The sequence below is a fragment of the Lepidochelys kempii genome, chromosome 6, assembly GCF_965140285.1.
Source record: "Lepidochelys kempii isolate rLepKem1 chromosome 6, rLepKem1.hap1, whole genome shotgun sequence".
Classification (NCBI taxonomy): domain Eukaryota; kingdom Metazoa; phylum Chordata; order Testudines; family Cheloniidae; genus Lepidochelys; species Lepidochelys kempii.
This window is the reverse complement of record NC_136385.1, coordinates 66,932,981-67,036,390: the sequence shown is the minus strand read 5'-3', so window position 1 is coordinate 67,036,390 and position 103,410 is coordinate 66,932,981. Positions and strand designations below refer to the sequence as shown.

The window sequence follows — 103,410 nt, the reverse complement described above, 5'->3', positions numbered from 1 at the left end:
GGAAAGCATTACCACATGTAATACAAAATCATTTTATTTTTCAAGATAATTTTTTTCAACGGGTGGTTTCTGATAACATGCAAGATTTATTTGACTGCGGACCAATGAGCAAACAAACTTCAGCCTATGATGTGTTTGCAAATTGTTCACTTTGAACATTCATTATTTGTGTTTATGGTTGGTTATTAGGTCATGTATTTGTATGACAGCCATTCCACAAATGTTTGTGTGACCAAAATCTTATTCACAGAAATGTTTGTCAATCAAGAATAATAAGAGATGCATGGACAAACAAAACAGCTGTTCAGAATTCAAATGAATGCTCCCAAATACTGGTTTTACAATATTTGATCAATTTCTTTCTTTCTCAAAAATGATGGCAAAGTGCTAAACACTGTACTTAACTGTGAAGACTAACGGAGCAACAACAGGCTAACACAGAGGCAGTTGATTAAGCTTACAGTTTTTCTCTTTGGCACTTTTAATTAAAATCAGTGCTTGCTTCAGCAGAAAGAGTCAGTCAAACCGGAGGAGGAATGGAGTGCTGACAGATGAAGTTTGACAAATGCTTGTACTCTCTTCTTTAAGACCCGTTGTTGACACTGTCACCGCAGCCTGCAGATGGTCTATCTGTCTAACCAACTCTGTATTCTGGGTAGGATCTTGCACTTTATCCAGACTGAGCATGAAGAGGGGACCGTGATAATTGCTCTGCAGTGTGTGAAAAGAGTAAGTTAAGAAAATCACCCTTCCTACCAGACACATTCAAGACTTGCAAAATCGGCACTTTTGTTTCTTTCAGATCCTGTGTTGTTGTTATCACCATCATCTCTGTGTAAATGGTCGGGAACCTGAATTAGTGGACAAAATTAAAATGATCCCAAGATTGAGCAATCTTTATCAGTAACCACAGGTCTTGCATTGTTGACAGTCAGTACAAAACTAATGCCAGTGAGGTATGTGAAATCAATTTGTATACACTAGTAGTACCCCTTGGCACTTACTTTGTGATTTACATTTTCACAGCATTATAACCAATTAATCCTCATAACTCCACTGTGGAATAGGTAGGTAAGTACCATTATCCCCAGGAACAAGTACCAAATCTATTTTTTTCTCAGTAGTACTGACCTCAGATCTTTTTATTCAGCTGTAATCTTGGTTATTGGTGGGGGTGGGCCCAAGTCATCCAAACAGCTGTGAACTCGGGGAAAGTTTTGTTGCTCAGCCCTATCTCTGTTTATGAAATGAAAAATGAAACGTGGGAACAAATTTGAGAGCTTGTGCTTCTAACTACTTGATTTGGGCCACAGTCAGGTAGTGAAAGGCACAGCTATTCAGATATGAACACACAGTTGATCTGCAGCTGCAAACTAGGAGCACTGATTTTTACAGAGAAAATCATACCTGCCAATAGAAAAGGAGTACTTGTGGCACCTTAGAGACTAACCAATTTATTTGAGCATAAGCTTTCGTGAGCTACAGCTCACTTCATCGGATGCATACCGTGGAAACTGCAGAAGACATTATATACACAGAGACCATAAAACAATACCTCCTCCCACCCCACTCTCCTGCTGGTAATAGCCCATCCAAAGTGACCACTCTCTTTACAATGTGTATGATAATCAAGATGGGCCATTTCCAGCACAAATCCAGGTTTTCTCACCCTCCCCCCTCTTTTTTTCCAAAAACCACACACACAAACTCACTGTCCTGCTGGTAATAGCTTATCCAAAGTGACCACTTTCCTTACAATGTGTATGAAAATCAAGGTGGGCCATTTCCAGCACAAATCCAGGTTTTCTCACACACACACCCCCCCACACACACACACAAACTCACTCTCCTGCTGGTAATAGCTCATCCAAACTGACCACTCTCCTTACAATGTGTATGATAATCAAGGTGGGCCATTTCCAGCATAAATCCAAGTTTAACTAGAACGTCTGGGGGGGAGGGTAGGAAAAAACAAGGGGAAATAGGCTACCTTGCATAATGACTTAGCCACTCCCAGTCTCTATTTAAGCCTAAATTAATAGTATCCAATTTGCAAATGAATTCCAATTCAGCAGTTTCTCGCTGGAGTCTGGATTTGAAATTTTTTTGTTTTAAGATAGCGACCTTCATGTCCGTAATTGCGTGACCGGAGAGATTGAAGTGTTCTCCGACTGGTTTATGAATGTTATAATTCTTGACATCTGATTTGTGTCCATTTATTCTTTTACGTAGAGACTGTCCAGTTTGACCAATGTACATGGCAGAGGGGCATTGCTGGCACATGATGGCATATATCACATTGGTGGATGTGCAGGTGAACGAGCCTCTGATAGTGTGGCTGATGTTATTAGGCCCTGTGATGGTGTCCCCTGAATAGATATATGGGCACAGTTGGCAACGGGCTTTGTTGCAAGGATAGGTTCCTGGGTTAGTGGTTCTGTTGTGTGGTATGTGGTTGCTGGTGAGTATTTGCTTCAGGTTGGGAGGCTGTCTGTAGGCAAGGACTGGCCTGTCTCCCAAGATTTGTGAGGGTGTTGGGTCATCCTTCAGGATAGGTTGTAGATCCTTAATAATGCATTGGAGGGGTTTTAGTTGGGGGCTGAAGGTGACGACTAGTGGCGTTCTGTTATTTTCTTTGTTAGGCCTGTCCTGTAGTAGGTGACTTCTGGGAACTCTTCTGGCTCTATCAATCTGTTTCTTCACTTCCGCAGGTGGGTATTGTAGTTGTAAGAATGCTTGATAGAGATCTTGTAGGTGTTTGCCTCTGTCTGAGAGGTTGGAGCAAATGCGGTTGTATCGCAGAGCTTGGCTGTAGACGATGGATCATGTGGTGTGGTCAGGGTGAAAGCTGGAGGCATGTAGGTAGGAATAGCGGTCAGTAGGTTTCCGGTATAGGGTGGTGTTTATGTGACCCATGGAAAAGAAGCCCTTGAGGAATTCCACCATGATTTCCACAATTTCCATCCCACCATCAACCTCAGCCTGGTCCAGTCCACACAAGAGATCCACTTCCTGGACACTATAGTGCTAATAAACAATGGTCACATAAACACCACCCTATACCGGAAACCCTGACCACACCACACGATCCATCGTCTACAGCCCAGCAGGAGAGTGAGTTTGGGGGGGGGGGGGAGAAAACCTGGATTTGTGCTGGAAATGGCCCACCTTGATTTTCATACACATTGTAAGGAGAGTGATCACTTTAGATAAGCTATTACCAGCAGGAGAGTGGGGTGGGAGGAGGTATTGTTTCATGGTCTCTGTGTATATAATGTCTTCTGCAGTTTCCACAGTATGCATCCGATGAAGTGAGCTGTAGCTCACGAAAGCTTATGCTCAAATAAATTGGTTAGTCTCTAAGGTGCCACAAGTACTCCTTTTCTTTTTGCGAATACAGACTAACACGGCTGTTACTCTGATACCTGCCAATGAAGATCTCTGAGGCAAGGCAAAAGCCTCTGTGAAGTTACTGGTTCATCACCTCTAGCTTGCTGGCCTCATATGACGGCCAAGAGTTATGTAAGTTCTTTAGCTCATGACATCTGTCTTGCTAGGCTGATGTCAAGGGGCAGGTCTCTGTGAAATCACTAGTTTAGCACTAACTTTAGCATGCTTGGCTGATACCACGATACAGGACTAACAGAGGGTTACTAATGCAACAGCCATATCTTGCTGGGCTGATGTCAAGAGGCAGGCCTCTATTGTGATTTTGTCAGATCTCACAAGCTACTGCAAATGGGTTAGGGATTGGATGAGAGACCTCCTGGGAAAAGACAAGCTATTTCAGGAAGTATTGCTGGTGATTCAGAATATGGCACTCTTTCCTTAAAGCCAGTACTAAACCAACGCTTCAGCAGGATGAGAGGGAGGCTGTGCAGCTAGAGGTGCCATCTCTTGGAAGAGAGATCAGACTGAGACTATGTCTACACTAGAGACCTTACAGCGACAGACCTGTACCACTGTAGCTGTACCACTATAAGATCTCTTGTGTAGCCACTCTACGCCAATGGGAGGCAGCTCTCCCATCAACATAATTAAACCACCCCTAATGAGTGGTGGTAGCTATGTCAGCAGGAGAAGTTCTGCTACTGACTTAGAACTGTGCATATTGCCACTTATGCTGGTGAAACTTATGTCCCTCAGGGGGGTGTTTTTTCACACCCCTGAGCAACATAAGTGTTGCCAACATAAGTGGTAGTGTAACATGGCCTCATGTTGTTAACACTTCTGACCATTAAGGAACCCATGCCATCGTTTTGCAATATTAGAGGTGTAAGCCCCAGTGTCCTGGTCATATTTGAATTTAGGTGTAGTCCCCTTGCATTTCCAGTCGGATATGGTATTTATCCTCACTTATCATCCTAAAATACAGTACACCGCTAAACAGATGCCATATTTCACCCTAGAGATGGCTCCATGTAGAGTGAAGTAATTCCTATAGGTAGCTTGAACAAGCAGTAAAGTTTGTAAATGCTTTGAAATCCATTTGATGAAAGGTGTGGTATAAATTTAAGATCTTTATGATCATGCATAGGTATTAGGAGAATTCTAAATGCAAATTTTTTGTTGATAAGAGAAAAAATAATAGGGACAGTGAGCCCTGGAAACAGTACCAGCTCAGAAGGAAGAACACTGCCTACTGTATTGCCAACATACCTCTTCCTGCACCACACTGGGTTTCCTGAGGCCCTCCAATCCAAGGTTTGACCAGACCCAACCTTATGAGGTCTGGTGAGCTCCCTGCTCAAGGTGGTGTGATTGCAAGCTTGCCATCTGAGCATTATCCTTATAGCAAAAGCTTTGGAATGCACAAACAACACTCTCAGCTTTGTTCTTTTGTTGCAAAAATGGTTCTGTTCCCAATTGGAGCAGCTTTTCAGCTCAGGCCTCCCCTCCCAGGACACTGCAGTAATGTATGTTGGCCAACCCAGCCTGATAAGAATATAATGTTATGTATGCTAGGAGGCTAAGTGAACCTTAGGTAAAGAAACAACATTGCTGCATTCTGCAGAGAGAAAAGAAATTCTAATGCACTTGCCCTTGGTTTGTAAAAGCCTACCTACATTTGAAGGTCCTAATGTTGATATTAGGATGCTGTACGTAAGTGGAGTGCAAACTGTGGATTATTACTGGTATCTAACCAAGCCATTCTGTAGATTGTATTATGGAAAATTAGTTTTGTTCAATGATCCAAACAACACACTGCACTACAATTTTGTTTATAAAATGTATTTCTTTCTCTGTACACTATTAAGCATGCCCTATATTACAGCAATGCCCTGAGGAAAATGTGAATAACAGCCATCATAGCTTTAGTTCTCTGAGTGCAGCATAAAGCTGAAAGTGCAGGAGAATCCATCATTAGAGCTGCCAAGAGAATTTCTGAGCCCTGGGAAGGAAGGAATTAATTTCTGAGCCCTGGGTCCTAGAACTTCACAGCTCAGGAAAGGAAGATTTCCTGTCAACTGGAAGCCTTTGATTACAGTTCTGGCCTTTGAGCCTTATCTGAGGCCTCTCTATTTCTCCCTGCCGCTGCCTCAGGATTTTTTTCCATGATTTCCTCAGACAGCCAGAGCTCCCCAGCCTTCCTTGATGCTCTTATAACATTCATGACTTTCTGCTGGCCTGTTTCAATATTCCCCTGTGCCATCCTTCAGTGAATGTTATGCTCCCCAAAGTCTCTCTTGCAAATTGCATTCACTTCTGACCCTTCTCCAATGCTCTCTAACTCTCCTGTGCCATTAGATACTCACTGATGCTCTACTGACCTCTTCTATGCATCACTAGTCATTTTGGGAGGACACTGAAGTGTTCGTTTTTCTGCCAGAAGCTGGGAATGGGTGACAGGGGATGGATCACTTGATGATTACCTGTTCTGTTCATTCCCTCTGCAGCACCTGGCATTGGCTACTGTTGGAAGACAGGATACTGGGTTGGATGGACCTTTGGTCTGACCCAATATGTCCGTTCTTATGTGGTGGCATGGAAATAACACGCCCAAAGACAGTGCAGCCCAGATAAGTGGATGATCCACCAAATCTTCATTCTTCTTGCAAAGTCTCTGATCAAAGTAACCAGTGTAAGTGCTGCATATATACAGACATTATAGTCATCAGCTAGACCACACATGTGCAGCAACGGGGATAGAACCCAAGAACTTCAGTTCCTAAAGTTCAGGTTTCTACCACTGGTACTTAATGGGGATTTCCATTAGTTATCAGTGGTAATAAGTAAGGCAACAATTTAGTCATGGGTATTTTTGATAGAAGTATGGACAGGTCATGGGCAATAAACAAAAAATCACGGCCCATGACCTGTCCATGACTTGTACTAAATATACCTCTGAGTAAATCTTAGCTGGGGGGCTGCTGCTCTGGGGGACACCTGGGGGGGGCAACTGCTCTGGGGTGCCCTTGGGAGGCTGTTGCTCTCGGGGGAGCCGGAGGCCAGCAGCACCCATGGTCTGCCAAGCTATGTCTGCTCCTGCTGCCCCCAGGACCACTTCTCAGACCATTCCCGGGGCCAGCTGCAGTGGCCACTGCTCGGGCGGTCCCCGGGCCAGCTGCCTGGGGCTGCCCGAGCAGCAGCCAGTGTGGCTGGCCCTGAATATACCAGGTAAGCAAGGAAGTTTATAATGCTGTATTTGCAAATATTTGAAAACCCAGAATGCAGGGAAGCTGCAGTGATGTGGCCGCTTGAGCCCTAGGAGACTGAAGTAGGAAAAACAAAAAAAATACAGAACATATCTCAAAAGAGTTTTGGAAACCTACTATTACATGCATTTAATGCTACAGCTTTCTATGTCATTTATTGCAACTCTGATCTTCCTGTCTTGATACATGCAATTAAACCAGCAATTTAGCTGCTTCCTACTTCATTATTTCATATTTAAAACTATTAATATACAGAGCATTTAAAATAAATAGTTTTGGTTTAGTTATGTTTTACATTGAATCAGGAGATTGTAAATGATTTTCTGTTCCATTCCATTTTTTCTTTAAATACTAAATAGTAGCCAAGGACAAGAGAGAGAAATTTTCTGCGGAGGTTTGAAAAGATGTAGAGAGTCAGTCATGGTGAGAACTAGAGGAACCATATTCCAGATGGCACGAGACACAGAGAAGCCTCTCACACCAGCAGTGGTGAGATGGTATGAAGAAACAAAGATGAAGAGGAGTAAGTATGAAGTGAGGCAAAAGGAACAAGGTGCTGGAGGTGGGCTGGAGCAAGTCCATGGAGAATTTTAAAACCAAGATGGTAATTTTGAATTGCATCATAAAATGAATGGGGAATCAGTGAAGTTGTTTGAAATGGGGGGCAAAGTAACCACGCTTCTTTGAAGGTGTGAGGGGATGGTGGACTGAAATCTTCTGCACATGTTGGTGTCTGGAGGAGGTACAAGAAAAGGCCATGGAGCTCCAGTGTCAAGGCAAGAGGAGATGAAGACATGGAGGAGGATTTCAGCAGCAGGGAAGTTCAAGCATATGCAAGCAAAAGGTGCAGGAACCTCTTACTCTCAACTGGGAATACGCCTACAATTTTTGTTATCCAGAGGGGCTTTCTCTGGAGAGGCCAAACGAATCCTATAGCAAGAAAAGTGACACACCATCTTCAAACTATCCCTGTGATAGGAACAGCAGTCTCAGCTTTAACTTGTGGCCTTCCCCTGACAGATCTGTACTCCCTCTCACCACTTTCAATGCATGGAATTATAGTTTCCTAGATTGGGAAAGGATGAGACCTAGGGAAAAGGAGGATCTCTCAACCAAGACTGTACTCAGAGGCCTTGGGTCCATTCAAATAATTAATATAGATGTTACATCATTGTGAATAATCAGATATGCTGAGGAGGTCACAGTGAAGAAGAGGCGTTTGAAGAGAGCATTTGTTTCCTAAATTGGGACAAAGGACTATGGGGACTGGGCAGGTCCTAATCTGCTTTTATGGGAAAGTCTATCATGCATGAATGAGTATAATGGTGAAACGATGGAAAGTTAATCTTTTTATGTGGCTTCTGTTCCAGAAAAATAAAAAGAGAAATGAATTGTAATAACAGTCCTCTGGTTCTACCATATCTGCACCTAATCACACCTACAGGATGAAAAACCATTTAGACAGATGACTAAGGGCAAGATACTGCTCCCCCTGAAGCTAACAAGGCACCCATTTTTAAAAGCTCTGCATGCAAAATGCTTGATGGGTGAATGTGTATGCAAATCTCTGATGTGTGCAAGCTCACTGGCCTTACTTTGTGGGAACTGTTGTAATAATTCATAAAAGAGAGGGAGTATGGTGTAATAATTGGGCCTACAAATTTTCTGTAATTGTGAGCGCAAGTCTTAAAAGTATGTAAAAGTTATTTTCTTTATCTTTAATAGAAGGTTAAAAGGATCTTTAATAGTGTGTTTGCCATGGTACTAAGCAGGCTAAGGTCTCTGTGCACCAAACCCCAAACTTAGTTTAACACTGTTTAATGATGGACAGTAATTATGTTAACACCGTTAGCCTATATTCCATCTAAAATAATGCAACAGAACCACCTGTAAATCTGCTAAGTCTATTGGGTTTTTTTGTAGATAACAGATCTTTGGGCTTTCTTACATGTCTGCAGGGAAATTGAAGCAATCTGCTGGTTTTTCCCATGCCAGGCTTAGGCGTTTTATGTGTGGGGAATTCATTTGAAATCAGAGAGTGATCTAGGAAATAGCCCTGTCAGTAACGTGTATCCAAGTCATCTGCTCCCTTCGCTTTTCTCATAATTTAGATTAACCAAATCTAGATTCACTGGATGATCACACAGAGAAATCTAAACAAATATTCTCCCCCTCCCCCCTTTTATTAAATATCCACATTTTTCAGACTTGTCATTTAATCCCCTTCAAGTTGAAAGATGCTATCAGAATTTCTTGGGCCTACACCTCACTATTCAGATTCCCTGAGGTCAGAGAGAAAAGCTTTTGTAAAAATAAAAGAAAAACTAAATGGATCTTTTGGATTCCTCCCTTTCCCTTGTACAACCATAATCTATTATTACTATTTTGGCTTTGAACACAAGTACAATGCTGTTGAGAACTGCTTGACATTCTATATTTCCTATTCATAGATTTTAAAGCCAGAAGGGACCATCCTGATCATCTAGTCTGACCTCCTATATAACATAGAACCTCACCCACTAATTTCTGCATCAAGCCTGTAATTTCTTTTTGAGCTATAGCATATCTTTTAGAAAGTCATCCAGGCTTGATTTATAGACTTCAAGTGACAGAAAATCCACCACATCCCTAGGTAACTTGTTCCAATGCTTAATTATCCTCACTGTTAAAATTGTGTCTGATTTCCGGTCTGAATATGTCTAGCTTCAGCTTCCTATCATTGGATCTCATTCTACCTCCTTCTGTTAGACTAAAATAGCCACATACTATCAGAAATCTCCTCTTCTTGTAGGTACTTGTAGATCACAAGCAGGTCACCTCTTTAACATAGTCTTGGATAAATTAAAGAGACTGAGCTTTTTTAGTCTCTCACCATCAGGCATGTTTTCCAGACCTCAAATCAATTTTTTAGCTCTTTCCTGAACTACCTCTAATTTGTCAACACCCTTTTTGCAATGGGGACATTGCATCAGTGGGCAGAGTATTCCAGTAATGTGTCGCTAATGCTATATAGAGAGGAAATACACCTCTCTACCCCTACTGATACGTCCAAGGATTACGTTCACCCTTGTAGGGTGTTGCTGCACAGCAGCTGGGAGCATGCTCCCTGGCATGGGCAGACAGACGCACGCTAACTCTGCTTGAGCTAGCACACAAAAAATAGCAGAGTGGCTGCAGGGGCACAGGCAGCGGCTCAGGTTAGCCACCTGAAAACAAAACCCCCCACCCGACCTCCTGGGTAGGTACGCAGATGGCTACCTGAGCCACTGTCCATGCTGCCCTGGCCATGCTGCTATTTTTAGTGTGCTCGCTCAAGGAAATTAATGCATGTCTGTCTGCCTGTGCTAGGAAGTGCACTCCCAACTGTGGTGTAGACATACCCTTGGCTACAGCATTGCACTGGAAGCCCATGTTGAACTGGGTTATCTGCTGTGACCCTAAAGTCCTTTTCAGAGTCACTGCTTTCCAAGATCCAGTCCCCCATCTTGTAAGTGTGACGTACATCCTTTGTTCCTAACTGTAGGACCTTGCATTTAGCTGTACTAAAATGCCTGTTTTTCAAATGATCCAGCACTTCAGATTGCTCTCTATAATTGACCTGTTTCCTCATCCTTATTTACCACTCAATCAATTCTTGTGTCATCTACAAATGTTACCAGCAATGACTTTATATTTTCTTCCAGTTCATTGATAAAGATACAAAGTAGCATTGGACCAATGACAGATCTTTGTGAAACCCCACTAGAAACAACACCATTGAAGGATTATTCCCCATTTACAGTTATTTTTTGTTATTAGTCAGTTAACCAGTTTTTAATCCATTTTCTATAGGCTGCATTGAATTTGTATAGTTCTATTTTTTATCAGAATGTCATGAAGGACAAAGTCAAATTCTTTACATAAGTCTAAGTATATTATGTCAACACAGTTATCTTTCTCAACCAAACTTGTAACCTCACCAGAAAATGATATGAAGTTTGTTTGACAAGACCTTCATTCCATAAACCCATGTTGATTGGCATTGAGTATGCTACCAACTTTTAATTCTTTACTGATTGCATCCCATGATTTACCCGGGATCAACGCCAGGCTAACTGGACTATAGTTTCCCAGGTTACCCTGTTTACCTTTTTTACATATTGGCACAACATTAGGTATTTCCCAGTCTTCTGGAACTCTCCCAGTGTAATAAGATTTCTTACAAATCAACATTACTGGTTCAGAGAGGTCTTCAGCCAATTATTGTAATACTCTTGGATGCAAGTTATCCAGTCCTACTGAGTAAATATGTTTGTTTAACATTAATAGTTGCTGTTTAACATCTTCCCTAGTTACTGCTGGAATAGAAAGTATCTCATTATCACTGTAAGATATGACTACATCATCCTGCTTCTTTCTGAATACAGAACAGAAATATTTATTAAATACTTATGCCTCTCTCTAACACTTTGTAGGTTAACTAAGTGAAGCACTGGGAGTAATACAAGCATACCTCCACAATGCATTTTAAAATTTGGACGTTTACATTCATTTCTCTGTGTGTGTGTGTGAAATCTATCAAACTCTAGGATCGCCACAATTGCAGGTACCTCCCCATATTTGGGTTTTGTTACAGCATAACTGTAAAATGGGAAGGCACCTGCTTGTGATGGCTTGCACCTTAATTATGCACATATATGCAAATTTCAATCTCGTTTTCTGTTACAGAATATTTTCAGGTTTATAAGCATCTCACATTGTGCTTTGACATTCTGCTATTGTTCATTTAAGATTATTGCTCTTGCATCAACCACACATCTGGTTATGTTACTCTGAAAACTCTAGTGCTGAAATACGTAGATTTGTAAGAACTGTTAGCTATGCTTGCACTTATTAGCAAGAACATTTGGGTTATGCTCTGGGACACAGGGAATTAGGCCAACCTGCTGGGAGTTGTGGGATATGTGGGGACTGCCTTCTTATTGTTTGCTTGCTAATCTGTTTAATGTTTTGTTTGCTTTATTGATCATACTTTTTTCTTTGCCCTTCGTGTTTTTTTCGACAGGAGTTCATATGTATCCTAATTTACGAAATGCTTAAGGTGCTGCATAAACTACACTCTCTTGTGTGAAATCATTCTTAGAAACAGGGTGATACACATTGCGCACATATGCTGATGACAGCTGAAGGCACTGTGAAAAAAACAAACAAACCCCACTAGTTGATTACTCAAAACCCTGTTGCCAGTGACCCCACAACATGATCAATACTGTAACAGTAGCCACTACTGTTAATGGATACTAACCCTGTTATATGACTGGGGTATTAACCTTTGTAATTCAGACACAGGTCAAGTGACTGGAGCCCAGGATTAAAGTTCAATCTCTTACCAACACTGGCATGTATTGCAACCTTATTATAAATACCATCCCCACCAACAGACCCAGGTCCCTGGTACACATCAGCTAGAACCATCTAGTGGAATAGGGGTAGGCTTGACATTTAGCCACTGCTATTACAGAAGGGTGGGGAGTCGGGACAGGTTTAATTTCATTGTAAAACATAAGGGCATATGGCAAATTCATATTACGTATTAAAAATGTAATGGGGAAGGAAGGGGAGGGGAATGATCAGACCTGAATGGGTTGATATCCCTTCTTCTAAGCATTTACCACACAGAGGAGGGGACATTTAAATTGTGGGTAAAACTGTGTTGAAACAAACCAGCAGAGCTCCATCAGGGCACAGGAGTTGATGGAAACACACCACTAATTGATTATAATAGAAATACCCTCTTCCCCTAAGAAAACTGTGTAATATATGTTCTTCTTCAGGCTGAAAGAGAGCAGTGCCCTTTCACACCACAAGAACCATTTCATATAGCAGCTGACTTATGTATACTGTTGGCATTATGACTGGGTAGCCCATGACCTCTTTGTAGCTCTGTGAATGGGTTTACTCCTGTTTTGAGAGATGAAATCTGGACATAGCCTTAGCTCCCTATAAATCATAGAATCATAGAATACCAGGGTTGGAAGGGACCTCAGGAGGTCATCTAGTCCAACCCCCTGCTCAGAGCAGGACCAATCCCCAATTTTTGCCCTGATCTCAAATGGCCCCCTCAAGGATTGAACTCACAACCCCGGATTTAGCAGGCCAGTGCTCAAACCACTGAGCTATCCCTCCCCCCAAATCCAATGTTTATAAACTATCTAGTCACCTGCCTGAGAACTCAGGGTTACCTAAGAAGGAAGATGGCTCCAAACAGGCACCGGGTAGTGGACCGCGGAAGTTGTTATACAGAAGAATATTAAGGGAGAGCGAGCCAGCAGTTAGTGTCAATGACACCACGTGCCACATGCAGTCTCCTCTACTCAATCAGGTATGAAACCCAACTGGGCTGAACAAAAATATTTACAATTTGGAAACTTAATGCCTTCCTTTGACCTGGGTGTCTGAAACCTTTTAGGTGAAAAGCAAGGCCTCAGGGAAACTAATAAATTCATGGTTTTTTCCAACAGATGGACTGAAAAAATTAGATTTTAGACTAAATGGGTATTAAAGATGGGGGTGGGGAGAATATTCAGTTTAACAAATGGTACATAGCCAAAAAGGGAGAAAGGTAAATGAGTCCATCTTTCCATGGCCACCTTTATAGTTGTCCAAATTGGGACAGTATTCAATTTGAAATCGGTAGGTAAATCTCAGGAGACCATTACACCAGGTTATTTGTTCTGATGTAAGGGCCATTTGGAAGGAGAGAGACCCAGAGCAAAACAAAACCACAAGCCATAACTTCAGATCGAGGGTACATTCACTGCAGCGGGGAGCATGCTTCCTAGCACAAGCAAACAGATGTGCACTAGTTCTGCTCATGCTAGCTTGTTAAAAATAGCTGTGTAGCTGGGGGTAGCAAGGTCAGCAGCTTGGGCTAGCTGCCTAAGTACAACCCTGCCCGAACCCCCTGGGGGTATGAGGTTGGGCAGCTTGCTACCCCCCAGTGACACTGCTTTAGCATGTGACTGTCTACCTGCGACAAGAGGAAGCGCCCTCCCAGCTGCACTGCAGGCGTACCCTCAGTGTAACTTATGCTACCCTGAAACATTATTTGAAATGGTCATTTATTTTCATCAGAGCTGGTAGAGATGTGGTAGGGTTAGTCACAAAGGCTAGTAAGCCACATGTTCATAATGTTCCTCTCCTACCTTTCATGACGCCCATATTGAGCAATTTGCTGCAGCTGTAGCTAGCTTGGGAGGGAAAGGTGAAAGCAGGCATTCCAGCCTTGGCCCTTAACTGAGGTGAAAAGTCTGAGAGGGTGCCCAGCTGACCACAGCTCCTATAAATGGATTGATATAGAGAAATCAAACCCATTTAGCAGTAAAGTTTTCCTTAAATCTATATCTTTCTATTCCTTGGATTAGGAAAGGCCATTCAGCATGAGTAACAGGTTTCAGAGTAGCAGCCATGTTAGTCTGTATCCGTAAAAAGAAAAGGAGGACTTGTGGCATCTTAGAGACTAACAAATTTATTATAGCATAAGTTTTCGTGAGCTACAGCTCACTTCATCGGATGCATACAGTTGAAAATATAGTGGGGACATTTTATATACACAGAGAACATGAAACAATGGGTGTTACCACACAGACTGCTCACCTCAGTCCCTGGAAAAACCATGGAGCAGGTCCTCAAGGAATCAATTCTGAAGCACTTAGAGGAGAGGAAAGTGATCAGGAACAGTCAGCATGGATTCACCAAGGGCAAGTCATGCCTAACTAACCTAATTGGCTTCTATGATGAGATAACTGGCTCTTGGATGAGGGGAAAGCAGTTGACGTGTTATTCCTTGACTTTAGCAAAGCTTTTGACATGGTCTCCCACAGTATTCTTGCCAGCAAGTTAAAGAAGTATGGGCTGGATGAATGGACTATAAGGTGGATAGAAAGCTGGCTAGATTGTCGGGCTCAATGGGTAGTGATCAATGGCTCCATGTCTAGTTGGCAGCCGGTATCAAGTGGAGTGCCCCAAGGGTCGGTCCTTGGGCCAGTTTTGTTCAATATCTTCATAAATGATCTGGAGGATGGTGTGGATTGCACCCTCAGCAAGTTTGCAGATGACACTAAACTGGGAGGAGAGGTAGATACACTGGAGGGTAGGGATAGGATACAGAGGGACCTAGACAAATTAGAGGATTGGGGCAAAAGAAATCTGATGAGGTTCAACAAGGACAAGTGCAGAGTCCTGCACTTAGGACGGAAGAATCCCATGCACCGCTACAGACTAGGGACCGAATGGCTCGGCAGCAGTTCTGCAGAAAAGGACCTAGGGGTTACAGTAGATGAGAAGCTGGATATGAGTCAACAGTGTGCTGTTGTTGCCAAAAAGGCCAATGGCATTTTGGGATGTATAAGTAGGGGCATTGCCAGCAGATCGAGGGACGTGATCATTCCCCTCTATTTGACATTGGTGAGGCCTCATCTGGAGTACTGTGTCCAGTTTTGGGCCCCACACTACAAGAAGGATGTGGAAAAATTGGAAAACATCCAGCAGAGGGTAACAAAAATGATTAGGAGACTGGAACACATGATGTTTGAGGAGAGGCTGAGGGAACTGGGATTGTTTAGTCTGCGGAAGAGAAGAATGAGTGGGGATTTGATAGCTGCTTTCAACTACCTGAAAGGGGGTTCCAAAGAGGATGGATCTAGACTGTTCTCAGTGGTAGCAGATGACAGAATGAGGAGTTATGGTCTCAAGTTGCAGTGGGGGAGGTTTAGGTTGGATATTAGGAAAAACTTTTTCACTAGGAGGGTGGTGAAACACTGGAATGCCTTACCTAGGGAGGTGGTGGAATCTCCTTCCTTAGAAGTGTTTAAGGTCAGGCTTGACAAAGCCCTGGCTGGGATGATTTAGTTGCGGATTGGTCCTGCTTTGAGCAGGGGGATGGACTAGATGACCTCCTGAGGTCCCTTCCAACCCTGATATTCTGTGATTCTGAGAGTGATCAGGAAAGGTGAACTATTACCAGCAAGAGAGCCGGTGGGGGGAAGAGAGAGAAACCTTTTGTAGTGATAATCAAGGTGGGCCATTTCTAGCACTTTACAAGAACAGTAGGAGGGGAAATAAATAAGGGGAAATAGTTTTACTTTGTGTAATGACCCATCCACTTCCAGTCTTTATTCAAGCCTAAATTAGTTGTATCCAGTTTGCAAATTAATTCCAATTCAGCAGTCTCTCCTTGGAGTCTGTTTTTGAAGTTTTGAAGCATGAGTGAATACCTTGGCTTCCGCTATGGAGATGAAACAAGTGCCAGCAGTGTATTTTTGGGAATGGTAAATTAGATTGTATAACCTTGTGAGGTTCCTTGAAGCTCTCTGTAATGAGTCATCACTGAGCCTGATGAGTCACCCATGAGCCTGAGTGACATGCAGCCAGCCCCCAGGTTATCAACCAGGGCTCAGCAAGTCTAACCAGGTCACCTCAAGGCCAGGGATATAAGCTCCCAAAGAGAGCAGCAACTCCTGCCTGCTCATGTTGCTACCTCGCTGGAAGTATCCCCTGCCATTTGGTGGTTCTGACAGACTTCCTGCCCCAGCCCTGTTTCAACCCTGTTCTTGGGTCCTGCTCTGACCCCTGGCTCCAGTCCCTGGTCTGACCACTAGGCCTCACTGCTGCTGCTCCAAGCACTGGGCCTGACCATCCACTTCTCAGTTTCTGACACTGTCTTTCTCATTACAAACTGTGGGTCTAGTATGTAAGGGAATATTCTGCTTATCAATTAGGTCATGCCATACATAGCATGCAAATGACACACACTTAGCTATGTATTTCTGTATTAGGCCTTATTCCATTTTTGGGCAGGAATAACCTGACAGTCCTTCAGCAGTGCTCTCATTCATGCAGGATCGAATTCCACTGTGCTGATCGCCCTGCTTGTCACTTTGTACCTTGTGCTTATACCCACAACACTTTGTACCTCTACAGTATGGCATCAAGGTTATTAATGTGTCTTTATTATGTATGGGTGGAGTTTATTTGGGAATAGCATTGTGGAATGTATAGCTTGTCTATATTCCTTTCTGAATTCTCCTATTAGCATTATTTATTATTTGGATTATGATAGCACCTAAAAGTCCCAAATAGGGCCAAATTGTGCTAGGTACTGTACAAACAAAAGAGAGATCTCTTGTTGCAACTGATTCTTAAGACTATATCTATACTGCAGCTGAAAGATATCATTCCCAACTTGGGTAGACATACCTGCCCTTGCTCTGCTTGAGCTAGTGTGCTAAAATGATAGTGGGACCAGGGAGGCACAAGCAGCAGCTTCAGACTAGCCACCTGACTATGTACCTAGGATCTCAGATGGAGTTATACTCATGCAGCTAGGCTGAGCTGGCACCTGTGCCATCATGGCCACACCGATATTTTAGAGCATTAGCGTGAGCACAGCTAGTGTGTATATGACTTCCCGATCTGGGAATTACACCTTCCAGCTGCAGTGTAGTCGTACCCTACAAGGTTTGATGTGCATACAACAGAGCTGGGCCTGAACCAACCCCTTGCCCCCGCCACCCCAAAGCTTAGCAGTGCATCTAACTCCAGTAGATAGTGTGGAACTTGTTATTTTTCCCCTTAATGAATGAGAATATTTAAAACAGAAGAGACACTCCAGATGCACATAAGAAACATTTTGTTTGTTCGATTGATTAAGACACTAAGTGTTCCTTGCTACGTGTCCCATTGCATCTATAGAGTAATGGGACTGATTTCTGCCGGATGTGCAGCTATCATAGCATACACTATAAAGTAGCTGCATACCAACTGACTTCAATGTGCTGTGCAAAGCAGAGAGCTTCTATGTAGCTTTTAATTATAAAGATGAGGCTCTTTGCATAAGCGCAGGTTAGTTATTTACTTGGAAGATATCACACTTCTCTGTGTTGGAAGCCTAATTAATTAAACTTTTTTCCCTGCTCCTAAGCTCCTGCTGTAAAACGCTAAGCAACCGGCCCCATCTGGGCTAGCGGAAAGAATGCCACCAAATGGAGCTTTGCTGGTGTGTGAAAAGTATTGGAAAGCACTTGTCTGCATCCCAGTGGCGGCTTCTTTACCTCTTGAGCTGGACTGTTACCAGCATTGCATACTGTGAGGGTAGGTTTACATCTGCAGTCTCTCCAGGATTTATAGGCTGAGCCTATGGCTACACTGCAGAGCTTACAGCGGCATAGCTGCACTGGTGCAGCTCCTCTGCTGTAAACTCTCTAGTGTAGCTGCTCTAAGCCAATGGGAGAGAGCTCTCCCATTAACTTATTTACTCCAGCCCCTGCAAGCAGCAGTAGCTATGTCAGCGGGAAAAGCTGTGCCCCGACATAGCGCTATACACACCAGCACTTAAGTTGGCATATGTCACTCAGGGGGTGGCTAATTCACACCCCTGAGCGACATAACTGAAGTCGACTTTAGCTGTAGTGTAGCCATAGCCTCACACGGCAAGAGTAATATTGCATCCTTACACAGCAGACAGGAGAGGGGGAAGTGTCTGCCTTGATCACATGACACTTGGTAGAGTGATGTGGTATTCACAAAGGCCCAGGCTATCCTATCTGGCAAAAACCCACGTAGGAGACTGGAAATTCCACAAAGTTCCTCTTGTGAGATTTTCTAGACAATTATCTGTCAGGGGTAGTTTGCTCCTCTTTTAGAAAAAAAGAGGAAGCACATACCCCCAAAAGTGAGGATCCCCCATGAGCTGCAGGCCAGAGCTCTCTGAACAGAGTCCTTGGGCCTCTACGTTGGCTCCAGTCCAAACCCTCTGGCTCCACTGATGCTCTCCTCCCTGCACAGAGGAGTTCTACAGCATGGAGCAGGTCCATATAAAAGTCTGTATTATTAAACTTTGTGAGGATTTTCTGTGGGTTTTATGAGGAAATTATGTGCAGCCCCTGGCCTAGCCTCTTCTCTATTCATGGAACTCCAGCCCTGTGCAGCAGCTTCTGGGTGAAAAGGAGGATAAGGCCACAACCTTCCCACCCATGTACACAAGGCCCTTTGTGGCCAACCAAATCCTCTTTCTAGAAAATGCCTTGTGTGGACAAAGGAGGCAAAAAATTCCCTTTAGCTGCCTAAATTGCTAGTTTTCCAGCACAAGCCTTTGAAAATTCTGCCCTCTATTTCCTTCTATTCACTTACATTTATTCCCCCAGTATGATTCAGTAGTCATATGTGTTGCATCACAAATTTTAATCACCTGGCAAATAAAGTTTTGATGTTGCTGGTTTCCTTGACAGGTATATGTTGTGTCAATATAGCACATATGACTGTTACACGGGATCAGCAAATTCCCCAGCCCCATGCTCTAGGGCTTAACTCATCGTCAACTACTAACTCATTCCTTTTCTACAGGCCCTGAAGAGGAGGCTCCTGGGTGCCTAGAGGTGGAGAGCTGGAGCTGCCGCAGAGCTAGCATTGGAATCAGGAGGGCATCATAACAGGTTAAGGAATTTGATTCAGTAGCATAAAGTACATTCTCCATCAACATTATTGGAGTAAACTTCATTCTCTGTTGGTATCAATGGAAAAAGGTTATGCCACATAATATGTCAAATAATTTTAATCTGTACACGTTAACTTTCTCACCAACTCTATTCTGGAAACATTATCAATATCTATTAAATAACAAAAAAAGAATTAAGTTACAGCTGAGATTGTTGATGGAATTCAATAACTGATATAGCATCAATAGTGCTAAAACACTTTTTAAAAACCTGAACATTAGGATGAGAACCCCAACCCCTTCTAAGATGTCTTTGCCCTGCGGAGCAGCATATAGGGACCCTCACCAGCCCCAACTGAATCCTGAAATGGTGTGAAGCTGGTGTGATGGGCTTTATACTGGCTCCTCCTGATCACACCCCTTCCTTGCAGACCGTGCAGGGCCATTATGGGGTGGGTATGTTCTGGATGAAGAGTGAAGGCTGGAGCATGATGCTTTTTGCCAACTTCCAACCACTGGACTGGTCTCTCGGGAGCCATTGGTGTAGGTTAGGACATGCTGCTCTAACTTGTGCTAGTTGTTTGTTAATCTCTGGCTGGCCCAAGGTCTGAGGAGGGCATTAAGGTGTTTTAGAGTCACCTTTGACACTCCTGAGGTCTCCACCCTAAACATTTGGAAATCACTAACTAATTTATAGGAACATTTCTGACACCAACCTTACTACCAAGCACATAGACTATTAAACAGAAAACATCCGAATGATCAGGATCCAAACAACCTTAACTCTGTCCTCAGATTTGGTAGTGGTTTATGAGCCAATCCAACTTCCATGCAAGTGGACTCTTTAACATTCTATTTTACAGTCAACATAATATTATACTTTACAAGCACAATCAGCCTCTTTAACATTACACTGCTGGAGAGCTGAATACATACATTGTATTTGTTCTGAAGTACCAATGTGGATGTTAGGATGTGAACAGTTGCTGTTTTAATGAAAGGGACTTCACTTCGAGGGTGTGTGTGTGTGTGTGTGTGGTGGAGCAGGAAAGGGAATATGTGGTGGCAGGAGAATAAAATGGGACAGGAGAAGGGTGTGGGGAGCAGGAGGAATCAGAGTGGGACATGCAGGGCTGTGGGGAACAGGCAAGGCTGGGGGATGTGATAGGTTTGCAAATGTAAGGAAGCAGTTGGGGCTGAAGAAGCATAAGGGTGAATGCTACATTGGGGAGCATAGGAGATGGAGGACTGGGAGATCAGGAGGAGTATGAGGGTGCTGGACAATTTCAGAGGATTGGGGAGCATGGGAATGAAGGGGACTCACAGGGAACACAGTAGTGGGAAGGGCGACTTGCTGCCAGATTCCCTCTGTGATGTAGGGATGCTGAGCACTCTGCCCTCACCAACCCCTCCCAAGCCATGGATTCCTGACCCCACAGAGAGCTTCATACCGGTGCCTTCCATGTTGGCACAAGGGAGAGAATGATTGGCCTTGCCCGGGGCTCATAATGAAAGGGGTAGGAGGGTGAAGTCTCTGCTTATCCAGCTGTGCAAATGGTTGTTCATTTAAACAGAAAAGGTCATTGCAAGTGATTCTAATCTTGCTGAGTGACCAAAAAACAGGCTCTGATCAACATTTTGGTCACTTGACAACCTTCAAGAGGTGGTGTTAGGGAGTCACAGACAGACAAGAAAGACATCACTGAATGTTGGCTTTTAGTAGGGGGAAAAATCATGTAAAATTAGGAGGAGGGAAAGAAGGGGATTTAGGGTTACCAGGCAACAAGCACTGGTAAAGAATAACATGAAAGGACAGTGGAGAGGAAGCCCTCCAATCAGTTGGCTGCTTGGGTAATTAGGGGCCTGAGAAAGCGATGAAATGGGCATAGTAACATTCCATAGAAGGTTAAGAAATCTGTTTTAAGTATGTAGAAGGTGCTGAAGAACAAAGGGGCACAGCTGAGATGAAAATTATGTATTAAAAGAAAATCTCTTACCTTAGCCATAAATAATACCTTTGATTATTCAAATGGAAAGAAACATAAATTGTTCATTTGCTTTCCACCACTGCTGCTGTTTGTTTAATTTTGCACTTTCAGTCATCTTGAACAATGAAGCTAGGCTTTTCATTTTCACTTTCTGCATCCAGTCCAGCTTGCTGGGTTTTGTGCATGCCAGTTGAATTAGGTTATCAGTTCTGTGCTGTTGAGGAAGGCTTGAAACCAAACAAAAATGCTATTTTCACTGAAATTTAAAAAATTAAAAAATCTGTTTCTGTTTCTCAAAATTGTGAAGTTCTTATTCAGTCAAAACACTCATTCCAATCAGTGAGAGTTTTGCCTGAGTAAGAACAGCATAAAACCCCAGGACTTCACAATTTGATCCTGTTAGGTTTTCTAAAGCTTTGCTCAGAAATTAAAATGGGGGCCTACTTGACCCTATCCTGCAAGTGGCTCGATTTTTAGTAAATCTGCAGATACTTTTATCATCGCTTTTTTTTTTAGTGTGGCAACTGCAATAAGTGTGCAATACACATATAAGCAGAGTCAGGATGAGCTCTGGTGGCGAGTCTTGGTGGGTTATGGAAAAGAACTTCAGGGGCTGATCTCATTTGCATAGGCACACCCAGCCAGGGGTGTGGGATTAGGATTAGGATTAATACCTGGTGGTATGAGCCCCCCCTGGGGAGGGCCTTACATGCTAATTGCACTTCCTCCTCTCTCCACTGTGAAATATCAGAGCTAATTTTGATTCCATTAGCAGTCTAGTTACAGGCTGCTGAGCTGAATTCACTTTGGGCCCATGGTGTACCAGCCCTGAGGCTCCCCTACTACAAGCTGAAATCGCTAAAGAGCTAAAATTACTAAGAGCTAAAATCACTGAGCGTTATGTTAAGTAGTGGGGGGGCTGAAGATATATTGCGGAGTGGATCGTGGGATGGCTGGCAGAGTGGAGCGGCTGGCGGAGCGGAGCAGAGCAGTTTCATGGGTTGTGTTATGAATCCTGTTGGTGGTGTTTTCCCAACATAATGCCACATTGTTTCTCTCTGTTATTAAAAGGCTTTTGCTACACTCAGACTCTGTGTTTGCGAGAGGGGAAGTATTGCCTCTTAGAGGCACCCTACGGGGGTGGTATATATTTGTCCCAGGTCACTGGGTGGGGGCTCGAGCCGGTTTTGCATTGTGTTATTGGAATGGAACCCCTAGATACTGAACCCGGCCCTTGTTGCTGCCAACTCTGATGGGCAGAAGGGTTACACACATAAGCACTGGTAAAAGACTGCTTTTTATTTCCCTGGTCCCAGTCACCTGATATGGGGTCACAGTTACAAAAGGTTACTGCTTCCTGCCATAGGACAGGAATCTGGCTCCACTGAGACCAGTGGCTACTGGTGATCTTTTTTCTTTTTGAAAATCAAATGCAAATAAAACATAATATCAATCAAAACCAAAGCCCACAAACTAATCCAGCCAATTGATAAACCACAGAGGGAGTCAAGTAGGGCAGAGATCACAGTCAATGACCCCCGTTCCCCACCCTCCAACAGAGGAGAAGATTATTCTGCCTCTTATTGGGCATCTGTCAGTCACTACTATCTCTGAATCTCTATGGCTTTCTGATCACATGGTCATTTCTTGTTCTCTGAACAGTTCCTTCTGTGCCACTGAGATGGAGCCACCAGCTGGAGCCTGTGTATGTTTTTCTTTGTTAATAACTGGGTGGGCTTTTGTGTTTCTTCTACCAATGCTGCAGCCCTGTCAGTAGCATTCCGGATGTTCTCAAGAAGTATACAGCTAGTGTCCTCCCTGCTTTTGTTTATCTGCTGTTCCTCCTTTGGGACTGAACTCCAAGTGTGGTTATAATGTATGACCTTGGGGCAGATAGAATAGCTATTACTTTCTGTTTAGAAGCCAACGTTCTCTCTCACATGCTATGGAGGTACCTGTTTGGCATTCTTATGATAATTCTTCTGTTCTATCTTTCTGGTATAGAACTATATTGCAAGCCTTTTTTCAGGAAGCTTGTTAGATGTTGGCAAGATTTCGTCCTTCTTCCCATGAATCCTTGAACTGATGACTCTAATAAAGCATTGTGAGGGTGTGATGATTCTCTAACAATACCAAGCAAGGAGCCCTGGAATGCCCAAAGGCTTTTCCCCACTCAATTTTTTGCAGTTTGTACTCCAATATTGTTAGCAATGTTGGGAACTTTAGTCTGGACAGGGTATCAGCTGCAGTCATCACTGTAATTACCATATCAATTAGATCTTCTCTGATCTAGTAAGAAAAGAGTGACACAAGCCAGGTCATTTTTTCTGTAGTAAATGCATATCATTAGCTATAGTTATGAAAACTATATGCATGGGACAACAGCCTAAGAAAGGGAAAAATACATGCAGATGCAGTAAGGAAAAGGGGAAATTAATAAGACCTGTAATGGAAGGTAATGCTCTAAGGAAGATATAAGCCTGTTCACAGTTTAAGATTTTTAAAGAAAATAATCCTCCAGCTCCATTTTCATGACACAGTTTATGAGCACAAAATCCCCTGCACAACCCATGTTTATATATACAGCATACATAGTGTATGTAAATGGTAGACTGTCTGTAACTTGAAGCCTTTGAATCATAATTTGAGGACTTCGGTAACTCAGCCAGAGGTTAGGGGTCTATTACAGGAATGGGTGGGTGAGGTTCTGAGGCCAGCAATGTGCAGCAGGTCAGACTAGATGATCATGATGGTCCCTTCTGACCTTAAATTGTATGAGTCTATATCAATATAATTATTGGAATATGCACCACAGCTAGCATCAGGTTAAATGGCTGCAGTAATTATTTGGAAAAGGGATGAATATTTGGCAAATTAAATAGATGTGAGGCTCAGAACTCAAAAGACATATGGTATTTGTGGCCGGGTATAGACACAGTGCACAAATACAGTGTGCACTTCTGTAGCAGCTTTCATCTAAGGATCTCAACATGCTTTACAGATATTATCCCATTAAGGCCCCCAGTGTCTTTGTGGGGGAAGATGACTTCGGGGATTTCCAATGGTAAACACAGAGCTTTTCACTGAGCTCACTGGTTCAAATCCATTGACAGCGACGAAAAGTATGAGCAGATCGACATTAGCATTCTGTATGTTAGATGCTGGGGAGCTGGTGTGATGGGTTCGGTCACAGAGACCCCTTTGGGGCTGTCACCTGACATGCTGAGCCCATTTTCCCTGTCAGCTTGGGGCTCCAGAACCCTGTTTTGTTGAGCCAGATATGCAAGCCTGCTGCAACACAGACCCAGGGTCTGAACCACATTCCCAAAGTTGCAGGCTTTAACTGAAAACCACTCAGCAGGTAATCCTGTCTCCAGCACCGAGACGCTCAGCTCCCAATGGGATCCAAACCCCAAATAAATCTGTTTTACTGTGTATAAATCTTATACAGGGTAAACTCCTAAATTGTCCGTCCTCTATAACACAGATAGAGAGATATACACAGCTGTTTCCTCCCGCAGGTATTAATCACTTACTCTGGGTTCAATAATAAATAAAAGTGATTTTATTAAGAATAAAAAGTAGGATTTAAGTGGTTCCAAGTAATAACAGACAGAACAAAGTAAGTCATCAAGTAAAGTAAAATAAAACAAAACATGCAAGTCTAAGCCTAATACATTTAGAAACTGAATACAGGTAAATCTCACCCTCAGAGATGTTCCAATAAGCTTCTTTCACAGACTAGACTCCTTTCTAGTCTGGGCCCAATCCTTTCCCCTGGTACAGTTCTTGTTAGTTCCAGCTCAGGTGGTAACTCGAGGATTTCTCATGACTGGCAGCCCCCCTTGTTCTGTTCCACCCCCTTTTATATCTTTGGCCCAAGGCAGGAATCCTTTGTCTCTCTCTGGGTTCCCACCCCTCCTTCTAAATGGAAAAGCACCAGGTTTAAAATGTATTCCAGTATCATATGACATGTCCTGCGAGACTTCATTAGCCACTTCAGGTACACAGGAAGGCTTGCAGGTAAACAGAGCCATTTACAGCCAATTATCCTAGTGAATGGGTGTCATCAAGATTCTAAACCACACTTTGCATAATTACAATAGGACCTCAGAGTTAACTTCATATTTCTAGCTTCAGATACAAGAATCATACATTCATACAAATAGGATGAACACACTCAGTGGATTTTAAGCTTTGTAACGATACCTTACAAGAGACCTTTTGCATAAAGCATATTCTAGTTACATTATAGTCACACTCATAAGCATATTTCGACAAACATATAGAGTGCAATGTCACACCATTGTCCTATACCATGAAAATATTCTGCATTTAAAATAAATTATGGTTAAACAATAAGAACATTCAAGCAGCAAAACTATCATCTTGTTTTAATGCTACGTCTGACAAATTCACAAAGGCCAGTGTGAAAGCAGACACTGTGTCTGTAAGTCAGGCCCTTCTATCTGTCTTTTTTTCAACTATGTGCTTTTGAATCTTTAGCCTGCATTGCCCAGAATTTTTTCAGAGTTACTTGGTGTTACTTCAGTGTGTACTTTGTTCTGTGGTTTCATATTGTTCTAAAGCAAGAAGAATTTCAAGGAATTCTCCTAGCACCATTTATTGTAAACCTAGTAGCAATCCATTCATATTTCATAAGTAATTCAAGCCTTGCAATTCTGCATTCATGTAGGGAGTGTACTCTCTGTGCATATACTTTAGAATTGTGCTTGTGGGGGACTGGTAATAGCTTCTTACTATTTGGGTGCCAGTTCAAATACAGCACCTAGTGGTAGCGTCCAAAAGGTTGTTACGATCTGATAGCTTTTCAGCAGCCTCTGAAATGAGTTGAGAGTTGTCTAGTGCTTAATGGCAGGTGTATACACAAAAATCTACCACCTGTCTGACATTAATTGGCTTCCTTGCTGTGAGTCTCAGTAGACTGCCCAAGGATCTACATGGGCCACAAAGCCAAAGTTCCCTTTTGTTCCTAGGGGTGGTCCTTTCAAGTCAGAGTTTAGGTACATTTGCTAAACAGCTAAGGTGAGGCTTGTACTGCCACTGCTCGTGCTGTACCTATTCTGTGGGTAGAGGACTTCAGTCTCCAGGGCTATCAAACCTATATCTTTTATATACTGAGCTGTTTAGAGCAGACACTGTCTTTTTTATTATATATATGAACAGTGCCTAGCACAATGGTGCCTGATTCCCGGCTGGGATTGCTAGGAACTACCATAATAGAAAAAAACAATAATAATTGTACCAGGAACAAAAATAATTAAATAACATGCAAATAACAGCACCATGAAGAGTGCCAGTTTTTATCTAGTTATTTATTTAGATTTTAAAAAATACAAAAAGATGTCTGTCTTTTTATTATTCTAGGTAATCAGGGCTTGCTCATCATGGAGCTACTGCCCTTCCAAGAGTACACCAGAATTCTAGTGGTAGTTGATCTCCTGATGAAGATGGCACATTTTATACCATGTTGCGGCCTCCCCACCGCTCAGGAAATAGCCTGTCTATTCGAAGACAACATCTTTCACCTTCATGGGCTGTCCACAAGCATAGTACCACAACTGGGAGTCCCTGTTCATTTCTTGCTTTTTGTGGGAATTTCTGCATCTTTTGGGCATCAAACCTTGTATCTCAACTGTTGAGTGAATCAATCAATTTCTGAAGCAGGACCTACGCTGCTTACTAAACTACCAGGATGATTGGCTGGAACACATTCCCCACACCGAATTTGCCTACAACTATACACATGCCCTGAATCAACAGACGCTTTTCTTCATGAATTATGGGCTCCACTCTTGGTATCACCTCAAAATCTTTCTCAACATTCACCAAGTGCACAGAGCTGCTGGAACCATTTTTATAGCAGGGGTGCCGAGAGCCATTTACTCAAACTGTAAACTCTGTATATAATGGAAACCACTTCAAGCCAGGGGTGCAGCTGCACGCCTAGTTCCAGCACCTATGCAAGTGCATCAAGGACTCAAACACCAGTTAGAAGAGGCTAAGACAACATACAAATGCCATGCTGACACTCACCATCAGATGACCCCTAACTTCATGGTAAATGACAAGGTTTGGCTTGTGCATCCGTGAAGCTGGACCACTAAGGCCATTTGCAATCACAGAACGACATAACTCAGTAATATTTTGATTGCAGCTGCCAGAATCCCTTAAGAGCCACCCTGTGTTCCACATCTCTCTCGAAATCTTTTGTTGAAAATCCCTTCCCACACTGCTCTACTCCTTCCCTGCCAATAACCATGCAGGACCAAGAGGAATACATGATCCAGCAGATTCTGGACTCCTGCCGAGTCCAGGGAAGACTCCAATATCTGATTGACTGGGATGGCTATGGCCTGGAGGAGCGGCCATGGGAACATGTGAAACACGCTCAGGTCCAGAACCTCCTGCTTGCCTTCCATTGGGCCTACCCCAAGAAACCCAGCCCAAGTGCTCCTGAAGAGCAACCCCGAAAGGAGAGGGGTGCTGTCAGGGCGAGACCAGCTAGGATCAGCTGCTGGCCTACTTCTTGAATAACATCTCTATAAAGAGCCCCACTGCACTGCCTTGGAATTGACAGAGAAGCCTCAGCACCTCATTAGCTGTTTGTTTAGCAGCCCTGCTTACAGTCCTGGCATCCACAGGAGATCAATGACTGCTGAATGTGAACCACACCCACAGCTGTGCTTGCCCAGCTCTTGCTTTCAGCCCTTGCTCTAGCCTACTTCCAGTCCTTGGTCCTGCCTGGTTCCTGTCTTGCTCCTGCCTTGTTCTTGAACCTTCTCCTGCTCCACCTGCCACCCGCACAGGCTATTGACTTCTGGGTTTGATCCTCGGCTCCACCTCTGGCTTATGATTCTGGTTTACCCTACGTCTTTGACATTTAGCTTCTGTCCCTGTGGTACTGACCCTCAGCTCATTCCTGGACTCTAACCACCCTGGACCCAGCTCTAACCTGTAGGTTGAACTCTCATTTCAACCATTAGGTCTGACTACCTATGGCCTGGTTGTCTATAGAAATATGATCTAGATTAAATTACTATAATATAGGTGTACATCTGGTTGAAAGACTGTACTCAAAGAGCAGTTATCAGTCTTAGAATTGAAGGACTGGAAGGGACCTCGAGAAGTCATCTAGTCCAGTCCCCTGCACTAATGGCAGGACTAAGTATTATCTAGACCATCCCTGACAGGTCTTTGTCTAACCTCCTCTTAAAAATCTCCAATTATGGAGATTCCAGAATCTCCCTAGGCAATTTGATACACTGCTTAACTACCCTGACAAGAAGTTTTTCCTAATGTCCAACCTAAATCGCCCTTGCTGCAATTTAAGCCCATTGCTTCTTGTCCTATCCTCAGAGGTTTAGGAGAACAATTTTTTTCTGTCCTCCTTGTAACAACCTTTTATGTACTTGAAAACTGTTATCATGTCCCCTCTCAGTCTTCTCTTCTCCAGACTAAACAAACCCAATTTTTTCAATCTTCTCTCATAGGTCATGTTTTCTAGACCTTTGAATAATTTTTGTTGCTCTTCTCTGGACTTTCTCCAGTTAGTCCACATTTTTCCTGAAATGTGGCATCCAGAACCAGACACAATACTCTATTTGAGGCCTAATCAGTGTGGAGTAAAGCGGAAGAATTTCTTCTCACGTCTTGTTTACATCACTCCTGCTAATATATCCCAGAATTATGTTTTTTTTTTTTTTTTGCAACAGTGTTATATTGTTGACTCATATTTAGCTTGCGATCCACGATGATCTCCAGACCTCTTTCCACAGTACTCCTCCCTTGGCAGTCATTTCCCATTTTTTTATGTAACTGATTGTTCCTTCCTAAGTAGAGTACTTTGCATTTGTCCTTATTGAATTTCATCCTATTTACTTCAGACCCTTTCTCCAGTTTGTCCAGATCCTTTTGAATTTTAATCCTATCCTCCAAAACACTTGCAACCCCTCCCAGTATGGTATCATCCACAATTTTTAAGTGTACTATGTCATTATCTAAATAAGTGATGAAGATGTTGAATAGAACCAGAACCAGACCCAGAACTGATCCCTGGGGGACTCCACTCATTATGGCCTTCCAGCTTGACTGTGAACCACTGATAAGTGATAACTACTCTCTGGGAATGGTTTTTACACCAGTTATGCAGCCACTATATCGTAGTTCCATGTAGGTTTTATTTCCCTAGTTTGTTTATGGTTCGCTGTCAAACTGGGAGGACCCACAGGGGTTTGTCCTGGGTCCAGTATTATTCAATATTTTCATTAATTATCTGGATGATGGAGTATACACTTATAAAATTTGCTGACAACTTCATGATGAGAGGGGTTGCAAGCATTTGGAGGACAGGATTAGAATTCAAAATCATCTTCATAAATTGCAGAATTGGTCTTCAAATCAGTAAGATGAAATTCAATAAGGACAAATGCAAAGTACTGCAATTAGGAATGAACAATCACTTCCACACATACCGAATGGGGACTAACTGGCTAGGCAGCAACAGCTCTCCCTTGAGAACAGCTTTGTCTTTCCTTTTTCATGCTGTCATATTTTATCTTCTTGAAGTACAGGTGGCTACCCTGTTTATGGCCCAAAGGAACTTACAATGTATCTGTAGCCACCTTCATCTTTAGCATGGAGATGTGGCCCACAAAGGCGACAGATACCAGCCTGCGCTGGCCATTACAGTGTTGCCAGTTCTCACCATTTTATCCCAAGTGTTGTGATGCATAGTGTTTTTCTTAAAGCCCCAGCTCTGGGAATCACGCTGTTATGTGAGAATCCCAGCTTTGTGTTTTGGAAAAAGGATGTGTCTACCCTGTGTGTTGGTGGTGGTGGTGAGCTTGCGAACGTGATACAAGAACACCACCAGCAGCAGGCAAACAGTAAGAACCTCCTTTTGTTAATTTTAGAAAACCTTGTGATGTGTGAGCCAATCTGGGAATTTTTTTTTTTTTTTTTTTTTGGATCCTGATTCATGAATGCTCAGGGGTGACAACACTCAGAGCCTCCTCCGCTGCCCCGGGGTCCTGCGTCCCCATGGCCCAGGCCGTATTAACCAGGGGAATTGCTCCATGGGATGCCAACTAGCCCCTGGCTTGGTGGACCCGCCCCCCTGCAGGAAGCCTGGGGCTGCTGGGAAGGAAAAATGACCCTGTAGCGCGCCCAGCAGCCGGGCCCAGACGCCTCAGCACCCTCTAGCTTCGACTAGGGCTGAGGCCCCCCGGAGTCCTCCACCTTCCCTCCCCCGGGCCTGTGGCCGTTGCCGCTCTAGTCCTTCTCTCTATGGTTTCCTGCACTTCCTGCTCGCTGTGGTTTCCTGCGCGAGGGCAAACCCCGCGCTGGGCGGAAGTGCGCCGTGCTGGGGATCATGGCGGCGGTGGATATCCGAGGTACCGGCTCCCGCTCTCTGTTGATGGGACTGGAAAGCGACGTGAACGTGCCGGCGGGCCGCGTGCGCGGGGACGGGGGTTCTAGCGCTGCAGGCTCCCTGCCCGGCCGCCGAGGCCATGGCGGCTGGGAGCTCTTCGCCGACGATGCGGGCGTGCACTTTAGAGACGGCCCCTGATGTCCCGGGCGATTCGGCACATCCAGACCCAGGGCTCATCTATAAAGTACAAACCACAGGGCAGCCGCTGGGCTTAAACGGCCCCTCCCCTTAAAAACCGCCCCCGGGGGGCCGACCCTGTTACCAGCCCCCAGCCCCATGCACCGACCCGTCTGGGGTGGCTGGAGCTGGCTGGTTAAGGGTTAATCTCCTTGGCCTTGGCGGCTCCTCTCCGCCCTGCTGGGGCTGCCTGGGGGAGCAGGTGGCGGGAGACGGGCGCTGTGCTGTGGGCACCCCCGGCCCCCTCGCCGGCCTGCCGGACAAGAGGCTCCGCAGCACAGGGTCTCTGTGGCATGTCTGTGCTGCTAGCTCCTGAAACGCCGCCTGTCACCCTTCCTGCCGTTACAGAGCTCGCAGGCAGAGCCCCGCTGATCTCTCCTGACTGTTACTTCTGCAGGGCCGCGGTGATGGTTGCCGCGCGGCATGTTGTATGTGCCTTGCTACTGGCATGTCGTCCAGGGAAACAAGCTGCAAGCCTGTGACCGGTGGCAATGAGAGACCTGTGTGATCTCTGTATCTTTGTCATCTCAAAGTTCTTTAAATCTCAGAAGACACTGAATCCCCCTCTCCACAAAATAAATAACTACATAGAGATGTAACAGTCCAGAAGCTCCTTTTCTCCCTTTCTCTGCATGTTACATCTTGATGCTCTTAGCATGGGGTTACTTTACGTATAGTCATACCTTCTTGGAATACTGCCTTTCTGCAACCTGTAATACTAACCTTTGATTATATACTGACTTTTTACTGCAGAGGATCCCAGAGTGACTTACAAGCTATAGGCCTGGTTTTGTGGTAGGCCCTGTGCAAACAAGACTTCCACTGAGGTCAGTGGGAATCTTGCCTATCTAGGGACTGCAGGATTGTGCCCTAATTAAATGCAGAAATCACTCCACTAATTGCTGAATTTTAGCCAACTCTCTGTGATGTGGAGACTGGCAGCCAAGCAGACAAGCAATGCATGTCACCCTGCAACAGTGGGAAACAAGAAATTATGGGTTTACCCATGAGGCAAATGTACTCTAATTGAAAATGCAGTGGAAAAAAGCAGACAGGACTGCTAAATGACTCACATGGCAAGCTGCTTGGTACTTGATGTGATTAAGCTGTTGTATTTCTGAAGTGCCCTATTACTTTGGTAGAAAAGCATTGTATTATTTGAGAAGGTTTGCCTTTTGGAAAGAACCAATGAATGATATTAGATTAAGCTAAAGAGTGCTTGTATTTAGAATGTCTCCCTATTGTTGAAGCTGTCCCATCCTAGCTACAACAAAAGTTGAGAGAAAAAAGAAGGTGTAACAGGATGGTGGAGGAGCAGTGAGAGCTGAAACCCCCACCCAGAAGTAGAGCTTCCCTGAATCTGTGAAGAGAGAGGAGCAGAATCTATTCTGAATTATGCTGTAGACTATCTTCATGAAGATCCGATTTTCCCTTTCACTGTTTATATATTGATGGGTGCTATAATGCCTGTCAGATTTAGTTCAGCGGATGAAGGATGGAGGGAATCTCAGTATTTCAAACCTGTGTGTTAGATCGATATACCATTCTTTTTGGCTTCTTTCCATTTCGTGACACAGTTCTGGAGCAGTGAAAAATACTCAGTATAGGACTTGTTAGCCTGTCATTAAAGTTTTCCAAACATTCTGAGCTGACACCTCTGCTTGCATTATCTTCAACTTTAAAGTACTCATCTCTGTATATAGACTCATCAAATTTAAATCACAAGTGTTGAATCATGAATAGGGAATAATTGGCTAGGCAGCAGTACTGCAGAAAAGGATCTGGGAATGATAGGGATCACAAATTGAATATGAGTCAGCAGAGTGCTGTTGTGAAAAAAAGGCAATGTGATTGTGGGATGTGTTAACAGAAGTATCATATATAGACACAGGAGGTAATTATTCCACTCTGCTTGACGCTATTGAGGCTTCAGCTGGAGTACTGTGCCTAGTTTTGTGCAACACACTTTAAGAAAGATATGAACAATTTGGAAAGAGTCCAGAGGAGAGCAAGAAAAATGATAAGAGGTTTAGAGAGCCATGACCTCTGAGGAAAGATTGAAAGAATTGGGCCTGTTGAGTCTAGCGAAGAGAAGACTGAGGGGGACATGAGAACCTTCTTCAAATATAGAAAAGTATGTTATAAAGAGGATGGTGATCAGTTGTTCTCCTTGTCCTCCAAGAGTAGTGCAAGAAATAATTGGCTTAGTCTGCAGCAAGGGAGATTTAGGATGGATAGTAGGGAAAAGTTTCTAACTATAAGGATAGTTAAGCATTGGAACAGTTACCTAGAGAGGTGGTGGAATCCCTATCATTCAAGGTTTCTGATAACAGGTTGGACAAATATCTGTCAGGATGGTTTAGGATGCCTCAGCATGGAAGGAGGGACTCTTGACTGCATCGCTACGAGCAAGCTGTCACAGTACTTGGATGAGATCAGCCCATGAATGAAGAACAGCTGGCTGAAGCTCAACTTGAGCAAAACAGAGGTCATGCTGGTGGACAGAAGAAAGTATTTTGAAGAATTTGCAGCCATGGTTCCGTCTCCCTTTGGTTGAGGGGTCACATTCTCACAGTTAGTCACTTCAGTCTGTAGTCTAGGAGTACTCTTGGATTCCTCACTGATGCTCACTTCTTACATAGCAACAGCCATGAGTAATGCTTTTTACCATTTCTGGCTGGCTAGGAGACTCTGTCCCATCCATACAGATGAAGACCTGGCCTTTGTCATGTCTTTGTCACTTCTTGGCTGAGCTGCAGCAATGCAATATACCTGGGCATGAAGCCTTTAGTATTTAGGAAACTCCAACTAGTACAAAACGCTGCAGCACATCTCTTCAGCTATCACGAGCACATCACACCTGTCCTCTGGCTCTCTACACTAACTTCCAATAGAATTTTGAATCAAGTTCAAGGTCCTCAGTCCTTATTTTCAAAGCACTCCATTGCCTGGGGCCAGGGTACCTAAAAACCATCTAAAACTCCAGGATAGATACTGTGGTCAACAATTTCGCTCCCCTGGCTTGATGGACCTGTCTACAATAAGAGTAAAACTCATCTGTGCAGGAGAGAGAACCTTCTCTGGGTGTGGTCCAGGACTGTGGAATGAACTCCCCCAGAAACTAAGGACTATCATAAATCTCACCTCTTTCTGCTCCACATGCAAGTGGCATTTATTTATTTTTAAAAACAACCTATGAAAACAAGACACTTCATTGCAAATGCTTCTCCCTGTGGAGAGAGGATGAGAGAACAAACAACTGACCGATGTGTAATCACAGTCATATTGCTTAATACACTATTGCAAGGTGCTCAGATACTGCAGTGATAAATGTGGTATAAAAACCTATATAGAATAGATTGACGTGCTTTCCAGTCCTACATTTCTATGATTCCATTAAAACAAGAAAGGGAGCGTGAGTAACGTTTGCGAAACTTATCTCACTTCAGTATATTACTTGTATTATAGTAGTGCAGAAAGTTCAATAAAGTGCAGGGGCCCATTGTAGTAAGTGCTGTGCAAACATAGACTACAAGACAGTGCCTGCCTAAAGAGCATGCAGAGTAATTAAAAACAGGATGCACCATGTGGAGAAAAGCACACAGATGGCCAGTGAGGGTAATAAGAGTCTATGGTTACTTAGACTAGAAATGTTAATAATTGTTAGCACTCAAGTTTCTTGGGATACTGATGAACAAGAGTTTTTAAGAGTGTGGTAGAGGTGGGTGTAGGGAAGGAATTTGGAGGAGTCAGCAGAGGCTTAATAAATTGGTTCAGAGTGGGTGTTCCTGGGATATGGGTCAGTGTGGAAGAAAGTGCAGAGATGCTGGTGATTGAGGCCGGTATTGTTGACAGTGTGGTGAGGTCATGACACAACAGGTAAAATAGCATAACGGATAAAAAGGAGAAGCTAGGTTGTGAAAGGACCTTGAGGGTCAAGATTAGAAGTTTGTGTTTGAAGTCATGGAAAAATGGGAGCCAGTGGAATGACTGACTGGGGTGGCAAGGCCAAATGGTGGGCTGGACAGATGATCTTAACAGTAGTTTGAATGGATCTGGATGAGGCAACATGAATATCAGGAAAGCCAGGGAGGAGGATGCAGTAATTGAGAGGGGAGGGGGGAGAAAAAGGGGCCTGGATGAGAATATTAATGCTGTGGATAGGGAGAACAGGATGGATCTTGATAATGTATGGAGGAAGAAGTGGTAAAATTTAGATTAAGTCTAGAAGGAGGGTGGAGTTGAAGACAAACTTCAGGTTACAGGGCTGGGTCACTAGGAAGACTGGTGATGGTGACAGAGAAAGTGGTGGAGGGGAGGGTTTTGGAAGTGAGATGAGGATCTCTCTTTTTTATTTTATTGTACCGCCATGGACTTCTGTGTCCCTTAGTTTTGAGTCTCTGTCTCACATTAAACTTCAAAGGTAGATTGAGAGGAATGGTACAGCCATTTGTTGGTTGAGATGAGGATATTCCTCAAACTCTATTTAAATGCATTGAATAAGATGCCTTTTTTGAAAAGACTGGGAATTGTCGTACAGTTTTTTACACACACAAAAATGAAGATGTACCCTTCTGAAGAGGAACAATTGATATATGGTATCAGGGTTGCTTTTTCCTAGAGGATGGCCTCTTGCATGTTATAAAAGCAATAATAAATGGACGACTCAGAAGTAATGGCCAGTAATAGTCTGGTCTGGAGTTGGAACTTTACATTCAGCTTTATGGCATATTTACTCTGAAGTTCCAGTCCTACCTGGGAGAAACTTCTGCAGAAATACAGTCGTCATTCTGGCACAAATGAGATTTTTTTCATGCTTCCTGAAAACCTAGATGAGCAGGTGTCATGCCAAGAATATGAATACTGAGAGGTTTGGGTACCTTATTTTCATTGAGATAAAGGCCTTGGCATATATATTTGGAAAGTATCTAGCATATTGTGGGTGCTACTGCAATATAAATAATAAAATACCTTTAGTACTGGAGGATCTCCTATGTTTATGATGAGGGGAGAGAGTAGTATATGTGAAATAACATGAAAACCTCATTTTTCCATTTTATGTAAGAACTAGACTAGTAGCTCTGAGATTGACAATGCAAAAATGAATTATTCATTTATATTGTGTTAACCATGGTTTGCTGAGCTCCTAGGTTCACTTCATAAAAGATTCATAATATATTCAATGACATTTTGGATTTGAATCTTTCATTCCTTGTACATTCAAAACTTCAGCTGAAGTAAAACATCTACAAGGGAATGACTATAGTAAGAGCTTTGGGTTTGCAAATAATGCAGTAGTCCCATTACATTCATAGGTTTCAATCCTGCATGCAGTTTTCAGTCACTTTTCCATCCATGCGATCTTTCTTTTTTCAGTGTAAAAATTGATGCCTTATCATTGTGTTTCCTACTCTCCCAGGAGTGGAGATTATTACGACTGTGGCTTAAAATTATTGAATTTCTAGACCCTTTAAATTTCATACAGCCATGGGAGGAGAGTCTAGTAAATGTTAGCACATTTATCACTTGACTACGGCATCTACTACTACTATCTCCACAACTTTGTTTGGTCTGGCATTTAATGCTGGCTGCCGCTTACTTATTAGGTTTTCTTTCACTTTCATAGTGAAGATCATGCTTAGTTTGCCCATTCCACTTGGCAAATGCTGCTGTTCTTAATCTAAACCATGTACAGTATGACCATAAGTGCGAGTGCTAATAATTTTTTCCCTACTGGCATTCCGAAGAAATAAAGGTGTCTGTGTATCTTCCATATCTTCATGTAATAGCCAACGGAAGAAATAAATTTTAAAAAAAATTGATTTTTGTGGTCAAAATTTTGAATTTTAGGAAAAAAAAAATTTTCATGAAAACTTTTTTTTTGACGTGTTCTAATTAGTAGGTCCTTAATCGGTAAGAATCCCTAACCGTACTGACTGTTTTGGTGCTAATTTTAATTTTTTCTTCCCAGATAACCTCCTGGGAATTTCCTGGGTTGACAGTTCCTGGATTCCTATATTAAACAATGGAAGTGTGTTAGACTATTTCTCAGAGCGAAGTAACCCATTCTATGACCGAACATGTAACAACGAAGTAGTCAAAATGCAACGGCTGACCTTGGACCACTTGCAGTAAGTTACTGTAAGGAACGCTGAGTTAACCTGAAAAATTGCTTTCTGGGTTGGTGATTTTCAACTTGTCCACTAAAGGGTGTCACCAACAGCTGAATTGAAGAGTGCAGGGAAAGTTGTGATCCTGCTTCTGTTGTTCCCTGTCTCTGTTCTTCTTTTGAGGTTGATTTACGCAGCCACTTGCAGCCGGGTGTTATCCTCTTTCAGATGCCAGAAGCAATTTATATTCTCCTAGTTCCTGTGGTGCCACCTGTGAAGCATTATAGATAGGATTTTGGGTACACCTGAGATTGCAGGTCTACAGAAATGTCAAAAAAGCCAGTTAGCTAGAAAGCTAATTTTTTGTGTGTGTGTGTAGAGAAGCTACCGACAAGGATAAAAACAGTGACAATGTTTGGGGACTATGACTCAGCCTAATTTTGTAATCAGATGAAGAGGATTAATTTCATGTCTCTTGAATGGGATCTACTGTAGTTGGACACTTAGAGCTTTGCCACAGAATTGTGTATAAGAGTCTACATTCCTGCCACATTGAATTAGGTGTGATAATTAAAACAGATACCCCACCATGGGAAGATTCAGGATGAGAAGTATGACTTTTAATTTGGGCCCGAGGGGAAATGAATGGGTAGGCTGTTCTAATTACCAGTGGCCATTTATCAACATCACAGCATGCAACTGGCTTTCTTTGATGTGGGGCCCTGGCAGGAGAGGGGCACGTGGAACTGCAGGCAGAAGTGAGGTGCATTGACAGAACTATTTGGGGACCTAGAAATAGGCTAGTGTGGGACAATGTAGATCATACTAAATGTTCATTGGTAAAGTTGTGTGCATCTGGTATTGGAGGGGAGGAGCCTTCACATCATCTGAATACATTCTGGTCAGTGCTGTTAGCCTGTCACTTCCATATGTAAACAACATCTGTAACTATAAGTTCCATTTTTCTTCCATTTGTTTCTTCTTCTGCCAGTAAGCTATTTGCCAAGAGGTTGACTCCAGGATTTTTTAATTCACTGTGAGCACAAGGCTAGGTTTTGCTATTTATCTTGGAAAATCCTAATGCAAGAGCTTGTGACCCATCAAGGGGTGACCTTCGGGCCCTGTGATTGTTGTTTTGGTGGGCTTTCACATCCTATATCTTTAACTTTCAGATGAATGGTGTTACTTATTCTGGTCACTTGTCTTTTAGCCAAATGATTGGAGTGGAATATATCCTCCTTCATGCTCAAGAGCCCATCCTCTTCATAATTCGAAAGCAGCAAAGACAGTCTCCTACACAAGGTAAGGGCTCACACAGCTTTTCCCTTTAATGACAATGTTGGTGATTGTCTGCTCTGTGTGTTCACAACAGCAGGGGATTGCCCTCTGGTGGCAAAATACTAATAGTGCAATGAGAAAGTGCTGCTTTTGCAGTAAATTTTGCCAGGAGCAATTGGTAGTTGTTAGCATGCATGCTATGTCCTATATTTATGATATGCTGTACATAAGGTTTTCAGTTTAATTAGTTAAACATAATACTAATTTTTTGCTTGCCTGGGGCTGATTAGTGCAAATTAAATTTCATGCTAATCATTCTGAGTGATTATCATACAATTTGGAAATCTCTGATTTGTTAGTCTCTAAGGTGCCACAAGTACTCCTGTTCTTTTTGCGGATACAGACTAACACGGCTGCTACTCTGAAACCACTTATTAGGGTAAGGGGAACATTCACGTTGCTCTTTGCATAATGCCATTTTTATTCTACAGCCTTGCCACTTTCTACTGTGAGCTTCTCAGACTGCACATGTTAAATAGGGTCTTCTAGTAAATACATGACTGGGAGACCTCCCAGGAAAGAAACTGGTGATTCAGTAGGTGATATTTCACCCTGAGTCATTACTGAACCAAAGCACCCCAGTATATTAGAGGGTGCTGAGGTAGTGTAGATGCCATTATCTGATTAGACATAAAATCAAAGTTCTAACTCTTTGCTGTCATTAAAGATTCCATGGCACTTTAAGTGAGAGTAGAGATATTTCCACTGTTCCATGTCTAAGTTCCAGTTGGGATAACTACATTCTGTCTCCCTATTATATACAGTTGGATTCAGTATTCTTCATATCTTATCCTAAATGGACTTGTAGTGTTCATGTGAGCTGTTAATAAGTTTTCGCATTTCAGATCAGGATGAACTGTGTTCTGTATTTACTGTACATAAGCTGTAAAGCTCTTTGGGATCTTTTAGAATAAATGATAATGTAGTAATGTAAGGTTTTATTTTTGTTCTAATGAGAAAGGGCTTTTGTAATGGATTCATACCTTTCTATTGCTGCTCCTAATTTGCTTGGTTTCTGGCAGTGGGCCTTAGTGTATTGTATTCATATTGGAAAAGAGCACCCGACTGCTTCTTAGATTAGATTGAATTTAAAATCTAAATTGAACCTAGATCTCTTGGTGTTGAAGGTGTGTGCCATAACCCAATGTATCACTTCACTGCCTCTGTTGTTCCTTAATATCCAACCTTTTAAAATCTGGAGTGGAGTTATGGCTTTTACAGTATAAACATTCAGACTTCAGCTGTGTAATTTGATCATTCATTGTAGGGAGCTTAGAAGAGAATGATTTAATAATACTCTTTTCAGTTTGTGCAAGATTTCATCGTTATATTGCTTAGTTCCCTGCCTTGGATGTTATCCATATTTTGGTAGCCTGGCACAGATTTTAGGATCTTAAAGGCAGATTAGCTAAAGAAGAGAGTCCTACCCTTCCCTGTGCTTATGAGTTTCAGAATAGGTAATCAGTACTCTCATGGGATTGCAGAAGCATCAGTTTCATACTTTCCACTTTTAAAAGTACCTTGTCAAAGTATTTTAGGCCCAGAGTTTGATCTTTGTTAAAATGGTTATAATCTGGTGGATGATGTCCTCTTGATTCTAAATATTGTTTAAGGAGAAATATCAGTTGCTAATTTATTTGTAGTGGTTTTGTAGCTGTATTGGTCCCAGGATATGAATGAGACGAGGTGGATGAGTTAATATCTTTTATTGGACCAACTTCTGTAGGTGAACGAGACAACCTTTCTAGCTAAACCATGCCAGACCTGAAGAAAATCTCTGTAGCTGAAAAGCTTGTCTCTTTTACCTACAGAAGTCAGTCCAATAAAATATATTGCCTCATCCACCTTGTCTCTCTCAGTTGCTTTGTTAGAAACACAAGCATTGCTGCCCTGGGACAGGCTAATGAAACATCAAATCTGGAACTCTGGCTTAAAAAAAAAAATCATACAGCTGACTATGGTGAGGAGTTCTTCCTGACCTCATTAGGTGGTCAGTTTGTGCCCTGAAGCATGAGAACAGAGAGTCCTTATAATTGTATCCTAGTTACTGAATCTACAAATGCTATTCTTACTCCTGGGTCTAATTCTTTAAGGAAACATTTTGTGCTATTTACCTCAGTTATATCTGACAGTAGGAATTCCATAGGTTAAGTGATACTCTTGCTGCATCTGTTGTCACAATGGGACTATGACAGCAGCTATCTGAGCTAGCATTGTCCTCCTTATCGTTGTAAGTACTCCAGAGAAGGAGTCCACCATAAGTTCCTCCTTCCTCTCTAAACTAGGTCTGTGCACTGATCATCTCCCTCCTCCCAGAACCATCTCTCACTTCACAAACCAGCTGAGAGCATGTGATAACCCTCGTCTCCCAAACTGATTCAGACTCTTCGCACTGGCTCTGGGGCAGTAGGTGATAATCAAAAACAAACAGAAATTTGTTATAATGAAGTCAGGGATTGAACTCCCTCCCTGTTAGAATGTAGCTTTATCACTGATCCCAGTGCTACAGAGGCTACTGGGTGGAGTGCACTTTCATCATCAACAAGAGTAAAAAGCAGGAATAATAGAGATCACAATGCTAGAGCGGATGGAAATAGCTGACCAGCACACAGTAACGTTGCACTGCGAAGGACACCAATGCAAACCTGTAAATTTATGAAAAGTGCAATTTTGTCTTTAACACCTATGTAGACCAATCAGAGCTGCAGTTTCTAAGATTCTTGCATCTTAAACTACGTGACATTTATTTAACCCTGTCAGAATTAGAACCTCTGGCCACGGAGAAGTGTTTATTTCAATCCTGATTCTTGGACCACTGAATTGTCTTTTCTCCTGATCTAACAGGGAAATTCTGCACAATATTTCTTTAAGGCAGGCCCCTTTCATTTATTTGCTTGCTGCTGTAACTTCAGAAGCCGTCATGGATGGGGGAGAATGAAAGGCAAAAGAACAACTTTAGAGACCCATTGTTGCAGCCGTATGGTTCCAGGGAAAGGGATGAACTTTCATGTTTGTCTTCTTGGTACCATACAGGATGGTAAGTTCTGAATTTCTCCCAGTCAGAAGAGCTGTGGGAAGCCAAAAGAAGCAGCTGTAAAGAAATGTGCTGCTTTTGTACTTTAAGCAAAAAAGCATTTCATTTTCTAATGTTTTGGGAAGAGGAAACTAGAGATCTACATTCACTTTTATTTCCTACTGTTTTTTCATTAGAGTTGTGAACATAAGAACTGCCATACTGGGTCAGACCAATGGTCCATGTAGCCCAGTATCCTGTGTTCCGACAGTGCCAATGCCAGGTGCTTCAGAGTGAATGAACAGAACAGGCAATTGAGTGATCTGTCCCCTGTCATCCACTCCCAGCTTCTGGCAGTCAGAGGCTAGGGACACCCAGAGCATGGGGTTGCATCCCAGATCATCTTGGCTAATGGCCACTGATGGACCTCCAGGAACTTATTTAATTCTTTTTTTGAACACTGTTATAGTTTTGGCCTTCACAAAATCCCCTGGCAACGCGTTCCACAGGTTGACTGTGTTGTGTGAAAAAGTACTTCCTTATATTTGTTTTAAACCTGCTGCCTATTAATTTCATTTGGTGACCCCTGGTTCTTGTGTTATGTGAAGGAGTAAATAACACTTCCTTATTCACTTTCTCCACACCAGTCCTGATTTTATAGACTCTATCATAGCCCCCCTTAGTCATCCCTTTTCCAAGATGAAAAGTCGCAGATTTTTAATCTCTCCTCAGATGGAAGCTGTTCCATACCCTTAATCTTTTTTGTTGCCCTTCTCTGTACCTTTTCCAATTCTAATATAGTTTTTGAGATGTAGTGACCAGAACTGCACATAGTATTCAAGGTGTGGGTATGCCATGAATTTATATAGTGGCATTATGATGTTTTCTCTCTTATTATCTATCTCTTTCCAAATGGTTCCTAACATTGTTAGCTTTTTTGACTGCTGCTGCACACTGAACAGATGTTTTCAGAAAACTATCCATGATGACTCCAAGATCTCTTGAGTGGTAAAAGTTAATTTAGATCCCATCATTTTGTTGGGATTGTTTTTTCCAACGTACATTACTTAGTATTTTTCAACATGTAATTTTGTCTGTCATTTTGTTGCAGCTATGGGCTAGGGGTAAACATTCACCTGTGATGGAATAGCAATGGGGGAAATGGAGCAATTGAGAGGGTGAGTTGCTGTCCTGTTGCTTCCTCCAAATTAGCACCTGAGCAAACAGCTCAGTATGACATCTGCATAGAGATACTGAGGAGGAGCTGCTGCCCCATTTTTTGCCTCTAAGAACTTCGGGGCAACAGCCTGATCCCTGCCCAACTGTCCTGAACCCTCAATGATCTGTTACCTTGAGTGAGTGACCAGGGTTCATATAGCAAGGGCACCAGCTGAGTCCTGGGGTTCCAGAGTAATTATAAGTGTTGAGAAAGACGGAGGAGCTCGAACAAACACAGGCAAGTGTCAGGGTTTTGGGAGGATTGACTCTCATGTCATCACTGCCACTATGACACTGTGCTAAGGCTGATAACATTGTTTAAAGGTAGTTGAGCTGTCTGGGCTCATCTACATGAGGTGGGCAGGGGATAACCTGCAGCTTTTTGATGCATGTCAAGTAACGTGCAGTAGTCAAGTTGCACCAATAGTGTGCACATGGGACAGTGTGCCCTCTCCCAGTGTGCATCATTGTATACACACAGCGGCGGCTTGGGCATTCTCAGAGGTTATCTCATGGTCCTTTGATTCGCTGCTGAGCAGTGTGCATTCTGGGATTTTTTGCACTGGGCACTGGGATGCATAAGCAAAAAATGTTTTAAATGCCATGTTTCCTTTGTCTCCACTCCATACTTCCTTTCTGGGAAGGTTAGCACCATTTGCAAATTGCTGTCGGCCAGCGTGGGCCCAACAATGCTTCATGCTGGCCACTGCAAATCAACAGAGGCTGCTTGGGCTGTATTTCAGCACTCTGTGCTGGATGAATTTGCCTTTGGACTCTGCCCACCGTACCATTTAGCGGGTGATGTGGCAGCACTGGAACTTCAGCGGCAGAGGAAGCGGAATGGGAATGAGGAAGCAGAGGCACTGAGTAACTGATTATACAGGAATTATGCCAGTTCCTGGAGCAGCTTCACACCATGCAGTGTGGTTTCTGGGCTCAGGAAACCTGCATGGGTTGGTGGGAAACAGCTGCTCTGAAGACCTGGGATGACCAACCATGGTGAGAGGGTATCAGGATTGGGGGAGGCAACCATTTTGGAGATCTTGGCTGAACTGAACTTGGAGCGGTAGCGTGCCAGTATGCAATACCCCATACCCATGAACAAGCAGGTTGCCATTGGTATCTGGAAGCTGGCCAACCCAAATGCTCCCGGTCAGTGGCCAACCAATTAGGTGTAAGGAGACTGACTGTTGGGGCCATTGTCATGTGGGTATGTGATGCCATATATAAGGTGCTGTTGCACAGGGTTATAAAGCTTGGTAATGCTTAGGAGATTATCAATGGCTTTGCATGCATTGGGTTCCCAGAGCATATTGGAGCAACTGATGGGGACCCATGTGCTTATTATTTGTGCGTCCCACGTCTTTCTCTCCCCCACCCCAAATAATTTATAAACAGAAAGGAATATTTCTCAGTGGTGCTCCAAAGGCTGGTTGATCACATTGTCAGGTTTATGGACATAAATACAGAGTGGTGTGGAAGGGTTCACGAGCTAGGCTCTTTCGGAACTCAGCTCTGTTTATGTTAATGAAGAAAAGACCGTTCGCTCTCTGGATCACTATGGACATTAATGGTGCAGACATTGCTCTAGTTATTCTGGGAGGCCCAGCTGATCTTCAGCTTCCCCTGGTTAATGAAATGATTCACAGGCTGCCTGGATAGAAGGAAGGAACTGTTTAACTACTGCCTCAGGGTGGAGTGAAGTATGCATTTGGCTGTTTGAAAGGAAGGTGGTGCTGTTTGTGGAATAGATTGGAAGCAGCTGGGAAAAAAAGTCCCCTAACCTAGCAGCATGTTGTATTTTGCATAATATTTGTGAGAGTAAGGGAGAAAACCTTAACAATGGGTGGGAGGCTGAGGCGCAGAGACTTGTTTACTGGTTTGAGCAGCCAGCCAGGTGTCCAATACAACATGGAAACAGCTGGGCAATATTGTCAGAGATGCCATTTGCTCTCATTTGGAATCCTAGGCCTGAAATTGTGCAGCTGTATACCCAGCTGTTAACCCGTACCCACTCCCTCTAGAATGGATTGTGAGCAAGTCAGTGTTGTTCATGGCTGGTGGAGGTGCAATGTTGTGCCACTCCTCATTTTACCCTGTGTTTTTGCCTAGTTACTTTTGTAAAACCTTATGAATTCTATAAAACAATTTATTTCTGTATTAAATACTCTTAACTTCTTATGGATGAATTTTTCAGTTTTTGTTATTAAGCAATGTAGTGTGTAACAAGCCAAAATAAAGGTTGAATTGAAATGATAATGAAAACGTTTAATTATGAAACAATATATTAAACAACAATTTATTGTCTAATAACTACAAGAAACCTTTAGTTAAAACAATAGTCAAACAACGTATCACGGTGCAGTGCAGGGCACAACACATGGGGCTTGAAGTCACAAGTGAGTGTATGTCTTGCCTCTGCCTCGTCTTGTTTGTGGCCCTTCTGGAGTTGAATGGTGAGGCTTGATGTTACCAGGGGTGTTAGAGGGCTCAAAAGACCTGGGCTCCTAGGTGCAGCTATTCTCAGTACCCTGCCTTGGCTCTGTGAACGGAATGGCCCGTGGAAGCACTGCTCTGGGGAGTACAACAGGGAGGTGTTGCTTGTGTTTCCAGTATCCTGTATTGTCCAGGAGCTGCGGAACATAGCTGGGTCCCGGAACACTGCAGTGTCTGCTAACCTTGCACGGCAGTGGAGCGGTTTGGCTTTGTACTGCCTCCAGAAGTTGCTGCTGCATTTCCTTGTCTTTTTTTTTAATGCTGTCTTTGGCCACGGCTGTGCTATCTCTGGCAACTGCCGTCTCCTTTGGACTCTGCCAACCCTACCACTGAGCAGGCGGTGTGGCAGCAGCGGGAACTTCTGCAGCAGAGGAAGTGGGAGGAGGATGTCCTTTGCAATTCCCTCTACACCTGCCAATTGTGCCTCCATCCTTCTGTTATTTTCAGGGTTTTTTGAGAGTCTGCAGTGATGTCCACAAACATTTGTCACAAGTTTTCTGTTTCCTCCACCTCAGGTTTGTGAGCTGCTCAGCCATTGATAAGGGCAGTGGCAGGTGCCATGCCTGTGAGTGTTTGTTCAAATTCTGGAGAGGCTGAGATAGCATTTTTTATATGCATGTTTGACTTTACCTCCCTGAGATTCTTACCATCTCTGAGGTTCCCCCAAGAGCGGGAAGTGGTGTGTGCATTTGGGTTTTTGTCTATGCGGGATGTGCTGTTTGGCTTTGCTGTTGTGCCTTCCAGGGTGTATTGGCGTGGGTTGGGGTGGAGGGAGCAGTGTTGCAAATTTATGTTCCCAGTATGGTTTTGCAGCTTTGGTGTGCCTTGGAGGTGCCTATATGGTGTCAGAGGGATTAGCAGGGGGCATCTGGGGGTGAGCTGGATAGTAATGCCCCCTACGTCCTGTTTAAGGATAGCTTAACTCTGGGATGACTTTACACTGAGGTGAGTGACTAGGAAGCAGAAAATGCCCTTATTCAAAAAGGCAAAGAGCAGAACAGCAAAATACACAATGCAGATATTCACCAAGATGGTCCTCTGAGTGGAAGGGAATTGTGAACTACTCCTGTGGGGTAACCATGAAGCTGTTCCTCATTAATGTCCAGACAAATGTGGAGCAATTTCTCAGTCATAGATTTTGCTTTATCTCCCCTGCAGACATGGTGAAAGTGAAGAGAAAAACAGGGTTCTGCAATGATTGTCTGAAACATTCACTGTTATCAGTCGTTATCTATGGGTACGTCTGCAGTGCAACACCCCTTATCCTTCCCCCTCCTCACCCCACAGGAGCAAGTCTCAAAGCTTGGGCCAAATTGATTTGGGTTCACAGGGCTCAAGCTACAGGGCTAAAAATAGCCGCATAGATGTTCCCACTCAGGCTGGAGCCCAAGCTCTGAAACCGAGCAAAGGGGGAGGGTCCCGGAGCCTAAGCTCCAGCCTGAACTCAAACATCTACACTGCTATTTTTAGCCCCGCAGGTTGAGCCCTGCAAGCCAGAGTCAGGTTATATGTCCCCTGCCAGATGTTTTCCTGGCATCCCTGGTTTTAATACAAGTCCTCCTGAGCTCTTTGTTCCTTATCTGGCATTGGTTGGCATCCCACTAATGATCCCTTTGGGACATCTGCTTAGCAATGTTCACAACGAGATCTTTATTCCAGTGGCTGGCCATAAGAGCTTTTAGCATCAGTGCTTCTCCCCAGATGGCCATGAGATCCAGGGTATCAGCATGGCTTCAGGCAGCTCCTTCAGGCATATTGTAGGACTTCTGGAGTAATATCACAGTAATTGTGATATTCTCAAATCCAGGGAAATGGGCAAAATTTGGCCCTATACCAGCTTTAAATGGGGGAAGGGACATCTGGTTAACTTGACACCAGAGCAGGAGAGGGCACACAGGTAAACAGACAGATCAGTGACGGTCGCCTGCAAAGCAGTGTGGGATAGCTGTTGGAGGACTGCCAAAGCAGTGCTCAGCAGCATTACGTGTACACAAACAATACACCAAACTAACTCTATTTGCAGCAAAGTTAGTGCACTTTGCAAGAGAACTCCAGAGTTTGAGATAAATGCAGAGTTAGTGTGCTATAATAGATTGTCTTGTGTATGCAAGCATTTTCAAACTGGATTATCTTGACTTAATCCAGTTTAAACCTCCTGTGTAGACAAGCCCTGTGCAACTTCAACTTCAAAAAACTTCAAAGAAACCTTGTTCGACAGTCAGGTTAAAGAATGCTGTTCAGACCCTGAAGGGATCATCTCCAACCTGGTTTAGCTGTAGTGGACAGGGCTTTGCAAGGTTTGTTGCAGAACTATATTAGTTGGGCCTCCCAGGAAAACCCAAAGTACAAGGCCTGATTCCAAAAAGGTAAGTGTTTGCAGAGTGTGACATTTTTAAGCAGTAATGCTGGAAAGGTCTGAGTGAAAGTTAGGAATGATTGGTTTCCATATTGTAGCTTATTGTTTGGTTTACTGGAATGGCAAAGGACATTTGAACTGCTTCCAGGAGTGCTAGTCTGAGTGCTCTCATGTGATACTAAAAACAGTTTAACTTTCTGTTAGTTGTGTTTGTGACAGTGGAACAGGAAAATAAACTGATGCTTCCTTGATATAAAATGGGCTTAATATTTGCCCTATTTCACAGGTATAGTGTGAGGCTTAACTAATTTTTGTAAAGTGCTTTGCTATACTTGGAGGAAAAGCTTGAAAGTTCAAATTCACCTGACCAGGTGAAACAAGTAAAAAACAAGTCCACTATGTGACCCGTGAAATTAAACAATTTTGTCCCTTGCTTACCCAGAGCTCTGCTTATTGACTAAACTGATACTATGTTCCTTATTTACAGTCATCCCATTAGCTGATTACTATATTATTGCTGGAGTGATTTATCAGGCACCTGATTTGGGATCTGTCATAAATTCCAGAGTGGTAAGTGTTTCTACTATGCATTTAGTTGATATAAAACAATTATCAGTTCATATCTGCTTTTATTTTACATTGTTCCCCCAACCCAATTCAAGAAATTTCTTCCCTGTTTTCCTCCATTTTGGGAAAATGAGATGTGTGTTAAATTTATTAATCTTATTTGGGTTATTTCTGATTATGTACTATATATATTGTATTACTTTTTAAACCTACCTTTGTACTTTTGAATAATTTAAGCACTATACCCAGATGTACAGACACTCCTTTCTTAATCTATGTATTATATAATTTTAACATTAGCGTTAATAAAATAAGATGACTAATCCAGTTTTTTATAACTACAATTCATTAAACCCTCTTCTTCCCTGCCCGGTCCTTCTCACTCCCCTTTCTTTCAATGTCTCTCCTCCCTTACTTTTTCTTTCCATTTAGCAGATCCCCCCTGAATTAACCTTCCCCTCACCAAAAAATAAATAAATTGTGGAACTAACATGCTGTTTGCTGCCATCGCATTGATTGCTCTGCTTTGCTTGTGTGTTCTACCCTTTCCCCTACCCTGTATCTGTTTTTTCTGTTTAGACTGTAAGTTCTTCAGGGCAGGGACGTCTACTACTTTGTGTGTGTACAGCACTTAGCACACTGGGGCCCCGTTCTTGGTTGGTTCTTAGTCACTAGTGTAATAATCTATTACTAGTAAAAAATGCACTGTATACCGAGTACTCTACATTAGCAATGAAAGTGAAATGTTCCCAGAAGAGTATAGTGTGCCTTAATAGCTCTGACAGGCTGTTAGGGATGGAATAATCTTAATGGTTGAAAAAGGAGAGAGATTAAATTTTAAAATACTCAAAGGGACAATGTCAGGCTTAAAATTGCTAAAGAAATCTTTTAATCTAAGTTCCTAATTTAACTGAAAGATGTTAAAATGGAATTTGCATTTCACTATTGGTGCTGTTGGCACTTTTACGATCTTGGATACTAAAACTAAAATGGTCATTTTCACTTTCTGCTTTTCATGCCCTAGTATAAATCTGCAAAACTTGTGTTGGATAGAAATATTTTTGAAAACTGTTTTCAAAGAATACAAAAATCACAAAAATATTTCTGTTCACACTAGGTTTTATAAAAGTCTGTCTTATAAACAAAATCTAAATGTTATTTCAAATAGCAACTGTAAAATAATTGCCTGATGGAGGGAAAAGCTACTTTAATGGTAAAACTACATTCCATAGTAGTTCACAAACTTGATTAGCTTTTTACCAACATACAGTGTTTTTTCATGTTCTACTCTATCAGTCACTATTTATGTAATAGTATCTAGGCATAGACTTGGCTGTTCGTTTGTATTATATATTACTCTGTTAAATTCCTGAACGTTTTCTTATGTTGACTTCTTCTGAAAGCTCACTGCAGTGCATGGAATTCAGTCTGCTTTTGATGAAGCCATGTCATACTGCCGATATCACCCTTCCAAAGGCTACTGGTGGCATTTCAAAGACCAGGAGGAACGAGGTATGATTTCTGGGCCCTCAGTGCATTAAGCAATTCTCCTTTTCTTTGGACTTAATACTTAAATTTTTAGCCGAAGTTTACTTTAGCATCCATAACTCCTATAACCAGTGTTCCCTCTAATTTTTCCCATGCATGTGCGGAATTAATTTTGTTATGTGCACCAGTATGGAGGTGATATGTGACTCTGGCTGGGGGTGTGGGCTCTGGGGTGGGGTCGGTGATGAGGGACTCATGGTTGGGGCAGAGGGTTGAGGACTCCGGCTTGGGGTCCGGGCTCTGGGGTGAGGCCACAGATGAGGGGTTTGGGGTGCAGGCTGCCCTGGGGCTATGGTGGGGAGAGAGGACTCCCCCCAGCTCTCTCTCCCTGCAGCAGCACCTGGGCTGGGGGGGAGAGGTGCCTCTCCTGACTGTGGCAGGTCCAGGGCTGCGGCCACAGGATAGCCACCTTGCCCCTGTCTGTGGCAGGTCCGGGCTGGGTTTGGGCCAGGGCACCTCTTCCCCCTCCATGGCAGGTCCGGGGCTAGGCGGGGTTGGAGCTGGGGCAAGGGTCTCTAGTCTGCGGTGGGGCCAAGCAGGGTTGGGGCAGGGGCACCTCTCCCTTGTCCGTGGCAGGGCCGGGCTGGGTTGGGGCCAGGCAAGGGGTGCCTCTGCCCAAGCAGATTTGGGGCTGGGTTGGGGTCGGGGGAGTGGTGCCTCTCCCCCGGCCGCAGCAGGTTGGGCTGGGGGGAGCCGGGGACGGGGAGAGGCATCTCTCCCCACCATGGCAGGTCTGGGGACGGGGGGGAGAAACATCTCTCCCTGCCGCAGCCCTGAGAAGAGAGAGAAGTGTGGGGAGGGGTAAAAGAAGTGAAGGAAAAGGTTAGGGGCAACACAGCAATGGTGTGGGCTTGAGGCCTAGCGTTGGCACCTGTAATTATTTAGAGGCACCATGCTAGGACTTCTGTGAGACTGGGAGGAAGTCTGCTTCACTCCCCTGCATCAACAGGGGTAAAAGTTGGGGCCTGGAGTAGGATAGAGAACGTTAAGCCCTGTATCAACAGGGCAAGCGAGTATTGAGCCTAAGGAGCGTTGACGGACATGTTTTGTTTTGTGGTTGGACTTTAATTTGGCCAGAGAGTGAAACTGTTATATCAGACGGGAGACTGAAGACTGAATTACCCTACTATAAGAGAGAGGACTGCAGTCCAAAGGGGAAATAGAGATAAACAGCAGGGGGGAAACTGAGGAATGGCCACACCCAGTGCCAGAAAGGACAACCCTCTACAGGAACGAAGAGCAGATAAAAGAGAACTAGAACTTCCATCATTTGATGTGATGTTGCATTTCAGCCTCTGTATATGATTTGCAGATAAAGCCAAACCAAAAGCCAAGAAGAAGGAAGAACCAAGCTCTATTTTCCAGAGGCAGCGAGTGGATGCTTTGCTTCTAGACCTGAGACAAAAATTTCCACCCAGATTTGTTCAGGTAATATAGTCATTTGTGTCTGCAGTGTTACTTCAGCATTAACATCAGGGCTCCTCAGGTGGACAACTTGTGGGACTTCACTGTACTTGGTGGAATGGTAGCATTGGTTGGAGTAGGAACTTTGAAAACAACAGGTTCTCTTAATGCAGAATGAAGAGGAAGACTCCATAGCATAGGTGAAGGAGTTACCCAAAATGTGCGCCGTAGCCTTGCAAAATTGCCATGAAAATTTACCAACCCAAGTGGATCAGGGTTTATCTCATCAGATGTCAAACCCTGCTGGCAACTCAGTTTTCCCATTACCACAGCCAAACAAAACTGACACAACTGATGTTTTGTATTTACTGTCACCTTCTGGGGACTGGTTTGTTGTAACATAAAACAGCTCAACCAGAAATTCTCAGCCCTCTTCTAGAGGCTCACTAGTTCATTATGCTCAGCAGTCCCTATTAAGAGCGCTGCTCCTGCCCCTCACTGCAGGTAGCTCCAGTCTGGCCTTTTTCTCTCGCTGCTTTGGAGGACTTCTTGGATCACCTGCGGAAGCTTTCCTGCAGGGCTCTCTTGCTGTCCCTGGCCCTCTCCCTGGGATGTAAGGAAAGTCTCTGTGTAGTAGGAGCTCACACAACCTCCCTGCTCCTTTGTCTCTCCCTTAACTCAGCAAGCTCATTGAACTCAGGCTGTCCCTATTATCTCCCAGCATGCTCCAATCATGAACCCCCAACTCAATGCATTCATTCGGGGAGGTAGATTTAGCTTGGCACGAGAGCAGTGAGCCCCAATCTCCTTACAGGGCCAGCTCCCCCTGTGATACCAAGTTAAAAATCTACTCACCCACTCTTTACCAAAATGTCTGATGGGGAAAGAACTAACAAATGCAATTTATTTGCTTGTGGGGAAAAAAATTACTCTCCTTGACAAGTAGAACTTCTGCAGAGCTGGCATTGTGTATGCAATTGCTGATTTAAAGAGACATGGTAAACATTTCATGAAAGCTGGTGATTCAATAGTTGGCATTCTTTCTGCTGAGTTAGTATTGAACCAGTGTCTCAGCAGCGTGGTGGAAGCCCTGCACTGGTGGAGGAAACTACCCTCGCTTGGATTAAATGTAAAGTAGGGGTCCTTCTAGTCAGATAGTTTTTTTGGGAGGTAAACATTGTTAGCCCCAGCAGGCTGACCAAATTCCATTGTGAATAAATACATGCCCCACATATTTGTAGTGGATTCTTCTTCTCTTTCTATCCTAAGTTGTCATTGCCACATTCCACTTCAGAAGTGGCTGCATTTTATCCATTGGTGAAGTCATTCCTGTAAGGAACTGTGGGATTTTTTGTGATGAAATGCCCTATAGCAGCAGTTCTCAACCGCAGGTTGCATGTGGCCCAATTAGCACACAGCTGTGTGCTAAAAAATTGAAAATTTGCTGCTCTGGTCTGGCAGGGGGTGAGGCTGGCTCAGGGGGAGACAGCGTCTGCCAGCCTGCTGGAGCGCTCCTGCCAGCAGGGGACTGGTGAGTGCTACAGGGGGGCAGAGGGCAATAGAGTGGATCTCTTGGCAGGTTTGTGGGATTGGGTTCTGGGCAGTGAGGTGGTGGGGGGTGCTGGAAACGAGGGGCTTATGGGGGTGCTCCAGCACCCCCAAGTTTTAGGTGGGGCTCCGTTCCTGGCCCTGTACCGGGGGTCCCGGCTGCCTGGCCCTGGGCGGGGTCTGAGTCCTGGCTGCCAGGTGGTGGGTCCCGGGGTGCTGGCTGCCTGGCTCCAGGTCCCAGCTGCTGGCTGCCTGGCCCCACGCGGCGGCGTCCAGGTCCCAGCTGCTGGCTGCCTGGCCCCACGTGGCGGGGTGCCAGGTCCAGGGTCCTGGGATGCCGGCTTCTGGGTCTGGGATCCCGGCTGCCCGGCCCCACATGGCAAAGTCTGGGGTCTGACTGCCAGTTCCCGTGCCCAGGGCTCTACTCTCTGGAGGGTCTCTGGGCAGGGGCATTGGGAATAGGGTACTGTGGGAGTTTTTAGAGGGGGTGTGCTATGGTTCTCAGCCTGTGGCTCACGTAACACAATGTGGCCCACATATGCAGCCCACTATGATAAATAGGTTGAGAATCACTGATCTATACAGATATAAGGACACACTATTAAATACAATAGTTCAGGCCCAAAATTTGACCTATTGTTAAAATAGTTAGGTGGGGAATCATCCTTTGGATTCTACATACCTGTTTATTCCCCTTCTTAAGCCCACCACTCAGTCACCAAGAAATTACAAAAAAGACAGTGTTTCTGTAAGACCTAAAAATAAAATCATTTGACATCAACAGAGAAAGGCATTCTGTAAGTGCACGGTCTCTTGCAAAAGGTAGATAAGTATCCCCTGCACTGAGGGATAAACTGATGTGCAGAGAAGTCAAATAACTTGTCCAATGTCAAACAGCAAGACAGAGTGAGTCAGGGATGGAAGATATGTTCTGTCTCACAGTCTGTTGTTCTAACTACTAGACGTGATGCCTCCCATAGTCAGTATTTAGCACTATTGTGCTTCACCTGTTGTCCCTGCAAAAGCAGATTCTGAACAATATTCCCAAAGCTGTTCGGAAATAATATTATTGAGGCACAAACTACTAAGGAAATGCGCAGCGCAAATTGACTTTCCTGACTCAATAAAATATATTTAAATGTCCGAGGCTGTGGGTGAGCTGTTGCCATTATGCACTCTGGTATTTTGCCTACAGTTGCTGCAATGGCTAGTTTCTAACTACTGTAATTGTTATAAAACATTCTGGAATACTTTGAGGAAGGCAAGCACTGGATTAGACCAGATTCTAATCTACTTCCAAATTCAAATACCTTCTGACACCGTGGGAGAAAAATAAATGTTTGCTCAGTGGGAAAGAACTGCATTGGTAGGGAAGTGCATTTCAAATTCTTAAAGTGGTATTGAAATAGAATAATACTTTCATGGAACCTGTCATCGGAAGGTCTAAGTATTTTACAAAAATTAATTACCCCATTCATGTTAAGCAGGTAATAGGATACACAGGAATCACTTCAACCATAACTGAAATATAGCCACCTCTGGAGTGGGATGCAACTCAGTTGCAGCAATGTTGTGCAACATTTTACATCAAGAAATGAAAAATATTGACCCTGCCCATTGTTTTAGTGGTTTATCTGATCAGATCATTGCAAAGAGTAACAAGACTGCAAGCAAATAAATAAAATTACCAAAAATAATTAATTACAGTCATAGTCAAGGCTTGAGCAGAGAGAGAGCATAATTCATGTGGGATGTCCTATGAAACATTCATAACAGCTATCAAATCCCCCCTCATTCTTCTCTTCTGTCCTGCAGAAGAGAAGAATGAGGGGGGATTTGATAGCTGCTTTCAACTACCTGAGAGGTGGTTCCAGAGAGGATGGTTCTAGACTATTCTCAGTGGTAGAAGAGGACAGGACAAGGAGTAATGGTCTCAAGTTGCAGTGGGGGAGGTTTAGGTTGGATATTAGGAAAAACTTTTTCACTAGGAGGATGGTGAAATACTGGAATGCATTACCTAGGGAGGTGGTAGAATCTCCTTCCTTAGAAGTTTTTAAGGTCAGGCTTGACAAAGCCCTGGCTGGGATGATTTAATTGGGGATTGGTCCTGCTTTGAGCAGGGGGTTGGACTAGATGACCTCCTGAGGTCCCTTCCAACCCTGATATTCTATGATTCTATGAAACTACCCTGCAAAGCCCCAAATATTAGCTAACTGCATGAGTCAAAAGAGTAGCTCTAGATTCAAATGGTCTGAACTCATTTTTTGTTCTTTACAAAATTTGATTCTCTTTTGCACTGGTGGATATGCAGACATCTTGAGCCATATTTTACAGCCAAGGAAAACAGGCATTAATGACTTGAAAGGGATAAGGTTCTTTGCATGACTGGAGAATAAAACATTTAATTTTTGTGTGCTGTTAATTTCCCATATGGGTTAGAATTTAATTAGTGCTTCTGGAAGGCTTGCTCGTCATTCTTCTCTTGTTTGACATCGCCATGATGTTCCGATTCATGTGAGGCCTTTCCTCATTGATATCCCTCAGAAGCCCTCTTGCTGAAAGTATTCTACAGCAAAAGATGATATTTTAGTCAGTGCTAGCAAAGGATGATAATAACAAAGCTCCAGTTCATCTGACTTTCTTTTCTTCTTTTTTGATAGCAAAAGCCTGGAGAAAAGCCCATCGCAGGTAAGAGATCTCACATATTACAAGATTTTTAAAAGGAGCCCAAATCCAGGTGTGATATAGGTTCAGTTGTGAGGCTGAACTAACTAATGGGCTTGCTCCTGCTGCTGCTGAAATTGTTGGGAGTTTTGTCATTGACTAATATGAGAGCAAAATCAGGCTCAATATGGGCCTAATTTTTCTAGGTGCCGGATGGGACTTCACCTCTGTGCTTAGGCTGTATGATGTCCCATCCCACCCCTTGCCTTCTGGAGACTGTCCCCTGTGCAAGAGGCCCCACCCCTCTAAGGGAGCTGCTGAGCCAAGAGGCCCCAAATCAGGAGATGCTCTTGGGGAGACCAATGGCCAGGTTGATTCTGCATCTTGGTGATTTTACATCAGGGCCATTGCAGGAGGGCTGCAAGCTAGGGCACCTCAAGGACTGCCTGAGGGGGTTGTGCTGGTGTTCGGCAACTTCAGAATAGGGAAACTGCAAGGTTTCTCCTCCCAGTCCCTGTACCGTGGCAGCCATGAATCTAGCCCTGAATGTCTCCTGCACAAGTATTGACTGGCTTCTATTCTCTTAAACTCCATTATCTTTTCAAAACAACCTGAAAAGAATTTGAAAAGAAATGTAAAACCCTTAATGCTGAGTTATAATTTATTTGATGGTTGGTTTTTTATTAAGTGGATCAGATCAAGAAGGAGCCAGAACCAGCCCCTGAAGCTATAAAGCCTGAGGAGAAGGAGACTGTAAAGAATGCCCAACAGAGTGCTGGCACTAAAGGGCCCCCAGAGAAACGGATGAGACTCCAGTGAAGGGATGGACAATTCCATATCTCGATGATTCAACGTCTGGAGAAGAGTTTGCAAGTGACTCCTACTCCCCCTTATCTGTATTTGAACGTTCAGGATTGTGACACTGAAGGATTTAAAGCCCCTTGCAACAGCTTCTTCTCTCAGCAGAAACCTATTTAAAAAGCTGCCAATGGAAAGACTTGAGCTGCACCGGGAGGGGATTTTTCAGCCTTCTCCCCATTTTGGATGTTAGCTTCTGGCTGAATTTCACGTGAATGCGTTTTGCAACTTCCTTGTAAAACTCCTTTTTTTTTTTTTCATGTCCTCAGGTAATTGTGTGTTCTATGTAAAAAGTTGAACTTTTTAATAAAAAGTTGAATTCTTGGTACACCAACATTTGGCTGTTGAAGTGCCTTTCTTGCTTACTCTGATTACTTAGGAAATGGCTACTGAATATGCTGTGTGTGCTGGTAGTGGATTTCACTTGAATGTCAGGATATACCATGATATTATGCATGTTAACCTTTTTTGAGGAAGGTGAGTGTTTCCTATGGCATTAAAGGATTTACGCTGCCTGCTATAAACTGCTGTGCCTGTTAGAATGCTGGGATATAGATCAAAAAAGTTGGGTAACTGGCAGGGCTGAATCCATGTAATTGGCTGTCAACCTTTAGTTTGCTCTCATTCTTTTAAAATATTTTTTGCCTTCATACTTACCATGCCATCCCATTTCACTTAAAGAAAAAGAATCACTGGCCTGTGTGTCTCATTTGTTTGGATAGAGCTGTCCTTGAAATCGCTTGCCCTTCTTGGTCTTTACTTAAGATTGTTTTAATTTATTAGATCACTTTAGCTGTTTTCTGAGAGGAAAAATATTTTCCAACTTCTTTTCTCCTTCCTAGTCTTCTTACAGTGTAGTTGACAAGATACTAAACAGCAGAAGAGCAAGGACAAGTGCCCTAAATAATGGACAAAGTTTAAATGTCTCTAATGCAAGCTAGAGTGTGCTTGGATGGGCTGTAGTGTCAGACTCCCTGTCATAAGTATAAAGGAAAGGGTAGCAACCTGTATACAGTACTATAAAATCCCTCCTGGCCAGGGGCACAATATCCTTTTACCTGTAAAGGGTTAAGAAGCTCAGGTAACCTGGCTGGCAGCTGACCAAAAGGACCAATAAGGGGACAAGATACTTTCAGATCTGGGTGGGGAAAGGTTTTTGTCTGTCTGTTCTGTGTGCTTGCCGGAGAGAGATCAAGAAAGCAAGCAATCCAATTCCATTAGAATTAGTAAGTACTAGCAAGGAAATGCATTAGTTTACTTCTGTTTTGGCTTGATTTTTCTCTGTGCTGAGAGGAAGGTGCATTCCTGGTTTTCTTTTTGTAACTTTAAAGTTTTTGCCCCGAGGGAAATTCGCTGTGTTTGAAATCTGATTGCCCTGTGAGATTAGCTTCCCTTCTAATTTTACAGAGGTGCTGCTTTTACCATTTTTCTTTCTAATAAAGTTCTGTTTCTTTTAAGAGCCTGACTGATTTCTCCATGGTCCTAAAACCCAGGGGTTTGGGTCGGTGATCACTTTGTAACCAATTGGTTAGGATATTATTCTCAAGCCTCCCCAGGAAAGGGGGGGTAAGGGCTTGGGGCAGCCGCGGAGCCAGGTGGAGGGAACAGGGGGAGCGATCCAAAAAAAAGGCACTACCCGCTGTGGCGCTTTTACTCACCCAGCGGCTCTCCAGCAGCAGGCTCTCACTCGCGCCAGGTGTCTTCGGCACTGGAGGTGCCGCCAAAGACCCGGAGCGAGTGAAGGTCCCACCGCCGAGGTGCTGCCGAAGACCCGGAGCGCCGCCGGGTGAATAAAAGTGCTGCTGCAGGGGAAAATTTAAAAGGCGCCAAGACATTGACAAGGCGCCACTTGTGCTCAGTGGGGGAGTGGCTGCTCCCCCGCTCCCCCCCTAGCTACGCCACTGGCTTGGGGGGGATATTTTGGGGGAATAGGAACTCCATGTGGTCCTTTCCCTGATTCTTTGTTAAATCATTTGGTGATGGCAGCGTACCCTCCAAGGGCAAAGAGTTTGTGCCTGGGGTAAGTTTTACCCTAAGCTGGTAGAAATAAGCTTAGGGGGTCTTTCATGTGGGTCCACACATCTGTACCCTAGAATTCAGAGTAGGGAGGGAACCCTGACACACTCTCTCTCGGCTCTAGACTATCAGAGGCATGGGACGCTGTCAGTAACTGATGATCAGTTTTGATTGGGTAGAAGTGAAATAAAGGAAAATATTTAGGATCATATGACACTGTCTTGACCTATATGATTTTGTCTGGTTAATCTAAGGTTTTAATATTCAATATGTTAGGATGGGGTGGGCAAACTTTTTGGCCCGAGGGCCAAATTTGGGTTGTGAAACTTTATGGAGGGCCAGGTAGGGAAGGCTGTGCCTCCCCAAACAGCCTGGACCCCACCCCCTCCCACTTCCTGCCCCCTGACTGCCCCCCTCAGAACCACTGACTCATCCAACCAGCTTCTTGTCCCTTGACCACCCCCTCCCAGGACCCCTACCCCTAACCACCCCCCAGGACCCCACCCCCTATCCAACCTCACTGTCCCCTGACTGCCCCGACCCCTATCCACAGCCCCGCCCCCTGACAGGCCCCCCACCTCCTATCCAGCCATCCCCTGACTTCCCCCCGCCCCGAACCTCTGCCCCATCCAACTGTCCCCTGCTCCCTGTCCCCAACTACCCCCCAGGACTCCCTACCCCTTACCCAACCCCCCACCACCACCTCGCCACTCAGAGCGGCAGGAGCTCGCAGCCATGCCGCTGCCCTGCCCGGCAGGAGCGGCAGGCCAGAGCGTTGGCAGTGCATTGTGCTGAGGCTGGGGGGAAGGGGGGACAGCAGGGGAGGGGCAGGACAGTCCCACGGGCCGTACTTTGCCCACCTCTGTGTTAGGATATATAGGGAAATATAGTTGCATTGTTGATATATCTATAGATATAAAATTGGCATGTTGATGTAGTGGTAGTTGGGAAAAATTCATTGCTATCTTAACTCCATTCAACCTGGGTTGAGTTTAGACTGTTACACTTCCTAACAATCTTTTTCTTTAACATATGGATACTTCAAACTAGCATGAGCTTCTAATTAAAATGATAGAACTAATGCTAAAGAGGAGAGAAAGGTTTGTTATTCCTTAGTGTATTGGAAACATATTTTGGAGACTTTTGTTAAATGGGTTGACATACCTAAAGAAGTGAATGCAGTTAACCTAATTCAACAACAGAAGGATTTGTGGTTCTTTTTCCTGTACTGGAAGATTTACTTTGGATAGTGGGATGCTTAGAAGGCACAGTAGAATTTATTCCACTTTGATGCAATCCTCTGTCTATTCACTACGTGTCTTCCAGCTTCTGCAACAGGTGAACAGGGCTCTTAGAGAAAGACTCCTTCTCTACACAAACCTGATCCATCCCCCAAGTTGCTACATTCTGTGCACAGAGTCCAGGGTCCTGTGGGAAAAAAAAATTTAATCGTGGAATACTGTGTGCACATGGGTGACTGAATTAGGGTCGCACAAGCAATCTAAATTCTGGCATCTCCTAAGTTTTGAGTGCTTGACTTTGCAAACTTAATGCTCTTTTAACATAGGGTTTGGGATATTTTTGTAACTAAGTGTTTTTAAAGATAAACTGAACACTCCAAAATGTGATCATGTGGATTCATACTGATACCCTCCCCCCACCAGTTCATCGGCGGGGTAAGAACTGTTAGATCCACTGCATGGATCCCCACCAGTTCATCCCAGCCCCAAACTCCTATCATCAGGCTTCTCATCCCAGTTCCAGGTCTCTTCCCTCACCCTGACTCCTTGTCAGATCTCTCTCCTTCCCTCACCCCACTGATTCCTGTTCCCAGCCTCCCTCCCGTCCAACTCCCAGTTTCCCATTTACCACCCCCCACCAAAACTGCTTGTCCAAATCCACTTCCCCTGCCCAGATCTAGCTCTTGTCCTCTGCATTTGAGTCAGGCAGTTTCCTCCCTGGTGTCAGCATGAGGAACAATGAAAGCACAGGAGAGAGTTGTCCTGTTTTCAAGTTTCAGTGCCCAGACCTGGCTAGCCTAGCCCACAGCAGCAGTGGCAGTAAAAATCCTGCTGATCTCCCAGCAGTTCTGGGCTAGAGCATACTTGGTACAGACAATATTTGGGGAATCTAGCTGAGTAGCTCTAGGAAGTCTCTAATGAGCATGTGTGAACTGTGATTTTTTCAAGAGTTTATAACTTTGCCAATTTTCATGGGGGTGGCAAAAGGCTTAGCCCTGACAAAGGTCCCCTCCCTACCAAATTTCATATCCATATTTCAAAGCAAGGGGACACTACAGCTATTTTGAAAAAGGTTGCCAGATTTTTTCAATGTAGGCAAAATGTATTTTTCTCTAACCCTATTGGAAAGAAATGAATTGTGGGCTGAAATTTTCCAAAATTACAGCTCAAACAGTTAAAGTTTGGCACAATTATAAGCAGCTGGAAACAGGGTTTTGTAATGGGAAGTGCCAGACAACCTTAAGCAGTGTTACTAACCTTGCCTATAATAAAGGAGCCAAAATTTAGAATGAGAAATAATCCAACAAAGGTCCTGGAGAAGACCACTAGAAGTTGTTACAGACTTAACGCCTGCATCCTGCTGAGAAGTGCTGAGCATCTTCAACTCCTCTCTGAAACCAGTGGGAAATCAATAGTCAACACCTCACAGAAGCAAATCATAAATACTACCGTGAGCTGGGCAAGCTAGCTGTGATTATGTACCAAGATAATCCATCATTTAATTAAAACGATGGGAACAAATTTGAAATACACAAGAGGGAGGCACTTTATATGTAGAACAGATGATGGCATGGTAGGGTCACAAGTTTGGCTAGACTGTATTATGGCTTCTGGCAATAAAGTCTGAACAGCACAGTAAGCCCTTCTGTATTCTATTTACACTTTATATTTTTGTCCTACTCCCATCTTCCTTTCCCATTTTCCCACTTCAAAATACATTAGTTACTATGGAAACTATATAATTAGTATGGGTGGAGCTTACTGACAACCACGAGCTCAGAATACAGTTCATTTTATATCATGGTTTGGGATGTAGATTGTGAATATTAACGGCGTTTGATTTTTCCTCCCTCTGTGTGGTATAAATAAATGTATATTCTATCTTCTATCTAGATTTATCACATTCCTCTTTTATTTACCTATTTGGTTTGGTTCTACTATAGACAGATTGCTTTTGGCAGCTTTTGCATCCCATCATATAATGTAAATCTTTGTATTTACATACAAATATTTGTATCAATGTTAAACAAATTACAGTAAATTTTTAAGGCTTTTATATTCATTGCCAGAACCCAAAGATCGTGAGGTTATGGTTTGGCTTGAAAGCTGTACTGTAACATATGATCCAGTAAAAGCCATCCTGTAATACTGGGGAATTGTCCTATGAATGACTGCCCTGTTTGCCTGCTGCAATATAAGTAAGTTAGGATGAGGGCTGGTATAGCTGTTAAGCTACTGTGGGCTTGTTTGATCTCCAGTGGAAAAACAGCCCTCTTAATGAAAACAAAATTAACAGGCAAGAGTGGGTCAGTTTTCATCATGGCTAAAGGTTACCTCAAGATTACCTACTATGTATCGTTGATTAATGATCTGGAAGAGAGGTAAGCAGTGAAGTACCAAAATCTGCAGATGACACAAGCTTATTTGTTAGGACCAGAGAGGACTATGAGGAACGTCAGAGAAACATAATCAAGCTAGGTGTATGGGCAACATACTGGGAAATGAAATTCAGTGTTGATAAATACAAATAAAGCACATTAGAGGGCGGGAACTAACTCATACACACAGCAAGGATCTAAATTAACTATAAACTGAGAAAAGGAAGCTGGGGATCACTGTAGACAGCCTAATGTACAGCTGTAGTCAAAAAGGATGTTCGGCTCCATAAGGAATGGGATAGAGAACAGTACTGAAAAATCATAATGCCATCATATAAATTATGTGTCTCAGCTGGAATAGCATGTGTAGTACTGGTCACCCTCTGAAAAAGGAAGTAGAGGGAGCTCAAAGAAGAGAAATGAAAATTATTAGAGGCCTGGAAAAACTCTCATGGGAAGTGACATTAAAAACACCAGGATTGTTTACCTTAGAAAGCAGATGAATAAGAAGGGACTTGACAAAAGTATATAAAATAATGACTGGAATAGAGAAGATAAATCAGAAGCTTCTGTTCTCAGTCTTATAACACAAGAACAAAGTGACAATAAAAGCAGTTTTCAGAGTAACAGCCGTGTTAGTCTGTATTCGCAAAAAGAAAAGGAGTACTTGTGGCACCTTAGAGACTAACCAATTTATTAGAGCATAAGCTTTCGTGAGCTATAGCTACTGAAGTGAGCTGTAGCTCACGAAAGCTTATGCTCTAATAAATTGGTTAGTCTCTAAGGTGCCACAAGTACTCCTTTTTTTAATAAAAGCAGTCACATTCAAAATGAATTATTTAACCTCATGCTTCAGGGTTTAACACGATCTCTAATGTAGAGATCTGGCAGAAACCTAAAAGTGGGGGGGAGGCAGGCAGACTACCCCACATTTGCCTACCATGGGGTTTGTATAACTTCCTCTGAAGTAACTGGTACTGGCCACTTTCAAAAGGATACCAGTCTAGAAGGAAATCTGGTCCAATCCAGTATAGTAATTCCTATGTCACAGTTTAATAACTAAAGGCACTTGCTACCTGGGTGACATGTTCTCCCGTAACAGTATTTGTAGTCCCATTTACCCAAGAAACAAAGCACAGCGTGGAGCCCTAAATTAAATCTGAGTGTCATTACAGCTGCTTTTATCTTGTATTTTCTTTTTCCTAGCCATGCGTGGCTGACGTTCTGTTCCTTTACTTCTGGGTAGGAGTGAGATGTATGTAGCCACTTTGAAAAATGTGACATGGGGGAGTACTAATACAGTAATTGTATTTCCAACCCTTTTCATTTGCCCTGGAGTATCCCTTCGGTGACCCATCCAAGTTCACGCCTGGAGTGAGTGGGCAGCCTAATTTACAGTGCCAGCATCTAAGCTCCTGCGGGGCCGATTAATGATTTTAATTTACAAGCCTGGTAATACTGGGAGTTAGATTACATGTCCATTTTGTGAAAATGGTCCCTTTTTAAGAACGTTCAGTCTGTAAAACAAAAGTGTACTTTATATTAAAGCAGAAGAGAGCCTCCATTTCCACCAGTGAACGCTTTAATCTCTTAGCCAATGACTTCCAGAAGCCAGGTTTACTTGTCAAGATTCTAATGAAATGTTTTCAAACCCTATTACTCTCATTCAAGTGATCCCCCAAAATAATTTTACCAACCAAATTCGCTTTCCATAGGTTTCTCAAGTGACATTAGATCAGATAGTGCAGTTAAACTCCAAGTAATGTACTTTCAAATAACTATGTAGAATTGTCTCTATTCTTTTGTCAGTAATGATATATTTAGTGTGAGATTCTAAAGTTTATCTTTATATGGTATTTAAACGTACCTATCAGTGTGGTGTTTAAGCAGTGGTGAGCTGGAGCCGGTTGTTAAATTTAGAAGCCCTTTTAGAACTGGTTGTTCCGCGAGGGACAACAGGTTCAACACAGCCCTGGAGCACCGAAGGGGAAAATTTGGTGGATGCAGAGCACCCACCGGCAGCTCCCTACCCCATGCCCCGCCCCAGCTCACCTCCGCCTCCTCCCTTGAATGTGCCGCCCCACTCTGTTTCTCCGCCCCCCCAGGCTTCCTGCGAATCAGCTGTTCCCACAGGAAGCTGGGGCAGGCTGAGAAGCAGGCCACGGCTTCCCACTCAGACCCAGGGAGGCGGAGGTGAGCTGGGGCAGGGGGGTGTGAGGAGGGCCACCCACGCTGCAGCAGGTAACCAAGGGTTGGGGGCGCGCAGAGGAATCGCTCCTTGCCCCAGCTCACTTCTGCCACCCTCGGCCTGAGCAGGAAGCCGCCACCTGCTTCTCAGCTCTCCCAGGCTTCCCGCCGAACAGCTGATTTGCAGGAAGCCGGGGGAGGAGGCGGAGAAGTAGAGCGGGGCGGTGTGTTCAGGGGAGGAGGCGGAGCGGAGGTGAGGTGAGCTGAGGCTGGGTGGGGAGCTGCTGGTGGATGCTCTGCACCCACCAAATTTCCCCCATGGGTGCTCCAGCCCCAGAGCACCCAGGGAGTCAGCGCCTAAGGCGCCACTTTTGATGTGATCAGTGGGGGAGCGGCCACTCTCCCTGCCCCTTAGCTACACTCCCCTGTCCCTAGGAGCCAGAGGGACCTGCCAGATGCTTCCTGGGAGCTGCCTTAGGTAAGCATCTCCGGGACTCCCCACCTCGCCCCCCGGCAAGTGCCTCTGGCTCTTAGGGGTGGGGTGAGCACCTACTACAGTGGCCCACGAGACCCTCCTGCCCAGTTCTGGGGGCAATCAGGGGACGGGGAGGGGAGTGGATGGGGCAGGGGTCCTGGGGGGGCATCAAGGAACCCAGGGGGTTGGATGGGGCAGGAGTCCCAGGGGGCAGGCAATGACCCCCTCGTGGCGTGAGGAGGGAACCCGTTGTTAAGATTTTGGCAGCTCATCACTGTGTTTAAGTACCAGAATGTAAGATCCTTGAGCCTGCATTCAATATTTCTAATGTCACAAAGTGTTAGAGAAATGAGCAAGTAGCTCCAGAATTTGTGTTGTGAGTCACCATGTATGTTTTGCATGAAAGATGAGAGAGCTATATAGTGGAATCTATGATCCCTGTTTGTGTCCACTGTGCTCTTAGATAATGACAATTCAGATTTAAGATTGGCTTTCCAAATCTTTCTTCACATAATAGTTATTTTGGTGGCTAAGCAATATGAAATTGAAGGTTAGTGTATTAACTGAGAGTCTGAGCATCAGTGTGTCTTATTGAATATATCATAAAATGGGGGGAATCCTCTTTACAGACACTACTGTGATAAGGCTAATGGATTCTGAGGTGCAGCTGAAATAAAAATTGATAATGGAGGCTGCATATTTTTCTTTTTCCCAACACTTCTAGGAATCCTCTAGGAGCCGCTATTTCCTCTTCATCACACTCACATACAACATATCTTAGCTCTGGTCTACACTAGGACTTTAGGTCGAATTTAGCAGCGTTAAATCGATGTAAACCTGCACCCGTCCACACAATGAAGCCCTTTATTTCGACTTAAAGGGCTCTTAAAATCGATTTCCTTACTCCACCCCTGACAAGAGGATTAGCGCTTAAATCGACGTTGCTGGCTCGAATTTGGGGTACTGTGGACACAATTCGATGGTATTGGCCTCCGGGAGCTATCCCAGAGTGCTCCATTATGACCGCTCTGGACAGCACTCTCAACTCAGATGCACTGGCCAGGTAGACAGGAAAAGAACCGCGAACTTTTGAATCTCATTTCCTGTTTGGCCAGCGTGGCAAGCTGCAGGTGACCATGCAGAGCTCATCAGCACAGGTGACCATGATGGAGTCCCAGAATCGCAAAAGAGCTCCAGCATGGACCGAACGGGAGGTACGGGATCTGATCGCTGTTTGGGGAGAGGAATCCGTGCTATCAGAACTCCGCTCCAGTTTTCGAAATGCCAAAACCTTTGTCAAAATCTCCCAGAGCATGAAGGACAGAGGCCATAACAGGGACCCGAAGCAGTGCCGCGTGAAACTGAAGGAGCTGAGGCAAGCCTACCAGAAAACCAGAGAGGCGAACAGCCGCTCTGGGTCAGAGCCCCAAACATGCCGCTTCTATGATGAGCTGCATGCCATTTTAGGGGGTTCAGCCACCACTACCCCAGCCGTGTTGTTTGACTCCTTCAATGGAGATGGAGGCAATACGGAAGCAGGTTTTGGGGACGAAGAAGATGAGGAGGAGGAGGAGGAGGTTGTAGATAGCTCACAGCAAGCAAGTGGAGAAACCAGTTTTCCCGACAGCCAGGAACTGTTTCTCACCCTAGACCTGGAGCCAGTACCCCCCGAACCCACCCAAGGCTGCCTCCTGGACCCAGCAGGCAGAGAAGGGACCTCTGGTGAGTGTACCTTTTAAAATACTATACATGGTTTAAAAGCAAGCATGTGAAAGGATTACTTTGCCCTGGCATTTGCGGTTCTCCTAGATGTAGTCCTAAAGCCTTTGTAAAAGGTTTCTGGGGAGGGCAGCCTTATTGCGTCCTTCATGGTAGGACACTTTACCACTCCAGGCCAGTAACACGTACTCGGGAATCATTGTAGAACAAAGCATTGCAGTGTATGTTTGCTGGCATTCAAACAACATCCGTTCTTTATCTCTCTGTGTTATCCTCAGGAGAGTGAGATATAATTCATGGTCACCTGGTTGAAATAGAGTGCTTTTCTTCAGGGGACACTCAGAGGAGCCCATTCCTGCTGGGCTGTTTGCCTGTGGCTAAACAGAAATGTTCCCCGCTGTTAGCCACAGGGAGGGGGGAAGGTTGAGGGGGTAGTCACGCGGTGGGAGGAGGCAAAATACGACCTTGTAATGAAAGCACATGTGCTATGTATGTAATGTTAACAGCAAGGTTTACCCTGAAAGAGTGTAGCCACTGTTTTATAAAATGTGTCTTTTTAAATACCGCTGTCCCTTTTTTTTTCTCCACCAGCTGCATGTGTTTCAATGATCACAGGATCTTCTCCTTCCCAGAGGCTAGTGAAGCTTAGAAAGAAAAAAAACGCACTTGCGATGAAATGTTCAACGAGCTCATGCTGTCCTCCCACACTGATAGAGCACAGATGAATGCGTGGAGACAAATAATGCCAGAGTGCAAGAAAGCACAAAATGACCGGGAGGAGAGGTGGCGGGCTGAAGAGAGTAAGTGGCGGGCTGAAGACAGGGCTGAAGCTCAAATGTGGCGGCAGTGTGATGAGAGGAGGCAGGATTCAATGCTGAGGCTGCTGCAGGACCAAACCAGTATGCTCCAGTGTATGGTTGAGCTGCAGCAAAGGCAGCTGGAGCACAGACTGCCACTGCAGCCCCTCTGTAACCAACCGCCCTCCCCCACAAGTTCCATAGCCTCCACACCCAGACGCCTAAGAACGCGGTGGGGGGGCCTCCGGCCAACCAGCCATTCCACCACAGAGGATTGCCCAAAAAAAAGAAGGCTGTCATTCAATAAATTTTAAAGTTGTAAACTTTTAAAGTGCTGTGCTTAAAGTGCTGTGTGGCATTTTCCTTCCCTCCTCCACCACCCCTCCTGGGCTACCTTGGTAGTCATCCCCCTATTTGTGTGATGAATGAATAAAGAATGCATGAATGTGAAGCAACAATGACTTTATTGCCTCTGCAAGCGGTGATTGAAGGGAGGAGGGGCGGGTGGTTAGCTTACAGGGAAGTAGAGTGAACCAAGGGGCGGGGGGTTTCATCAAGGAGAAACAAACAGAACTTTCACACCGTAGCCTGGCCAGTCATGAAACTGGTTTTCAAAGCTTCTCTGATGTGTACCGCGCCCTCCTGTGCTCTTCTAACCGCCCTGGTGTCTGGCTGCGCGTAACCAGCAGCCAGGCGATTTGCCTCAACCTCCCACCCCGCCATAAACGTCTCCCCCTTACTCTCACAGATATTGTGGAGCACACAGCAAGCAGTAATAACAGTGGGAATATTGGTTTCGCTGAGGTCTAAGCGAGTCAGTAAACTGCGCCAGCGCGCCTTTAAACGTCCAAATGCACATTCTACCACCATTCTGCACTTGCTCAGCCTGTAGTTGAACAGCTCCTGACTACTGTCCAGGCTGCCTGTGTACGGCTTCATGAGCCATGGCATTAAGGGGTAGGCTGGGTCCCCAAGGATACATATAGGCATTTCAACATCCCCAACAGTTATTTTCTGGTCTGGGAATAAAGTCCCTTCCTGCAGCTTTTGAAACAGACCAGAGTTCCTGAAGATGCGAGCATCATGCACCTTTCCCGGCCATCCCACGTTGATGTTGGTGAAACGTCCCTTGTGATCCACCAGAGCTTGCAGCACTATCGAAAAGTACCCCTTGCGGTTTATGTACTCGCCGGCTTGGTGCTCCGGTGCCAAGATAGGGATATGGGTTCCGTCTATGGCCCCACCACAGTTAGGGAATCCCATTGCAGCAAAGCCATCCACTATGACCTGCACATTTCCCAGGGTCACTACCCTTGATATCAGCAGATCTTTGATTGCGTGGGCTACTTGCATCACAGCAGCCCCCACAGTAGATTTTCCCACTCCAAATTGATTCCCAACTGACCCGTAGCTGTCTGGCGTTGCAAGCTTCCACAGGGCTATCGCCACTCGCTTCTCAACTGTGAGGGCTGCTCTCATCTTGGTATTCATGCGCCTCAGGGCAGGGGAAAGCAAGTCACAAAGTTCCATGAAAGTGCCCTTACACATGCGAAAGTTTCGCAGCCACTGGGAATCGTCCCAGACCTGCAACACTATGCGGTCCCACCAGTCTGTGCTTGTTTCCCGAGCCCAGAATCGGCGTTCCACAGCATGAACCTGCCCCATTAGCACCATGATGCATGCATTGGCAGGGCCCATGCTTTCAGAGAAATCTGTGTCCATGTCCTGATTACTCACGTGACCGCGCTGACGTCGCCTCCTCGCCCGGTATTGCTTTGCCAGGTTCTGGTGCTGCATATACTGCTGGATAATGCGTGTGGTGTTTAATGTGCTCCTAATTGCCAAAGTGAGCTGAGCGGCCTCCATGCTTGCCTTGGTGTGGCGTCCGCACAGAAAAAAGGCGCGGAACGATTGTCTGCCGTTGCTCTGACGGAGGGAGGGGCGACTGACGACACGGCTTACAGGGTTGGCTTCAGGGAGCTAAAATCAACAAAGGGGGTGTCTTTACATCAAGGAGTATTTCAGGCAGGACTTCACGGAGGGTTCCAATAAGAAATGGTGCACCTAAGTTATCGTTCTTATTGGAACAAGGAGGTTAGCCTGGCCTCTGATTGATACATGGCTAGATTTACCTCGCTGCACCTTCTCTGTGAGTGACTGCAGTGTGACCTAGAGGAATGAGTCCCCTAGACAGGGGAGGAGGCAAATGAGTACAAAACAAATCTGGTCTATTTCTTGTTTTGACCCACTCCATCTATCTTTTACATCTTTGGCTGGCAGCAGACGGTGCAGAAGGACCTCATGCCATCCACATCTCATGGCTGCTCGACAGAAGATGGTATAGTATGACTGCTAGCCATCCTCATCCCTTGCCTGCCTGGCAGAAGATGGTACAGTACGACTGCTAGCCATCCTCATCTCTTGCCTGCCTGGCAGAAGATGGTACAATACGACTGCTAGCCATCCTCATCTCTTGCCTGCCTGGCAGAAGATGGTACAGTACAACTGCTAGCAGTCCATATCGCCTGCCCGCTCACCATAAGACGGTTCAATAGGACTGACTGCAGGACTAAAGAGAATGACCTGCTCAAGTCACTCCAAATTTAGTCCCTGCGCCCATGTCTGCCCAGGCGCTCCCAGCCGACGTGGCCAGGAGCACCTCGGACACGACGAGGACAACTACCAGTCGTATTGCACCATCTGCTGCCAGAAGGCAATGGGTTGCTGCTACTGTGCAGCAAAGCCGTACCGCGTCTGCCAGCACCCAGGAGACATAGGGTGACGGTTACCTGAGCGGGCTCCATGCTTGCCGTGGTATGGCGTCTGCACAGGTAACTCAGGAAAAAAGGCGTGAAATGATTGTCTGCCCTTGCTTTCACGGAGGGAGGGAGGGAACGGGGGCCTGACGATACGTACCCAGAACCACCCGCGACAATGTTTTAGCCCCATCAGCGTGCTTCATTGTGACTGCTCTGGACAGCACTCTCAGATGCCCGATTGTTTGCCGTTGCTCTGACGCCGGGAGGGGCGACTGAGGACACGGCTTACAGGGTTGGCTTCAGGGAGCTAAAATCAACAAAGGGGGTGGCTTTACATCAAGGAGTATTTCAGGCAGGACTTCACGGAGGGTTCCAATAAGAAATGGTGCACCTAAGTTATTGTCCTTATTGGAACAAGAAGGTTAGCCTGGCCTCTGATTGATACATGGCTAGATTTACCTCGCTGCACCTTCTCTGTGAGTGACTGCAGTGTGATCTAGAAGAATGAGTCCCCTAGACAGGGGAGGGGGGGACGCAAATGAGTACAAAACAAATCTGGTCTATTTCTTGTTTTGATCCACTCCATCTATCTTTTACATCTTTGGCTGGCAGCGGACGGTGCAGAAGGACTGCATGCCATCCACATCTCATGGCTGCTCGGCAGAAGATGGTACAGTACGACTGCTAGCAGTCCGTATCGCCTGCCCGCTCACCATAAGACGGTTCAATAGGACTGACTGCAGGACTAAAGAGAATGACCTGCTCAAGTCACTCCAAATTTAGTCCCTGCGCCCATGTCTGCCCAGGCGCTCCCAGCCGACGTGGCCAGGAGCACCTCGGACATGATGATGACGGCTACCAGTCGTACTGTACCATCTGCTGCCACAAGGCAAGGGGTTGCTGCTACTGTGTAGCAATGCCGTACCGCGTCTGCCAGCACCCAGGAGACATAGGGTGACAGTTACCTGAGCGGGCTCCATGCTTGCCGTGGTATGGCGTCTGCACAGGTAACTCAGGAAAAAAGGCGCAAAATGATTGTCTGCACTTGCTTTCACGGAGGGAGGGAGGGAACGGGGGCCTGACGATATGTACCCAGAACCACCCGCGACAATGTTTTAGCCCCATCAGGCATTGGGATCTCAACCCAGAATTCCAATGGGCAGCGGAGACTGCGGGAACTGTGGGATAGCTACCCACAGTGCAACGCTCCGGAAGTCGACTCTAGCCTCGGTACTGTGGAAGCGCTCCGCCGAGTTAATGCACTTAATGCACTTAGAGCATTTTCTGTGGGGACACACACACTCGAATATATAAAACCGATTTCTAAAAAACCGACTTCTATAAATTCGACCTTATTCCGTAGTGCAGACATACCCTTAGCAACCTTCCCTTCCAGGCAAGGAAACTTAGGCGCCCACTGCCTCCACAGCCTGTTCACTATCAAAGCAGGTTGCTTAAAACCAGGTGTAAGCTCCCCCTCTCTCTTCCCCCAAACAAACTCAATCCCAGGAAGGGTAACATTTGTGTGTCTGCTTCTCACATTGATCACTACTGGAAAGCCAGATCTACAAAAACAGTTGTTAACCCTATTTCCATGCATGCAGTGTCCCCATTAAATGAAACTGATGAAGGTTTCCAGTATTTGAAGGGAAAACAGAAAAGGTTTACCTCCTGCCCCCCAAAACTGAAATACAAGTGGATGGATAGTTTTGGTATTAAAATACAAAAGTGAGCCTTCCCTAAATAGACAGTTGGTGTCTGAACAAGATCTTTGATGTGATATTGACTCTCTGTTCTTCTCATATATATAGATTTCCTAAGAAGCATATTCTACACCCATGGCTTCCTTCCAGATCCCCAAATAAGACCACCTTTTCCTGATATGCTATGGCATCAAGATAGGGTAAGGGTGAAATTATTTTGCTGCCTATGGAAACATTTATAAATAGACTTCACAGTAAAACTGCTGCTCCAATCCATTTACTGAGCTTATCATGATGTGGCTGACAGATGTGTCTTAAAGGGGAAATGTGTTCTTTTTTTTAAATTCTCTGTAACTTTAAATCTTTAAATCATGATTTGAGGACTTCAGTAACTCAGCCAGAGGTTAGGGGTCTATTTCAGGAGTGGATGGGTGAGGTTCTGTGGCCTGCAATGTATAGGAGGTCAGACTAGGTCCTTTCTAATCTTAAAGTCTATGACTCTGTAATCTAAACACAATTATGTAATCTCTTTGATATGACCTTGATCTACAGTAAATGCTCAGCACAATAACATCATGAACTATTATTCACCTACAAATGGATCAGTACCAACAATTTAATAGCTATGAGTTCAACAGCTGAACTAATCTTCTCTTGTGTTATATGTAGACTTATATATCAAAGTGAGGCAGAAAGTAATCAGTAACATTTGCAGGTGATGCATCCCACCAATTTGGCAGAGGGCTTTACCAGGGATTACTCCTGAGGGAATTCTGTGTTACTGCACGTACGCAGAATTCATGTACCCCACAGATTTCTTTGCTTCCCCACAAAAAAATGACTTCTGATGGGGAAGCAAAGGAAAAGGCACAAGAGCAGTCATGCGCCAATCCCCAGCAGTGCTGACTGGTTTGTTTGGGCCCCCAGAGCAGTTGTTAATGATGTAAATCATCACCGGGGAGGAGGTGCTGGGCAGTCATGTGTGAGAGAGAAAGAGATACATTCTGTCCCTCTCACTCGCTGTTGTGGCACACTTTGCATGGAGGGGAAGGGCTTTGGGGTGTTTCTGAGGAGGTAAGTGTGGGGCAGGCTCTGTTCCCCTCAGAGCAGAATGTAGCAGCTTGTCTGCTTAGTGAATTGTTCCCATTGTTTTTCTGAATTCCCCCAGGAGTATACAACAGGTATAAAAGTGTAAGCAGTGTCAGGATGAGCTCCACCCTGACATCTGGTGGTGAGGTGTGGCAAGTTGTGGAAAAGAACTTCAGGGGCTGATCTCATTTGCATAGGCACACCCACCACGCCTAGAATGAGACCATAGCTGCCCAAATGGTCACTTTGGCTGCTGTGGGATCCCCAGTGTCTCTGTTATTGGGGCAGGAAGAATAAATTGTTATTACCCTGATTATGGGAACTGTGCTTGGAACTGTACGTGGCCTTTTGTTATGATGGAGGGATTCACCATCAACTAAGTAGCACTCGCTAGGCAAGGGTCATGGGTTCCAAAACTGTGTGAATGGAGAGAGGCTGGGGACAAGTATTAATACTTGGTGGTATGGGCCCCTTGGTGAGGGCCTTACATGCTGATTGCACTTCCGCCTCTCTCCACTGTGGAATATCAGAGCTAATTTTGATTTCATTAGAAGTCTAGTTATAGGCTGCTGAGCTCACTTTGGGCTGACAGTGCACCCGCACTGGGGCTCCCCTACTATAAGCTGAATTCACCTAAGAGCTGAAATCACTGAGTGTTGTGTTAAGTAGTGGGGGAGCCTGAAGATATATTGTGGAGCAGTTTGCGGGAGGGCTGGTGAAGCAGTTCGACGCGGAGCAGTGTGTGGATGGCAGGAGCTGCTTGTGGGCCGTGGAGCTGAGCGAAGGAGTTCGTGGGGCGGCTGGCGGAGCGGAGCGCATCTGAGCGAAGGAGTTCGTGGGGCGGCTGGTGGAGCGGAGCGCAGCTGAGCGAAGGAGTTCGTGGGGCGGCTGGCGGAGCGGAGTGCTGCTATGGAGCTATGGGGCGGTCAGCTTCAGATCACGTAAGGTGCCTCTTACCCCCGTCCCATTTCCACCCAGGTTGGGAGGTAAAGCTCCGCCGATAAACTTTCGAACTCTGGGGCTGCCCTGACCAGGGACAGAGACTTTTGGGGCATGGGACTTTTGGGACTTTGGGTGATTTGGGGTTGCTGGACTCAAGAACCAAAGGGAAAAGGGCATGCCCCAATTTGCCTGGGGTGGGGTTGTTTTTGCTCATGGGTTGTATTATGAATCCTGTTGGTGGTGTTTCCCCAACATAATGCCACATTGTTTCTCTCTGTTATTAAAAGACTTTTGCTACACTCAGACTATGTGCTTGCGAGAGGGGAAGTATTGCCTCTTGGAGGCGCCCAGCAGGGGTGGTATATATTTGTCCCAGGTCACTGGGTGGGGGCTCGAGCCGGTTTGCATTGTGTTATTGGAATGGAACCCCTAGATATTGAACCCGGCCCTTGTTGCTGCCAACTCTGACGGGCAGAAGGGTTACAAAAGTTTTAAGGCTCCTTTACATTGCCAGAGTGGCATAAAGGACAGTATGGCCTTATAAATGCTTATGGGGCTTTAGTGATTAGAACTGGTCTAAATTTTTGGACTGAAAAAAATTCCTGTGAAAAGGTGCTCCATGAACTGTTTGCTACTGACCTTTCTGGAGATGGTCAGTAGCCAATATAAACTGTAAGTTTGATTCCCCAGCCCTTACTTGCTCTTCAGTTGCCTATGATGTAACATTGAGCATATGGCTGCATATATTTGTTGACTAATAACGAGAAATAAAGGGTCAAACCTAGCTACATTACTATTAGGCAAGAGGGTTTGGGGATTTCCTCCAATGCTCCCCACTCCCATTCTCCATTCATTGTATTGTAGTTTAAATAAATTACCAAAATAACTGAAACCAGAGTAATTATATTGCATTATTTTGACAAATAAAATATACAGAACACTGCAGAATTTTAAAATATTGTGTGCAGAATTTTTAATTTTTTGGTGCAGAATTCCCCCAGGAGTAAGGGACTCTTTGATAACCTAATGCGAGGCCTAACCTAGCAGACGGATGCATTTAAAAAGAGTACTAGAGATATTGCCCTTCGGTCGAGTTATATAATAGCACTTTGCTATTACAGCTACTGTGGCCTTGTCATAAATATAAAGGGAAGGGTAAACCCCTTTGAAATCCCTCCTGGCCAGGGGAAAGCTCCTCTCACCTGTAAAGGGTTAAGAAGCTAAAGGTAACCTCGCTGGCACCTGACCAAAATGACCAATGAGGAGACAAGATACTTTCAAAAGCTGGGAGGAGGGAGAGAAACAAAGGGTCTGGGTCTGTCCGTAGGGTCTTTGCCAGGGACAGAACAGGAATGGAGTCTTAGAACTTTTAGTAAGTAATCTAGCTAGGTATGTGTTAGATTATGATTTCTTTAAATGGCTGAGAAAAGAATTGTGCTGAATAGAATAACTATTTCTGTCTGTGTATCTTTTTTGTAACTTAAGGTTTTGCCTAGAGGGGTTCTCTATGTTTTTGAATCTAATTACCCTGTAAGGTATCTACCATCCTGATTTTACAGGGGGGATTTCTTTATTTCTATTTACTTCTATTTTTTATTAAAAGTCTTCTTGTAAAAAACTGAATGCTTTTTCATTGTTCTCAGATCCAAGGGTTTGGGTCTGTGGTCACCTATGCAAATTGGTGAGGCTTTTTATCCAACATTTCCCAGGAAAGGGGGGGTGCAAGTGTTGGGAGGATTGTTCATTGTTCTTAAGATCCAAGGGTCTGGGTCTGTAGTCACCTAGGCAAATTGGTGAGGCTTTTTACTAAACCTTGTCCAGGAAGTGGGGTGCAGGGTTTTGGGAAGTATTTTGGGGGGAAAGACGCGTCCAAACAGCTCTTCCCCAGTAACCAGTATTAGTTTGGTGGTGGTAGCGGCCAGTCCAAGGACAACGGGGGGGAATATTTTGTACCTTGGGGAAGTTTTGACCTAAGCTGGTAAAGATAAGCTTAGGAGGTTTTTCATGCAGGTCCCCACATCTGTACCCTAGAGTTCAGAGTGGGGGAGGAACCTTGACAGGCCTATATTACATTTACTCCAGAATGCATAATCTGACCTAATTCTCAATTCTGATGTACAAAATGGGAAGTGGTGGAACATCAATTAAGGTACTGGAACCTCAGTAGAAGTGGAGAGGGCCCATCCCCTGCTCCTCCTCTCCCCCTGAGGCCCTGGCCAGGCCAGAAGTCAGAGCTGGGCAGTGGTGGGAGCCCCCCAAAGGAACCTAAGCCACTGTGGATAGCCCTGGACCCTCCACCTGCACTAGGGGGGTGCCAGGATCACCAAGAGCAGCCCATAGTCCGTATCCTTTCCCCACCCCATTGTGGCAAGGATAAGGGCTAAGGCCCACCTCAGCCCCCTCTTCCCCCCTTTCTAATTGCTGGTAACTGGACTCCCAAGGTCCCACCTCTTCCCCCGCAAGGCCTAACCCCTGCTCCACCTCTTCCCTCCAGGCCCCGCCTCCTTCTCCACCTCTTCTTCCCAAGGACTTGTCTCCATCTCTGGCTCCTCTCCACCTGCCCTAGGGTGACTATATGTCATGTTTTGGCTGGGACAGTCCCTTTTTTAAACCCTGTTGCAGCCATCCCAACTTTTTTTTGGCAAAAGTGGGCATTTGTCCTATTTTGCTCTTGCCAACTGATCATCAGTTGGCAAGAACAAACTGGACAAATGCATAGTTTTGCCAAAAAAGTGGGGTATGACCCCTAGCGGGGCATCGAGAAACATGCTGGGAGGGGGGGCGACAGGCAACGCCACCCCTGCGTGTGACGGAGGGTTTGGGAGAGTGCCTTGGGCTGGCCCTGCATGTGGGTGGGTGGCAGGGGGGCTCAGGCCAGCCCCACATGCGGGCAGGCAGGCCTTGGGCCCGCCCTCCAGGCAGTAGGGGGTCATTGGACTGGGCAGGAGGCAGGGAGGGCAGGGGGTTTCAGGTCAGCCACTTGTGCTGTCCCCTTTTCCATTTGGGAAAATATGGTCACCCTACCCTACCCTTCTTCACTTGCTGGATTGTATCAAGGAGCCTGCCTGCAGGTAGGAGGCAGCCCCGGCTGAGCAGTGGCTGGTGCTGGTTAATGACCTGGTGCCGGTTAATGACCTGGTGCCTCACCTCGCCCCATCATAACCAGACTTTTGGTTCAGGTGCCATTTAGGATTGCCAGGGTTCCAGTGCCCTGAGCCAATGAAATGTGAAATTCTATAGAAAAAAGGTCTTGAAAGGTAGATTTTTGAGGGTTCTCTCACCTTCAACAATGTTATGTGAAATTCCAAAACTGCAAATAAATCAGAGAGAGCAAGCGCGCACACGTGTGTGTGTGTATGGTTCATTAGTAGCAACCACTACAGTTTGTCCAAAGGAGTATCAGGTGTAGATATGGATACATGCATGGGTGGTGGGTATCAGAGGCAAGGATAGGCTGTGCCTTCCCAAACAGCCTAGCGTAGCCCTGCCCACACTCCACCCCCAGGTCAGGCCCCCTCCTGAGGTTTACCAACCACCTGCCCAACCACCTGTAACACAGGGGTCCAGGAGCCCTGCTGCTTGGCACACCGGGGCTGGGCACGACATCTGACCGCTCAGAGCACTGGGGGCTGGGAGAGCTGCTGCCCGGAGCACTGGGCCTGGCCGCACCACCCGGAGCACTGGCACTGGGGCCTCGCCACGTGGCGCGCTGGGGACCACGGTGGGGGAGCTCTGGGCTCCTGTGGGGGAAGGCAGAAGGGGGGGCAGATGGGCACAAGGGGAGGGGCCGGGAGCTAGCCTCCCCCAACAGCTGGGTCACCGGCTGCCCATGGATACATCCATGTATGAAGATGTTGGTGCATTGCTGAAGCATCCGTATGTATATGGTGCAGCCCTAGTGTCCAGTTAATGCCTGGTTTAAAACAATTGACCATACTGGAGTTACAGGAGGCATTAATTTAGTCCACTAGGTTTTATAGGTGCTGGCTTGAAGCGGAGATCATCATATAGAGGGTTTACAGTTTGGTTCAGGCTCTCAGCAACCCCACTATACAAACTGTTCCAGCCCCGCTGCTAGGTTTCTCAGGATCATCTTTTTTCTTTCGCCTGGGGGTGTCGTGTGCTGTCAAGAGCAGCCTCCAGCCCAGGACTGAGCTGGCGGGCCGGGCCGGGCTAGCCCGCCCGTGCTTGCTGGAATCGGGCGGCTGTTATTTAAAGGCTATGTTTATTGGGGGTGGGGGGACGGACCTTTTTCAAACTGCAAATTGCTCCAGCCCCACCAGTGCCGTTTGCGTCTCTACCCGGGCTGCGGGGGTGCGAGCGACGCTGAGGGGCAGGGACGAGGGAGGCGAAGCCGGCTTTGAGGCTTGTTGCTGGCAGGGGCTGTTGATGAAAGCGAGGCCAGACCCTAGCTCCATGACACCTGGGTGGGGGCAGGGGCAGGGGCAGGGGCGTGCCTAGCCCCACCCGCCCGTGCTTTGCCCTCGCCGCGCTCCGCGGCCCCCGGCGCTCCTGCCCCGGCTTCAAACGACGCCCTCCTGGTTCTCGCCCTCACAATGGGGCGCGCGCGCAGGGGCGTGGCCCGGCCCCGCAGCCGCTTCCCTGACGAGGCGGGGCCAGAGCCGCCCAACGGTGCGATGGGGGCGGGCGGCCCCTGGCTGGTGCTGCTGGGCTTGGGGAGCCTGGTGGGTGGCGCGGTCGGCTCGACCCCACCCGGCGGCCGTGGCAACGAAGCCTCCTACGCAGTGATCGTGCCGCGGCTGCTGGCGCCCCGCGCCGGGCAGGAGCCGCGGGAGGTCTCCTACCTGCTGGAGGTGGAGGGGCGGGGCCGCGTCGTGCACCTGAGGCAGAAACGGCTCCTCGTGCCCGAGCACTTCACCCTCTTCACCTACCGGCCGGGCGGGGCCCTCCAGCGGGACCAGCCCTTCCTGCGCCGCGACTGCTTTTACCGCGGCTACGTGCAGGGCAGCCCCGCCTCCCTGGCCGCCCTCAGCACCTGCTCGGGCGGGCTCCGCGGCCTGCTGCGCACGGCGCAGGCCAGTTACGAAATCGAGCCGGTGCCGGACTCCGCCACCTTCCAGCACGTGTTGCACCGGGTGGAGGAAGGGGCCACCGGCCTGCGGTGCGGCTTAACCGACCAGGAGCTGCAGCGCCAGGCAGCCTTGATCCCTGGCCTAAGGGGCCTGTTGGCCAAGGAAGCCTCCCCGGGCGACTGGTGGACGCATACCCGCTACGTGGAACTCGTCTTCGTGGTGGAGAACGAACGATTCGTCAAGTCAGGCAGCAACGAAACCAAAATCCTGCAGCAAATGCTGGACATAATCAATATAGGAGACACCATGTATGATCCGATGGGCGTGCGCTTGTTCCTTGTGGGGCTGGAGATCTGGACACAAAACAACCGTATCCCAATTAATAGTAGTGTAGGTGTGATGCTTGACAGTTTTAACAACTGGAGAAGAGTGGACCTGTATGACCGGCTGCGCCATGATGTAGCTCACTTACTCACATATCAAGGGTATGGAATAACCCTTGGGTTAGCATATATAGGAACTGTGTGTTCTCATCATTGGGCGTCAGCCGTTCTTTCTTTCAGGGCTCTTGGATTGTACTCTTTTTCCATTGTTTTTACTCATGAGTTGGGCCATAACCTCGGCATGATACATGATGATCGTTATTGTAAATGTAAACGCAAGGCCTGCATCATGGCTGCGACCCACAGCGTCACTGATCTGTTCAGTAACTGCAGTTATAACAACTATTTCAATTTCATGACTGGCGGTGCACAATGTCTGCTTGATCCTCCAGCACCGGGGAAAGTTTATACACGCAAGTACTGTGGCAACAAGGTGGTGGAAAGTGAAGAGCAGTGTGACTGTGGCTCAAAATTTAATTGTGAAAAGGATCCTTGTTGCCAGCCCGATTGTACATTGAGAGCAGGTGCAGCTTGCGCTTTTGGAGAATGCTGTGAAGACTGTCAGATACTTCCAGCAGGAACACTGTGTAGAAAAAGTACTACTGAGTGTGACCTTCCTGAATATTGCAATGGGACTTCACAGTGGTGCCAGAAGGATTTATATGTGCAAGATGGAGCCCCTTGCAAGGATGATGCCTACTGCTATCATGGAAACTGCTCTAGCCATGATCAACAGTGCAAAATGATTTTTGGTAAAAAAGCAAAGGTTGCTCCATTAGTTTGTTTCAGAAAATTGAATACTCAAGGTGACCGTTTTGGCAACTGTGGTCTTAAGAGTGATACTACTAAATATAAGAAATGTCAAGGAGAAGATATCTTATGTGGTAGGGTCCAATGTGAAAATATGAAAAGTGTACCATCTTTGGAGAACCATAGTACCATACTTCAAACTCCAGTTGATAATAACTGGTGCTGGGGTACAGACTATCATCATGGGATGGATATAGCTGATATTGGAGCAGTGAGAGATGGCACATCTTGTGGTCCTGACAAGATTTGTGTTAACACAAGTTGTGTCACTGTGTCAATCCTGAATTATGACTGTAATATAACAAAGTGCCATAAAAGAGGAATATGCAACAGTCATAAAAACTGTCATTGTAATTATGGCTGGGCACCTCCAGACTGTCAACATAAAGGATATGGAGGGAGCATTGACAGTGGACCACCACCTAGGAAGGCCTTCTGGGGCAGTGCTATCGGAATACCAATATTCCTTGCTGTTACTGCTGCTGTTGGGATTGGGCTTTGTGTATATTATAAAGCTGTACTAATGCGATGGCTTAGAAGATCAGTGGCCAGATTCCGCCCAACACAGCAAGCAGATGCTTCCAGTGGGGGAAAGGGAATCCCCAATAGCTCACATGAGACAACTGCTACTGTGTCAAAACCTGTGGTAGAGTCCACAGAGAACGCATGGGATTTTTTGTAATGTTAAATAATGTATAAACAATATATTTACCTCTTTTAAGAATAAATTCAGTCTGTAAGCATTGATACAGCTTTTTAAAATTGTGTCTTGAAGGACTTGGTCTCTGCCTAAGCTCAGGGAGTTAGGAAAATACTAGGAGTATCTATATAGCCCCTTTCATCTCCATGCTCTACAAACAAACTCTCACAATGCCTTGTGAGGTAGGAAATTATCCCTATTTTACTGATAGGTAAACAGACACAGCTGTGGTAAAGTAATTTGTGCAAAGTTACGCTTTAAGAGGAGGAAATATTTTGAACTCTACCACATGCAACAAAAGATCAAAGGAAAAATTCTTGCCATTTTACATTCATTCACTGAAGTGACTCACTCAGATATGGGTGGGAAGCAGGCCTTCCACTCAGATGCATGTGTGTAGGGAGAGGAGGAGGGACCATAAATCCTAACCAGGAGCAGATGCGGAGAAGGAGGAAGATCATGACTGACCAGAAGCGTGTTCTTTGAAGGGTTGGGTAGCCAGCATTCTGCAACAGGAAGTTTTACACTTCATGGGATGGGAGACACATAACTTCCACGTTCACAGCTGATAAACTTCTGAATGTTTGGAAACTGATCAGTAGCTTAGTTGACATCAAGCTTGACATTTCACAAAAATATCCTTTTTTGGGAATGTTCCATTACCTTTTGTGTGGGGCTGGGTCAGAAGCTCTTGGTGCCTTATTTTCAATGGGAGTAACTCTTAATGAGCATGCAAAAGTATAAATGAGAGCAGAATTTGGCTCAAGGTCATTTACCCCATAGGGTCTTATAATAGTGGGGCCTGATCCCCCTAAACTCGCCACACGTAGAACTCTCACTGAATTTAACAGAGTTCTATCTACCTAAGTATCTACAGGGGCCCCTTTACTACATAATGTATCCTCAGCACTGTGGTGGGGTAATGAAAGTATTGTAATCTGCATTTTACAAATAGTTAAACTGAAGCATAGAGGCCGTGATTTGCCCCAGTTATACAAGCAGTCTGTAGTACCACTAGGAATAGCATCCCAGGGGTCCTATTTTTATTTGTTACTGTAGTCTTTATATGACAGTAGTGTCTAGAGACCATTTTGAAAAAATCCCTGCCACAAAGCGCTAACAATATATGTTGAAGACCAGATACAGCAAGTAGTTATAACAAATGGGGTGTGGCATGGGAGGGTTGGGGGGAGGAACAGTAATACAAATTCTTTTTTCCAAAGACTGGCTCTGTGCCCAGTTTGTAGGTATTGGAGGAGAGCTTTATTTCTTATTTTGTTTTTTGGATAAATAAATGTATCAGTAGCAGTATGCCCAGCTGTTGTTTGCTAACAGAATACTACAAACATCGTAGTAGAAACCTATACTCCTGAGACGCAGTTGTGTGCTCTAACCCCTAGTCATTTCTATACACTTGAGCTATCCTCAGAGTGAGCTAAATAGTGCCCTCAATTACACTATGCAACTCCACTGATGTCAATATAGTTATAGAGGTGTAAATGAGGGCATAATTTAGCCCAGAGTACTTTGTTTAAAGCTAGACTTGAAATGTGAAGCAGACAGGACAAGTAGGTCTGCATTTCTGGTTTCCTTGGTTCCCCTTCTCCTTCTCAATATTTTGTGCTTAGAGTCACAACCCATTAAGGTCTTTCAATTAACTTGAATGGATCAGGCCTACAGAGCACATTACTCGTATTCCTATCGTGGGGAATGCACCTGGGGTTTCGTGGACCACAAAGGCTAAGACAGCAGTTACACATGTGAGCCCAACTAACCTATTTGATATTTAATAAAAATTGCGTGCAGCAAGCTATGCCATCATTTTATGGTTTGTGTTCTTGACAATACCAGGGCTTCTGTTTCCACCTCAGTTACAAGTAGCTGGATGTTTCTGGAGGCTCCTCAGAGGCATCACGCTACCACTATGTTTTTTATGATATGAAGGTGTAAGCGTAATTTCTGCCCAGGCTCAACACCAAATTCTGTAGTTTCACTTTCCTGCTCTACTATAATTGAATCTAGGCTAACATTTATTTTAAAAAATGGCTGCCTAATATTAGGTCCCTTAAGTCAACATTTAGGCACCTAAATAAATGGCCTGTTTTTTGAAAGTGCAGAATACCAAGTGTCATAAGAACCTATGGGAGCTGGGTACTAGGCACTTCTGAAAATCAGGCCGCTTATTTAGGTACTTTAATATGCACAATCGGGTGTACATTTAGGCAGCCTTTTTGGAAAATTTTGGTCCTACTCTACATTTTACTGCTTAGGATTGACACTCTTTTGTCATGAAAAGCTCAAATACAATCATTTTGTCTCGCTAGAGCAAGGCAGTAGTAACCCTGCATATTTCTGCTGTTCCTACAATCCCCTTTTGGTTTTGTGAACACTAAAATAATCCCAACCAATATCAGGGCCTGTTGTACTAAGTATTGCACATACACGTAGGAAGAGACTGTCCCTGCTGCAAAAAGCTTATCAGCTGAATAAGCAAGGCAGACAAGCTGGGAGAAAGGAATTATTACCATCATACCCAGTTTGCAGATGGGGAACTGAGGCACAGAGAGATTAAGTGACTTGTCCAGTCACAAGTGGCATTAGTGGCAGAACTAGAAATTGAACCTAGGCCTACCACGAGACCATCCTGCCTCTCAATATGAATTTGTTGCATGTTAAAGGCTTCAGAGGATTTTCTCATGTGGTTTATTTCACTGGAGTTTCTTTATAGTCTCTTCTCTATGGGGAGGCCTAAAATATGCACATCAGCTGGCCAAGGTAGCCAGCTGTGATCCTAACAGCAGACATTTGCACATGGAGAATTTTTGAATTCGACTTTTTTATTGGACCTGAGATAATTTAAAGTATGAATTAATTCAGTTTTCATGAGGTATTTATTTACCAGCTTGTGACTGTTGCAGAGAAGTTGCAAATGTAGGTGAGTCAGAAAAAACTCTGTCTTGCTGTGACAGGGAAGTGGATCTAACTACCACATAGAGCAGGGGTGGCCAACCTATGGCTCTGGAGCCACATGCAGCTCTTCAGAGGGTAATATGCAGTTCCTTGCATAGGCACTGACTCCAGGGCTGGAGCTACAGATGTGAACTTTCCAGTGTGCTGGGGGGAACTCACTGCTCAACCCCCCACTCTGCCCCAGGCCCTGCCCCCACACCACCCCTTCCCCCAAGGCCACTGCCCCTTCCCGCAAGCCTGCCATGTCCTCGCTCCTCCCCCTCCCCCACAGAGCCTCCTGCACATGCAAAACAGCTGATTGTGGCAGGCAGGAGGCGCTGACTGGTGAGGCTGCTGGCAGGCAGGAAGCACTGGAGGGCGGGAGCTGATGGGGGGCTGCTGACTTATTACTGTGGCTCTTTGGCAATGTACATTGGAAAATTCTGGCTCCTTCTCAGGCTCAGATTGGCTACCCCTGACATAGAGGTTGGGAATGGGAAATTGGTGACATTGATTGGCTCTTCTGAAGCAAGCACTCTCCGGGGCAACCTTTGAAAGGAATACTGATGAGAGCTGACTCATCCAATACATCAGACCATTTCTTCTTCTGGGCTCCCTGAGTCAGTGGAGATCCAACTGATTAGATCAACTTGGGAGAGGAAAACAGGGCTCTAGGTGCTGCTACTCTGCCTAAGAGCAATTTTACACCTACTTCCTTCTTTAGCATCTCTCCTTTGACCTGAATTACCCAGCCTTCAAGGAACATTCATGCCTCAACATTCCATATGATAGCTTCCCAAACAAATCTGTCACAGAGCCTTCAGGCCTCAGCATTACATCCATTAACTCCCCAGTATTGCTCTAATTAGAACCCTGCAGATGGTACATAAACAAAATATGAAACAGTAAAAATGTTATTTACTTTTTCTTTTGCTCATTTCCTTATTGTCCCCTCTCTCATTGGAGCTGGCCAGGAGTGAGGGGGAAAAGAGAAGATTCCAGTCTCTACATTATTTCTGCAATTTTGGACAGAAACCCAAAAACGCTCTTGCCTAAAATAGGGGGATATAAATGGTATACTCTGGTTTAAATGTTTAATGGTCATGAGTTTAGGATGGTTGCAATGCACACAGGTGATAAAATTGAGTGAGTTACACAGATCGTCTCAAGTGCTGCTAACACCTTCATAGCAGACCACATGGTCACCTACTCTCCACATGCCACATATTTTGTACAAGAAAAACTATTTTAGAAGCAATTTAGAGATTTTTTTCATTGTATTTTTTTATTGTATCTGATTTTTTTATTCTGTCTCTCCACCTGTAAAGTCAGACTGTGTTAACCTCATTAGTACAACTATACAGCCTTCAGAGAGAGAGGAAAAATATAACAAATATAGTTTAGAAAGCTTGATGAGGTATCCAAAAGAGCTTTTCTGTACATAAAAATGTAATTGTAAAATCTGATATCCTGGGACCAAGTTTAACAGGAGCCACTTGCCAATTATCCTGCAAAGAGGTGACCCCCAACCATGGAAACTTGCATAGACTGAGATCTTGGAGTCCATATTCATTTTCAAAATATTTAAGTATAGGTGCTTCTGTGACAACTATTTCTGATTCTCAAAAGTTTATCTCTTGCCACTCATCCCCAGTGCCATTTCATACTGTCTTCAAGCAACATTCTGAGGGGAGCATTTAATTGTAACACATTAAGGATGAATTTACTTAACTATATTAACATTTCCATGGCTTTTTTATGAGCTTCTCATTTGCATAATTATATACCTCCCTTGGGTCCACTCAAACTCCTACTGTAGTGTATTTGCACAGTGCCTAGCACAGTGGGGTCCTGGTCCATGACAGGGGCTCCTAGACAGTGCAATAATACAAATCAATAATCATTAACAATAGTGGTGATAGGCCCACAATAACAGCCTAAGTAGAACAGAATTGAATAGAGTGGTAAGATTCACAGGAGGTAGGGCCTGTGCTGCAGTGAGCTCTGATTTGGGCCTTAAGTGAAAGACAGTCCACGCCCTTTACTCTAACTGGTTGTAAGAGCTAGAGAAAAGCAAACTGAGGTCCAGATTCTGGGGCAGGGATCCACTCATATGCATTCATTTTCAGGATTTAAAAAGGACTTTGAAGGACTTTCAGGACTTTGAAAAGTTTCTTGTTAAAATTAAGGATGTGAGAGCTAATTTCATTTCATTTGGAGCCCATCTGAAAATTATGAGTTGTAAGTTTAGAACAGAACTTGATGTTTTTGAGGTTCAAGTTCTGAGTGGCTCTGGCACTATTGGAGTTCTGATCTGCATATTTCATTGATGTTTTTTAAATATTTCCCTGACATCCCAGAATTTTTTTAAAACAAGTATCTTTACTGTTTTTTAAAAATATCACAGGCTTCAATTTAGATACATATTTTAAAACACATTCTCCTGGGAAAACAATGGTTCAAATTAAGACACTGAAATGTTTGTAAAGCTTGGAAAAAGTCACAAAATCTAAACCCTTTAAAAAACTTGTTTAGCCCCTTCCTGTATAAAATTGCTTAATTCATTGATTTTTGAAAAGTATACAGTAGATATATTTAAAATAATTAATGGGGTTAAAACGAATGTGTATTAGATTTGCAGGATGGGGAAGATTTGGGATAATTTACCACTAAATCCAGAGGCAGATTCATTTTTTCATTTGAAGGTAGTTTAGCTTTGGATCCTGGTATGCCTGTTCATTTACCCCCACAAAACACATGGGTGGGGGGCGCTGTGGAAGGAAACCAGCAAGAATGACAGGTTTCAGAGTGGCAGCCATGTTAGTCTGTATCAGCAAAATAAATGAGGAGAACTTGTGGCACCTTAGAGACTAACACATTTATTTGGGCATAAGCTTTTGTGGGCTAAAACCCACTTCATCAGATGCATGCAGTGGAAAATACAGTAGGAAGATATATACACACACAGAACATGAAAAAATGGGTGTTGCCATCCCAACTGTAATGAGACCAATTAATTAAGGTGGGCTATTATCAGCAGGAGAAAAAAAAAGCTTTTGTAGTGATAATCAGGATGGCCCATTTCAAACAGTTGACAAGAAAGTGTGAGTAACAGTGGTGGGGGGGGGAATCAGCATGGGGAAATTTTTTCTCCCTAGTTTCAGAGTAACAGCCGTGTTAGTCTGTATTCGCAAAAAGAAAAGGAGTACTTGTGGCACCTTAGAGACTAACCAATTTATTTGAGCATGAGCTTTCGTGAGCTACAGCTCACTATGCTCACGAAAGCTTATGCTCAAATAAATTGGTTAGTCTCTAAGGTGCCACAAGTACTCCTTTTCTTTCTCCCTAGTGTTACTCACACCTTTTCAACTGTTTGAAATGGGCCATCCTGATTATCACTACAAAAGCTTTTTTTTTCTCCTGCTGATAACAGCCCACCTTAATTAATTGGTGTCGTTACAGCTGGGATGGCAACATCCATTATTTCATGTTCTCTGTGTAGCTATATCTTCCTACTGTATTTTCCACTGCATGCATCCGATGAAGTGGGTTTTAGCCCCCGAAAGCTTATGCTCAAATAAATTTGTTAGTCTCTAAGGTGTAGGGTGACCAGACAGCAAGTGTGAAAAATCAGGACAGGGGGTGGGGGGTAATAGGAGCCCATATAAGACAAAGCCCCAAATAGCGGGACTGTCCCTATAAAATTGGGACATCTGGTCACCCTACTAATATGCCCCAAGTACTCCTCTCTTTCTTCCCAGCAAGAATGAAAGTGAGCGGTAATTCCAGATAAGGACTACAAATCCCAGAGATCTTAGCAGGGTCTCCTCCCGCCCCGTTCAGAGGCTGATGAAACTGAAAGTGCCGCAGTAGCGGCGGCTGCTTCAGGCCCGAGAGATTCTTTCACCTTCAGCAGCTGTGCGGAGAGGAGGGGAACCAGCGGGTGGCGGGAGGCAGACAAAGAGCGTGAGCTTTAAAACGGTGCGACATGAACGGAGGAGTGGATTGTGCCCTCTCGGAGGAAGTGATCGATCTCACCAGAGGACCATCAGGTACAGAGTTAAAGATGGGGGCGGGAGGTTGGTTTGCTGGATGTGTGTACTTGTGATCTGGCGAGGAGCCTGGTCCTGTGTAACTCACTTGGCTTCACAGCTGCCAGGAGAGATCCGGCCTGAGGCCTGTATAATCCTGGCACTAGTTTCTAGTAGCAAAGTCATTTGCAAACACCTTCGGGGTGGAAGAGAAATCCAGGCAGAAGGAATCTGTCTTGTTTGGTTTTAATAATACCCACGAAACTTTGCTTTTTAAAACGTACTTGCAGCTTCTCTGGATGCTCTGGGGGAGGGGCTAATGGTGCATTGCACTTTGATTCATATGCTTATAAAGAGATTTGCTCATTGCTCAGTTATATTAGCCTTGTACAGTGGTGTTGGCTTGTGCTGCAGCTGAAAAGAGTCTATAAATACAGTCCCCACAATTAAAAGGGGCTGGGGCAGGGGAAGAGAATGCAGCTGGATTTTCTTCCATGGAAATACAAGTATGGCTCTGCTTTTTTGAAAGGAAGAACTATGGGGTACTTGAGGTTTAACCAGATACTGACTCTAAACTGCAAAAAGAAAAGGAGTACTAGTGGCACCTTAGAGACTAACCAATTTATTTGAGCATAAGCTTTTGTGAGAAATGAGCTCTAGCTCACAAAAGCTTTTGCGCAAATAAATTGGTTAGTCTCTAAGGTGCCACTAGTACTCCTTTTCTTTTTGTGAATACAGACTAACACCGCTGTTACAGTTTACAGTCAGGTTTCAGAGTAATAGGGTTCTCCCCCCCCCCCCCCCGGGAGATATATTGTTTGTTTTTATCTCCTAGAAAACAAGGCTGAAAGGGAAGCCCTGGTGTTGAGCAGGCATGTAACTGTGTATTTGTGCTACCAAGCCATTAATGAAGGGGGGAGGAACAATCCTAGAGCTGTAAGATAATGCAGCCAGTAGTGAAGTAGTCCTACCTTGCTTGAAGAGATGGGAGAGATGTTGCTGTTCGTTAATTCTTGGCACTTTGGCCCTGGTTTTTAAAGGTATTTAAGTGTTACTGTACTCAGTGTTATGCCTAACTGATTTAGGAGTCTAAATCTCATTTCCAAAAGGGATTTAGGCACTGTCAATGGGATTCCTGAATGTGTAAGTCATTGGCAAATGAGATTTTAGGCTTCTAAATCAGTTAGCACAACACTGAGTGCAGCAACAGTCAAGTGCGTTTTAAAAATTCAGGCCTTTGGCTTTGTCCAGACAAAGACCTGGTCTATGCTACACAGTTCGGTCAGTGTAAGTTGCCTTGTGTCAGTCAAGCTGTGGAAGTGTCTTCACTTAAATTTGGCTCCTGCTGATCTAAGTGTCTCTCTATGACCATTTAGTAACCCCACCTCCACAAGCAGCGTAAAGTCATGGTCGATGTAGTTAGGTCAATGCAGTGTCAATGCCTATGTCGCTTGTTATTGGCTTTCAGGAGCCATCTCGCAATGCCCCACACTGACAATACAATCGATACAAGCGCTCCTAGTGTGGACGTGCACCGTGGATGCAAGGAGCCAAGTGTGCACACATACAAACAATTTAATAATTGCGGTGGCAATTTTTCCACTCAAAATTGCCCACCAAACTCCTTGTGGTAACCGTACAAAATACCCTCAGACACGCTGACTGTTGGGCTTTTCTTTTTTAAAGCCTTTATTTAAAGAAATTTAATAGTGTGGCTGAAGTGTCAATTGCAGACAAATTCACCCGTAACATACTGGTAGCATAAAGAACGTGGTGAATATTGAAGCAAAACATGACTGACATTCCCACAGCAGACAAGGCCCAGAACTTTCAAAAGTGGCCCCTGCTTTCGGGAAAACAGCACGGGTTTGTCTCTCAGACGTGCGGCGCACCCCCAGCTCCTGTGGAATTCAGCTGGCTGCACAGTTGCTCTGCATTTCTGAAATGGACACACTGGGCACCCAAAATCAGTGGCCACTTCTGAAAAAGTTGGTCAGGGTGACAATGTACCACACTAGCTACTTTGTGTTTACTGTTGCTGTTTGGTGGGTTAACTAAGTAGGTAGCTAACTGTAGTGTGGGTAGTAAGGGAAGGGACAGGGAGTGGGGTGGAGGATACAGAAAAATTAGCTTTTCTATTACAGCCCTGGGTGCTATCACTGGGTCAATCAAACTTTTTTTTTTTTCCCCTTCAGAATGATTTTTTTAATTGCATGATCAAAACTGCAGTTAGCTATGTGCCTGACTCAAACTCCTTAATCCAAAGAGTCACAAATATTGGGGGAGTCTTGACTCTGGAACTGGACTGCATAGCTCAGGGCTCATCTTTAATTAACATAAATATGAATGAAAATCTGCCAGACCTTCAATCCATACCAATGCTGTGTATGGCTAGTGACCGGTTTTGGCTCCAGTCATCCTTTGCAGAGACTGGAACACCCACATCTGTTGCAGGTGTCAGTGTTGTTTTTCATAATGAATCTAGTTCCAGTGAAAGGTACTGTCTTGACACCCTTGAGAGATGAAGTCTTCTAGCTATCCCTAGAACAGGTACCACATAAGTAGCAGTAGTGAAAACTTCCCTCATCTTGTCCTTCTGGTATGCTGTGATCCAAAACTGAAGTGACTGACTACAGAAGGTGGTACTTCAGTCTCTGCAGTCCTCCCCTCATGAGGGGATCTGAACACTTCAAAATCTTTTTTTCTTGATTTCTCTTGGTGGTACCATCCTACAGCCATAAGAACACTTCATTGTATAGAATTGAAGGGGAACAGAGTTTAGGAAGACTATAGAAAGCAATCATAACTTCTTCATGAATATATCAGAGGGATAAATACAGGAGAGGGAGAGGAATTATTTAAGCTCCGTACCAATGTGGACACAAGAACAAATGGATATAAACTGGCCACCAAGAAGTTTAGACTTGAAATTAGATGAAGGTTTCTAACCATCAGAGGAGTGAAGTTTTGGAATAGCTTTCCAAGGGAGGTAGTGGGGGCAAAAGATCTATCTGGCTTTAAGATTAAACTCGATAAGTTTATGGAGGAGATGGTATGATGGGATAACATGGTTTTGGTAATTAAATATTCATGGTAAATATGTCCAATGGCCTGTGATGGGATATTAGATGGGGTGGGATCTGAGTTACTCCAGAAAATTCTTTCCTGGGTATCTGGCTGGTGAATCTTGCCCATATGCTCAGGGTTTAGCTGATTGGCATATTTGGGGTCGGGAAGGAATTTTCCTCCAGGGCAGATTGGAAGAGGCCCTGGAGGTTTTTTGCCTTCCTCTGTCGCATGGGGCACGGGTCACTTGCTGGAGGATTCTCTGCTCCTTGAAGTCTTTAAACCACAATTTGAGGACTTCAATAGCTCAGGCATAGGTGAGAGATTTTTCGCAGGAGTGGGTGGGTGAGATTCTGTGGCCTGCGTTGTACAGGAGGTCAGACTAGATAATCATAATGGTCCCTTCTGAACTAAATATCTATGAAGTTAGTTCATGAGCACCACTATTTTCTGGATTTCCTTAAAGTAGAGGAGATGTATATGTTTTTTGGGATTTGATTTTTGTGTTTTTTAAATGAGAGAGAGAGAAAGGGGAAGAGGAAATCTTAGGTTTTTAAACTCCCTACTGAAGGTAGGTATGACCTGAGTCTAACAAGTTTTCACATTGACTTATGGTAACAACTTGTTGTCACTACTAACCTGTCTAATATTTCTGTCCAGGACTTTGTACTCTGCTCATAACATAATATCTAGGTACCTGACCTTGAATATGGGCAATCTGATGGTCAAAAGATGAAAGACACCATATCTCCAGCTCAATTCAAGTGTGTGAGGCTGGTGTACAGTTGTTAGGCTTCTCCTTATCCTGGTTTTGCTTCAGATGTCTTAGCGCTGCTGCTTTGGTGTCAGCATCAGGGCATGATTCAACCTGCTGATCAAATTCTAACTTGCTAGATGTATGCCTTGGGGCTCATGCTGACTTGCAGTTATTCTTGTACATTAGAGAACACTCTGACCTGAATTTATTTGCTAGCACTTGGTGTCTTAGGGCCTCTGGCTCTTAGCTATGATTGTTGATCCACTTATAAGGGATAGATATTTTAGAGTTAAATAGCAAGATAATCTGTAGGGTCCAAGGTGTCTTCATTTCCTCATAATATCAAAGCACTTATCACATAGTTGATCATTCACTTATTTGGCAAAGTTCAGGTGCCTGTACAGTTTAATCCTTCTCTAAGTATGAATGTTGACTGTGCTTGCAGACTGTTAAGATGGGTACAGTTGCATCTCTGGCAAAAGTTTGTTGAATAGGAAGAAGTAGTTAAAATGGCAGAGCAGTATGTTTACACTGCTCAAAAATCACATTTTATGGAATGCCAAATTATATTCTAGATTCATCTGGCAATATTTTGCCATTTGGTGTCTTTCTTAGCCTGTAGATCAATGTCGAATTTCTCTTCTTTGAAAAGGAAGAATTGTGAAACCTGCACCTGTTATGAATACAGTAGATTCTGCTTAATAGCAACCTGGATATTAACAACTTCCAGTTAATAGCAAAATTTTCTTGTGAACCAGTTCTCTTCCGTTGATTATAATGCTGATGGGATTCAGATACAATAACTTCTCACTTAACATCGTCCCGGTTAACGTTGTTTTGTTATGTTGCTGCTTGTTTAAAGTTGCGCAATGCTCCCTTATAACGTACTTTGGCTGCCTGCTTTGTTCACTGCTTGCAGGAGTCTCTGAAAGAGCAGCCCGTCCTCGTGGGGGTTTGGAACCAGGGTGGGCCAGCAGCCCCCCATCAGCTCCTCTAATTTCCCTGTAAGTAGGTGTGTGGCTGGGCAGGCGCCAGCAGGCTATCCATTGCGGGCAGTTCAGGTGTCCCTCCCCCCCCCCCCCCCCCGCTGCCATGTGCTGCTCCTGCTCTCTATCTTGGAGCAGCTCCCGGGGAGCCTCCTGCTTGCTGTGCAGAGGGGAGAGGGAGGAGGTGCTGATGTCAGGGTGTTTCTCTTCCCCCGCTCCTGTACCCCATCTCCACAGAGCTGGGGGAGGGGCAGGGGACACAACAGGCTGCTGCTTTGTCTGAACATGCTGATCTACTTAAAAGGGCAGAGTACTTAAAGTGGCGTCAGCGTACTTAAAGGGGCAATATGTCTCTGTCTCACACACACAGAAAAACACACATGCACCCACTGGCACTTTAGAAAGTCAGCGCCTAGGCAGCTGTGTATATGCTGCCCAGAGGAGGGAGTGGTGCGCTCCAGCAGGATAGCATGGGTTCATCATCCCTTTCAGTTTCCGCAGGGAAGTGTTTGCAGCCACTGCCATGCATCTATTTGTTTCCTCCCTCCTGCCTGACACCATGCTGCCTTGTAGAGCATAAGGCTACATTAACAACAACGTGTTAAGCCTTGAGGGCTCAGCTGAGAGCTAGTTCATCATTTAGCAGCAAGGCATTCCCTGGGAAATATCCCACCCTGTGACTCCTCCAGCTCAACTAAGCTTCACAATCATCATCACTGTGTACAGTATTAAATTGTTTAAAACCTATATAATGTCTTTTGTATGGCGAAAAATATTTCCCTGGAACCTAACTCCCCTATTTATACTAATTCTTATGGGGAAATTGACTTAGCTTAACATTGTTTTGCTTAAAGTAGCACTTTTCAGGAACATAACTACAACGTTAAGTGAGGAGTTACTGTACTGGCAACAGCATTCTACTTATTAGCAATTTTTTTTTTTTTTAAGAAAGGCTCCACCTACAGGCAGGTTTGTGGGGCTGAAGGCAGAGAGGGGAGTACAGGGACCACCTGGCTGCCGCCCCACAAACCTGCTTGCTGCTGATGCTCAGCTCATCCCAGCACTTCCTTCTGGGAGAGCAGGCCTGCAAACTTGCCAGCAGATAGCTCTTACCTCCTTTTGTGGTCCCTATGCGTGGGCAGGATTGGGGAAGGGAAGCTGTGGGCAAAGGGGGATAGCTGCAGTCCAGATGCTGGAACTGCATGGTACCTCTTTCTGTCCCTGTGCTCTCCCAACTGCACCCTGCTGTGGGACTCCATAAGGAGGGAAGTACTGGGATGTGCTGAGCTCCCTCATCTAGAGAGTACATGGAGAAGTATCATGCAGCTCCATGGGCCGCCAGTGCTCCCCATTCCCTGGAAAGCCCTGGCGTTTCAGCTGCATCTCTGCTCCCTGCTGCTGTCCTACTCACAAGCAGGTTTGTGGGGCTGCAACCAGGGAAGGCCTGTCCCAGCACTTCCTTCCCTGGCTACTGCCTCACAAACCTGCTTGCCACTTATTGGCAACTGCTGGTTAATAGCAACTTTTTGCTGGCAACTGAGGAGCTGCTAATAAGTTGAATCCACTGCACTTGTTTCTGGTCACCAAAAATATCCCTCCTCCACATTTCCCAAACTGTGTCCTCTGATAAAAATGAGTCTTCTATATTTTGCCTTGATTGCTGAAAACCTACAAAAAATCTCACTTTTTTTGTTCATTAGTGTTTCTATCACTAGAATGGGATCCTCTGATGTTTCTGGTAAATCTTAATTTCCTCTCAAATTTTCTCAGTCACTGATTTTTCTCTGTTCCCAGATTACTAAGCTTCAAACAAGATGACAAAGCATTTCCCATGGTTTTTGCCACAAAGTGTGCGGTATCTCATTCAAGTATCTTTTAAACCAGACGTTAGTGCATTAGCAACATCATTGCCTCGCTTCTCCCAAACCCTGCTAGCAATTCCATCCTCTCCCCCATTTGTCTGAAGCTGACAGAAAAGGGAACAAAGACTGGGGAATGTCAAGGCTGCCATTAGTGTTGCTGTATTTATCAGCCTGTAAGGGCACTCTCTGAACACTATGGCTCACCCCAGACCCTCTGATCTCCTATAACTGAGCTAAAAAGCCACTTCCAAGGCGGAACAAGCTAGCTTTTATTTGCCATTCTGTTCACCAGTCTCCTGTCTCCTATTCCTCTACCCAGTGCATCGAGGGAGAAAGCATCAGCCTGGTTAAGTGTGCATCTGGGACTTGCTTTCAGACCATGCTTGGAGTAGCTTCTAAGTAACAGGATCATGTCAGAAGGAGACTGTTTTCTCCCTTTCCTCCCTCAGATGTTTGGTATGTCTGCTCCTGACTTCCCAAGTTTCATGCTGCTGGATCGTCTCCCTCCTTATTTATTTACAAATATTTTGTTGCATTGTGGTACAGACTGTGCTCTAGCAGTCTATGGGGCTCCAGCCTTTGAGTTCAGTCTGTTCTTCTGGATTAGACTAAACAACAAGTCTGAATCTTCCGATGCATTTTAATCTACCACCTGGTTACAGCTAGAGTTCTGTAATCAACTCTATTTTTAACAAACAAACAAAACTCCAAACTGCCTCAATCAGGCCATAATTTCCATTTCAATTTTTTGGTGTGGTTTGTTTTGTTTTTTTTAAATCCCCTAGTCCTTTGAATTGATTTCCTGTCCTGTTTCAGATTCCAGGGACAATACAAAGTGCTTGCACAGTTGCTGCTGATGCTTACATAAAATGTGAAGTGGCTAAGAAGTCTGTCAATTCAGTATGTCCTTGGGTAAAACTCTGCACTCCAATACCCTAGGGCCTGATCCAATGACTTGTAAACATTAAATCATGGTTAAATACAGGACTGTAAGTTGAGTGATCTAGGCTCAGGTAACCTCTTGGTGCCTCAGCTTCCCCATCTATAAAATGGGAATAATACTTCCTCCCTCACAAAGGTGTTGGGAGGCTTGATTCATTATTGCTTGAAGCTAGACCTACAGAAGGGTCTATTGTGAAATGTAGAGTCTTTTTGTTGAAAAACAGTTATTGATGAGAAGGTGTCCTGGGAAGTGAGGACTGGAGAAGGTACTGCTGCATTTCCCCCCCCCCCCCAACTACAAGAATGTCTTATCTACTTGACATTCTCTATTTCCTGTGTGTCTCAGGATTGGGCTTTAACATCGTTGGTGGGACAGATCATCGGTACATTGCTAACGACAGTGGCATCTACGTCAGCCGGATCAAAGAAGATGGGGCTGCAGCCCTTGATGGCCGATTACAGGAGGGAGACAAAATTTTAGCGGTAAGTCACTCCCTGGGAGGCATGTGTTTGAGGGATCAGGGAGAGTTTTGGCCAGCAAGGAGATGAGATGGGACATTCTGTGGATCAGAGACCATCCTCATCCTGTTTTGCCAGAAACATTCCTTGGCCTCTAGGCTTGCATAGCTACGTGATGTGCATCTCAGTGTTTTTTTTTTTTTTTTATGGTACTGATGGCCTAATTATTTCCCCCTCTTCCCCCCCCCCCCCATTCTGGTATTTCAGTACTGTAGCTCCACTGACTTTTCTGGAGTTGCTTGTGATTTATATCTGTGTGGATGGAGAATTCATCTTTCAGTTGCTAGGTTTCTCTCCCTGGCATACTAATCAGTGTTGTTTGGATTATTAACCTCCTTTGCTCAGGAGGAGCTGGGCTTCCTATGAAGGGTTTCACTGGCTGCTTTCCTTGCTGGCACCATGGTTAAGGTGGATCAAATGTGGTCTGAAGATTTTCTTCTTCTATTGTCAGTGATACGAGGTGATAGCACTTTAACAAGCAAAGAAGAACAAAGAATTCGGCTAAAATATGATGCATCATTTGTATGTTTAATGGATTTTCATCTTTTTAATTTATGTTCCTGTTTTAGGTTTATATAAATAAACTGAGTGGCTTGTGTAAGTTGGCGCTTGATTGCTGAACCAAAGAGTGATGTATAAGTACTTTATCTTAACAGTGTAATAATTCTGGATAAGCAGTTGAAGGATGTAAATTCCGAGAAAGGGGAGGAATAGTTCAGTGAGATCCAATGGGGTATAACTAGGAGTAATGGGATGAAATTTAGCAAAAGAAAAACTTATGCTAAGTATCAGGAAATACTTCATGATGGTAAAATCCACAAGGCTTTGAAACATTCTTCTGTGAGAAGTAGTAGCAGCCTCATTACTGTAATTATTTGAAACTGGACAGGACAAAGCACCATGGAATATATTGTAGGTAGTAATTTTGCATAGATCCCCTGGTTGGGTTGCTTACCCAGTGGGTCTTATCCATTTTTTTTCAAACCTTTTTTCCAATAAAAGTGTTATCTGTGAAAGCCAATAAAAGGGCCAAGGCATTCACTAACTGAAGATGCAGGTTTTTATTTCAGATTGCATGTTGAATTTGTTAATCAATATTCATCCATTAAGCATTAATACATCACATGCCACAGCATTTGACAGTAGATTAAGGTCACTGTATAGGGCATTCAGTGATCCAGCAAGACCACCTGCTCTCAGGCCTCCAGCTTCCTAGCCATTGCCTTTCTTAAGAGAGACAGGGGTCTCCATCTCCTTCTGACCTAGGTATTTCCAGACTGCATAGTCCCCTGACTATACTGTGGTGGTCCCAGTACAAACCGGTTTCCCAAGCATTCCTGTTTGCTTTCTCTTCAGAGATGGTGGACAGTGTGACTGCCCACAGTTATAGGTACCCCACAGCTCTCTTTGTGTAAGCCTACTTGATTCTCCGGATAAGAGCACTAGAGAGAGAACCTACACACATACTAATACACTTACCAGAGATCACCCCAACCCTAACATGGGCTTTGGCTGGAGCAGTCCTTCTAAACCCCACCCAAGGGATTTCCTTGTGCTTCCAAGTTCATCTACAACTCTGAACAACCCCCCGTCTTATGTGGCCTCCATAGGCCTAATCCCTCCAACCCTACCCTAAGGACTGGAGCTTTCCATGGGTCCTGTCCATTAGCTGGATCAGGAAAAAGGCCCTGAGCCAGTTTAAAACCAGGCTGTTTATCCAAAAACATTTTCTGTGTCTGTGGGTTCCTGGAGAATCCAGTTTGAACTGGTATGTGTGCATCTCTCCAGGGGGATGGCTTCAAAGGGCTAATTACAGAGGGATTACATTCATATCCCCTTCCTCCTAGAGGAGTTATGTACATTTTTCACAACACATACACAGTTGTATTTTTAATACACAGGACCCCAAAGATATTAAACCCCATTTAATTAGGTTTAACTTTATTGAATTAAGTTCATTCAGGACACTGCAGGAAATTGTCCGTCACAGGTACGCTAAAAGTGTGCACATTCTAAAATTGGCAAATACTAACACATCTAGTCGACTTTCTTTTTAAAACTGCATATTTATCAAATGTTTAGTGTAAATGTGTATCTTTTGTCTATGCACAAATATCCTTAAATATTTAACTCCTTTTTTAAACATGGTCTATCTTGAAGGAAATTTTCCAAGAATGGATCTGTCATAAATATAAAGGGAAGGGTAACCACCTTTCTGTATACAGTGCTATAAAATCCCTCCTTGCCAGATACAAAACCCTTTCACCTGTAAAGGGTTAAGAAGCTGAGGTAACCTTGCTGGCATCTGACCCAAAATGACCAATGAGGGGACAAGATGCTTTCAAATCTGGAGGGGGTGGAAACAAAGGGTTTAGTCTGTCTGCGTGATGCTTTTGCTGGGAACAGATCAGGAGTGCAGCCTTACAACTCCTGTTAAGTTAGTAAGTAAGCTAGCTAGAAAATGCGTTAGATTTCCTTTTGTTTAATGGCTTGTAAAATAAGCTGTGCTGGAGGGAATGTATATTCCTGTTTTTTGTGTCTTTTGTAACTTAAGGTTTTGCCTGGAGGGATTCTCTGTTTTGAATCTGATTACCCTGTAAGGTATTTACCCTCCTGATTTTACAGAGGTGATTCTTCTACCTTTTCTTCAATTAAAATTCTTCTTTTAAGAACCTGATTAATTTTTCATTGTTCTTAAGATCCAAGGGTTTGGGTCTGTGCTCACCTGTACCAATTGGTGAGGATTATTATCAAGCCTTCCCCAGGAAAGGAGGGTGTAGGGCTCAGGGGGGGGCATATTTTGGGGGAAGACGTCTCCAAGTGGTCTCTTTCCCTGTTTTTGTTTAAAACACTTGGTGGTGGCAGCATACTGTTCAAGGACAAGGCAAAGTTTGTACCTTGGGGAAGCTTTTAACCTAAGCTGGTAGGGACCTGCATGAAAGACCCCCTATCTGTACCCTACAGTTCAGCGTGGGGAAGGAACCCTGACAGGATCAATGAAGGATAAAATGTGAGGATCAGTCTTAGGGTAAATTAACACATTCTGTTCCAGTTCCTCTTTAAAGGTGTGGTGTTCGTGTGGTGTGGGTTGTTTTTTTTTTCTCCCCCTTTTTTTTGTCTTAAGACTTTTTAGAATCACAAAAGGGGGGTGTATGTGAGAGAGAGAATATGTAGCTTTAAAATACATAACTTTAAAAAAAAAAAAAAACCAATGTTAGGCTGTCATTGGATTCATTCCATCATAACCTTCTGTGGTTGGTTTGTTTTTTCTTTTTTCTTTTTTTGCTTCCATATAACTTTTGCCACATCTCTTCTCTTTGGGTTGAAATTTCTCATGCTCCATCTCAAATCTATGTTCAGGTTATTTGCAAAGTTTGAAGAAAACAGGTTGAACTGTTTTTTCGGTTATGCCAATGTGAAGGAATCTATATTTAAAAAAAAAAAAAGACTTTGATAACTCAGATTAGCTCTTAAATTTCATACTTGACATGGATTTACTTCTCAGTGTTGACAAGGGTTTGTGAGGAAATTGGAGTTACAGGCAGATTCAGAATGACATAGCCAGTCTGTGTTGTACTTCATTTTCAGTAGATCCAGTTCTATTAGTTCCCCTCCCCCCTCAAAATACCACAATTCCTTTGACATTGCTCTGCTCCTCCAAAAGATTTTTAAAAATCACTTACAGTAGAACCCATTTTATTTCAAGATGTTTCAGACCACTCAGCCTCAAAAACCACTCAAGTAAATACGGGGTTGGATAAGACAGGTAAGCAAATGGCAAGTAACTTTATAGCTGGATTGGATAAATGGAATTCTATTGTATTAAGCCCCTGCCTCAACTGTTCTATATCAGAATTAGAGGTAAACCCAAGCTGCAAAAGTTCAGAACCAACTTTGAACTTAGAAAAGTTTTAGCAATGCTTTGATCTGGGGTTTCGGTTTGGGATCCTCTCTAATTAGAATATACTGAGGACCTGCTTAATTTTCCGGTAACGGAAAGTGACTTTAGTGCCCTCTTGCATTTAGAATAATTCTGACTACCTGAACACATGGCTGTTGTTTTGTTCTGCAGTGCAGAGAGAGAACTTTTGATCTCACAGCTACTAGTTCTCCTTTTTATTCCTGTGTTTAGATTAACGGCAGGGACCTGAAGAACTTGCTGCACAAGGATGCTGTGGAACTATTCAGGAATGCAGGCTACAACGTTTCTCTGAAAGTTCAACACAGGGTGTGTATTGCCAGCTCCTGGTGGTTGTCCCTGAGGCCCTGCTACCATGGCTTGGGTCAAACTGAAGGAGAGTCCTTGTAGATCCCTGTCTGCTTTGAACCTCTGGGAATTCTGCTCTGCTTTCTACAGTGTATATGGTGATGGGGGGTGGGTGGGTTAGAGAGCATTGGTTTTGTATTTATTTAATGAATGCACCTTTCTGCTAGAGTGAACATTCAAGTTAATGAACATCAGCAGTATCCACCCATCATATTTAGTGATGCTCTGGAGGGGGCTGGAAAGTGTAGTATGGTGGAGTCCTGTGATCTTTTCTTTCCCACAAGGAGTTGGAGTGGTATGGTCCTGCCCTCTTAACCAGTCATTTTAACAGGCAAAATATGTCTCACTGGACAGTCAGATGAAGTCCCAAGTTTTCTCCCACCATCTTACATCCCTTCCCCCACAGACAACATGGCACCAGAGATTAAGGTATGGGAGAAGAGGCTGGGGCCTTGTGTGACAAGTCCTGATTCAGAATACAGCTCTATAGGTAAGGAGTAAAATCCCTCTAGAGGAGGGCTGGGTTGCACAGAAATTGGTGGTTGGATACTGAGCCTTTCATGATAGGCCGCTGATTCAAATCTGGCCCAGTCACTGGTGGTGGTGACGCTACAATCCACAGGCTATTTAGTACCTATGTGAAAAGAGTTACTGGACTCAGTGCAGTTCTAGTGGTCAGGTGTCAATGTGATTAAAAGCCCACCATGCTTGACATTCATTGTTTCCCTTGTTGGCAGTCTCGGCTGAGAGGCAAAAGATTCTCCAAAGGGGGGGGGAGAGAGAACGCCCTTCTTATCCCTAGCTGTCCTCTCCAGGGTAGAGGCATATTTGTAGTGTCAGAAAAGAAGCCACTGCTGCTCCTTAACCTGCACTAGTACTAGCTCTGGAGACCGAGGAACCCAAAATCCACTGCTGCCAGACTGGCACCGCTAGCCATCACTAAAGTTGATTAAAGGAAGTGCTGAACCATCACTAGGGCAGCTCTTGTGAAATAGTATGTGAACAGGTCATGCTGAATTGTGGTGTGTGTACCACTACCATCTGCTGCATGGAAGCTTACCTGTCCCAAGTGTGTGTTTTCTCTCTAGTGACTGGCTTACAAAGAGGATATGGAAGCATCGATACTACTCCTAGCTAATGGAGGTTTTTCTTTGACTCTAGTTGCAGAGTCACGCCTTTTGGAGCAGAAGGCTTCTGCATTCTAACCCTCCCAGGCCCCAAGTATACAGTATGCTGATGACCATGTGGTTGTGCGTGTTTCTAGAACCACACATTCCTCACATAAGGTTGCTGTCTGTCTTGCCGCAATTACCACTGATTCTCCTCTTTCTGTTTTAGTTGCAGCCACAGAATGGTCCAGCTGGTCACAGAGGAGATGGAGAACCAGGTGGTATTCCCCTAGCTGTCATTTTGGTGCCAGTGTTGGCCATTGCGGTGGCTGCAGCGTGGGCCTTCCTGAGATATCGACAGCGGATGTGAAACATTCCCCTCTGAAGATCTCTGTGCATATATGTATAATATACACCCACACACAGCTACGTTATAATTTAAAGAGAGAATCAACAGTTGTATCGTGGACTAATGCCAGAAAGGATTGTTGCCTCTTATAAAGCTGCTGCTGATGTTCACTATGTTCTGATTTTCTTGTGGGGTTGATAGAGGAAGGAAGTAAATGGGGAGGTGAGATTATCGTGTGTAAACAAATGTGCCATTTTCACTGATCCCATGGCATTTTTGCTATCTCCTTTCTTGCACCATGAACTTTCAAATACTTATTCTGTATTTTAAGATGTGACTTTGGGTGTGTTTTAAGAACAAAACTTTTATTTTGAGAATTTCCTTATTCTCCTCTCATTCCTCTTACAACCAATGATCCACCTCTCTGAATCAAGAATGAAGAGGAGTGTGGGGGATAGCTTATCGTTTGGGTAGGGTCGGTAGCGGGCTGGTTAAATAAATGCCTTTGAGAAATGTATACCATCGGTTCTGGTTTCACAGTTAAAGTTCCCAGAGGAGCTGCTGATGTAAAACAAATTATGCAATATCAGTGAGGTGTTGTACTGGTCCTGGAAAGGCAGGAGGCCACATCAGGGAGAAGGAGAGAGGAGTAAGGATAGAAGGCTCAGGAATGAAGAACCAAAGAATTGTAACAGGAGGCTTTCAACAAAGTGCTAGGATACTGGAGAGAGACACCCAATAGCATCAGAAATGGCCCAATGAGGGGAGAGAGAGGCCTCTAAAGTAGAGGTGAACCAACAGCATGTTTAGTCTATGGAGCTACCAGAAGCCCATCTGTCAGGTTACAGAATAATTTTTGGCGGCAGGGGGTGGGAATAGAACACTCATTTTACCCAGACTTATTGCAGCAGCTGACCTGCTATCTGCAGTGTCGTGCAGCCTGGAAGATCTTAGCATGACTTGATCTGTGGTATGGTCTTGGTCCATCTAAGCCATTGCTTGCTTGTTGAGGCTCTGACATGGCTGCTGGGGAGTTACACCAATGGGCAAACCAGGGGATGGAGGAGGAAGATGCAGGCATTCTGTAGCCACACTAGATTCTTCTTTTGGGGGGCAGAAGGCAGACAGGGAAGGCTTGGTAAGAAAGATGAATTGGCAAAAAGTCATGCCTTGCCACAAAGGAGAAAAACACCCCAGAAGGCTTTGTTGAACAGGCTGCTAGTTCTATAGTAATGCTGCAGGAAAATGAGCAATACCATGCTCCTATGAGAGAGTAAAGCTGGCTGGTTTCTAGACTGAAGGAAGCCAGAGTGTCTCTATTGGGGTAGCAGGGAGGAGAATACACACAGGATGTCAGTGCTTCAAGGCACTTTAATCTTTTTGTTTTTTAAATAGGCTGTAGAACAAGCCACTTCTAGGTATTTGATGTGGCCTCTGAACCGTGCTTGTTAGGCCACAGTGCCTGGAAGAAGCGTATGTGCTAGTGTGTTTAGTGAATAAGACTGTGCAGCAGGAGAGCATCTTTTGAAAAGCTGTGATTGAATTTTATCCGCAGGATTGTAACTCCTCGCTCTGTCTGGTTTTAAACACCTCAGTGGAGTAAGACCTGTTTTTCTTGTCTCACAGAAAGAATGTATTCTTTTGCAAAAAGAAAAGTGATATGTATTATCTGTATAAATGCCAAAAATCACATATGCAATATATGTATACAAACAAGAGAAACTGAATTGATGGCCCTCTCCACTCTTTACTTCTCTCATCCCTAACCTTCTTCTGTTTTTACAGGACACTTTGTTATACAAATGTTTAGAATGCCACAGTATGACTAGCTGGAGATGTTCTCCTATAGTGATTAGATGAAAGCCCATGTGCTGTAGTATTTGACATTCCCATAGCATTGTGAAGGATCCTAGAGTGCTACACCAGCTATATACATTAAGCATCCCTTACTTCCTTGCACTCTCCTCCTTGCTGTGCCTGGAGAACTTTGCCCAAGGTTCCTAAGGCGAACCTCTGCTCTTGCCAAAAGTACTGCGAGATTGATTGATATTTATTTGTTGGCAGCTGTATGTGCAAAGAAGATGGTTTGTGCCCACAGTTCCATGGTTGATGGCTTGATTATGCATGCAAAGCAGATAAATGTGATTATCCACAAGAAGATGCCCAACTAACTCTTTGTGTGCACAATCAAGGCTGTACATTTTGTGAGTCTAGGTCTCTACTCGAACATTTGGCCACCTGTCCATGCAGAGGAAATGGAACCTCTTGTTATAAGGTGACACTTGCTGTCAGAATAACTTGGCCGTTTTGAATTTAACAGTTCTTCAGACAAAAATGTCCACTAGTAACTGGATTGATTTTTATACAGCACCGTTTACAAGTAGAAGCTACCCATGGAAAATGAAACTAGAACATTAAATAAGTTACAAACTCTCACCAGGAAATAGAACCCAACTTTTCATATTAGATTGAAA

The 103,410-nt window shown here is 44.5% G+C and overlaps 4 protein-coding genes across 5 annotated transcripts; all 4 read left to right on the top strand.

Annotated features, from left to right (window-relative positions):
* Positions 1-30,433: 30,433 nt before the first annotated feature.
* Positions 30,434-56,203, top strand: MED6 (mediator complex subunit 6). 2 transcript variants are annotated; one of them, XM_073348504.2, is made up of 8 exons: positions 30,434-30,532; positions 36,719-36,878; positions 38,068-38,159; positions 47,766-47,848; positions 49,249-49,357; positions 50,706-50,821; positions 55,006-55,033; positions 55,698-56,203. In XM_073348504.2, exons 1-8 carry the CDS (start codon positions 30,511-30,513, stop codon positions 55,826-55,828), a joined length of 741 nt encoding a protein of 246 aa, XP_073204605.1. In that variant the 5' UTR covers positions 30,434-30,510; the 3' UTR covers positions 55,829-56,203. The 2 variants fall into 2 exon arrangements, with proteins under 2 accessions (XP_073204605.1, XP_073204604.2); XM_073348503.2 differs by lacking the exon at positions 30,434-30,532 and adding an exon at positions 33,949-34,054.
* Positions 56,204-64,909: 8,706 nt separating this feature from the next.
* Positions 64,910-67,011, top strand: LOC140913861 (uncharacterized). Its single transcript, XM_073350670.2, has 2 exons — positions 64,910-65,886; positions 66,475-67,011. Exons 1-2 carry the CDS (start codon positions 65,301-65,303, stop codon positions 66,606-66,608), a joined length of 720 nt encoding a protein of 239 aa, XP_073206771.2. The 5' UTR covers positions 64,910-65,300; the 3' UTR covers positions 66,609-67,011.
* A 10,718-nt stretch (positions 67,012-77,729) lies between these two features.
* LOC140912984 (disintegrin and metalloproteinase domain-containing protein 20) lies at positions 77,730-80,161 on the top strand. Its single transcript, XM_073348501.1, has one exon. The coding sequence runs from the start codon at positions 77,730-77,732 to the stop codon at positions 80,079-80,081; it is 2,352 nt and encodes a 783-aa protein (XP_073204602.1). The 3' UTR covers positions 80,082-80,161.
* Positions 80,162-86,888: 6,727 nt separating this feature from the next.
* On the top strand, positions 86,889-102,663 carry SYNJ2BP (synaptojanin 2 binding protein). The gene is made up of 4 exons (XM_073348499.2): positions 86,889-87,100; positions 95,039-95,175; positions 99,344-99,439; positions 100,817-102,663. The coding sequence occupies exons 1-4, from the start codon at positions 87,037-87,039 to the stop codon at positions 100,955-100,957; spliced, it is 438 nt and encodes a 145-aa protein (XP_073204600.1). The 5' UTR covers positions 86,889-87,036; the 3' UTR covers positions 100,958-102,663.
* The last annotated feature ends 747 nt before the right edge of the window (positions 102,664-103,410 follow it).

What these genes read in the sequence shown, in the direction of transcription:
- MED6 (XM_073348503.2), top strand. Translation starts at nt 33,991, where the DNA reads ATGAGAGAACAAACAACTGACCGATGTGTAATCACAGTCATATTGCTT. An exon ending in CAAAGACCAGGAGGAACGAG is followed by an intron (nt 49,358 to 50,705) that starts GTATGATTTCTG and finishes TATGATTTGCAG; the next exon opens with ATAAAGCCAAACCAAAAGCC. An exon ending in TGGAGAAAAGCCCATCGCAG is followed by an intron (nt 55,034 to 55,697) that starts GTAAGAGATCTC and finishes TTTTTTATTAAG; the next exon opens with TGGATCAGATCAAGAAGGAG.
- LOC140913861 (XM_073350670.2), top strand. Translation starts at nt 65,301, where the DNA reads ATGCAGAGCTCATCAGCACAGGTGACCATGATGGAGTCCCAGAATCGC. An exon ending in AGGCAGAGAAGGGACCTCTG is followed by an intron (nt 65,887 to 66,474) that starts GTGAGTGTACCT and finishes TTTCTCCACCAG; the next exon opens with CTGCATGTGTTTCAATGATC.
- LOC140912984 (XM_073348501.1), top strand. Translation starts at nt 77,730, where the DNA reads ATGGGGCGCGCGCGCAGGGGCGTGGCCCGGCCCCGCAGCCGCTTCCCT.
- SYNJ2BP (XM_073348499.2), top strand. Translation starts at nt 87,037, where the DNA reads ATGAACGGAGGAGTGGATTGTGCCCTCTCGGAGGAAGTGATCGATCTC. An exon ending in TCTCACCAGAGGACCATCAG is followed by an intron (nt 87,101 to 95,038) that starts GTACAGAGTTAA and finishes TGTGTGTCTCAG; the next exon opens with GATTGGGCTTTAACATCGTT. An exon ending in CTCTGAAAGTTCAACACAGG is followed by an intron (nt 99,440 to 100,816) that starts GTGTGTATTGCC and finishes TTTCTGTTTTAG; the next exon opens with TTGCAGCCACAGAATGGTCC.